The 144,179-nt window shown below is 41.5% G+C and overlaps 1 protein-coding gene and 1 pseudogene across 1 annotated transcript; one reads left to right on the forward strand and one right to left on the reverse strand.

Annotated features, from left to right (window-relative positions):
• Positions 1–1,071: 1,071 nt before the first annotated feature.
• galnt9 (polypeptide N-acetylgalactosaminyltransferase 9) lies at positions 1,072–112,554 on the forward strand. Its single transcript, XM_086313256.1, has 11 exons — positions 1,072–2,184; positions 15,846–16,026; positions 35,073–35,239; positions 48,300–48,474; positions 65,241–65,438; positions 74,656–74,773; positions 96,665–96,850; positions 98,230–98,367; positions 102,108–102,203; positions 111,259–111,426; positions 111,547–112,554. Exons 1-11 carry the CDS (start codon positions 1,944–1,946, stop codon positions 111,691–111,693), a joined length of 1,815 nt encoding a protein of 604 aa, XP_086169382.1. The 5' UTR covers positions 1,072–1,943; the 3' UTR covers positions 111,694–112,554.
• Positions 112,555–142,438: 29,884 nt separating this feature from the next.
• On the reverse strand, positions 142,439–144,032 carry LOC147316699 (histone H1 pseudogene; annotated as a pseudogene).
• Between the last annotated feature and the right edge of the window lie 147 nt (positions 144,033–144,179).

Genomic DNA, 144,179 nt, shown 5'->3' on the forward strand with positions numbered 1-144,179 from the left:
AGCTTTGTGGAACAAATGAACCTCTCAAGAACATTTGTGCCTAGACTTATATGACAAGGTCTCGTTCTTTGAAAACACTAAAAATAAAAGCCCTCAAATCTGCTCTCAGAAAATCAGAACCGATTCCATCTTGAAGACACGCACAATCAAGAAATGTGTATAAGTATAAAATAACTTACAAGCTCACGTTCATACCAAATGTCCTCCGACAAAGAAATGTGCAGACTATAGAGGCTTTAGCTACCCTGGCACTATCTCGGTGTACTGAAGCAGCAAACAAACTGAAGAGCACAGATCTGAGATCCTCTGGTGGGTGTGAAGTGGAATCAAAGTACTTCGGGCAGCCACTACCGTGTCTGGGTTTGCCTAATCAAGTAAAAGTACACAGAGAGCCCGAAGCTCTTTGTACGTGATTTACTGGAGCCATAATTCATTTGGAATTGGAGATGAGGAGCTGGCAATGGCAGGTTACAGTATGGAGTAGGAGTAATTTGAACTGAGTAATGATTAGAATCTGGATGGCTCTATAAAACAGATGTCCTTCAATATCTGTGGGTTTAGTGTGGAGTTTTAGTCACCAGTGTGTGGTTTTGCTTGATTGTTTTTCTTTTTTTGGTTGGCAAAACCTCAAATTCTCTCCTGAGAGTGGATTTGTATTATAATAAACAAATGTTGCATGCCTTTCTAATTCAAATATATACATATTTATTCTGTTTAGCTTGGCGTTAAAACTGTAGTCAAGCATGTGATTTGTGACATGATCCTTATAGCCTACTTCTGAAGCAGAGCGTGTATGTATAGGAGTGCATGCATGCAACCTGAAACATATGTGCGAATTGGTTAACCTAAAGGCTCGGCCTTGTGAATAACATAGAAAAACCATTTAACACATCTTCACACAGATTTCCACAGCTCACCTGTACAGGGGGTGGGGTGGGGTGGTGTAGATTGCTCTACCAAGTGGAAGTACACGCTGCTTCCATGGTCGCGCTATTTATTTTATTCCGACACAACACTGCTTGTGAATATTCATGATTGTGTGCCTCTAAACGTCAGGACGCAGCGGTGGCTCTTCCTCCCTGACAGAGCGGGGAGACTGAGAGAGGAGCGACAGCATGCCAGAGCCCGGCTGCATCGCTCCCATCGACATCGAGCGTCATTTGACTGCGTTTGAGGGCAAATCTGCTCTCAACTCATCCCACGGTGCAGCGCCAAGGGAGGCGGCGATGGTCTGACGGGACACAAACACAGAAAGAGACTCGGAGGCAGAGAGAGAGAGAGAGGAAAAGGGAGAGGGGAGAAAGAGAAACGCCGCTTTGTTTTTGAAACGCGCGCACACACACACGCATATATATATTTATTTATTTGTTGGACATAAGCGCATTTGGATTCATATTTGCAGAGCGGGACGGATCGGGTGACCACAACGCCTTTGAGGAAGGAGATGCCACAGAGCGGCGAGAGCTGTGTGACGCTTCAAAACCAGGGCTTTTCTTGCGCGATGGACGAGACATATTGATGCTAAGGAACTGGCGAATTACCACGTTGCGGAGGAGAGATGTTTTGCAACTGCCGGGGGCTGCTCGGGAGGATGAATGCCTCCCGTGGCGTCATTTCTCGCTTGTAATATGTAGGTGAAGCGAGTGCAGCTGTTTGTCGACTAGTGAAGCTCATAAAAGCATCGCTCGCTGGTTGGAGCCGAGCTCCGGGGACGCTACTAACATTTCCCACCTTGTAAGTTCTATGTGACCGGTGCGGTGTCCCACTACGGAGCTGTCCGTGGTGCTGAACGGATCTGCCAGCCCATCTCCACGAGTTGACCTTCTCTCCAGCGAGCACAGAAATCACCCCGCCGCAAGACACACTGTAAGGTGACAAAGGAGGCCACCACTCATGAGCTTTTGACGGGCTTGACTGAGTCAGCCAGACAATATTCTCCTTTCATGGCTGTGGCACGCAAAATCAAAACTTTGCTGACCGTCAACATCTTAGTGTTTGTGGGGATTATACTGTTCTCGGTGTACTGCAGGATCCAGGACCGATCCGAGGAGCTCATCCAGATAGGGCGTATTTCTGACCAGAGGCTGCGAGCCAGGAATGGCAAAGTTTCCAACTTGGTGGACAGGCAGTCAATTCTCCAGAGGCTGGAGAGGCTGGAGGATGTGGTCTACAACCAGCTAAACGGTAGGAAACTGAAGTTCTTAGTTGTTAAATCCGTGATCTATGAAAGCAAAGATTTTATATTTAGCACACAGGGAGTCCTTGTCAGCCAATTTATCGGGTAATAAGATGCGCTCAGGTGAGTTTGACCTGGACCATGACCAGTGTTGGTCAAGTTACTTGAAAAAAGTAATCAGTAACTAATTACTGATTACTTCCCCAAAAAAGTAATCCCGTTACTTTACTGATTACTTATTTTCAAAAGTAATTAATTACTTAGTTACTTAGTTACTTAGTTACTTTTTAAAAACATGATTTACAACCTGAATAGGTGATAAAGCGATAGCTCTTTCAGCCCAATTCTACTTTTTCTACATAATCCATCATACAAAATGTAATCAAATGGAAAAGTCTCTTTTTTAACTTGTTTTATCATTTTTAATCTTTTAACTTTATGCATCAAGCAAAAATTTAATTATATGCAACATTCTCTGACTTGAATAAATGAGTTTAACATTTAAACCTATTTTCTGCACATTCCAGCACATAAAATAAAATAATTTTTTGTGTTTACACTCACTCTTTCAAATAGATGCAAGTAAAACACAGCAGAACATAAATAAAGTCAAAGACTCAGCGGTCCTGTTGCTCTATTTTCACCTGTAAAGCAGGACTGTAGTAGGCGGAGGTTTACCCTGGTGCAGGTGTGCAGCGGTCAGTGGAAGGATACGGCAGTGTCTCTGTGAGTTTCCCATTACGTCGTTGAGCTCTTGGTGCTTCCTTGGAAGTTTAGGGGTTTTTTTCGCTGTAAAAAGAAGTTTTCTTCCCACGCACGATGGACACTAATGTTTTTGTCACTTTTTATGGAATCAAACTCAAAGTAAGGTCAGTACTTCCACGCTTTAAACGCTGCATGCTCATACTCTCTCCCGCACTCGATATGTGATCCATTGTTGATCTGCACACAGCTGTTGTCACTAACGGCGCACTCGCTTACGTCACTGTCGTGAGACATTCTCGCAAAAAATCACGGTTTTAGTAACGCAGTAACGCAGCGTTCCTACGGGAAAGTAACGGTAATCTAATTACCGATTTTGCAATAGTAATCCCTTACTTTACTCGTTACTTGAAAAAAGTAATCAGATTACAGTAACGCGTTACAAGTAACGCGTTACTGCCCATCTCTGACCATGACTCATGCATTTTATTTATTTATTTATTTATTGTCAGTCTAGCCTCATTTCTTTGGTAAAAGCGCTTCACTGTCACATAAATTAATGGCTATAGTATCAGACTTGCGCATTAATAGGCTAATTATGCATTGTATACCTTTTGCATGTGCTTAAGCACAAATCGGTGTTAATGTACTTCCCTGTGCTGTCACTGACCTGTTGTAAACTTCACACGAATTTCTGATAATTATCGAGGTCGGTGCAGAATCGCACTTGGAGAAAGTCTGTACGCCAGCAGCATTCCTGCCATTTCACTGGAAGCATCGCTGGTGAGATATGCCAGGTTTAACTGGCAGTCTGCGTTTTGAAGGAGAGTCTAATGTACTACCTGTATAACACAATGACAGACTTTTACAGGATTTCATTACACGGGCATTAGTCTGTGGGTCAGATCTGGTCTTTTTGACCACAGCAGAAATCCTTTTAAATCAGGTTACGTCTTACTCTGCCTTACTGTTTTATTTAATACATCTATGTGTTTTAAGCAGGAGAAGGTCGTGGTGAGTGAGTGGGCTTCAAAAGATTCATGAAATGAATGAGGCATGACTACATCAGCCTCAGCCTCTATGTTTATGTGTACTTCATATTTACATGCACACTTTCTACCAGTACTTTTTATTCTCATGAGCATCATTTTTCTTAAGGGAATTTCTTCAATTCTGATTCAAATGTTAAATAGGAGTGAATGGGCTTTTTGGTCAAGGGTTACGCAACCACACATATAACCTATTTAAACGAGTTTAGCTAAAATATCCAGTGTCTTTTGCATTCCTGTAAGCGACTCTGCACCAAAAATATCTTTGAGTACTAAATAATATTTTGGCTTTTTTTTTTTTTTTACAATGAAAGAAACAGATTTCTTGAATTAAACGTTTTGTTTTTTTTGTTCCAGAGTGCTCACTCACATAATAAGGGATAAGTGGGATCACAACTAATATGTTCTCAAATCCTGTGATTACCACAGGAGTGCTTTTCTACCGTGCATCATGAACCGTACCAGATGCATCAGCATGAAGTGGCTGACTTGATGATGACTCAGTGACTGCTAAACTTCAGCCTTTTGAAGAGCGCATCCAGTTTGGAACTCTGTATTCACAGTTATTTGGGCAACCTCTTCTCTCACTAGTACAGGAGGGATCTGTTTTTGATCCAGTGATGCCTCATCTACAAAGACTCTTGTTTTCAAGCCAAATAATGAGAAGGCTGCATGGTAGACTGTTACACTGAGTTACTGATTTGTTTCTTGACACTATAGCTAAGGCTTAATGATAGAGAGCAAAGATTTCATCATAACCTTTTAATAGTCAGCCTCCTGAAAGCCGTTTAACCCAGAAATTTTACAATAAAGACATAAACAATTTGAAGAAAGTAAGCATGTCTCTTTTGCCACTGAAGTTGCATCATTTTATCTTAATTCTATGGAGAAAGATTAAGAAGACAAGGTGGGGCACTCCATTCGACTGTTTTCTCTAAGACCCTCACCAATGAATATTATTTTTTAACATTGTTTAGTAATTTGGAACAGGTTTTATCCTATATTATCAACATGTGATTAACTGCCTGATAATTACCTGTGTATTGATTCTATTTAAGCTAAGTGTGAGTATTGCTGTCATTTGCGGTCCTGCTACTTTCTCTCTGCGCCGCATTCTGTTTTGCTTCTGTGTGCGACTTGAACAGCAAAACAGGGACACACAGTTTTGTTTTTGTAAATTTTAATAGGTAGAGCCTAGCCATTGCTTCAGGCACTTTAAATTTTCAGATGCACTCATATGATTTAGTTTATCCTCTCTTAGCACCATGCTGTGTTCAGGAACATCCTGATGTACAAGTGAAGCAATGTGCATAAGTGTGTTGTCCTCTCCCTTCCCCACTCCTGCTTAACATGCAAACATTTTAAGTGGTACAGGGCTTTCTAGTGGATGCTGTGGCAGGAGTGTGAGGTGGGAATTAATTTGCATATTCATAGATCTGTGCATACAAAATGAGGTAACGATGTGGAATTACATCAAGACCATTTCAAGGCATAAAGAGGTTATTTTCGTAGAAAAAAAATCTAAATATATATTTTTAATGATCAGAGATGAGTTTTCAGGTATTTCGTGAATGCAGAGGGACTTGTCGAGTTAGATGGTGAACGAGGACCCCAGATGGAAGCAGCAATCAAAATGAAACCAACCTTTTATTGGAGGCAAAACAGCAGAAAGAAATAAACTCCATGAACCAACATAGGAAGATTTAGGGGTTGCTCTAATAACTAGGAATCTGGCATAACCAGGGGTGTTCTTGGTGACTGTGGTCCCAACGTCAGATCGTCATTGAGCTCCTCCTGTGTAGTCTTGTGCTAATCCAACACCTTGTATTCCATTCCAGCCTTGTGCAAGTCTACAGTCTTGTCCCTGATGTCCTTTTACAGCTCTTTGGTCTCAGCCATGGTGGTAGAGAGGTCGGAATGAAAGAAATTTGTTCTATGGACAAGTCTGCTTTATATATATATAAGGAGCTAAGGAGATCATGAGAATCTGTATTGATTGATTCATTGTAATCTCTGTGCCACAGGGACACACAGCCAATCCATGGGAACCAGAATTCAGGATGGTTTGTAAGGGATCAAATACTTAATTTACTTACTGACATTAAAATTTGCATTGTGTTGTTTTATGGATATTCGCTCTCTCTCCATTAATATGAAACAACAATAAAAATGAGAGACTGTTAAGGTCTCTGTAAAAGTGTGCAAAATTACAAAATCAGCAGGGGATCAAATAATTATTTCCCCCACTGAAGACAGGATGAAAGTGAGACAGTCAATACAGCAGAGTATCACTGCTACTGGGCATGAGCACACAGTGTCTGCACAGATCTTGCTGACTGTGGGACTCAAGGTCAAGCAATAGGCTTTTATATCTACACAAAATGCACTTTTCAGATTCTAAAGACGAGCTGCTGTCCCAGCTGAAGAAGTACGAGATGTACGTTGTCTCATTCCATGAGTGCGACGTATATTTGAGTCTTTGAATGCCGACTATCTCCTGGAAGGCGTGTTTCCTCTAATGCTAGGCATGCGCTGTCAAAAGAGTCACATCAATTTCATAAAATATTCTCAGACCTGACTTGTCTTTGCTGTTGCACTGCTGAGTCCAAGTATCTGGAGCACAATTTGCAGGTTTTTCACAAGTGTGCTGAAGAGGGGAACAAACCACAAAGTGCAGAGCTGGCACAGTTCCCTGCCTGCCAGGTATCATACAAAATATGACAGAACGAAAGCATTTTTTTGACCTTGGAGTGAGATTCTTTGATTAACAATGACACTGAGTGTCAGGCTGTTACACTGGATTTCAAATGGAGCGTCACATGACAAGTTGCTGAATTCAACTGCAAAAGTGCTGCTGTACAGAGTGACAAATGCAGATGTATTACTTGTAAATAATCTCTATGCGGTCCAAATCATAAACATCAATCCGTTTCGGTATAGTCATTTGTCTTAAGCAGAAGCAGGAGCGCACAGTGGATGGATGCTGACTGTCACAGGCCTTGCATGGTTTTTCACAAACTGTATTCTATGGCCACTGGGGATAACTATGGTGAGAGGACTCAACGCGCCAATAACTATTATCATGTCCAGCAGCGATATTAAGTAATCGCCCATTCCTCCTGTTGTTTATTGCCTACCTATGGCATGCCATGGGATATGCAGTACAGTCCAATTAGATTTGAAGGACATAAAGAAGCCAGAGAATTCTTATTTCACGGTTGCCTGAAGAACGAGCACTAGACTCCCAACAAGAAAACAACGGTCAAGCTTTTCCAGCAGCCCATTCTGTGCAGAAATGAGTAACATGAGGGTTATCAGCAGCATTGCTCTGCTGTGGATGCCACCAGCTTTGAGCAATCAGATGAGAGGTTTTAAGCTTGTTAACAAGCTTATGAAGTAGTGTTTTCGACTTAAGTACAACATTAGCACCGGTAAATACTTCCTTGCAGGTACTTAGCTGCTGAAGCCCTCTAAGTCTTACTGACTTAAATGCACACTATAGCCAGATATTGATGGACATTTAGAGAATTTCTTTTGACACTGTTAACATGTTTTATTTGGGGTGTTTTGGTCAATATTGAGATGGAAATCTTTTACTTTAGAGTTAGACATCCATCATGAAGTCCTAAATTTCAGTTATTGTAGGGAGGGGGAAAAGAAGCGCATGATTGCAGGATTAATTCACCCAGTGGAAAAGTTGACTGTGACTTTTAAAGTGTATTTGGGAAAGAAACGTCGATTGATTGATAGATATTCTATGTCAGTTTTGGCACAGCTGGAACAACTGCAAAAACAAACTAATTTGAATTATGTACTGTTCCCATTCACATGCTATATCATTTTGGCATTTATGAGATGTAGTGCACAGTGTTGTAGGACTGTCAGCATAAGTATTCTGAAAAAAATGTTCTGAGAAAACTGTGTGTCGAAAGCTAAATACAGCTCAACTTCAAGTAATATGTTTTGAGCTTTAAACTATTAAGTCCACTCTTCTTTACGACATTGCTTCAGTTCATTGAGGTTTGAGGCTCTCACGGTCCCACCACAGCATTTCAATCAGGTTGAGGTCTGGACTTTGACTGGGCCATTGCAGCAGCTTGATTATTTTCTTTTTCAGCTGTTCTGCTGTAGATTTCCTGCTGTGCTTGGGATCACTGTTTACACTACAATCATTAGAATACTTTGATATACACTGAAACTCATGGTCCACTCAATCACTGTAAGGTGTCCAGGTTCTGTGACTGCAAAAACGCCCGAGATCTTATAAAGTTCTAAAAAGATATAGTAAATCTGATCTCATTTGCAGTTGAAGATGTCAGCAGTTTTTTTTAAATGTCTCTTCCTTTGCTTTTTGAAGGTAGAGGAAGACGCAGCACTAATGAAACATTAGCTTATTTCAACAACTGAATTAAAATAATTTTTAATAATAAAAGTAATACATTTTATTAAAAGCGCCTTTCAAGACACTCAAGGACACTTAACAATAGAGTAAAAACACATAATAGAACAAGGACAGAACAAAGAACAATAAAAACAAGATCAAATAAACAACCAATAAGTTCACAGTGAATATGCAAACGTGAACAGATTTTTAGTTGAGATTTAAACTGGGGGAGAGGACCAATGTTTCTAATATCCAGGGGTAGGGAATTACACAGCCTGGGAGCAGAGAAACTGAAAGCTCTGCTTCCCATAGTGCTGAGGCAGAAAGAAGTGCAGCAAGTTGAATAGAAAAAGAAGATCAAGTGAGTGGGCAGAAGAGGTAGTTCTAAACAGGTCAGAAAGGTAAGGAGGAGCAAGGTTATAAAGGGGCTTGAAAGTGAACAGAAGAAGCTTGAATACTATTCGGAATTTCACAGGGAGCCAGTGAAGTTCCTGAAGGATAGGGGTGATGTGCTAGTAGGAGGGGTTCTGCTAATAATGCAGGCAGCGGAGTTTTGAACCAGTTGAAGGTTATGGAGGCACTTTTTGTGGAGACCATGTAAGAGAGAATTACATTAGTCAATGCAGGAAGTAATGTGGCTGTCAGTAGTGAGCTGTCAAGGATGACACCAAGGCTCTTAACCAGAGGTAAAGGGAAAACCGTGGAGTTCTCAATAGTGAGAGTGAAATGATTTGCCATCAGCAAGCTGGATTTGATGCCGATGAGAATTTTAGTTTTGTACTCATTGAGCTTGAGAAAATTAGAACTGAACCAGAATTTTAATTTGCATAAGCATCGTGTAAGAGAAGGTCAAGGTCAAGTGGCTTAATTGTCATCCCAACCATGTGCAGTGGTACAGTACACAGTGAAACAACGTTCCTCCAAGAACATGGTGCTACATATGACATATAACAGACAATTGACACAGGAATACATAAAGTGCAATGTGCAAAATTGCAAAAAAAACTGCAAAAATTGCAAACAAAACAAAGAGTGCAGCACCAGACAGAACAGAACAGACACGAGACGATGCAGACACAGCAGTGCAATAGAAATTTGCAAAAGACTGAGTGCTGTGCAAAAAGTAACTTGGTGTATGAAGGTGTTCCTGTATGTATGTATGAGATTGTTCAGATAAGTGCTTGCTAGTGACGTGTATGATGTTTACGAATGTATGCGTGTGTTTGTCAGTCCAGTGGGAGAAGAAGCTGGGAGGGAGGAGTCCGGCCTGCAGGAGAGATATAATTGAGTGTCATCGGCAAAACAATGAAAGTGAAGATCAAATTTAAGGAAAATGGTACCAAGAAGAAGAAAATTTATTATGAAGGGAAGAGGGCCTAAGACTGAACCTTGGGCTACACCAGAAGTTACAAGGAATAAACAAGAGTGGAAGGAGATATGATTGGAATCAGGCTAGGTGTGATGCCAAGAGAGGAAAGTCTGTTTAGCAGGATGGAGTGAGAGATAGATCCAAAAGGACGAGAATGTTGAGAAGACCAAAGTCAAGTTAGTGACTTTAAGTAAAGCGTTTCTGTACTGTGACATGAGCGGCTTTTGGTCATATTTGGTATCAAGTAAAACAAACTACAAGTGCTTATATTTTGCAAAACAAACACACAGCTTCAGCTGTTACATTCAAACTGTTCAGCTGTTTTTACATAAACCCGTACAGAGCGGTTCAGTGTGGGGAGATTTCCAGAGCTTGACAATTGCTAAGCTGCTTGGATAACTATTGTTCCGAGAGGGGCTATAGTCAGTCAGCAATTGCAAGATTAAGCTATTTAAAAATAGGCTTATACAACACATCAATATTTATATATTTGGCTATTTTCATTCTGATTGTCTTACTTGGATTGGACACCAATGAAAGTACCTGAAAGCCATTTGATTCGCTGCCTCTCTTCTTTTATCACCTTAGAGCAGAACTGCTCTAAAAATAAACTTCTTAAAAAAACAGACATTGGTGTTAGAGAGCCTGTGTACTGCTATTGTGTCTACTCCTTTTCTCTGACCATCACTGGAAGCATCATTGTCTAAGCTCAGCTGTCCCACAACTTACAGGCACACTGAGGCGCTTGTCATCAGCCATGCATGTCACTTCCTGTCTTTCCTCACTGCGTAGGAGCTGATGGGCTGGCAGCCTCGCGGGTCCAGCTGTAGCACCAGATATGCTTCTTATCTATATGCCCAATTATAGGGAAAAATCTAACGCTGTTTATAGGCCAAGCCAGCTCAAACAAAGACTTGATGAGGATGGAGAAACAGCCCTCTCACTCCCCTCCACGCTGGCAGGCGCTTGGCACTCAAACTCAATTTTAATGATACGTATCATACGTATACGTTTTGCAGCGTGTAATGGTGGTGGCTGCAGGGACATCACATCTCTGCGTGATGAATCCTGATGAAATGAATTATATTATAATAATGACATGTAGATGAGGCGCTGGTTGACAACACAGTTTCAGAAACAGATAACAATCAATTCTGCTCAGCCTTGAGGAATCACGATAACGAATTCAGCGGCTCACCTGACAATCAGCAGGCAGCCGCAGATAATAATGTCAATTTCAGATGGAGCGAGCATCCCTCTTATTTATACTGCTGGCTTAGAGTCATGCAGTGATTACATTACCAACATTTAATGATGATATCCAGTGACTGAAGGGCATAGGCCAGTTTGCCAGGCTGGATAACTGATCATGTAAATTTTCTTCATGATTTCTTGATGCAGAACAACTCCTACATCCTACGGAAAGGAGCTCCTCGTGACTGGGTCCCGTCTCAGTGTTGTAACATTCTGACACACTTCAAAGACTTTTTGCTATTTTTCCATCGACAACCTTGTTCTTGCTTCATTTCATTGCACACTTTTAACCCGACCAACACGGCAGTAAACATGAAATTTTCAATGATTTATTTTATGCTTTATATCTGGAGTACATGAGCTATTGTCAGTGCTTTTGCATGTTTAGAGATAACTTAGTGGTCTAATTGGTATCAATTTCCAAATCGGAGTTCTCATCCTCTTAAGATGCCTGGCTCCCAGATTTAAACCAGTGCTTCTCCCAGCTCTCAATGTTTCATAGATTTGTTTTGGCCTTTGAAGACTTTAAATCTCTTTAGAATGAGTTATTTTCCTCCTCTTCAAGAGTCCACAGAAATCCTCCACCTCCCCTCAGCATCAATATTTAGAACTCTGCTGCATCACTTTGGACACACTTAAAACCACTCATCATTTATTAAAAATGGGGTCATCTTTGAATTTGAGACTCTTTCTTGTAAAGGCCACATCGGAATCATTCTGAAGGTTGTTAGATAATTTATAACTGTTGTGGCTCTTACTGTATCATGTCAGATGGTTTTGGACAAACCATTGAAGGTTGAGAGGAAAGAGCTCAGAGACGGATACAAGCTGGGACACAATGAGACTGAAACCGGTGCATGTCGTCGCAGATGAGCCACATTGCGCTGATCCTTTGGATGGGAGTGAGGCCTGAGAGGGAGAAGCAGATGCTGGGCTGTAATTGCCTCAAAGTAAAGTTGTGAAAGTGCAACGGCGCTGCTTGAAGGGCTACTACCACTTTAGAAACAGTGAACGGGAGAGAAGCTCACGGAAAATGTGAAATAAATTTTTTTTATGCTGGAATATTAGTTTTCATTCCCTAGAGTTTCACATTGTGTTGTGAGCTTTTAGTCACTGTCCTTTTTTCATTTTTTTGACCAGAATACAAGAGCCTACTAGCTGGATGCTTTTATACAAAGTACCCCGCAGGATCATGTGTACATACATTTTTAACTTGTGTAGCTGCTGTGGCAGGAGAGCTTTTAGTCCTCACAATGTTGGTACCATGCTCTACCCACAGACAAACAGTCTAGGTATTTCTTTCAGATAAGCTTTCTATCTGAAAGCAGTCCATTTTTGGAAAGAAAATTTGCTGTGCAACAGAAGTATGTGGCTTTTGCCCTTGATAAATGTATGCATATTCAAGTGATTACTTCCAAACCAATTTTACACAAATAGACTCCAAACTCTAGAAAACCTGATGAATGAATCAATGCCAGTGAAAGCTATTTTATTATATGAAGTCATCTCTGGAGCAACATCAAAACAGCAGCTAAATTTAAAAAGAAAATCTTCAATAAAGATATTAAAGCTTGTTGCGGTACAGTTTACATGTCAGCAATCCAACCTTTTGCTAAAACGCTAAAAGACAGACAGCGGCGGATCAGACTTTAAGGTCTCATCCCATAAAGGAACCTTCAATCAGACCGAGGCAGCTGTAGACAGGAGGGAAGCAAAAAATAACGCAGTGACCAGAAAACAAAGCTGGCAGGAGTTGTCCTGCTTCCAAGACACACGCAGAGACAGAGAGGCCCTCCAGACTTGAGACTCTGGCTCTGGAGGCTATCTGTGTTATTGTGTGACACAGGCAGCTATGACAGATGGCTTGTCCGTGACGTGAACCCCACCCATACTTGTCAAAATGCCACCACATTGGCTGGTGTCGGGCATGCTAAATCCCTCTCGTGGGAGAAGCCAGTTTCCAACCATTCAGCTCCAATTACAAATCTTCAGTCGCACCCGAGGATTTGAGGCCATCCAAATATGGTGATTACTCCTCAGTTCCTGGAGGGGGTGAAGCTGAGAGCTGAGCTCTTCATCGGTATGCGCTGTTTGCTTACTGTCTGTGTGTCCATCTGTTGATACGGAGAACAGACGCAGCTCGATTATTCTGTGGAGGCCACAGTGGAAGCTTGGCTCGCATAACAATTATCTGACATTATCCCACAGTTTCATGGAATTTTAAATAGTCAAACAATAGTGAAGGCTGGCACGGACGCATGACAACATGTCCTTATAACAGTCTCTTTGTAGTTTAGACACTGCACAAAAATTATTTTTGGAGGGTGGGCGCTGTTAATGGGAGTTTTGCAATGCGGGCATTTTAATTTTCCCATGGCAAAGACTTATATTGTATTTCTCCCCAGAAAAACACTGAATATAAAAATCGCTATTTTACAAACATGGAGATTGCTTGCACCATAAAAATTGCAGTGTTTGTAAGCCTATAAATGAGGACAACAATTATGTCCTCATATTAAGATTTTATTTTCCTGTGATGTCATCAAAGCATTACTATGTGCAATTAAACGTACAGTGCAGAGTTCTCCAACCTGATGACAGATTTTCAGCAGAGCCAAAATGCTTCTAGTAATGGCTAAAGTGGAAATAAAGCTGGCTCAGGGCAGCTGCTTGTGACCCAGGAGGGTTTGGATTTTCAAAAGTCAGAAACTCGGTCCCCACCTCAGTATTTTACAGTACTGTGGAGGTCTGCACGTTTTCCCCCCCTCAGCCGAGATGTCACTTTTGACACCGCACAGCATTTTTCTCCATCCCTTTCTGAAAATGTCAGTGTCACAGCACCAAAGCGACGGCTCGTTAAACACAGTCATGAGTCATTTTAATAAGAGCAGAAGGGCGGTTTGAGTCCGGCGCTGAATTTAGCTGTGTTAGACCGAAGGAGCATACTGTAACACGATTGAGGCTGAGCGAGAATGGGCTCCCATTCACTGCTAAGCACGCAGCCAGGCAATCTGGCCACTCTTTGGGCTCTTTGTGAGATAAAAGGACCTGCATGGAACAAGCGCTGTTTGAATAACCACTCCACGGTCGTGGTACTGCTGCACACATGCTCCCAGAATGCTTCTATAATTAGCTGAATAGAGCCATTAGGTGTTAAAGTATAAAGTATTCTGATTCTGATTCTGATTCAGTGCAACATCTGGTGTGGCCTTGTTGAATCAAAGGTTTCTGAAAGAATCAGTCATTTTAAATCTACAAGAACAAACTAAGACTTCAAGACAGAGAAGTTGTGTATGATCAAATATTGTTTATACAAATTGATTTTGTTTTACATCTATGCTACCACCAGCTGTTCAGCTGATTTATACATATATAAAATCATGCATACAGTCATTTCACACATGCTAGCAAAGCCGCGAGCTACCACGTGTGTTCTCTAAGCAAATTAAAAATAGTACAATGAGAACAAATGCTTATGTGATGTGTTTGCAGCAGTCCACACACATTCCACATCGGAGATTAACCTCAGCTTTATACCGGATGCAATGTCAGGCTGAAGATGGAAACTGAGTGCAACAGCTTGACAACAACTCCACGGTGATCATGCCAGATTTGAATTTGTTCCAGATTGTTTTTTGCCGATATTTCAGTAGGATTGCAAGATTTTTTTTCTTCCTGTGAAGGTTTTGCTTCGGTTATTTCTCGTATCATTTCAGATAACTGGTATCAACCTCAGACAGAGTTATTAATTAGTCTGCCATCTTTGTGATCTTAATTAAAAGGAAACCTTCTTTGAGTTCTCATGCAATATGGGGAGGAAAAGGAATGCTTCTGAAGTCTGAAAACTGCAGACTAGTGCAATGGTTTGCAAGAAGCGTGAAAACCATTGATAGTTTATAATAACGGAAAAGAAATCCCAGAACTCTAAGATGTGAGGGGTTTAAAGACACACGAATTTGGTCAAATTAACACTATTGAAAGTCCTGCTGTTTTAAAAAGCAAAGAAACAAGTATCTGAAAGTGATTTGCCGACTGCGTTTCTCACTGGAGTCTCAAGGAGATCCCGATGAAGGATCCTCCAAAGTCTGATCCATCTCTGTTGTCATGATTTTTTTAAAGTTGTTTATGATGTGGTGCTGATGTTTTTAAAGCGCATCCTGCATATTTATCTGGAGCATATTGTGTTTTGGATGTTGTTAAAAAGGCATCCACACAATAATTAGATCCAGGGAGAGTTATTCACAAAATTCTAAACTCTATCTGTTGTCTCTGTAGTAGTAATTTTAGGTTTTTATTTATTTATTTTGTTGTCTGTCAAACACTGAATCGAGAGCCTTTTAACAATAAAAGGAGGAACATTTTAATCTGAATGTACAAACAAAAAGACAACGCACATCTAGCTTTGTAATACGGAGCTTTGATTTGATGACATCAAAGTGATATGCATTAATAAAATGGTAACTTGTACAAAACGCATCTGCAACCCAGGTAAAACTATAATCATTATCCTTCTCAGTGTGGGTTTCAGAGAGTTTTTCCTTTCACACTTGATTAACCACTGACAGTTTCATGCCCGCTGTTCCATATGTGACCTAAAGTTGTGTATAAATTCTGTCTGGTGTCTGTTGTAGAGTTGGCCGTTCTGCCACGGTGTCTCTCAGCTTCAGCTCTTCTTTGCTCTTCCCTGTGACGGTGTGTCGGTGTGGGTGTTTTGCAGCTTCTTCATTGACAGACACTGTAATGGTACCCTATGGATTCCTGGGTCTCAGAGCTGCTGTGCACCAGTTTCTTCACACTGCTAGGCAATGTCAATCACCTGCCCCCTCTTCTCACCTCTCTATGTCTGCTCTGTGTTGGAATTCATGGCTACATCTGTATAATTGTCTGTCGCATGTGTTATTTTCTTGGCAGGTTTAGCAAAGCCCATGGGGCTGGTAGAAGGGCCCGGAGGCCTCGGCCAGGGGGGAGCTGCTGCCACTCTGGGAGAAGATAGCCGCGATGTCGAGAGGAAGTACGAGGAGTATGGCTACAATGCTCAGCTCAGTGATCGTATCTCCCTGGACAGGAGCATCCCAGACTACAGGCCTAAGAAGTATGTCTGCCTGTGTTTCTGCTCATTTTATGTCATGTACATTCTTCTTCCAGCTACAGCTCTACACCTGTTTCTTTCCCCCTGTGGCTGGCTCTGTAGCCTTCAAAAAAAGACTTGTTTTAGGTTTGGTTGGCTTTATTTTTTTACTGCATGAAATGTAAGGCAGAACTTACATTATCATTGAGTGCACTGTGCATTTATCCTCATCCACTTCTTTTATTTATTTATTTATGTTTTGCTTATCCTCTGCGACATTTACTGTGCAAAGTTGAAACAGACCACCATGCAACTAGTGTTAGAATTGATAAACTGTACAAATATAGCCTGAGCCTGAGGATTAGTGGATTTTGCAAGAGCTTCTTGCAGGTTCAGGTGAGGTCAAAAGTGCAGGGAACAGTCATGTCTTTGTAATACTTTCTTCAAGTCAGAAAGTCACATGTGGATGTGTTCTTACTTTTACATATTTTCTTTTTCATGCATGCAGCAGTAAAACGAATAGCGGCCATATGAGTTGACTCAGCTTCTGGGTGCAGGCCTCCACTGTTTTAGATGTTTTTGAATAGACAGCTTTGTGTCAGCAGTATTTCTGTGTAGCATGTCTTTAAGCTAAGGGTTTAAAAGCTCACAGTGTACACTACAGCCTCCAGGCTCACTCTGTCCTGAACATCAAAAATTTAAACACCTCAGAAAGAAGCAGTCTTAGGGTAAGTTGTAGCATTTCCACATATTAAATACTGACCCCCTGGATCTTCACCTTAGCTGATGTTTTTCCTGTTTTGTGTCTTTTTTTCCTGCCATAAAATGGTATTGGTCTGTGCTGTTCAGGGACCCAGGTGCAGCAACCTTTAGCATGTTTGCTTTTGAGAGCAATTTAACTGTAAATGTATATTAGCCATATAATAGCTCTGTAGATTACACAGATTTTATATATAGTCATGCAATAGACTGGCAAACTGTCCAGGGTGTACCACACCTCTCGAGCACCTCTGAAGCAGAAGAAAATGGATGGATGCATAGAGTCTGTGGAAGCTAGCAATGAGGTAACAGATCATTATATATGAACTAGCCGAACTTAACTAAGCCTCTATAGCATGCTGTTATATAGTTTTAGCTCATATTTTTTTAGATCGATAGATGTAGCAGTGCTGTACATTTTTATTTTTTTTTGGTTTTCTGACGTTATATAATCTTTGATGTCAATTAGCTAGCTGACGTAACATCTAACGAACTCAAGCTACCAAATCGTCTTTTTAGTGTATGCCTGGACATTATGCTTTGTTGTTACACCTGGAAAAAATGGCACAGTGATCATTTCACTGGAGTCAAAAGAATTTGGACCATTTTTAACCTTCAGTAGTTTCTCAGTGATTGCTTAATATTAGGAATTGAAGGAGGTTTTGGAAAGAAACTAGCTAATCACGTCAAGATAAAAAGCCAATTCCACTGCCAGCATGCACGTATAAGCTTAAGGTGAGACGCAGCATGTTCCATCAAAGTGTACTATTATGTATTTTCAGGACTTCTTCCACAAGACACTGGACCCTCTGTACTTAGTACCTGCTGTAGGCGAGTTGAGGAGGTGTCATGTAGGCCAGAAACTGTCTCATGCCAGTTTTCATATTAAATAGAAAACTGTGAATGTCACTCTTGTAAATTTAATGGCAACCAGCGGGAGAAATACTGTGGTTTATATCATTAATTTTGCACTGACTGCACTGAATGTCCTATTAGCACATGGCATGTAGTAAACTTGCCCCGAATTTAAATGAGGAGCCTCATAATCCAGCTACTTTTGTTTCCTAGTAATATATAATATAATTTTGCAAAAAAGTACATTTCTACTGTATTTATGGGAAGTGACATGAAAGCACATTGTTAGACATCCCTAATATGACAGGAAGTGCAATAAGATGAAAGCAACATTTGAGCTGTTTTAATGTTAAAATGTAGATTTTATTTTCTTTGCAAAAGAAACCCAGCTGACACCCAACGAAGAGCCTTAATTTTCCTTTTTTGAAGTTATATTTTATATTTAGAAAGTGAATTATAGTTGTGAAACAATAGGAGGTGGAGGAGATGGCTTGGGTTTTGGGGGATAATCGGGGCTGTCAGTGGTGTTGATATCAGACAATGTCAAAGAACAATGGTGACAGGCGGAAACACAGAGAGGAAATTTGACAGCCCAGAGAGGATTTTAGTGTGGATAGCTAATGATTTCATCCATGCTGCTTTGTTTTAAGTTCTTTTTCACACCCAGAAAAATTAGACAAGAGAGGAGTGGGAAGGAGGAGATTGGGTTAAAAAGAGCTTTTTAATTAATAACGTTAGCTAGGACAGCCTCTGGAATAGAGAGGTTTTACGAAAGGTTTTGTTTTTTTTTAATTAAAAGGGTTGGCTGGTTGTTGGAGGCTGCAAGATATAAAAAAAAGTGTGTGTGTGTGTGTGGATGGTTTGGTTTCCAGTTTCAAATGATGCTGCCTTTATTAGTGTTAGTATTCAATTCAATTCAATTCAATTTTATTTATATAGTGCAAAATCACAACAAAAGTCGCCTCAAGGCGCTTCATAGATACAGAGAAAAACCCAACAATCATATGACCCCCTATTCAGATGCTTATTGGTGTTTGGATTTTGTGCTACTTCCATCATGGACCAGATTCTGACAGCTTGTCTTCCTCCGCGTTCCTCTTTCTCTACCTGTGTTTATGTGTCCTTATATAAATGCATGTATTTTCACAATTCTTCACCCTCATATACCCATATACACAAAGACATTCTCAGACTCCAAAAATAAATACACAATGTCAAACTAGATACAGCTTTTGTCATTTTTATTTTATTTTAGAAACTGCATGAAAATCAATGCAGTGGAAAGTGAATGCAGTTTTTTTTTTCCTTTTCTGTTTATGTCACTGAAGTCGCACTTTGGAGAACAATAGAAACATCAAAGCGGTGCTCTGAGCATGTGAAAGAATTGTTTGGAGGGATAAAATATTGCGTGTGCAATCAACACAACACTGCAACAGCCAGCATTGTTGTGGCACTAGTGATTGTGGATTTCTTTGCTGCCTTCACACGTTGTCTTTCTAGTGTTTTTGTCCAGAAGTTTTCAGCTTTTTTAAGGCTCGTACAAAGCCTTTGAGGAGATTTCTGCCTCGGACTTCACAGCTGCACTGCTTTAGCGCAGGGACCTTGTTCTAGTCCCCCTTTTAAAGTGATGTGACACCAAAGCTAATCTAGAGCTGGTTGTATGACTAAGACTTCAGTTGCTGTAATGTACACTAAATCTAATGAACTTATATGAGCAGTGACCTGGAGAACATTGTATACATCAACCCACAAATCAGAAAGTAGTAGGTACTTATTGTTTCTCTGCAGCGTGTGATTACAGTTTATTAAATGAAATTAAAATTATTAACATCTCGCAACTATCACGTGTTAATATTATGATAAAAGACTTTTTGCCTCATGTTTCTGCCTGGTAATTGTTACTCGTTGTTGAAGGTTGAGTTGCAGTTTAATGATGCAATAATTATGATAATGAATAATGCTGAATCTTTTTTTTTACTGCATTTGCAGCTCCTGAGCTTGTTTTAGGATCAGAGGACAGAACCTATGAAGCAGTAAAGTTTGGCGTGCTTTGGGGTCTTTTTGTGACAGAAATTACATTTTCAGCAAAACTGTCTAAACACTGACACGCATATCACTTCTTTTGACTGTATTAGTAACATGACATAGGGTTAGCCATACAGTGTGTCAGTCACCTGTCACAACCAATAGAAGCATGCCTTGAATCATACCAGTGGTAGACTATATAGATCAAATGTTAGGAAATACTGTATGGGAATAATATTCATGTATCTGTTTCATTTCTGTTTGGTTGCAGATTCAAAAACAATATACATTAGGTTGATTAAAAAACAGTAAAAAAACATACAAGATTTTCACTTTTATAGATGCAATAAATAAGTTTCAAGGGTCTCCTGTCTTAAAGTACAACACATTGTAACCTCATCTTTGTATGCTCCCTACATGGACTCTTGTGTAACCACTTCACCTTCTTTTCGCTGACCATACTTATAATCAGTGTTGGTCAAGTTACTTGAAAAAAGTAATCAGTAACTAATTACCGATTACTTCCCCCAAAAAGTAATCCCGTTACTTTACTGATTATCTATTTTCAAAAGTAATTAATTACTTAGTTACTTTTTAAAAACACGATTTACAACCTGAGTAGGTGATAAAGCGATAGATCTTTCAGCCCAGTTCTACTTTTTCTGCATAATCCATCATACAAAATGTAATCAAATGGAAAAGTCTCTTTTTAAAACTTGTTTTATTAGTTTTAATCTTTTAACTTTATGCATCAAGCAAACATTTAATTATATGCAACATTCTCTGACTGGAAGAAATTTGTTTAATATTTAAACTTATTTTCTGCACATTCCAGCACATAATTTTTTTGTGTGTTTACACTCACTCTTTCAAATGGATGCAAGTAAAACAGCAGAAAATAAATCACATCAAAGACTCAGCGGTCCTGTTGCTCTATTTTCACCTGTACTAAGACAAAATGGCGCCGGTGAGGTCGGCTGCCGTGCTGGATGCTCTGCCCTAACTTCTCCACTTTTTGCAGTTTTTCGTCACTTTTTGCTATATCTGCGATAATCTTGCATGGGCATCATGCAAAACACACAAATCCGCTACAGTAGAGACACTTTGGTTTCTATTGGTCTGCAGTACACGAACATTTCACCATGTTTAACTCTGGACCCAACCTGGCCAAAGGAGATCCTGAGAGAGAACAAAGGACGAGACCCTAAGCGTCGGCCTCGAGGTAAAAGAGCCGGCATCAGGAACAGGCTACGGGCTCGCGCACACCGCGCACGCATGCCCAGTATCCTGCTAGCCAATGTTCAATCCATCGAGAACAAGCTTGATGACCTCAGAGCCAGAATCAAGTTCCAGAGAGACATTCGGGACTGCAACCTCCTCTGCTTCACCGAGACTTGGCTGAACCCAGCGATACCAGACCACGCCGTGCAGCCGACGGGGTTCTTTTCGGTTTACCGCATGGACAGGACAATGGAGTCGGGGAAGAAAAGAGGTGGTGGAGTGTGTTTGATGGTGAACAACAGATGGTGCGACAGCACAAACATCTCCCCACTCACACGCTCTTGCTCGCCCAATCTGGAGATTTTGATCGTTAAGTGTCGCCCTTTCTATCTCCCTCGGGAATTCACTGCGGTCATTGCCTGCACTGTTTACATTCCGCCTCACGCGGACTCGGACACTGCCTTATGTGAGCTACATGAGGCTCTCACACATCAACAAACACTTCACCGAGATGCCGCACTCATTGTTATGGGAGATTTTAACAGAGTGAATCTCAAACTGACATTTCACAACCTTCACCAGCACATCAACTGCCCCACCCGGGGCACAAGGACATTAGACCACTGCTACACCCCGTTCAAGAACTGTTACAAGGCTCAACCCCTGCCGGCATTTGGAAAATCGGACCATTCCGCCATCTTCCTCATACCAGCTTACAAACAAAGGCTAAAGCAGCAACCACCAATCAGGAGGGAGGTCGCTCGCTGGACGGACCAATCGGTGGCCGCGCTGCAGGACGCACTGGATGACGCAGACTGGGACATGTTTCGGCGCAGCTCTGATGACATCAACATGTTTACGGAAGCGGTTGTGGGATTTATCGGGAAACTAGCGGACGACACAGCCGAAAGAACTATCATCCGAACGTTTCCCAACCAGAAGCCGTGGGTGGATAAAAACATCCGCGACGCTCTGAGATCACGCACCGCTGCCTACAATGAAGGGCTTGTCTCCGGTAATATGGACCTATACAAGGCTGCGTCCTACAACGTGCGCAGCGCGGTCCGAAAGGCAAAGCGGAGCTACGGGGAAAAACTAGAGTCACAGCTACGACAGTGCGACTCTAGGAGCCTGTGGAAAGGACTGCGGACTATAACGGACTATAAACGCACATCTTCAACCTTTCCCTCTCTCTGTCTGTAGTCCCAGCCTGCTTCAAAATGGCCACCATCGTCCCTGTACCCAAATCCTCCACCATCTCCTCATTGAACGACTGGCGACCTGTAGCCCTGACCCCCATCGTAAGCAAATGCTTCGAGAAGCTGGTCAGGGACTTCATCTGCTCTGCACTACCCGACTCACTGGACCCTCTACAGTTTGCATACCGCCACAACAGGTCCACTGATGATCAGAATCAGAATCAGAATACTTTATTGATCCCTGGGGGAAATTATTTTTTGTTACAGTGCTCCATTTTAAACCAACATTAAGACAAGACAGACAATACGCTAACTAAGAATAGTACAATATATACATATATATACATACATACATACATAAGTCACTTATAAATAAATATTTGGAAAAGAAACATGTGTAGTTGTAGCAGCAAACAGTGTGTTAAGTGGATGCGTTGTACAGGGAGATGGCCACAGGCAGGAATGATTTCCTGTGTCGTTCAGTGGTGCTTTTCGGTAATCTCAGTCTCTCACTGAACGAGCTCCTGTGACTGACCAGCATGTCATGGAGTGGGTGGGAGGTGTTATCCAACATTGTCTTTATCTTGGACAGCATCCGCCTCTCCGACACCACCTTGAGGGAGTCCAGCTCCATCCCCACAACATTGCTGGCCTTACGGATCAGTTTATTAAGTCTGTTGGCATCTGCGACCCTCAGCCTGCTCCCCCAGCATGCAACAGCATAGAGGATCGCACTGGCCACCACAGACTCATAGAAAATCCTCAGCATTTTCTGGCAGATGTTGAAGGACCTCAGTCGCCTCAAAAAATAGAGACGACTCTGGCCCTTCCTGTAAAGTGCTGTGGTGTTTTTAGCCCAGTCCAGTTTATTGTCAATGTGTACTCCAAGGTATTTATAGTCCTCCACAATGTCAACACTGACCCCCTGGATTGAAACAGGGGTCAAGTGTTTCCTGGTCTTCCTGAAGTCCATGATCAGTTCCTTGGTCTTTGCCACGTTGAGCTGCAGATGATTCTGCTCACACCACGTGACAAAGGAGTCGACCACAGCCCGGTACTCTGTCTCATCGTCCCTGCTGATGCATCCAACCACCGCAGAGTCATCAGAAAACTTCTGAAGATGGCAGGTCTCTGTGCAGTGGCTGAAGTCTGTGGTGTAGAGGGTGAAGAGGAAGGGGGAGAGGACAGTCCCCTGTGGTGCCCCTGTGTTGCTAATCACCTTGTCAGACACACACTGTGGGAGACGTACATATTGTGGTCTTCCTGTCAGGTAATCAACAATCCAGGACACCAGAGAAGCATCCACCTGCATCGCTGCTAACTTATCACCCAGGAGGGTCGGCCTGATGGTGTTGAAAGCACTGGAAAAGTCAAAAAACATGACCCTCACAGTGCTCGCCGGCTGGTCCAGATGGGTGTAGACACGATTGAGCAGGTAGATGATGGCGTCCTCTGTTCCGAGACGAGGCTGATAAGCGAACTGAAGGGGATCCAGATGTGGTCTTACTATGGGTCGCAGCTGGTCCAGGATGAGCCTTTCCAGGGTCTTCATGATGTGGGAGGTCAGTGCCACGGGCCTGTAATCCTGGGGGCCACTGGGACGAGGCGTCTTTGGTACAGGGACGAGGCATGATGTCTTCCACATCACCGGGACCCTCTGCAGACTCAGACTCAGCATAAACAGTTTATGAAAGACTCCACACAGCTGGGGGGCACAGGCCTTGAGGACAAGGGGACTCACTCCATCTGGTCCAGCAGACTTGCCTGAGTGAAGTCTCCTCATTTGCATCTCAACCTGGTATTGAGTGAAGGTGATGGGTGGGGGAGGGGTGTCAGGAATCTCACAGGAGGCAACATGTGAAGAGAGAGGCTGGCACAGTGGTGTGGCTCTGGATTCCAGGCTGACTGCAGGTGAGGTTGTGGGGGTGGGAGCAGACACTGTGGTGTCGAATCTATTGAAAAACAGATTCAACTCGTCGGCTCTATTCTCACCTCCCTCAGCTCCCCTGCTGTTGGTTGGCCTGAATCCAGTGATGGTCTTCATGCCCCTCCACACCTCTCTCATGCTGTTCTGCTGGAGTTTCCACTCCAGCTTCCTCCTGTAATTGTCCTTAGCCTCTCTGATCTTGTCCTTTAGTAACACCTGGACCTTCCTCACCTCCTCTTTGTTGCCCCCTCTGAAAGCCCTCTTCTTGTTGTTGAGGAGGGCTTTGATGTCCTTAGTCACCCACGGCTTGTTATTTGGGTAACAATGAACAGTCTGAGCTGGAACAATGGAGTCGGTGCAGAAAGTTATGTAGTCTGTGATACACTCAGTAAGCCCATTGATGTCCTCGGCGTGAGGCTCACAGAGTGTTTCCCAGTCGGTCACCTCGAAACAGCCCTGTAGTTCCGCTATTGCCTCCTCTGACCACCTCCTAACAGTCCTGGTGGTCACAGGTTCCCTCCTCACAATTGGCACATAGCGGGGGGTGAGGTGAATCAGGTTATGATCTGACCTACCAAGTGGGGGGAGGGAGGAGGAGCTGTATGCATCCTTGACGTTAGCATACAGTAAGTCTAAAGTTTTCTCTCCCCTGGTGGGACAGTCCACATATTGTTTGAATGTTGGTAGTGTATTGTCCAGTGATACATGGTTGAAGTCACCCGAGATCACAATAAAGGCACTCGGGTGCTGAGTCTGTAGCCGAGCTATGGCAGAGTGGATAGTGTCACATGCAGCTGTGGGGTTAGCAGAGGGGGGAACATAAACAGCCACCAAGATGACGTGAGAGAATTCCCTGGGTAAATAATACGGCCTGAGTCCAACAGCACGCAGTTCAGTGTCCGGGCAACAAATCCTTTCTTTGATTGTTATGTTGGCAGGGTTACACCACCGGTTGTTAACTAAAACAGCAAGCCCGAACAGTGTGGAAGCCTTCCACGGAAGCATTCTCATCGGGAATGACCTGGTGCAGCCATGATTCGGTGAAACACATCAGGCTACACTCTCGGTATTCCCTCTGACTCCGTACCAGTGCTGAGAGCTCGTCGATTTTACTTGCCAACGATCGCACATTTCCCATCACGATAGACGGCAGACACGGTTTAAACCTCCTCCTCGCTTCGAGCCTCCGCTGTCTCACCGTCACCTTTTTTCTTCTCTTCTGTCCTTGACCTCTGCATCCCCGATGTGTTTTCCTCCAAATTTCAGCTGGTACTTCTGCGGGCACTTCTGCGGGCCTGGCCAGCGAGCCGGCCGGCATCAGGGCGATCAGCTGATCTCTGGAGTAAACAGTCCGTGCGTGTAGGAGATGTGCCGCGGTCCCGTTCCATGATAAAAGTAACAGTTCCACGGCCACCAGAAGAACAAAAACTCTCTCAATCCACATGATTGAGTAAGAGATAGAAAACGGAGGAAAATACAAGTCAGAAAAAAAAAGAATACGTAAGAAAAAAGAGCTAAACTAAGAGAAAAGCAGGAGCGACTGTAACAGGCTGCACGCTGGTTGGCGCATGCGCACAGAGTCTATGATGCCATAGCCCTGACACTACACACTGCCCTGTCACACCTGGAGAAGAGAGACACGTATGTGAGGATGCTGTTTGTAGATTACAGCTCAGCATTCAATACCATCGTTCCCTCGAAGCTGGACAGGAAACTGCAGGATCTAGGACTGAGCAGCTCCCTCTGCAGCTGGATCCTTAGCTTCCTGTCTGACAGACGCCAGGTGGTCAGACTGGGCAGCATCACCTCATCCCCCGTCACACTGAACACTGGTGCTCCACAGGGGTGTGTACTGAGCCCTCTCCTGTACTCACTCTACACCTACGACTGCACAGCCACTAACAGCTCCAACATCATTGTGAAGTTTGCGGATGACACTACAGTGGTGGGTCTTATCACCAACAGTGATGAGACGGCTTACAGGGAGGAGGTCAGCGCCCTGACCCACTGGTGTCAAGACAACCATCTCACCCTCAACGTCGCAAAGACAAAGGAGTTGATAGTGGACTTCCGGAGGTGCAGAGAAGTACACACCCCCATCACCATCAACGGCGCTGCTGTGGAGAGAGTGAGCAGCTTCCGGTTCCTTGGAGTACATCTGGCTGAGGATCTTACGTGGTCAGTACACACAAACAAAACAGTGAAGAAGGCGCAGCAGCGCCTCTTCTTTCTCAGGAGACTGAAAAGATTCGGCATGAGCCCCCGCATCCTCAGGACCTTCTATCGCTGTGCCATTGAGAGCATCCTCACTGGATGCATCACCACCTGGTATGGCAACAGCACCGCCTACAACTGCAAAGCTCTCCAGCGAGTAGTGCGGTGCTCTGAACGGATAATTGGAGGTGAGCTTCCCTCCCTCCAAGACATCTACAGGAAGCGGTGCCTGAGGAAAGCGGGGAGGATCATCAAGGACTCCAGTCACCCCAGCCATAAACTGTTCAGACTGCTTCCATCAGGAAGGAGGTTCTGCAGCATCCGGTCCCGTACCAGCAGACTGAGAGACAGCTTTTTCCATCAGGTCATCAGACTGCTGAACACGTCATAGACACCTCAGCTTCACTACTGGAACTTCAACATTATGCACTCCACACTGTATATAAATGCCACTTGTTTTGCACATATTCAACTCTGTATATTTTATATATTTTATTATTATTATTATTATTTTATTTTATTTTTTTACTATTTAATTTGTAAAAATGTGTATACACACACACACACACACACACGTAGGAAAATATTTAGTATACACATCCAGAAATGCATACACTATTATATATTGTACATATATTTATTAGTTTCAGGTTGGCCATTCTTGTATTTTGCTCGTTTGTGTTGTTGTGTTTGCACATCTCTGTTGCTTGTGGGGCTCGCACACAAGAATTTCACTCGCATGTGCTGTGCCAGTGTGCCTGCACATGTGATGTGACAATAAAAAGTGATTTGATTTGATTTGATTTGAAGACTTAGAGACTTCCATCTGCCACTGAAGGTGCTCAAGAACTTCTACTCCTGCACCATCGAGAGCGTCCTGACGTCAAACATCTGCACCTGGTTTGGGAACAGCACCAAGCAGGACAGACGAGATCTGCAAAGGGTGGTGCGCTCGGCAGAACGCATCATTCAATCAGAGCTCCCTGACCTGCTGTCCATCTACACCAAGCGGTGCAAGTCCAAAGCTAGGAAGATTATGATGGTCCTCTCCCATCCCAACAATGGACTCTTCTCACTGTTGAGGTCTGGGAAGCGCTTCCGCTCCCTTAAGGCCAAAACAGAGAGAATGAGGAGGAGCTTCTTCCCCCAGGCTATTCGGGGCCTGAACCAGGTGTAGGACTGGACTCTCCCAAACACGTCACTATAAGACTGGACTCTCACACACGTCACCACACGCACCACCACACATTTCCTATAATCCTATTATTCCTATAATTTATCATCCTTATCATTATAATCTCTTCTGCTATTTGCACATTCTTTACTGTAAATTCCTAAGTTAATTTGTAAATTTTTGTAGTAAATTGTAAATATTGTAAAACTTTTCTTCTGTCATTTAATGGTCGGGCATTGTACAGCTACAAGCATTTCACCCCCATGTCATAATGTGTATGGTTGTGTGTGTGTGACAAATAAAATTTGGATTTGAATTTGAATTTGTAAAGCAGGAGTGGGGCAGGCGGAGGTTTACCCTGGTGCAGGTGTGCCGCAGCGGTCAGTGGAAGAATCCGCGAGTTTCTCTGTGAGTTTCCCATTACGTCGTAGCTACTCGGTGCTTGTTTTCGCTGTAAAAAGAAGTTTTCTTCCCACGCACAACGGACACTAATGTTTTTGTCACTTTTTATGGAATCAAACTCAAAGTAAGGTCAGTACTTCCACGCTTTAAACGCTGCACGCTCATACTCTCTCCCACACTCGATATATGATCCACTGTTGATCTGCACACAGCTGTTGTCTCTATTGGCGCACTCGCTTACGTCACTGTCATGAGACATTCTCGCAAAAAAATCACGGTTTTAGTAACGCAGTAACGCAGCGTTCCTACGGGAAAGTAACGGTAATCTAATTACCGTTTTTGCAATAGTAATCCCTTACTTCACTTGTTACCTGAAAAAAGTAATCAGATTACAGTAACACGTATAATGGTTGCTTTTGTGAACTGTCTCAATGAATATAATTATGTGCTGTGATAACTTGATTGAATAAATGACCTGTTAGGTTGTTGTTTTTTTTAAAGGGAGACACTCTCGGCTATCCATGTAGCACCCACTGGCTCTGTTCCACTTGTGAAGACGTATTGCTTCAAACACCAGTTTTCTCAAACTTGATCATGAACAAAATTTATAAATGCATGAAGGTCTTCATCTTAGTTAACTTGTAGTCTGTGTATCTTATTGAGAGACAGTTATATTGATTGACATTATAATGATGATCTGCAGTTTACTGAAAGAGATAAACATAAAGACCGCTTCCTCGAGGCCTTTCTAGTTCCAACCTCTACTACACCCATCGTCTGATCTATTATCTCTGTGATTCTCAAATCCCCTTTCAAATTATCTATTGTTATGGAAAGTTATACATTTTTACACTGAGAAATTATTAAATTAAAATGTAAAATTAAATCCACATTGGACCACAGCTTGTACTGTAGTGTGTGCAGCTTTGCTGACACATTTTCTCCCCCAACATAATATTGCTGAAGGAACTGCTTGCGTCTTTTTCCCTCCCAGGTCCACTTGGTGGAATATTTTGTTTCACTTGTTCTTCTCGATTAAACTTGCTCACTAACAAAACACAATTCTTATACAGCAATTGAGAGGTGTTGATTAAGCCTAGGAAGTTGAACAGATTTGTTTGTCAGAGTGACAAAGTTTGTAAGTTTGTCTGTTTCAGAGAGTTTAGTGATTGCTGCATCAGGAAAGCTCACAGAAATGTATGGGAAGGTTCAGGTATAAAAACCTATTAAAGAAAGGACCACTGGCTTCCTGCTTTAGGTGGCTGCACCATCCTTGTACGGAGTTACATATTTCTGATTTCTAATTCAGATTCAATAATTATATCCTGCCGGCAAAAGGTGACTGCCGCAGTACCGAAGTGAGGTTAAATGCAGGAACCAGGCACCTCCTATCTAATGGGCTTTTAATTGAGCAGAAGCCATTGAGCAGAGAGGACTTTGATGACTACAGGGAAGCAAAGTCCATCACCATGACCAAAAGAATCGACACATTTCCAAGCCTTCTCTTTTTAAACCTGCCTGTCGACAGCAAAACCAATTCATAATAATACAGCAGCGTTTGTGTCTCTCACAAAAACCTGTAATCCCCGCTCGCCACCTGCTAGTCTGTATTTCTTCTCTCTGCCCTTCTTTCTGCAAGTGACATTCTTAACTGAAATACCAAAGGACTTAAGTAGGCTCTATTTTATGTGACTTTGTACCTGCCATTCGCTGTCCTTGGGAGGCTTAAGTATAACAGCTCATTGGGCTGTGGAGAACAAAGCGATAAAGGCAGACAAGCTAGAGAGATTACTGATGCCCAGAAAACAAACAAACATATATATATATATATATATATATATATATATATATATATATATATATATATATATATATATATATATATATATATCCTCCTGTTATACGTGAGGATTTTCATTCATTTACTCCGAATCTCACCTCTATCTTTACTGTCACTTTGCTGATTTGATTTCTGTTTTGTCAAAATAGCCGTTAAAACTAAAACCGTATCGAAGCGTAACGCGTGCCCTTCTTCCCTGAGGACCCCACATCTTCTGTTTGCCCGCCTGTGGGAGGGTGATAACCAGCAAGGGAGGCTGAAGAAACAGGCTTACCTCATCTCCTAAGCGTCTGATACTGCAGAATGGGATCATAAGGTCTCCGTGGTGCAGAAGCTCCTGCTGCAAATTGATGCTCTTTCCAGTGTTACAGTTTATCGCCCAGATGGCGGGTGGGGGTCGGCGTGAGTGGAGCATTGGTGGGGGGCAGAAAAATGACAAAGCAAACTATTATCTTTCAGGGAGGAGTGTTCGCAGATTGGAAAGTTGCTTTGGTGTTGCCTGCAATGCGCGGGTTATGGGAGGTTAATGTGAAATTACACAGCAAATAAGAGCAGCCAGCGGGGAAAAAGTCAGATGGAGTGGCTGGGGCTGCAGGCCGCTGGAGAAGGAGAAAAGGGGGAGGTGTGATAGGAATACATCTTAATCTGGCACTCTGTTTCTGTCAAAGCTTGTTCCGGGTCAAATTATGAGAGCTGGCCAGTGAGCTCAGTCCCATTACTAACAGATGAGTCGATCGCTCATCCTGTTACGGCTTTACAAGGCTTCCCCGCTACTCTAGACAGGTACAAATTTAAGGTTGAGCGATGCCCTAAATTGGATCCAGTTACTAGGGCAATGGAACTACAATATCACTTTACGATGTCGACACTGAAATCCACTGTCGCACCACGTCTCTACTAGAAGCAGCCATGCTGCCCGTGACATTTTCAAGATCACTCTGGTAATGTTCATTAAACACAATCTCTGCACTGCATATATGACTGGCAGGGGTGAAATATACATTACTTTGTTTTGTCATGCTTTAATTGTGTCTCTGCAAAGGAGAGCTGCGGCACAAAAGAACCCTCCTCAAACTCACTGCCAGATTTGTCCTTGTATTTATAGACCTGGCAGGGCAGACTGAGAGAGGCAATAGAGAAAGCTGCGAGAGGGAACAAAGGAGTTTCTGAGCACAAATGCACACGGAAGGGCTGCAATGATACAGTGGAGGGGTTATCAATCAAAACGTTCGTGCATTTACTCGCACGCAAAACACAAGAATCTAGCTTAAAGCATAAAAATACACAGAGCGCTTCATCATAAACACTCTCTGTGGCTTGGTTGTCCTTTCATGAGCTCTGCTGTCAAATACATGTAGGCTTGGGTGAGGGTGTGGTTGATAACAGAGCGTGACGTCAAGCTTTACAAGTCAAGAGAAGCAAACATGAACAGCTAGAAGCTTCAGCTGGCTATAAATCCTGTGATTAAAAAGAAATCAGTATTGAAAAACATCTCATAAGGACTACAGTTGCTTCTCAAATAAACCCAGATTAAAAAAGAGAAATCCAACATCATGCCGGCCAAGTCATTTTGGTTTTTTCTTCGTTTTCACTGGTTGTTTGGTTTAGTTTTTATCACTAAAAACGACTCTGTTATGTTTAGGAAAAGTCGTTTCTAAATGCTTCTTTCCAACAATAATCCTGCACAAATTGCACTCAACAGTATCCTGTCCATTTATATGTCACGCCCAGCAGCATCCACATGTGACGAGTTTGGAGTGAGTTACCCATCTTTATGCATATCTCTGTTTTTGACATAAGGTTAGTCTTATTCTATGTTTGTCCCTTATTTCTTTCTTATTTCTACACATATCAGCCAGAATATTAGAACCTGATATTGTGTAGGCAGCCAAAACAGCCGTGACACATGAGGGAATTGACTGGGACCTCACGGGGTATCCTGTTGTGTCTGTCACTGGGAAATTGACAGTGAATAGGGCTTGTTCCAGCGCATCCAGTGAAAGCATGATTGGACTGGGATCTGGGGAGTTTGGGGAGGCTGGGTCAAAACCCTTGAGCTTTCTGATGTGTTCAAGGAACAGAGCTAAAGCGCTGTGATGGTGCCGCTGTGCAGGAGTACCATCGCTGTAGATGGTACCTGCTGAAATGTTTAGGTGGGTGTTAGGTAGGTGTCACATGAATGATGAGTTTGCCAGCTGGACATTCTAGCAAGATAGTTAACATTCATAAAACGTCTGTTTTTTAATGCCGTGGCTGAACAGTTTATGTGTCCAGTGATAGCACATGCGATATTTTGCATTTAGACCTCAGACTTCAGTTCAAACTTGCAGTTTAAAGTTGAGAGGCATTAAAAAGTTTAACTTTTTCCAAAATTTATATTCGCTATACTAAGATGTGATACGGAGAGCATGCAACAGATATGCAAAGTAAAAATGCAAAGTGGATGAAGGTAAATAGAAGATGACCTTTCAGAAATGCTTTTTTATATTTTTATTTATTTATTTATTTTAGAGAGATATGGAAAGCATTTACTATATAACTTCACAAGTAAATAAGATGCCATCTGCTGTGCCATCCCACATATTTGTTACTTCTTCCTTTGCCAGTTCTCATTGTTAAAAGGTGAGAAATTTCTTCACTCTCGTGCAAACACGCACACACACACACACACACACACACACACACACACACACACACACACACACACACACACACACACACACACACACACAGACACTCAGTGGCTGTGCAGTGAGCACCAGGAGTCTTCCACTGGGTGGAACAAGGATGTAACTATAGCACCATGCAGGGCTCCATCTGCTATGTGGCCATCCCTCTGTGGCCTGACCCCACGGATGCTGCTGAGTCAAAGTGACATTCTGGTTCACAGGGGTATTAGAAAGCCGAGCACCAGCAGAGAGGTAGCTCACAGCAAGAGTGGACGAGTAGCAGACATACCCTTTTTTTTCTTCACTTTTTTTGTCCTGATTGACATTTTGTCAGTCAGGACAACTAGAGCCAATAGAAAATTGTTATTTCCTTTTCAGTAAGTTATATTTGGATCTAGTGGGAATAGCAGGCCGTAACCAGCTTACAGATAAGACAGGTAAACAACTTAAATAGTGCACCCTAGATGAGGTCTAATTGGATGCGTCAGCTGAGCCATCGGCTAATGTGAGCTGGCACTAAGATCGGCTGATCTGGGAGGTCCCAGCATTTGTGGCCTGTCGTAATATGTCTGACTACATGACTATAGAGATAACTGAAAATATCACCACTCTCATTACTGTTTTTACGACTAAGGATGATGTCAGCAGCGTTGGCGCCTCTCCGTCTTCGTATTTAGCAAAACACTTTAAAGGCTGAGAAGGATTTACTGAAGCTAAATGGGAATCATAGTTTTGTTTACCCTGTAGTTCATTTCTATCAATATTCAGACGCAGAACAGTACTACAAGTGTTTCCTGCTCTTGTAAATAATTCAGCCACAGCAGTTATAATAGCCACCTCATTATCCCCGCATAATGAATTAGGGACGTGGAAACATGGGGAAATAAAAGCAGATGTGAGTGAAATGTGTTTGTCAGGCATTGAATTCTGAGCCTAATTGGGGCCGTGTGGAGGGGTGGGGGGGGGTGGCAATCGCAAGATGCTGACTGCGTGTATTCACAGTTGCCATAGGAATCATTTAAGTGCTTCTGTCCAGTTAACACTGTTATTTCTTACTGCAAACTCGCAGTGCGTCTTTCAGAGAATACTGTATTTTCCGGAAATGACAGGGACGTTTGCCAGACTTGAAAACAACTATTATTAGCCGCGGAGAGTCTCAGCATCGTGACAGAATGTGTGAACTTAGAACAAGTGACGCTAGTGCACAGATCATTTTAATAATTGGGTCAGTCTCGGTAGCGGCACGATGTAGGACTCTAATCACAGATGTACAAAAGGGGTTGCTGTGGAGTCTGTGTGAGGAGGAGGCAGAAAGTTGAAAATGGATAGGGAGGGCTCCGCGGTTATGAAGGATGAAAGGAGGCTGAATGGGAGAGGGAGGAGGACACCGAACATATCAACAGCCTTTCTACTGCAGGAACCATGAGCAGACACCCTGATTGGCCCTGTAAGCCTTTTTCTGTGCAGTATAAGATCGGTCTGACTCACACAGTGATGTAATCATTTTGTGACAGGTGCAACCCTGCATTCATTTTATGTTATTTCTTTTTTCTCCACCTCTGTGGCAGATGGTATTATGTTTGAATGAGCAGCAGTCTGTTTTTCTTTATCTTAGTTCCAATATTTAGCTTTTTCTCCCTTTTTTTCAAAATGGCACATGTTCCAAGTCAAAGCAATCAACATTGAGGTTTTCAGGGACTCTCAGAAGTACCCACTCCAGAGTAGGTCCTTTTATTTTCCCTGAAAACGGCTGTCAAAGACTTTGTTAAATTGTCTAATCGTTGTTTCGCTCAGTATTTCTAGCATTTGTATCTCCGTTTTGTGTATGTTGTTTTTGAATCTGATTTGGTCCTACATTTGAGAAGAACACAGAATACCAATCTTTATTATTGAGTCTTTATTATTCATGCATTTGGCTTCTTCACATTCAGCACGCACTCTCCCATTACGCACAACGGAGATAAAACGCAGTCAGTTTGACTTTTGGCTGCCTGCTTCTACTAGGATATGTTGTCTTCATCGTACCATTAGCACTGAAAGGATACTATAACAACAAACTTTACCCTCCATGTTACCAAAGTCATACTTACAGTTTCTGGTAGGCTGGCTGTGCTGTGTGTTTTTCCATGTGGTCTCTTTGTTATCTTTAGTTTCTTTTCTTTTGCAGATGAAAACTGGGTCATTTGTAAATTAAAATATTTATTATTCCTCTGCCTTTGAGATAAATAGTTGTGCATCGGAGAGAAATATAAGTGTTTGCACTATGAAAATTCCTCTTTTACAGACCATTTTACTCACTCAAGGGAAAAACTTCTTTTTTAAATCCAACCAGCAGAAGCAAACAATGAGCCCGATGTTAACACATTCAACTCACGAACATCTCTGATATGAACATTTTAGCCTTTGATATGGTTGTAACTCATGACTTTTTCCTTGCTTACCTGAACACCTAAAAGGACCAGAGCCATTATTAATACCACGAGTTACTCCTGTGATGTCCCTGCTACAACATTTCAAAGTGTCGGCTTCAGCCTTCCTGAAGGTCACAACACGACCCCTGAGATGGCTCCACAATTTTCAAACTTAGCAAACCTTTCCTTGCTGTAGACTCACATTAACATACATGTATAAAACTCACAATCTACCTTGCAGCAAGCAACAGCTTCTTGAATATACTCTTTGTCTTCTCTAATATATTCATATTAATCCTTTGAAGGAAAAATGCAATTAATAAAGTCAGCGTAGGTTTAATATCGGTGAATAATTCTTGCATTTCTTTTATCAGGTGTAAGCAGATGACGTACCCAGAGGACCTTCCTCAGATCTCAGTAGTCTTTATCTTTGTGAATGAGGCTCTGTCAGTGATCCTGCGCTCCGTCCACAGTGTGGTCAATCACACACCGGCACACCTGCTGAAGGAGATCATCTTGGTAGATGACAACAGTGACAGTGGTAAGACCTTTCACGGTTTTATTAATATAATATCTTATATTGGTTTTAATTCTCTTAAAAAATACCAGTTGTTTTTCTGTTGAGGTCAGTCTTTGTTCTTTAACATTAACTGAAAGCTTTAATTGAAATCTAGCCAGTTACAGTATTTCCTTATTGCAACATGTTTTTGTTTTTTGTATCAGGATCCTATCTCTAAGCTTATTCTCGGACAGGGAATTAAAAAAAAAATCTTATGGTTTGCTTATTCAGTTGAGACAGCCACTTTATTTAACTCTGGCTGTCTTCTCTCATGGAACAGCGCGACGTTTTTAAATTCATGTCTGAATTGTTGGTCTGTTTATGCTACGGTATATTTGAGTATTTTCTTATGTGTTCCTGTACCACACTTTTCTGAGTTTTTTATGTCTGTTTGGGTTCGTGAGTAACGGTTGAGGTGATGGCGAACCCCTGAGGGTAAACACTTGAGCACCAGGTTTTAAAATAGCATAAAAAAGTGGGGGGAGCAGGGATGGATTTGTCTCATCTACACTGCCGTGTACTACTGTCTCCATGGCGATGTGGGCAAATCCTTCAGTGGTTTCCACTCCTCGGTGCCCACAGCAGCTGATGATGCTTAGCTTCATCTCCCCAAAGCTTTCCTGTTTGGAGAGCGAGTCACAATGAACTAGATTCCAGACCATGCTTGGCCCTTCTTCACTTGGCACTGAGTAGCAAGCCTGCCTCCCTCAGGCTGGCAGAAGAAAAGGACGCATAAATAACATACTAAAAGAAGGCAAACCAGGAGTCACCACTGGCACATTTCCATTCCCCACTAAGCCTCTAACTGTCGACCATTAAAAAGGGAGGCTTTAAAAGTCAGCGAACAGAGAGAATGGAGTCTGACCTCATGTCTCATTATATCGGCTTGACTGTAGTAGTAAACAAAACCTCTCCAGTGACTTCGTCGGTGGATTATTTTCAAGCGAGGAACAGTTGTTATTATTTAGTAGTACGAAAGCTCGGGCTAATTGGGTTGGCATGTGTTCTGCAGTCATTTCCCTTTGAAATATACTTGGCTTCCTGTCTGTTTTATTCTTTCCTGCTTTTTAGACTATGTATCTCGCCTTCATTGTGTTCACCTATGTCTTGTTTCCTACTAGCTGCTCAGTCACACTACAGTAAAGATAGGACAGCAACCTCCATCCGGCTAGAAGCAATTGGTGGCTGCCCCGTGATTCAATTGAATATTTTTGCATTTAGCAAGTGATTGCAAGTAATTACGATAACCAACTGGGTGCTCAGTGTATGCACATGCAAAGTCCTCAACCTCTGGGCGACTAATAGGGGTGGATTTAAAAAATCGATTTCCCAATTTGACTCGATTTTAGTTTGAACAAAGCAATTGTGATTCATCAAATCCTGAATCGATTTTGAAATCTAAAAGTATTTTGCCAGAAATGCCAGAATCTCAGCTTCAAGCTCACAAAACTATTTTATCAACTGCCAAACAGCTAAAACAGCAAATAATTAAAGAGCAGGTAAACGCATGCCGCAAAAAGATATAAACACAAAGCGCGACCCGACGACACGCACACGTACATGCTGTTGGTGCTGAAAGACGATGTCTCACAGATTCTGAAGCTGCAGGTTTCGTCACTCTCCAATCCAAATTCATCAAAGACAAGAAAGCCTCATTTTAAAATTATGCCAAATTGCAAAACGCTTAGCTGTGTCTCTAATTAAACCTCTGTAACTTTGCTCGGCTTCACTTCAGCAGCATTAGGTAATGTTCATATGTTGATTCATGGTTTTCCTCAGTTTTTGTTCTACTGCAGAATATTTTTAAGGCGGTTATCTGCCATAGAAAGCCAGGCCAGAAAAATCTTCATGTTTTCTGTTTTTTTATCTTCAGTTACTTTGACACAAAGCCACCTGCTGTGATGCTCAAACCTATGGTGAAGTCTCACGAGTGTCAGCTTTGTTTTTATATATACATATAAAATATGGATATGTAATGATAAATGATCACAATGATAATATTTTTGACTGTCTGAGTTGAAATTGAATCGAATCGGAACCTTGTGAATCAGTGACGATACCCAGCCTGGTAACCACTTTTAATTGCAAAGGGATTGTGCAGGTCGCCTGCACATAATTGCAGTCCAATTTATAGAGGAAGAGAGATTGCCAGAAAATTTCAATAAATCCAAGTCAGCTGTGCCAAGCGTCTATGTGTTTCTTTGCAGTAGGGGACTCAGCTCTGCTGGCTGTATTCTGGTCATTTTCTCATGCTTCTTAGGTTTTCCAGCACAGATCTTTTCCTGATTTATTATAGCTTATTACTACATTATTATAAACAGCTGCAAGTAGTTGCCAACTTGACTACATTCAATTGCAAACTGATGGCCCTGGTAGCAGGTTTTTGTCACCATCTTGAAGTGCCAAAGTTGTTCTGAACACTGCGAGTGTTGGTGAATGGTCACAGACCTGGTCAACATCTTCAAAGCAGCCATTTCAAAGGCACCGATAATGCAAGTTCTGGTCATGTCACAGTCTCCACTTGTTGTTTTGTCTAGTGCGATTGTTTCTGGTCCAGTACCTGCCTGTGCTAGCTGTCTCTTCTTTAAGGTTCTCATTCAAAGAGTGTAGGACACATTAATGCAGCCAGTCAGTCAGCAGCATTTGCAAAACAAATACATAATTAGGTTGCATTTCTAAGTACATGGCTACGTGTAGAACGCCTTCAAAAATCAAATTTTGAAGCAATTACCTAAAGAAAAAGGAAAAAAGAGGGAATCAATTATGTATTTGTGAAGTAATAAAATCTGGGTTTACAATGTTTTTATCCATTCATCATCACTCATTTTGACTGATAAAAGCATTGCATGGATTCAACATTACATTTCCCTTCAGTCCTGTAGTTTTACCAGTATTCAACTCACTCTTTTGATTTTATCTTCATCTTTATTGCTTTTTGGTCCATGTGCACGGTTCAGCAAAAAAGTAATGAATGCTGGCTCAAACGTAAAGTAGCAAAACATAAAGCCGGCATTCTTTTCCAAGTTATTTCACCCCAGAATCGTGGCCACTGCAGGAATGGAAGCTTGTCAAAACTGTCACAATAAAGTTGTCTCTGCTGAAAATGGACAAATTAAAACTGCTGTAAAAGAGGTTAACGTTAGTCTGCAGACATCACACTACATGACTAACAGCATGTGACTGCACTGTGCTTTAATTGACCACGTGCCTCATTCATCTGTAATGAAAGGTCAGTTTCAGGTCATTATCGCATCCATCAGCTTCTCTTAGTGTATGTTTACCAACACTGATGATAATTTGTGCAGATGTGCGAGTGGTGTCTTGGGAGTTGCGGCGCTGTGACATTAGAAAATTAACATGCAGACTGGACTGTTTGACCTTTAGTGGCTGCCTCTTACTGTCCCTGCTCGTTTAAGTAAAACTCAGTGAAATGAACTGAGGCACAGCCACTCCTGGAGTAAAAAATCACACACAGGAAACATGTTTGCCATGCCACGGCGACACATTTTCTTCACTGTGACATTTGTTTGATGACAGGTAGCACTGCTTCTAGTGTGCTATACTAAATTTACCCTTCCCCATTGATGAGCTGTGACTGTGTGTGTCAGTCAGGATGACTCCAGTTCATAGCTGTTCATAATGCGAGTAGCAAGGAAAGACTCAATGAGGCCTACGGTATTAAATTCCAGCAGATACCATCATAAATTGACAACTTAATGATTCATATAATGAAAACACGATATAAACTGAAAGCCATGTTGATTACAGCTTGTAATATACATTTCAAGTCAATACTGAATTGCTTTAAACGTTGCATACATTAAATCAGATTTATTCTTCAGAACAGACGGCATGCTCATTAGCAAAGAGCAAGAAATTCCTCTCACAGACAATTAATTAGGCAAAGAAAATGCACATTCAATTGAATATACAATTAAATATATTTCTTTTTGTTTGAATGGAACTGAGTCCTCATTTGCAGAAATAATTAAGGAACAAGAGTTTTCTTTGGTTAAATTTGCAGCAGGAAGCAGAAATCTAGAAAAATAGATACACAGCCTTCCTCCTGCAGCTTTTCTTTCTCTGCTCTAAGCTCCTCCCACCAGCAAAGGCTTGAAACAAATATATGAATTAGAAGTTCGCACAATGCAGAACTCCATTTCTTTATTAACTGCATCTAGTAGTCTCAGAAAAAGGGGTTGGCGATATATCGAATTTACTCGAGGTATCGCAGGTTTTTCCAAGTATGATGGTTCAAATGGTTTTATTGCAACCGTCGAGTATAAATTGCCATGCGTGTTGTATTCTGTTGAAACTATTGCTGCAAAAGGTAGCAAATTTATTCCACCAGCTGAAAAGTCATCCATTGCAAAGTTATCACTGTTTTAAACTCTGCATATCAACGTCTCCCCACACAGAAAACGTTAAATAAACCAGCTGTGACGCCTGTGACTGTTCTTGGTTTGAGGTCGCTACATTTTTTTGTCTTATAATTCTTATATGTTACAATTAAAAAAAGAGCACCTTTGTAATTTCACTTGTTTTATTTTGTCTCGTGAATTATTGCTTGATGTCCTTTATTGTTGCTATTTGTTTGTTAAAACCACAGATAGAGATTTACTGTGGCAATACTGCCATTTGTGAAAACATCTGTGTGCAGCTGATGGTTAAATTTTTTTTTTAATTCATTCTGATTTTTTGTATTCAAAGTAGAAAACAAATATGGAGTGGTCAATTTGAATGAGTATACCAGTGCATGTTTAGGCACTATATGCTTCAAAATAACATTTGTATTTGAATGTTATTTAAGCACATCATGATATACATAGATTTTCCTCATGCTACCCAGCCCTACTTAGAATAAATACGTTGCTCTAACTTAGTTATCTTAACCCTTGTATGGTGTTCGGGTCTGTGAGACCCGTGTTCAGTTTTTTTCAAAAGAAAAATTAAACAATTAATTATTTTTTCACGTGTAAATGTGTTGTGTCTTTCCACTCACTCCACTTGATTATAACTGATTTATTTATAACATTTTATATAAAAGAAAAACGAGAAGCACATTAATTCATAAATGTGATCTAACAAAGGTAAAGGGAAAAAATTAACCATGTTTGCTGTTCATATGTCTTGTAATTGGGATGAAGTAAACATCTGTTGAGTAATTTAACATAAAATTGTTTGATAGTGTTAATTTGGAAAGCCAAAACTCTAGCGGGTCCACCAGACCCATGAACACTGGCTGAGTAACAAAAATACGAACACCACACAAGGGTTAAATAAGCGCCACCAAGTTTCCATAATTTTTCTAAGTTCTGGAACATAAAAAATTAAATTAAACTGTCCCATATAACACATGGTGGTGAAGGTGTGCATGGATTTTTTTTTCCTGTTTTAAAAATAAGTCATACGCCTGACTTTTGTCTCACCCAAGTGTTAGACGTGATCTTGTGTGAGTCTTTGAGACGTCTGTGTCATCAGCTTAATTTTTCTTTTCCTGACAAAAACATGAAGAAATTGCTCAATAAAAATCTTTAACAAATTTTTAAGCAATACATGCAAAAATGATTCCAACTAAAACTCACATATGCAAATTGATGTTTATTTATTTATTTTTTCATAGAAGGTTCAAGAAACAATTTAGTTAAAAAATGTAAATGTTCTTTGTTTCATGGTTCAGGCGTTACAGGTTTAACCTGGGATTGCAATCGTGCTCTCTCAGGGGAAACTGGCCCATCGCACCACCACGTCGTACTTCCTGTGTTAACCTTTTTACCCTTTTAGTCTGGACTGATAAAACTGGCTAGGCTTTCTAAATCCAGATAACAGAGCCTAGAGTAGCTACAGGACTCTAGTTCCCTCTAATTTCACTTCCAGTATATTGAAAGATTAGCGTAGACTTTTTTCCCCTAACAATGTCAAAAAGCATTTTGCCTGCTACAACTTTTACAGCTTTCAGTCATTGCTTGCAGCAAACAAGCTGTACAGTATCTCTAGCAATTTATCTGTCAGTTATTCAGAGAAAATCAAGCAAGATGTTGAGCGATAAGAATTTAAAATGAAGCAGATGCTCAGACATTAAGATCAGGTACGTTAGAAGAGGAAAAGATCAAACACCAACCAGTTTACTGTCATGCTGTTCCCAATAAATGCGTGAGAGGTGGGTGACCTCAATATTGCTGACATGCCGCGGCACAAATCATTTCTGCAACTCTGAAGCGTGTTGACAAAAACGTTTTCCACTTACAGTGACGAACTGTACTGTACTCTGACGCAGCGTTTCAGCTGGAAGCTTTCGTGTCAGGATGACAAGCACATGATTCCTTTTTTAATATTTAATCCATCATCACATTACTTGTGGTGAGCCAGTTTACCCATTAGGTAACTTTACTATTCTGCTCATGATTGATGAAAGCGATCGATATCTGGCCTGTTCAGGGATCAGTGTCGGAGACAAGTCAATAAATCCAGAGTTAAAAGAATGTGGCCTGTGGTTTGTGTTGCACAAGTAAATCTCTTTCCTCTGAAGGTGATCATTTTACTTCGCCAGACAAAAACATAATTAAGAGGTGTTCTGAGGCTGGTCTTATTGGAGGAGAAAATCCTGGGGGTTAATTTTAATAGACTGCCAGTTAGACATCTCTTTGGACAGCAGGAAGGAGTGAATGTTCAGGCTTTAAAAAGAATGTTCAGTAACACTTCATCATCCACCCTTAACACAGCACTCTATAACCTCCCATGACTTCCAGGGATTCATGGTGTTCCTTGCACAGTATGTATTAATTTAAATTCACAGTATGATGGATAGTTATCCTCTGCCATGTTGCATTGCCAGTACTTTAAAATGTATTCCCAGCTCCATAACTCTCTTCCGATGGATGCATTCCAGCGTTTTATTTGCAAGGATCAGAGAGAGCCCCATAACTTTTCTTCTTTCCAGCAAAGCCTAGTAATTATTACACCCTAATAGCTTTTATTGTATTGTAGCTGCAGGGTAGACTGATGATGAAGGAGCCTCACTGCACAGGTCCGAAACCTGCTATGGGTGCAATCAGAACTAAGCTTCTGAGGTGCTTTACAATGCAGCTTCTAACAGTGACTGATTTAAATTCAATAAGATGAACCCTACAAACCTTATAGTTCATAAATTATTTTACGTGATGTTATTATTAAATTCCCACAACGTTTTCATGTGTATCCATCCCTTTGTGATCCTTTAAAGAGCTGGATAAAAAGTAGATGAAAGAGAAAAAGTCAAACTTTAATAAGTCCAGCTTTTGCAGGATGGGATGCTTCTTACCATTTGGGACACATTAAAGGGGTATCAACACAGAAAGTGACTAGCAGTGAGCAGAGACCACAGGAAGTCAATGCCAACATTCAACCTTCAAGAGATGACAGGCACAGTAACTGCTGGTTACATGGAGTGGGTGTATCCCAAGTTAAACCTTTCAATACACTGGAGACAGCAGTAGGCAGTGGTTAGGGACCAACTGCTACAAAGTGATGCATAGCAAACACATTCCCTCTTCTGTCGTTACCTTTTCCATCCATCCATTTGTTATCTTATTCAGAGTTCAGCTTCCATAGGGTGAGAGATGAGTACACCGTGGACGGATCGCCAGCGTGTCGCAGTGCTGGAACAGAGAGACAGACAGACATTTGCACTCACAGTGCCAATTTAGAATCATCAATTAACCTGACCTCACTAACTGCGTGTCTTTGGACTGAGGGAGGAAGCCAGAGTACCTGGAAAGAACCCACACAGACGCAGGAAGAACATGACATGCAAACTGCACCCAGAAAGGCCCTGATGTTGGATTAGGACCTTTTTACCTACCTACACCACCATGGTGCACATCATTACCGATTTATAAAGGGGGGGGAAAGTCATAAAATTATTGATTTTTCTCTTGACTTTTAATTTGAGTGATTTGAAAATATCAAACAGTAGAAGCTGATTTTGATTCAAATTAATCGACATCATCTCAACCTGTCAGGATGAATGTTCTAAACGACCACCTCATATATGTCATCAGCAGAGGAGGTACTCAAATAGTTTACTGCTGTAAATGACCCACAGCAGACCTGACAGTTCAATGCTTTTCAGCATACTTATTAACTTGGATGCTGTACACACAGCGGCTGCAGCTTTCCAGCCGCACACATCACCATCTCTAACAACCACAGACAGACAGCACAGCTTTTTATGCCAGAAAGGTGGGATTGCAGATGCTGTGCAGGTGCATCCGTCTCTCAGACCACGCCCCGCCACAACTACAAACACAGAAAAGATGTATGTCATCACAGTCACAAATATTAAAAAGTAATTTTTTTACAGAAAATGCTTCGGATGACTGCTCTGTAGTAGCTGTAGTAGTGGCAAAAGTACCACGGTGTCAAAATAAGAGCAGGGGCAAAGCTGCAATATAAGTACAAACTACCAGTATGCCTTCAAAGTTTGTTACCATGGCACCCTTGTTAAATACATTTACAGTAATAAATGGTCATTCAAATTCTGTCTAATTGTTTACTTACCTGATGTAGTGTTCACGTGGACTTCAACACCATTAATCTAGCTTAGCTTAGACAATTTTGCAAATTGCCTATTAGGGAAGTTGTATCTATTGCATCTGTATCTGTCTACAAAATGAAAGAATACCCTTTTTTTTCCCTTTCTTTTTTCTTTAGCTAGGACCCGTGGCAAATATGAGGGGCATCTATTAAATCTCCAAAATTACATACTTTTGACTGGGTTCCCCTAGGACCTCAACATACTGGTACTTTTAAAAAGCAATATGTAAAATAGAACTAGAAACGAATGATATGAAGTCATTGGGAACTAAATGACAAAATCATGGAAATTAAAATGATGGGAAAAAGCCTCAGGGGTCTGCAGGTACTGCAGTCTGTGGGATTACTGGTTAATTTAGTGTTAAATGCTCATGCTTTTTTTCTGTCTCTTCGAGGGCCAGTAGGATACCAGCAAATTCACCCTCTCTCCCTGCAGCATTCACCACTGTATGTTAAGACCTTCAGCTAGAAAAAGACTCCTGACAATCCTTCACTATGTCTCCTCAATGACACACAGGGGATTAGACTGCCATTTTTCTTATACTTTCACCGGCTGATTTATGTTGCTAGCTGAAGTCAGAAGCTAGGTGTGGATGCTGTTCAGAGCCGATGTGCCACACGCTTCCTTATTAATCTCTCCCTCAGAAAGTGGAGCGCTCAGCAGTAACCCAGAGGAGAAGCTCAAACAGCCATCTATCCTCCGACGAAACACAGACAGCAATTTGCACAACTGGCTGTTTACCCATCAAACTTTGTTTCCAGTGATGACAGCCAGCCTCATCCGTGAGAGGAGAGCAGAGCAGAGACAATATTATAATCCAGTTGGAATAAAGACTTGCGATGAGGAATGCCTTAGGACTACAGTAACTTGTATAGAAATCGTTAACTTGGTCTCAAGTGACTAGAATAGAAATACACAACATTAACATCTATACACATCTATACAGAATATTAAAGGAAAAGCTCATGTTTTCCAGCAGTTTCTAATTAAATGAAACAATTACTGGAAAATTTAAGATGAATTTCTAAGTAAGACGAGATAAGATAAGACTTTATTGATCCCACAACGGGGAAATTTTTGCGTCACCTCAGCTCAGGTACAGATATCAGAAGGAAATACAAAAATACAAATAAGTACAATCAATGAAAAAAAGTAAGATAATACACTATATACAATGGTAGCATACACAGTATGTGATTATGGATATGGTTGGAAATATGGAAGACATAAACTATATAGCTTGATTTAGCTATTGTACCACTATTATTCCTATTTACACACACATGTACACACTAAATATACATATGTATACATATGTACATTTTTATTTTATTCTATTCTGTACAGTTGTGTACTGTATTTATTCTTATTGTATTCTAATTTTTGCCTCATAACTTTTGCACTGTCCACTTCCTGCTGTGACAAAACAAATTTCCCACGTGTGGGACTAATAAAGGTTATCTTATCTTATCTTATCTTATCTTATATACATACGTATACCTGCACATGTCCATACACATGGAAGGTCCATTATGCATGAAGTGGTGACCGTGGATGTTCACAGTGTCCAGTGACTTATGACATCGTGATTGAGGAGTTATAAGTATTCTTGTGTTGGCTATGCTCCCCTTTTTTTTGAATGGAAGCATGGTCTAGTACAGCGGTGCCCAACCCCCGGGCCTCGGGCCGGTACCGGCCGCGAGAGTTGAGGCTCAGGTGTGAAATGTGTGGTTTTCAGGGTTTTTATCGGTTTTCAGCGTTATTTTGTTATCGTTTTTATCATTAACTCTGTTTTCCTGGGTCTTTTCACGTGTGTTATGAATAAATCTTCTTTTTTTCGGTACCGGTACTAGTTTTATTTTGTTGTATTTATCCGCGACACCTTAAAGGCCGGTCTGTGAAAATATTGTCGGGCATAAACCGGTCCGTGGTGCAAAAACGGTTGGGGACCGCTGCTCTAATATGCTCAGAATCAGTGTTCTGCTTCATTATGAATCCTTATTCACAATGATGCAAAGCAGAGGGTTCTTACTGTTCTTCTGAAGCAGACCTCTTTCTTGTGTTTAGTCCTCTCAGACCACTATCAGACATTTTTCTTTTGACAGAACTTTGACTTTCTGGATCCTTCCTGTATTTGGTTTGCCAATTCTGTATCAATGATCAAAGCTTGATGTATTGATCTTCTAATGGCGTACCCACTTTTGGTCTGTCTTTTTACGCTTTGGATTCCACTGATCAAGTTTCTATCAGACTAAATGTTTTAGATTGCTGTGCTCTGTCTGCTTTGAAACCTTCAGTGTTTCCTTGGTTTGATGCTGAGAAAGCCTGCAATGGTTTTAAGTAAGCAATATTCTGCTGGTATCCCCTTTATTGCAAGTCAGCAATGGCTGCAAGTTGATTGTCTTGAATAAGCCTCTAACGAGTACATCAAATCCACCATTGTCCTCTAAAAGATGCTCTAATGGAAGCAATACAACTGAAGAAAACGGAGCTTTTTTTCAAGTTTCAAACTTCATTTCAAGTTCTGAATGATTCAACTCAGTTTAGTTTTATTCATATAAATATCATTTATCTGATAACACAAAGAGACATTCACAAGACAGCTGTAGTTATAGCAGATGTTATCATATGAAAGTGCTGAGACTGTAGGTGAAAAAACAGAAAGCAATGATTTACTAATCTCACAAACACATATTTAATTCGCAATAGAACACAGAACACACATTAAATGTTTAAACTGACCAATTTTAATATTTCATGAAAAAATAATTATTGCCTTGTTTTGAATTTGATCGCAGAAAAACATTTAAAAGAGTTGGGACAGGAGCAGCAAAAGGCTGGAGAAGTAAATGCTCCTAAAGACGAGAGTTTCTAAGAAGAAAATACAAAATAATATTCTTCAAAGTAAAAATTTAAAAAATTTTGAGTATCTCATCATCTACAGTTTATAATATCATCAAGAGATTACGATCATCTGCTGTGTGCAAGAGACATTAAAAACAGGCATGATTTTGTTGAGGAAATCAGTGCAGCGGCTCAGGAACACTTCCAGAAATTCAAAAAAGCTGGTTGAAGCCCTGCATGCAAAGAAGAAGTTGCATGTTTTTGAAAAACATGCACAAATCATCTAAACTAAAGAGCAGAGAGGCCATCCAGCTTAATCCCAGCAGTCATTTCAGAAGCGTCCTTCATCGGAGGTGCATTAATGCCCATGGAATTGGCAGCTTGCACATCTAGAAAAGCATCTAGATGTGCTGTACTGCATTTTTTAAGAAAAGGACTTGTCGTGCACCAAAAGGACAATGGTGCACGACCACATACTGCTGCATAGTGCAGATTTAGCAAACACATGGCTTCGTACCAAAAGAATCTGAGTGCTTAACTTTCCCACCTGCGGTCAGATCCTTTCACCAGCTTAAAACATTCCTCGTCTAAAAGTCCAGCAGCTGGTCCCCTCAGCTTCCATCAAATTCAAATTGAGTTTAGATTTTTTCTTAAAATTGTACCTTTGCTCAGTTTAAAGACTTGATCTGTTTTCTGAGTTTTGTGTTGATGAAATTTGCAGTTCATTGCATTTTGGCTTGATTTCCCTTTTACACAGGGTCCCAACAGTTTCAGAATTGGACATTGTGGAGTTAGCTGTAAGAAAGCTGATGTATTTCACAGCCTTTTGAATTGATCCAAATTTCACTCCAGTACACGCTGATGTGAAAATGCTTCAGTTTAACTTGGAGAGTACAGGAAACTAAAACTGCCAGCTGGATATTTGACTTGGTGACAAACTGCTTGCTGCACAAGTAGACATATTTAGTGTCAGGATCCCAGATGTTCCCCTCTTCTTCTTGTTGATGCCTCGGGTCTTATTTCTCGTATGCTCAGCTTTTCAGCTCACACAGACTTTGTTCTGGGTACCTTAGTCCCATTTGTAGTACATCATACCACACTGGAGGTGAGAAGGAGGTATATAATCATGTTTTTCTGATTTTTTTGGTCTCCTAGCAGAAGTAACCGACCAGGAGGCACCATGACCACATGTAAAGTCACCAGAACGCGATCAGTTGTCTGTGGGACTCTATTAGGCTCTGTCTCTCTGTTTGACTGAGCTGGCAAACCTCAGTCACTGATAAGCACACATTCATGAATCACTGAATAAAGCTTCAAACTCAGAGTAGATGGGGTGTGCGTTTGATCAGAGCTGGGTTGGCTAAGAAAGTAATGCTGCTGATTGCTCTTGCTGATGAGTACTTAGTAAAGAAAAGTAATGGCTTTTTTAGTGAGTAATACGAATAACTGATTGCATTTGGTGATCACTATTTCTCTTTAGGTGTAATCTAAAAGTTAAACACTCTGAAAGGGGAAAGAAGGGATTTTCTGAGCTAAAAATCACTGACTACAGCTACCTTGTTAATGTTTTCCTGTTGTCATGTGGGTGTCTTTTAAAGGAGGGCTCTCTCTAATCTCTTCCAGTGGAGCTGAAATTCAACTTGGATCAGTATGTGAACAAACGTTACCCAGGCCTCGTAAAGATTGTGAGAAACAGCAAGCGGGAGGGTCTGATCCGGGCCCGTATACATGGCTGGAACGCGGCCACGGCTCCCGTCGTCGGCTTCTTTGACGCTCACGTCGAGTTCAACACCGGCTGGTAAGGTCATGTTTAACTTGAAAAGGTCTAAGCAGTTTCTCTGTCCTCTCTCACCTTTGCCTTTGTGCTTTGCTTTTTATGTTTTTTAAAACAGAGGGATGTCATGTAAATTTATTATCACTCAATTATGCAGTCTGGTCTGATCTAAGCGTTCTGATAAAACACCAGGCGAGGTTCTAACCGAGACAGCGTTTTTCAGGACAGTGGCGCTTATTATGCAGAAGGGTTTCTAGCTGGTAATCCTTTTCCTTTTTGCATTTCCTTTTTTAAATTGTAAGAATCACTTTTGGTTAGAGCTGGATAAAAAGACAGCCCGGCTAATATGGCATTACCTGTCGAGCAAATACACACTTACGACAAGTGAGAGCGAGTCAACCACTGTGAAATGTGAGAGTGAGTGTAATTAAAGAAGTAGCTCAAATGTTGTGCATTTCAAAATTATTTTACTTGCAGGCTCTGGGCTCATTTTGCGATATGAAATTACTTCTGGGGGTCTCAGTCCAATGTCTGCCTGCTGCTTAAGTTTAACGGCAAACAAGTAACTCAAAAAGATGTAATTGGCACCTAATTTGAGCCTGTCATGCCGTCAGTGTCTGATGAAGCTTTGTTCCCTGTAAGCTGCCTGAGAGTCAAGAAAGGGACAAGGAAGAAGATGAGGAAGACTGAGTCTACAGCATCTCTGAATGCGTTTCGATCTTTACAGCTAAATAGATGCAAGAAATATAAACACATCCAAATGTGCTATTCAGATTTGTGACAGCTGTCATGCCAGTTCTTCTTAGTCATAAACTGGTCAAAAGAAAAACACAAAGAAATAATGCACATGTCTCTACAATCAACAGAACTGTTGATCAAACCTCCCAAAATTTCCCAAATAAGTCAAGTCTTCCTTATAATTATGACATTCAGATATTTCCAGTGTATTCAATGCTTCTACAATTAGGACAATAAATGTAAGCAATTGTTAAGGTTCAAATATTGAGGAGGAGAGTACAAACAACCATGGTCCAGAAGATCTTGGTCAAACAATTGATTTTAATGAATACACGCGTGGGAAGACCTCTCTGTACGCAGACAGGAATTAATCTTCGACTTAATCAAAGCATAAACAGATTTTTTATACCATCAGGGATTGAACTTACTGACACCCCCTCATGCGTCATCAGACAGAATATATGGATACGTCAAATCAAAACCACAATGACTTTTAACACAGTTTAAAAAGAACATTGTCTTCTATCTTCATGGCAGGTACTTCCTGTCACTGCCGGATGCTCGCTTATCATCTTGACACATCAGCAGCAGTTCTGCGACAAACTGCTCTTTTTGCAACCCCGAGCAAAACATGATTAAACTTCCACCTATAAATGATTCTCTTTAACTAAGTGTGTGTGTGTGTGTGTGTGTATCTGTGTGCTAACCACAATTGCACCCTATTTCACCTCGCCGACTAGCTCCTGACCTCTCACCAGACAGAGAGACAGAAGCCACTCTCATATATGTAATAACCGAACTGAAACTATGTATATGTCATCTACTAAATAAATGTTTTAATCAAGAACCTCTACTAAAAGCTTAATACAAGAATATAAAAGTATAACAGACAATTTGAATACCCTAGTTATTCACATAGCCTTGTCTAACCAGCTCCTCAGAATGCTTTCGGTTTCACTTCTGCAAACTTTCTGCAACCCTGCAGTTTCCTGTCAGCCTGTGGCTTAGTCTTTCTGAAAGACACACATTGTTTAAACATCTGAATGCAATATCAATACTGTAGATTACATTATTAATCTGGACAATAGCAGTAAAATAATTTCCCTGATCTCCACACAATATATAATCAAGTAAATACTCCTTCACTTCTTCTCTCCAGACTTCACTGTTCACTTTAAAATAAGATGAAAACTGATATTATAATAGACATAACTGATGACAGTCAGTATTTAGTATGACCGCCTGTGGTGTTTCGACAGAAGAACGGAGACGGCTTGGTTTGTAATGGAACGTATATATTCAGCAGTAGCTCGCCATTTTACATCTCACCATACACTTCACTTCTTCTCTCCTTCCATCATTCTTAGTCACAGAGCCCCCTACTGGTAACTGAGTATATGTTCATATTCAGTCCCCCTTGTAAGCAACCCTTCACCATCTTAGCAGTGTATGTAAACACAACATCTCTCCTCATTCTCACAGAATTCTACTACCTCAGTATTACTTACTTAGCATGGCAACATTACTATTTGCACAGAACATTATCAGTAGTAAACTTTGCAACCAGACAGCATTTTCAATACCTATTTCACTTATAACATTACTGTTTGAACTATACCCGTGATCTTAACATACAATCTTGTTATGGTGCCTAAATCGTCCTTTATAATGAATACTTGTACCGTTAAGGTTACTGTAGTAACTTAACAACCTTAAGTCACAAAACTCACAAATAAATCACAGTAAATCAATCCTCTATTATACTTGGACCTCAGAACTAGCAGTATGGAACTTAACATTAGCACCCAACAGCTCAAGCGTGTTTTTTTTCACTTTTTTTTCTTTTCATTTTTTTTTAAAAACTCATTTCATAACATAATCCTTGGTCCAAGCTGGTAACTGTCTCGGTCTGTTAGGAACAGAAGGTCTTTTAGGAGTTTCTCTTGTGTTATTTTCAACCTCGTCACCAGCCTGCAACGGCTCAGCATTCTCTGCGCGGCAGAGTGAGAGACGGGCTGCATTCCATCTCTTTCCATCACTCAAGATGAAGGTGCTCAGTCCAGTCTGTTGCTGCACTGACAGTGGATCAGTGAACTGTCTCTCTCCCTTCCCCACTCGGAAAGGTTTACGTATCCGCACCCTGTCACCGACCACAAGCTGGGGAGGTTTTGCCCCCCTCTTTGCATCAGTGTAGCGTTTACTCTTACGTTGCTGGTGAGAGACTCTGGCCCTGCATTGGTCATACTGTCCTGTGTCTTTGGGAAACGGCAGGACATTTAGCTTTGTTCTCATGGGTCTCCCTCTGAGAAGCTGGAACGGAGCTGCTCCAGTCGTTGCATGAGCTGTAGCACGGTAATTCTGTAGCATCTCTGTCACGGCGGGCTTCCACAGCTTCTGGGACACCTGTGCAGCCTGAACATAGTCCTTCAGCACTCTGTTGAATCTTTCAACACACCCGTTCACTTGAGGGTGATACACACTTGTTCTGATGTGCTTGATGCCCCTTTCCTTCAGGAAATCAGCAAAGGCAGATGAAGTGAATTGTGGTCCATTATCTGTGGTAAGCTCACAAGGGTTTCCCTCCCGTGCAAAAACTGAAGACAAGAACCTAATCACAGTGTCTGTAGTAGCTGATGAAGTAAAGGCTACTTCTGGCCATTTGCTGAAGTAATCGACCAGTGTGATGGCAAACCTGCAGTCCTGCGACCCGCGGTCAAAAGGTCCAACAATGTCAACGGCCACATGCTGAAAGGGACCATCTGGAAACTGAACCGGCTGTAAGGGAGTAGGAGCAGTTTTGGCCGTTTTGTCACACAATTGACAGACTGAGCACGATGACAGAATCGCATGGACTTGAGTATCCATGCATGGCCACCAGTAAAGCTCTCTGAGCCGCTGCTTTGTGCGAACTATGCCCTGGTGACCTTCGTGTGCGAGACATATCACCTTTTCCCGCAGGGACCTTGGGACCACCAGACGTGTCCCCCGGAAAACCAACGGTGATTCCACAGCAAGTTCATGTCGCACCAGGAAATACGGCTGTATCTCAGGTGGGAGAGACCTTTTCACCTTAGGCCAGCCTGAGCGGATAACCTGTCGCAGCAGAGAAAGGTCAGGGCAGTCCTCACATTCAGCTTTAAAATCCGTCAACGATGTCGCTGTCAAGAGAGGAGAAACTTCAGCTATCTCCAAGAGAAGGTCTTTTTCAGCATCAATGTCAGTGCTGGAGTACATCAGGGGAACCCGTGAGAGGCAGTCTGCGATGACATTCTGAACACCAGGACGGTACTGCACATCATACTGAAAACACATCAACCTTGCAGACCATCGTGCGATTCTCATGCCCGCTCTGTTCATACCTTTGGTGCTGAGAAGGGTAGTAAGAGCTTGGTGGTCAGTACGAAGCGTGAATCTGCGGCCCCATACATATGTACGCCACCTTTCCACCGCCCAGACACAGGCTAACGCCTCCTTTTCTGTGGTGGAGTACTTCCTTTCAGCAGGAGACAGTGTTCGGGAGGCGAACGCCACAACCCGCTCCACTTGATCTGGATGTAACTGTGTCAACACAGCGCCTAGCCCATAGTCTGATGCGTCTGTGGTGATAAAAGCAGGTAAGTCAGGGTCATAGACGGCAAGCGCGGGACTTTCCAGAAGGAGTTTTTTCAGGTCACTGAAGCTCTCACGCGCTGCCTCGTTCCACTGGAGTTCAACTTTCATGTCTGTTTTCAGCAACTGTCGCAGTGGTTCCACCAGTGTAGCATAATCTGGAATAAATTTACTGAACCAGGATGACAAACCCAGGAACGAGCGCAATGCAGCCATATCCTTTGGAGCAGGAGCCTCGGCAATAGCAGTAAGGTGATGTTGGCTTGGACGTAGGCCTTCCTTTGAGATTACATGGCCCAGGAATGTGATGTGTGACTGGCAGAAGGAACTTTTCCCAGCATTAATCTGCAGGCCGACATGTCTGAGACGTTGGAGAACAGCTTGCAGGCGTGTATCATGCACCTCCTTTGATGTTCCGTAGACGATGATGTCATCCAAGTAGTTGCGAACACCAGGCAGATCTTTCAGGACCGTTTGCATCATTTTCTGGAACGCCGAAGGTGCTGATGCTAGGCCAAATGGGACACGTGTGAACTGGAACAGTCCCTCATGAGTGATGAAAGCAAAGGTAATTGGTGGTATGCTGAGCTGAGGTCAATCTGGCTGTAGTGAGTGGCACCTGCCAAGTCAGAAAACAGATCCTCCATATGAGGAAGAGGATGGCAGTCAGCAATAATGCTCTTATTGGGTTCACGAAGGTCAACACACAGTCTCAACTCCTTTTTTCGCTTTCTGGCCACGACCAAAGGACTCACCCACTCAGCTGCATCGATCCTTTCAATTATGCCAGCTTTGAGTAAGCGAGAGAGTTCTGCTGACACCTCTGTACATACACTTAATGGCAGGCGTCTCATCTTTTGGCGTACAGGCCGCACATTGTTGTTTACCTGTACTTTATGGATGAACCCTTTAACACATCCAAGTTGAGCTGGTGGAATAGGATCAACATTGTACACAGCAGACTTCTGGTTAGACGAATCCGGATCATCTGCAGTTTCATCCTGAATGCGGTCCACTTTGCCTCCGACGATGCAGACGTTCAGTGCTCTAATGAGGTCGAGGCCTAATAGCGGGGAACCAGCAATGTAGAAGACTGTCGCACCAGTGAACAGTCTGCAAATACTGTCTGTAGATAGTTTCTGGCAGAATAGACACAGAAGCTCCAGTGTCTACTATCAGCTCTACTGTCTTAGAGCCACCTTGTACAGTTTCAATGTCGACAGTGCAGGTAAGCTTATCTTGAATAGCTGCCATCATTTTAGCATCTTGCACGCACAGTACTGCCAATTCTGGAACCACTACTTCTCTCACTTCACTGACTGACGACTTACATACCTTGGCAAAATGTCCCTTTTCCCGCAGTTATTGCATTTTGAAGAAGCAGCCGGGCAGTTTTTATCATTAGCTAAGTGCTTGTGAGAACCACACCTGAAGCACTTCCGCTGCTGCTGCTTTGAACCTCCCCGTTTGCGTTGGTCTGGAGTGCAGCCTTTAGCGGGGCGAGGTCCTCTCCTCTGGTGAGAGTGGGAATTTGCCGCGTCGACTGTCTGAACAGGCGCGGTCGGACACGAGCCGGGTGTGGAGAGTAGAGTAGCGTTTTTGACTGCTGCTTCTACCTGGCTCGCAATAGTTAGAGCCTTATCCAGTGTGAGTTCATCCTCCAGTAACAGTTTGTCTTTCACAACGCTGAGATGAGCATTGGAGATCAACTGATCTCTTATCATTTCACTTTCCATTTGTCCAAAGTTACAAGATGAAGCTAATGCTCTCAGAGCCACCACATACTGAGAAACAGTCTCATCCGCTCGTTGAATACGCTGTCTGAATGTATGACGGCACGCCACGACATTCACTTTCGGCACAAAGTGCTTCTCCAGTGCGCTCATGGCGTCAGCATATGTATCACCTTGCTCCGGTAACGTGTAGAATAACCGCTGTCCCTCCGGGCCCAAGCAGTGTAGCAAAACAGCGCGTTTCCTAGCATCCAGCCATGCGTCTCCCGTGGCATTGATTACTAGCATGTAATTGTCGAATATTTTCCGCCATGTAGTAAATGGAATCGGCGGCTCACCCACATGTGGAAGAAAAGATGGTGGACTCGGAACTGATGCACTCATCCTCGTCGCCAATTTTTGGTGTTTCGACAGAAGAACGGAGACGGCTTTGTTTGTAATGGAACGTAAATATTCAGCAGTAGCTCGCCATTTTACATCTCACCATACACTTCACTTCTTCTCTCCTTCCATCATTCTTAGTCACAGAGCCCCCTACTGGTAACTGAGTATATGTTCATATTCAGTCCCCCTTGTAAGCAACCCTTCACCATCTTAGCAGTGTATGTAAACACAACACCGCCTTTATTCTTTAACACAGCCTGAACTCTTGTAGACAATCTTTCTTGTAGTTTCTTTAAACAGGCTTCTCGAAGGATATTCAAAGTTCTTCCTTGGATGCTGGCTGGCTTTTGTTTCATTCTCTGTCAAGATGATCCAAAATTGCTTCAGGAATGTTGTGGTTCGGGCTCTGGGGAGGTCAATCCATGGCTGATAGTGTTGTGTGTTTTTCCAATCATACGTGCTTTTACTGCATTGGCGCTGTGTTTGGGATCATAGTCACACTGACAAATGAAGCTGTTTCCAGTCAGATCTTTTCCAGATGGTACTGCATGATGGATCAAAATCTACATTCACAATTCAGTTTGGAAAAGTAATGTGTGTTTGTGACAGGCTGCTGTAACAAAGTGCCCAAAGTTACAATTGAATTTGTTTCTTTTTGGGGTTTTTTGCTGTTGTTATGGCCCATTTGTCTCACTTGCCACAGATGCTCCAGATCATCTTTGGGTTTATCCAGTCGGCTATGCAGCACATTGTTTCTATGTCATTCTGGTTTAAACAGCATTTTAAAACTCGTCTTTCTTTATGTGATGATTTTGATGATCATTTAACAATCATTATTTATTCCTTGGGCTCATTTACTACTACACTATGTGATTCTGTGTTAAGTTTTACTTATGAATTTGCTTTTAAGGATTTTCTGAAAATGAAGCAACTACAATGATTATTTTAGAACAAATATAAACTCCAATATTAACTTTCTATCATATTACCAGTAAAGTTTCTCTGCTCACAGGTAAAACTTTTATAATAAAAGACGTGGGAACTTTGTGTGTTTATTCTGTAAACTGGCATAATGTAATCAGAATGTTCTGTTTTGCTTCATTAAGATGAAATTAAAGCACTAAAGGTCAGAGTGGGCCTGACCTATAAACATCCCACCACAACATTAGTCAGCAATCAAAGGGACCTTTACCAAGAGATGACTTGATAAGCCGCGGTTATTGAAGCTTGACGGGCCATTTATGGCCCATATGGGAACTACAGGCCCAGAAGTGGCACGACCCGGGCAGGAAACAGCACTCACAAAGGAAGTTGCATCAATGCCTAGGTGCATATCTGATGATAACTGACACCCCAGTGGTTCCCTCATCTGCTTCCCCATCTGTTCTTGCTCAGAAGTAGACTTGCCTGTCATTGATGCAACATACCCCACTCACCTCCGCGTAGGCTTCCTCCTCTCCATCCGTCCCTCTTCCACATGCCAAAGCCACCTCAGCATATTTTGTTCACCGTGCGACGCTCTCTTCTTTCTGCTCCACACACCTTCACCGATGTATCACCTTCGTCTTCCTTTGACAACCTGCAGCTGAAGATTTGTTAGTTTTGTTTTATTTTGCAGCTCCGGTTTTTGCTTTTTGCATGAAGTGTTATTTACAGAAGTCAGTGGAAAGTAGAGCAGAATGCCTGTGATATTTTTTTTTTAGTAGTAGTTGCCGGATAAAGGAATATAGCAACTGAAGAGATGACAGCCAACTTCTACAAGCTTGCTCACGCCGCTTAGATTTCTTTGTGTATGAGAGAGTGTGTGCATTTATTATCTACTGTATGCCTGCAAACAGCATGCACTCTCTTACTCAGATTCACTGGCGGTATCTACACTTTCTATTTGTTCAAATGGAAGAGAAGCCGTTTATCATAATGTGATTATTCACTATGACACATACAGTGATAAGTGAGATGGATGTTTCCTCTAGATGTTGTGGTGAATATCCCTCAATGACCTTGTACACAGTGCCTATGCATACTGAGCCAGAGACAATGCTGCCAGCTCTTAGTGGCATCGCTGTGATTCATTGGCGTGGTATTCCCCGGAGGTGCTGTACATTTGCAGCTGAAATGTATTGCTACTTCGCATAACTTATTATTGGGTTTAAGCAAACATAATTGTATCATGCTGTATCACGCACTTAGTCATTTCCCATTCCCTCACAGCATGTTGGTTTATGACTGTGGTTCTCAAACACGGGGGGCATTAAGCAACTGCAGGGGTGGGAGTGGGGGGGTGACCAGGAGAAAAATATGAGGTGAATAAGCATGATTTATGGGGATTAAAAACAAACTAGAGTTTGCTAAAATTCACATTCGAGGCTTTTTTATTACTTACTTCCACCGTGAGTGCTTGTGACTGATAGAAATTATGTGGTGTCAGGTGCTTTTTATCAGCTTTGTAAAAGGCAGATTGTAAAAAAAAAAAAAGTTGGTGAAGCACTTGTTTTTCAGGAGTTAATAAGCAAACGTTTTGCACCACAAGAGCGATGGAGTCTGATTTCTGTGGCTTTGCGCCGCTTGAATATGAGGATATGAAATCGTCGTTGTGGTTAATGCGGTTTTGCACCGGCTTAATGCTCGCAGTCTATCTTCTCCTGTAGTTTCTAACCATCCATCCTTTGGCAGCCGTTGTCCATTGTGTTCCAAAGACGACCAATTTCCTTCCGCGTGCTATGTAAATAAACAGGATTGATAGCAGAAAAGAGGAGCATGTTGTAATTAGAACCTACTGTATGCCATACTTCAACCAAACGGTTGCGGAGGGGAGGAAATTGATATTTATTTCGTTTTGAAGTCTCTTGCACAGTTGCAATCTCAGGTTATTAACGATTAACCATTAACAACGTAGCAGCAGCTCCCATAAGTGTGCGCTGGAGATAAGGTTGTCGATGCAGGGAGGTTGTAATGAAATACATGCTTCAGAAAGCAACACTTTGATGAATGTTGAATGTTCTGCTGCACTGTGACCTGGTGAGTGTTTGTAAGGAAGAGACAAACTGGTGGAATTCAGAAAGCTAAGGAATGGATTAAACAGTCCTCTTGTAATTTTTAATAATTTTTGCCACATGTATATTTGATATTGGCTCCTTTGGTAATCTCACAGAACTCCTTCTGCTTATTATTATGCCATGCAGGTGCAGTGGTATTATATTAAATTCAATGGTACATAAATTCCAGAGGTCTTGAAGGCTGGGGAAATATTTTTTTAGATAAAGTAAATCATGTTTTTCCTCTCGCTCACAGCGTCTGGCAGTGGCTCAGTGTTTATATCTGTCTGGAGATGAGAAAGGAGGCTGCAGCCTTACTGAGTGCTTCACAGAGCACAGGCCAGGCAAACCTCCAAAAAGCACTGAAAAGACAGGGCTTTATGCTGCCTTTACGTTTGTATCATATCAACCACGTCTTTGGCAAATGCATTTAGAAGTGGTGAGGAATCTAACATTGCGCCTTGATCCTTTTCCAGTTCATGCCTCTGCATCCCGCTATCTACTTCAAAAAAGCCTCGACCCTGTAATGAATTTAAATTCTGCATGGCTACCTTTCCCTTCTTTGAATCCTGCATCTTTTTTATTGGAGGCAGGAGACTGGCCCAATATTAATATCTACTCTACATATGCATGTCTGAGCTGCTCTGTAAAACAGCCAGGCGAAAGGACTGTGGACGGCTGCACATTTAAAGATTAATGCACTTAAAGATGGCCAGAGGCACTGCAGGCTTAGATTCTTTATCCTATATAACACAGCAAACACAAATTAGCACTGTCAGATCTAAATTGTACCATACTGCAATGTCAGTTTGACTGGTTTTAAAATGTTGTGATGAAATACAATTTTTTTTTTAAAATCCCAATAATATGCAATAATTTAATTGGCAATTGCATTGGCAAGGCCCATATTGGGTTCACAACCTGCTGTTAATCATATTTTAACTATAGTGAGAAACCTGATCATAAAAGCGCAGTTATGAAAAAAAAAACATTCAAAATAAAGATAAATATGTTTTAAGAACTTTGAAAGATTTCACTCAAAGCAGATTTAAAGACCTCAGTGCTAATAGATCTTTTTTTTTCTGCTAGGGGTCTGTTAGGGTCTTTTTTTTTTTTTTTAAGTTACTGAATTTAAAAAAAAAGCTACTTCTATAGGGCAGCTCACACGGTCTGCAGCATTGAGTTTAATGCAGAATTAAAGAAGATCTTATTTTAGGCACTTAGGGCCCTGCTGCTCTTAGGGTGTAGTTAGATCCCATTATCTGATAACTCTCTGCCTGAGTATCGTTCTCTATTTGAGATCCATTAATCTAAAATTTTTAAATAAAAAATGCAGCCTTGAAAGGAGGACTGCAGGGCTTTTACGTCAATTCTGGGCAAAGGTAGGACAGATAATGAGACATCCTGTGATGCTGCTGTTGTTAAATCAAGTAGATATGAATAGATTGTGTTTCCTTGATTTTTTTTTTAATATCTGAAATGCATGCACAGCCTGGTGTGAACCTCCACAAAAGTGCAGACTGCACTGAAAGACAAGTAGTCAAAGAGTTCATTAATCAAGAGGACTTCTGCTTTGAATATAAGAAATGGCATTGTGGAGCCAGCGGTGATGGATGTTGTCAGCATGTATTTGCTGTACTGGATGAGTCATTACTGGTAGAAGGGAAAATCTCATTGCTATTTGCAACTGAGCATGATTAGGACCGATGTGGATGAATAACGGCCTCAATGTAAGGAACACGAGATAGCAGATAAAGAAAGGAGGATCACACAGCCTCGTCTGTCAAAAGCAGATGTGTTCTCATTTCCACACTGTCTCTTATCTTATCACTCTCGTGTATTCCAGCAGTAAAGAAGGTGTAGGCTGGGTTAGGGTGTTGTGGGAGCTCAAGGACAGAAGGAGATGAATGGAAAAGGTTGGAATGACAGGGAGATCTGCCCAAGGTAAGGAAGTGCTCAGAGCAACACTTTTGCTGAGCATGTCAAGCAAAGCACGTCATGCATTCTGCTACAGTAAAAATGTCTTCAAAGTAAAAGCAGAGCCTTTGTTTCACTACATAGTCTAGCACTGTATGGCACATCTGAGCCTTCAAAAAGATTGTTCTTACGCAGGTTAAGAGACTAAATTGTTGGATTGAACACCTAACCCTTTAAATGGCTTGGAAATATCAAATGATTTAAATGAAAAATCAATGCAAATTTCACTTAACGTGAGGGTTATTGTTGCCTGTCAGATATGTTTTATTCTTGTAATACTTTAAAGAAGAAGAGGTAGGAACATACAGTGGCTAACAAAAGTATTTGGCCCCCTTGAACTTTCCCACATTTTGTCACATTACAGCCACAAACATGAATCAGTTTTGAATTGAATGCATGTAAATGAGAGCAAAATGTAGGAATGCATAAATGAAAATGCATCTATGTTAGAGTGAAAATTTGTAAATATGTACATTAAAATAAATGTATAAGAGAGGACAATATTGCAATGTGTGTGTTAAATATGTGTAAACATGAGAATAAAAATAACTAAATATAAAAATTAAAATAAAACTATGTGAGAGTGAAAGTATATGTATGTGAAAGAAGAATATATGTATGTGAGAGTGAAAGAATGAATTTTGGCTTGTACGGCGTATCTTGTGCAATATTAACAAGCTTTTATGACTGAGCCTACAAGGCAGCACACATAATTAGTGAAATTAGTGATTGCCATTTTTCATATAGATGCTTTGCCCAACTGTGCATATATATATGTATATATATATATGTATATATATATATATATGGTAGACAGAACAATCAGCCGAGACAGCAAGACCAGACTGACCAACCTGTGCACTGCCTGGATTGATTACAAGAAGGCCTATGACTCAATGCCCCACAGCTGGATACTGGAATGCCTAGAATTGTACAAGATCAATGGGACCCTAAGAGCCTTCATCAGGAACTCAATGGGGATGTGGCGTACAACACTAGAGGCCAACTCCAAGCCCATAGCACAAGTCACCATCAAGTGCGGGATCTACCAAGGAGATGCTCTGTCCCCACTGCTGTTCTGCATAGGCCTGAACCCCCTCAGTGAGATCATTAACAAGACTGGCTACGGATACCGACTACGGAACGGAGCAGTTGTCAGCCACCTCCTGTACATGGATGACATCAAGCTGTATGCCAAGAGTGAACGAGACATCGATTCACTGATCCACACTACCAGGCTATACAGCAATGACATTGGAATGTCGTTCGGACTGGAGAAGTGTAGTCGGATGGTAACAAAGAGAGGGAAGGTAGTCAGAACTGAGGGGATTGAACTACCAGAAGGCAACATTGCAGACATAGAGGACAGTTACAAGTACCTGGGGATCCCGCAGGCAAATGGGAACCATGAAGAGGCCGCTAGAAAAGCTGCAACCACCAAGTACCTGCAGAGGGTCAGGCAAGTCCTGAGGAGTCAGCTGAATGGTAAGAACAAGATCCGGGCCATCAACACGTACGCCCTGCCCGTGATCAGGTACCCTGCTGGGGTAATAGGCTGGCCAAAGGAGGAGATAGAAGCCACTGACATAAAGACAAGAAAGCTCCTTACCATGCATGGAGGGTTTCACCCCAAGTCCAGCACCCTGAGGCTGTACGCTAAGCGGAAGGAAGGGGGCCGGGGACTGGTGAGTGTCAGCACCACAGTCCAGGATGAGACAACGAACATCCAAGAATACATTGGGAAGATGGCCCCAACTGACCGAGTGCTCAGTGAATACCTCAGGCAGCAGAAACCCAAGAAAGAGGAGGGAGACGAGGAACCATCATGGAAGGACAGGCCCCTGCACGGTATGTACCACCGGCAGATAGAGGAGGTGGCTGATATCCAGAAATCCTACCAGTGGCTGGACAAAGCTGGACTGAAAGACAGCACAGAGGCACTAATCATGGCAGCACAAGAACAAGCTCTGAGCACAAGATCCATAGAGGCTGGGGTCTATCACACCAGGCAAGACCCCAGGTGCAGGCTGTGTAAAGATGCCCCAGAGACAATCCAGCACATAACAGCAGGGTGCAAGATGCTAGCAGGCAAGGCATACATGGAACGCCATAACCAAGTGGCCGGCATAGTGTACAGGAACATCTGTGCGGAGTATAACCTGGAAGTCCCGAGGTCAAAATGGGAGATGCCCCCAAGGGTGGTGGAGAATGACCGAGCTAAGATCCTGTGGGACTTCCAGATACAGACGGACAAAATGGTGGTGGCTAACCAACCGGACATAGTGGTGGTAGACAAACAGAAGAAGACGGCCGTAGTGATCGATGTAGCGGTTCCGAATGACAGCAATATCAGGAAGAAGGAACACGAGAAGCTGGAGAAATACCAAGGGCTCAGAGAAGAGCTCGAGAGGATGTGGAGGGTGAAGGTAACGGTGGTCCCCGTGGTAATCGGAGCACTAGGTGCGGTGACTCCCAAGCTAGGCGAGTGGCTCCAGCAGATCCCGGGAACAACATCGGAGATCTCTGTCCAGAAGAGCGCAGTCCTGGGAACAGCTAAGATACTGCGCAGGACCCTCAAGCTCCCAGGCCTCTGGTAGAGGACCCGAGCTTGAAGGATAAACCGCCCGCAGGGGCGTGCTGGGTGTAAAGTAGTATATATATATATATGTATATACACACACATATATATATATATATATATATATATATATATATATGTGTGTGTATATACATATATACATATATATATATATATATATGTGTGTATATACATATATATATATATATGTATATACACACATATATATATATATATATATATATATATATATATATATATATATATATATATATATGTATATATATGTATATATATACATATATATATATATATATATATGTGTATATATATGTATCTCTCTCTCTCTATATATATATATATATATGTACACACACACACATATAAGCATAACTGATATTTAGCTGAAAATGTTTTGTTTTGTTTATTTTTTGTTTTTTAAACTGTCTACTGTAGTTTAGTCTACCCTGAATTTTTTCATTTAATTAATGATTCTTTTCACTTTGAACTAGTGAGCACCTCATTTTTTGTGAGTTAATGAAAAATTACAGCGTAAATGACCTAGATCATCTCCCCTGTGCAATGTTGATGCTAGAGGACTGATCCGACATAAAATAAAACTGGAACTGGAACAAAGGCTGGGGAAGCTTAAGTTTGAAAACTATAGGGTTAATTTTGTGAAGGGACAAACATTTGACTCAAACTACCATTATTTTCCCATAACCAGGTAGCGTTGGTGCCTAAGTGAAGAAATTACATTAAATACAACTGAATTAAAAGACTGACACCACGTCTGTTAATATGAAGTTTCCTTAGGTTTATATTATCATAAAATATATTTGTATAAAATAAAATGAAGACAAAAAATAAATGAAAGAGCTTTCTTTGTTCTGTACCACCATTTCTAAAGCAAAATAATACGTTATTATTGTGTTCGACTTACCCACATCCATCAGTAAAGTCACAAATTAAATGAGGGAACTCATGTTTCTCTAACAGTTAATACAGTAAGTACAGATAAGACTGTATGTTCCAAAGCATCCATTTTCTAAGCACTTGTCCCATACAGGATCGCGGGGGTGTCGAGATTATTCCTGCTGTCATAGGTTCAAAAGGTGGGCTAGACTTCCGACAGGTGGCCAGTCAATCACAGGGCTTTCAAGTTATTAAAGGATTATTTTGTCACCCAAAACAGTTCAGTTCGTCTCACTCCCCTCTGTAGTTTCTGTCCTTTACCTTCATGTGATAAGAAGTCATTTTGTTTTTGGAAGATGAATGAGTTCCACTTTTTGAAGAGGGCGAGAGAGGAAGTAGGACATGAGTCAGGGCCAAGAAACTGACAGTTAGAAAACTGGAGAGGGGAGTGTGTGTGTGTGTGTTTTTTTTTAAAGAAATGCATTTATCAAGTAATGATTGCAGCCAGTTTTTGTTTTCTTTCTTTCTCTTTTTTAATTTGGAAAAGTGTTCCCATAACCAAGTAGCATATGAACCATATGAAGTGCTCTTTTAAAAATATGGAGGACATCATCTGTTAGCATAGGAAGATTATACAAATGTAACTAGGGCCAGAAGCACATGACTGTCATTGTGTTCTGCCCATGGCCAAGCTAAGGAGAGGTTATTGCATGGTATGTTTTATAGACCAAGTGAGTCAAATCATTCTAAATGTCTTTTAATTTCCTTTGAAGATAATACCAGAACTATTAACTATTACTACATTTGCTATTAACAGAACTGCATTTTGGTGATTCTAAACTGACTGTAGGTGTGAATGTGAGCATGAATGTTTGCGTCTCGATGTGTTAGCTCTGCAGCATGTCAAGTGTGTACCCACTCACCCTATGACAGCTTGGACAGGCTCCAGCCCCCCACAACCCTGAATCAGATATGCGGAAGAAAAATCAATGGATGGATGGATGGACATACTGGAGTCTTAGCTTCACCATGTAACTTCTCTTATATGCTGTAACTAAGATAGTTGTGAATTGGTTTTATCTCATTTATTAATATCTCGATGTTGCCTTGAGATTTTTAAAGTCTTGAAAGCGTGTAGTCCATTTAATATGTGCCAGCCAAAACTGCCTGGGAGGGAAAAAGTCATGAGATGACGATCACAGCAGGGCTGTCTCGGACTCTTCCTTGCAAGCGTCTCTCTGTAATGCGTGTCACTATTTGACATTGGATTTTCGTGAGTGAGGGATATCAAATATGATATCATTTGTCGTTACACAGAAAATTCATTTCGCAAGAACTTCATATCATCAACAGGAGAGGGAAGCAGATGCTGGAAATTGGTTTGAAAGTTGAATAAATGCTGGTTTACCAGACTGCATCTACACTGAAAAAGCATGTCAGTGTGGCAATGGTTTAAAAGTCGAGACAGTGTCTGCAGCTATCTGTAGCTGCTCCTTGCATTTTTTGTAACTATTGACTAAAGAACTTTTTGTTTAACATTTAAATGCATTGGTTTCCTGCACATACACATCCACAGCTTTCACTTTACATTCATATTCAGTTAAGTTATCCATTCAGTCAGATTTGACCAGCATTTTTGCAATATTAATGCTTCAAACCTCTGCAGATAGAATGAATATATGCACAGATCTGTTACTTGCCCTGTTGCAGACTCTACACCTCTCACTCTTTTCATTCACCTCCTGCAACTATGCAATGAATCTTCGGCATACCTAATCCAGAAAGCCAGCTTTTAACTTCTGTCTCTTTTCTTATCCATAGGTCTGAACCTATTCTGACCCGGATGAAGGAGGATCATACCCGCATTATCTTGCCCGCCATAGACAACATCAAGTACAACACGTTCGAGGTGCAGCAGTACGCTAATGCCGCCCACGGCTACAACTGGGGTCTATGGTGTATGTACATCATCCCTCCACAAGAGTGGCTGGACAGGGGCGATGAGACAGCCCCTATCAGGTGAGGGCCTCAGCCGGTGCAAAGTGTCCATTATAGGATGAGGATGTCTGATGAAATATGAATAGCCTTGGGATATGACTTATTCATATGTAGAGGCATCAAACTCAGGCACACTATAGTTTACTATGCCACACGAACACATGAATAAATGCTGCCTTTAGAAAACTTTCCAATTACACTGAAAAATATCATTTTGAAAGCACAGGGCCTCAGCGGTGTGGTGTCATTAGTGTAACTTTGTGTTGGCTATTAGCAGGGTATTATAATATACCACCTTAGATTAAAGGAGAGCATATGCTTCTGTCAGGTTTTTATATAACTCTAGAAATGCTTTTGTGTATCCCTGGCAAAACTCTACTGGAATGCAATACATTAAAGAAAAAGAGTGTAGCACATCAGCATTTCTTAAACTCTTGTTGCTCTTACAGATGTTCTGGCTGTGTGGATAGGATGGGGACAGGAGCTGAACTTGTTGATGAATTTGAATTTGTCCCCTGTGACTGTAGAAAATTTGTGATTGACGATTGTTAGTAGCTGTAATGTTTAGAAGTCTGCTTAAATTTAGTTTATTAGAGGAATAAAAACAAGTGAACTTGTTAATAGTCTTGTGTTATATAGAACTCTTTAAAGATGCACTGAACTTTTCTTATGATGCTTTATAATACATATCTGTAATCACGTAGCGGTTTTGTTTTAGTGTTGTAAGGCCAAAGGCAGTGCAAGCACCAAGAACATAAGGTCAAGTCCACCTGACTCAGCTTAGCTCTTGGTTTTCCTCTTCCATAATTATGGGGCTGCTGAACTGCTTAATGTTGCTGCATCCCTGGTGCAATTTTACAACTAGTGCTACAGTAGAGCATCAAACTTGAACTGAAGATGCCGCATCCTGACACATAAACATAAATATAATCACAAGGAGGTGCGGGTCAGCGGTAGCGAGAGATCGGCAGCTTTGAGCTATACAAATAAATAAAACTTGCATTTTTTCTTATCTCATTCAAGGATGCTTCAGTGAAATGGATCCAGCTGAAGTGTTCTCTGAACACAGTTCATCTGGTTAAAGAAGAAGTATTTCCTCTTTTCTCAGACTGCACAGACTCAGTAATACATCTGTTGACAAAGACAAGCATTTACAGGAGGAAAAGGGTGTTGTTTTTAAAGATCTGAGATGTGCAATGCGCTAACAGGCCTTCATCTCTGTATGAACATGAACTTGGAGTGACCCATTTAATCAGACATTTAAACTGATTTAGATTCGTAAATGAAAATCCACCACGTTTTTGAGATTCCTATACTGACAAGCACAAAACAAATACTAAAAGATCAGTGACAGGAGTAGAGGGCAAAAACATTCAGAAAAATCAAAAGTCGAACTGATCACATACTGTAAGTAAAGTAGCTAAATTTGGCTACCCCAAAGGCCTGATCAATGAGGATCTGTGGCTGCATGTTCACCCTGTTGCCATCTGGCAAGCGATACAGGATCTGCTGCCGTAGCACCAGACTTTGGAGCCATTTCTTTCTTCAGGCTGTGAGACTACTGAGCTCTTCCCCTTCACTTCACCACAAATATTAGCTTAATTTACTTATTTATTTTAGCAGCATAACAGGAAAAACATCTGAAACGTCAATGTACAACCCTGTGCTCCACAATGATGAATAAATGCCTGCAGAATGTCAGTGCTGATTTTGTAAAGCGCTAAAAGGAATCAATAATTCTTGTCTGCTGGTGTAAACCTATGTTCAAACAGCATTGCTGCTATAAACAGAACAGGTAAATGTGTTCATTTGTATCACTTAATGTCCTGGACACTGCATTTTAACCAAGCCATAAGCATGAAACCTACTGATGTGTACTGCCACGATGTCTTCCATTATCCCAGACACCAAGACATTCACACACACTGTTCAGTTCTGACCACAGGCAACAGAAACATGAATTGGAAGCCAGAGTTTCATTACCTACCACAGACCAGTGCTGGAAAAGCAATAACAATTTCATTTGGTACAGGGTGTTCTCATACAAACAACTAGTGTGGACCTAAATATTGGATGTCTTATCAAAACTCCACGAGAATCATGTATTACCAAATATCAATTGCTAGAGTTGAGATAAAAAGAAATGATAAGAGTAGACATTCACGCTGGTTCGTCTTCCCTATTGAAAGTTTGCTGAAAATGAACAGATCGCCTCAAGGGCCAGCTGGAGTGTGTCAGCTGGGTGGATTCCTATTGGAAATCATTTTCCTGCTTGCTTCCTCAAGGTTTCTACTCATCAAAAACAGAAGCTCACTCACAACATCTCTGGTTGTTTGGTAAATGGCCTGTATTTATATAGCGCTTTACTAGTCCCTAAGGACCCCAAAGCGCTTTACATATCCAGTCATCCACCCATTCACACACTGGTGATGGCAAGCTACATTGTAGCCACAGCCACCCTGGGGCGCACTGACAGAGGCGAGGCTGCCGGACACTGGCGCCACCGGGCCCTCTGACCACCACCAGTAGGCAACGGGTGAAGTGTCTTGCCCAAGGACACAACGACCGAGACTGTCCGAGCCGGGGCTTGAACCGGCAACCTTCCGATTACAAGGCGAACTCCCAACTCTTGAGCCACGATCGCCCCTCGTTTGGACGCATTCAACAACAAAGAGGGTAAAAGGGTACGAGAAGGCACAAACATGTTGTGAGAACAGAAGATTGCAAGCATTTTGGAGATATTGTGAAGCAGACTCACGGGCAGAAGTATGTATTTTGATGATGTGGCTCCATCAATTAAAAGCACTGATTCAAAAAGAAACCTTTTCTTTTTTTTCAGCTGTTTGAATCAAGATCTAATGGAGAATTTTACCTCCATTTTATCATCTGGAAGAGACGGAGTCTTTATCTTGCCATATATTGCATACATCTATCAGACATTTACACTGCAAGCAGGAGACAAGGACAAGAGTTGCAAGGGGCGGATGAGTCCTGCAGGCTGACCATCTGCACACTAAAAATAACTAAACCTCGTGACGTTAAATGAGAAATCCACTGGATGATTACACCATCAATCTGTGATGTCTGATGGACTCCAGAAGTTGTTTTGTGACTTATGATTTCCTGTTTTTTGAAGGCCACGCAACGATATCTCTGTTGTGCGTGCCTTCAGGTACAAAATACAGACACAACAACAGCGTTGGCTGAAAGGAAGCAATACAAGTGTGCGTCATTCGCCCATGCAAAATATTAGCAAAAATCAATGCCAGACCCTTTGTGTTTTATATTCACCCACCTGCATAAGAGTTTATTGAATGTTCTTGTAATGGAGAAAACTAGCATGTTTTTTTTTTCTTGTTTATAACTTTTTCACTGCATAAAGACCTTGCAATACTATGTAGAGTAACTCGTGAACCAGGCTATCTGCCTTAACTAGTTGGATGAAGTGAAGAGAGAAAAGAAGAGCATAGGGAGACCACAACTAAAAAAAAGTTCCCAAATAGCTCCAGAAAGTAACAAACAGACAGAGGACAAAGTACAAACTGCAGGAGAAACAAGGCACAAGGTTAATAGCATGCAATAGTGGCATATAAATGCCTGCAGAGTAAAAGAGAGTAGAGGAGAGGTGCTCAGTGTATTATGGGAGTTCCTCCAGCAGCGTGTGCTTGTACCCATATAATTATGAAACCTTGCAGGGTCACCTAATCCGGCCCGAAAGATAAGCGTTATCAAAAAGGGAAGTTTTAAGCCTCACCCGAAAAGCACCCAAACAAGGTGCTCCTTTCAAAGAAAACGGACCTAATAGCTAAAGGCTGTCCTTTATGTTCTGCTTTTTAAAACTTGGGGAACCACAAGAAAGCACTGTGAAAGCAAAGTGCTCTGTTGAGATGATATAGCGAGGTCTTTGCGATATAGTGTAGCATCATTAAGGGTTTGTATGTGAGAAGGGTTTTAAATGCAGTGAGGAGAAGCTAACAGGGTAGAAAAATGATCTGTCCTGCTAGTCATTGTTAGTTCTCTCACTTTTGCATCTGGTAGAGGCTTTTAAGAGAACTATTAGTGCATCCCTCTGATAAGTAATTACAATAGCTCAACCTGGAATTCACAGGTGGGTGGTCTATTTTCTCAGCATCACTCTGAGACAGGATGTTCCTAATTTTCACCATAGTCTATTATACAGATGAAAGGAGTCCTTGAGATAAGTTTATTGTATGACTTACAAAAAATCCTGAATGCAAGGTTTCCAACAGGGGTACTGGAATATTTGGTATGAGTCAGATTTACTAAAGAGGAGCAAATTAGCATGATGATGCAACTGCAAACATTTCCCAAGGGGAGGTTAAAGTTCTGGGGGGATCATCTACTCACTTCATTGTAATTTATAAATACAGCAAAGCCAGTTCCCATTAATGATTACCAGTATTTTATGAAGAGTGCAATAAAGCTACGTCCACACGTACCCGGGTATTTTTGAAAACGTAGATTTTTCTATGCGTTTGCACCTTTCGTCCACACATAAACGGTGTTTTCGGTGACTGAAAACGGAGATTTTTAAAAACTCCAGCCAGGGTGGATATTTTTGAAAACTCTGTTTTTGCATTTACGTGTGGACGAGAAAAACTGAGAAAACGCAGAAAACGCAACGTCAAAGTTGTGCACCTTTTTTGACGTCACACTGTGCGCCACGTTATTGTTTCAGTGAAATGAATTTCTACAATACTGTTACTGTTAATTGTTCTCTCTGCAGTGTTTAAATGCTTACATATACACACACAGTTACTGTCCCTCCACACATACAACTCGGTTCTGCTTCTATGCCCCATCTTTGTTTACTTTTTCCCACCGAGGCTTCTAGACTTCTGATTGGCCAACATTTCTGCACGGTTATGAATATATCGCCACCTGTTGCTTTGGCATGCTCCTAGCAGCATTTTCCTTCATTTCTGCGTTTACGTGTGGACGGGATTATTTTTTAAAACGAAAACGGAAAATCTCTGTTTTCAAAAATACCCGTGTACGTGTGGACGTAGCCTAAATTGGTTGGTTGAAAACAACCAGGCCTGGTGTGGAAGTAAATACTGTACTAACCAAAATAATGCAGTGTAAGTCCAGGTCTCGCAGCATTACAATTCAAACACACATCAAACACACTTCAGATCTGTTTAAATCCCATTGACAGGCATTCCAGTGTGGAATTTAATACATTCAGTACTATTGGAATTCAGTTCAGTTCAATTATTTTCTATGTTATCAAAATAACAGTATTAATAAGGACCGGATACGTGTTGAGCTTAGTTCTAAAGATTCGGGTTGAGGAGTCACAGCTTTCAGCCATCCTCCAGTGCCAAATAAGACATGGATGCAAAATAAGATGTGACCTTTTTTTCAGCATAAATTCAACAGAATTTTCTATGGCACACTTTAATAACTCATGTTTGCACAGTTCATTTAAATACTGTCCGCCCCAAATCTTGCTCTGTGAAAGGGAAACTCTGAAAAGACCAGCCACAGAAAGGCCTGTGTCCGCACCTTTTGGCCGTTATATTGACATGGCACCACTTACCAACAGCAGCGTTTTAGTGTCAAATGTTTTAGTCCAGCAGAGCCCATTAGAAAATCTGGGCAAATATAAATGATAATCATTCTGCAATAGCATAAGCATGAGCATTTAATAAGGACCAGAAATGGTTAGTAGAACAAAAGAGGAATGTCTGTTATTGGGTTTAAGGGATTGGATCATTTAGAATTGAGGGGCAGAGCGGATGACTGAACCAGGCCGTTAGCTGATATATTTCAAGGTTTCAGAGATAATAAAAAATAATTGCTTGGTCATCTATCAAACCATTTCCCAACTTTTTCATGAGTAAGATCTAATGCTCTTTTATTTAATTTTATTTGGTTTGTGCTTTTGGTTTTATTGTAGAAGTCATTAATTTTAATTAGATCCATATGAATAGTTTGTCATGTGTTGATTTTGCTTTTTGTTTCTTTAATTTAGGTGGTCAGGGAGCAGACTCGGTCTCTGTGGTGTTTTGGGGGCTTGACAGCTGAAGGGAAATTGCAGAGAAGCAACTCTACTTTGTGGTCTCATTACTTTATTTTAAAATTTAAAAATGAATACATTAATCATTATATTTATATGACAGATGCACCACGCAAAGTGGGATGGATGCTGTCCCTTTTAATCAGACCAGGTTTCCCTCGCTTGGTTTCTAATTACCAGTTTTAGCCCTCATCCTATTTCAAGCACTTTACCATAATCAGTGCCATAGTCAGTGTCATTCCAGTGGATACAAATGTTTTTCTTTCCTTCTTCATATATTATTCTTTGCCAGTTAAGACTCTGGTCTTAAGAATATGTTGGAATATATTGGCCTAATTAGCCTAATTTAATTGGATATTTAATGCCATTAAATACCATAAAAGGCCTGCTTGATAATGTTGCCACCAAACTTGGCAACAATTTACTCTTTTCTTTATTCTTAACTTAAAAATACAAATATGCAGGACATCAATTTGAGGATGTTTGTTTCACAATATAAAATACACAGTGTGGAAAAATGCTAAACGTTCAATCGTGCAAGGATTTTATTTCATTATCAGATGCGTCCAGCTTAATACGGTGCTGAGAGTGTACTGAGGGAGAGAGACGTGTTTACCTTGCCAGGAAGCTTAATCTAAAGGGAGCACTCAAAGAGGTTTGCACAAAGTTTGCAGTACAGACAGGAAGGCCACTTGTCAAGGGAAGTGAAAGGATAGGATGAATCAGGCCGAGAGTGTGCAGGGTCTGTCTTTTTCATCTACACAGCCAGTAAAAAATGATGGCACTTGAAAGCCTGTCTGTCACCCCCTTATAATTTAAACAAGACTGTGTGTCAGGAAATAAAAGTATAGAACTCAGCAAGCGTGATTCATAAAAAAAGATAGACTTGTAATTGTTACTGCGAGAGTGTTTAACTAGAACTGCCAATCTGTGATCGCAAGCCAGTTTCACTTTTAAATTGGGTTTTCTTTATTGTGTTTGATTTTCAGCTATTTTAAATTAAAGTGACACAGCTCATGAGACGTATATACTGTGAATGTCAAGCTCTAAAGACATTTATGAAAAAAAAAAAACAAACGGTGAAAGTGCTTTCTTGGCGATATATTGGTTCAGGGGGTTCGGAGCTCTGCGTCAATTTTTTATTTATCTACTGGTGCAGGATTTTCAAAGTAGCAGCCCATGGTTATATTTCAGTCAGCCTTTTATATGGGGTTTAAACCTAAAAGCACCTTTCTTTTTGGCTTGCACGCCATACAGCTTAATGCTCTCTTTTAATACAGTCCGTGAATCAAAATGCAGCTCTTGCAGCACTTTACAGTACTTCCTGTCTGTCAGACTGAAGTGGCTGACATTCATGTGTGTGTGTGTGTGTGTGTGTGTGTGTGTGTGTGTGTGTGTGTGTGTGTGTGTGTGTGTGTGTGTGTGTGTGTGTGTGTGTGTGTGTGTATGTTTGTGTAATACATGGTGAACTCACCTCAGGCATCATTTCAGATAGAAAATCCATGCTTTCATTGGTCACTTTAAAAAATAATGCTGTTCAAGACCCTGTATGACTATAGTGCTCTTAATGGGGCTTTGTTCTGAGCACTTTATACTTGAGACTTTATACTGAGACTCAATACTTGAAATGTGCAATTCACTTGTATTTTTATTTTTTATTCCTATTTATTCTATTTATCCCCTTTGTATATTTTATTTATATTTGTCTCTGTATTTATATATGTGTGTGTGTGTGTGTGTGTGTGTGTGTGTGTGTGTGTGTGTGTGTGTGTGTGTGTGTGTGTGTGTGTGTATATATAACAGTTCTGTAACTGTAACTTCGGTCGTTGCTGTGCTTTTTTTGGAAGTCGAATTTCCCAGAGGAACCCACCCGAGGGATTAATAAAGTTCTATCTTATCTTATCTTATCTTTAGATGGGACCGATAATAGTGCTGAAAGTAGCCCTGTCAACTAAGTGGGACCGTTTCTTCTACTGAAGATGGAAAATCTTGCTTTTGTTAAAAAAAACATGCACCCTCTAAATGTTTTATATCAGCTAAATTTTGGTAGATGTTTTATTTTCATCTTTATATTGTATAATGTGTTTCATTTTGTTTTAATTATTATAGCAACCATTGATAGGTTTGTCTTACTACGCATGAAATTTATTTGCCAGAATGATTAAATAATTAGATAAACAAAATATACCATGAAGCTGTCACGTGGCTCTCATTTGGATCACTGGTGCCCAGAATTTTGGGCTGAAGTGGAGATTTCATGGCTGATAAAACAACTTACTCACCCCTGCTGGCATGTACTTCAGAGTGGCTGCTGCGGTGAGCTAGTAACTGCTTGTGCTCAATAACACACTAATATAGTTCTCCTGCACCTTTACCACTCTCCTCAGTAATACTGAGCAGTTGGGGTCTTTAAGCTTATAATTGTGGTCTTAAGGCTTGAAAAAATTCAGTTTTATTGCAGGGTATATAAGCTGTTCTTTTTCAGCACCTTTAGCAAAGGTGGTTAAACAACAGAGGCGCAGTCTTTGTGCTTAAAATTAAACTGAACTAGTGTCTGTTTGTTTTTTCATCTTTCTGGCATTTCCACACCTTCCCTCAGTCAATCAAGCCTCAGTCTTCTCCTCATTTAAAAAAGCAGTGTATAAAAGTTTTGGATCTTTGGTCATAATCTGGCTTTCTTTAAAGTTTTACTTAAAGTTCAGAGAACAGCAATTTGTCTGTGTCTTTGTCGAACATTAGGCACTGCTGTAGAAACCCTCTAAAAACTAACCTGCATGATGATCTGCTAGAGAAACGAGACCATCTTATATATTACAAAAAATCTTACACATTGCTCTTAAAAAAAGCCACACTAGAAAAGAGAACAATGAAAGGTTCACTGTTGGAGGACGCTGTTTCTTTCTCATCTCTTGTCTGCTGTAAGATTGGGCCTTAATGGAAACAGTCTTTCTATGCTATACAAAGACATGTACATGGAATATCTGCAACACACATTTATTTGCAGTATTTGAGGTTTAAAGTTTAGCTTTAAAACCCCACTTAAACCTGTCTGGGCATTTAATGTACATTAAGAAACCTTAAATTATTATTTTTTTGTTCTTGTTTGATCTTTTTAGCGGACTTAAAGAAAAAAGGTGGGTTTCATGCGGTTCAATTCCATTGACGCATGCTGTGTCTCTCACTCTGCCCGACTAGAACTCCAGCCATGATCGGCTGCTCTTTCGTGGTAGATCGGGAATACTTTGGTGAGATCGGTCTGCTGGATCCTGGCATGGAGGTCTACGGAGGTGAGAACATCGAGCTGGGCATGCGGGTAAGGACCACATTTTATTACCCAAGCTGCTGCTACAATGTAGACTTTTATAAACAGCCTTAAAGGTAGACTTTGTTTTGTCTCTTTAAACTAAATGAGAAGCCGCTGTGTTAAGAGAGAGATGAAACTTCTCAGAGAAAAGCTGCGAGAAAAGTTATGTTGTTGATGAGGCTTTCCTTCAAAGCTGCTGCCACACAAAGAGCCATAATTACAGAGCCAATATTTGAGGGAGTAATGCTTAGATGAACAGTCTTTGTTAGAATGATTTGTGAAATCTGTATTCAGACTTTGGAACAGCTTATGATCAAGTTTTCTTATGTTTCACAGCCGGAGGGATACAGCTTAAGAAACAAAACCCAGGGGCATCAACAGAAACCATGATTAAACTTTCCAAAGTTTTTTAGATGGGAGTGGAGGAGGGAAATAAAAAAATCCCCTTAATGCAAATCTTTAGCCAACCCAAAGGCTCTAAAGCTTGTATACAGAAAATGTAAATCTCTTTGGCTGCTGCTTTGAGTTGAATTTAACGCTTCATGTGAGCGAAGGGCTTGCTGAAGAATTGGTTAGCGTTTAAATTCAGAAAATGGTTCTCTCCAGCCAAGTGGAACCTTTCTGAATCGAGACGCTCTCCTTGGGCTTATTGCAATGAGAAATGCTTGAAAGATCCCACTCTTCATTTAACATCATGCCCACATACATTTCAAAATCTCGAGATTCCATCAACGACACCTCTGAAGTGTCGGCTGCCTTTGAAAGAGCACTTAAACAGAGGCTGGAGAATGTTTTCATGTTTGTGCAGTGCTTTATTGAAGACGTTTGTAGTTGCTGGTGATTATTTCAGAGCCTTCTATTATTCCACGTAGAGTGGCTTTTCCTGTTTATATAAATGGCATGATTCATTGCCGTCTGCACAATGATACAATGATCTGGCCTCTTCTGTCTTTAGCTCGTAGTTTTACCATTATTATGTAGTAATAACTCACTATTTTCTATTATGTGCCAACCACTGACAGCCGCCCCCAAGCTTACAGAGTTTTCACTTTCAGCAGCCCTGCTTATATGCACCTAACAAACCATGCAGCTGTGTTAGACGATGTTCGTGGGGGAGATCAATTCAGCTACAGCAGCTAAATAAACCTAGAACAACTCTATTGAACTGTGTGATATAGTTTAACTGGCTCTGATACGCACCAGCTCCTCATTGTCTCTCTTTTCTCACTGAATATTTACTATCGCTTTTTTTCATTCATAAAGTGAGAAGAATAACCGTCTGTCTGCAAACAGAGTGCCATCACAAAGGCAATTACCTATCCTCCTGTTTGGCCTGTTTGTGTGTGGAAATGAAACACATGCCACGAAAAAACAGGCCATTCAGCTCACACACACAAGCCTGATGGGTCGACAGTCAGCAACTAGCTTCGTCCATTCATAATGTACAGCCTTTAATAGAATGGAGACGGGATCCCGGCAAGTGAGCCGCAGTTACTCCTCTTTGGCTACTGCGGCTCAGGCAGCTCATTGTAGTGCCGGTTGAAGAGCTGCCACTGGGATAGGTTTGATTGACAAGAACATGTTTAACAATTAGCCAGGGCAGCTCACAGGAGCCCAGGATCATCTGACTGCAGGAGCCTGATGAGAGGCAGGGTTCACATTCAAAGGTTATGGTATAGTTATCATCTAACGTGAGTTGTTCCTTTGTGTCTAAGAGGGATGCAAAGAATCTTTCGTAGGCAGAAGGGATGTGCAGGGGCTGATTAGGCTGCACATAGCAATGTGGTGCGGTGTCACTTTTGACAGGTAGACAACAGAATAAAACCGGGGAGGAGGGGTTTCTCACCGATGTGTTTGCTCAGGAGTGAAATCATTTATAAGCTAGGACCTGTAAATGAAGAGAGACAGCACAGGCAAATCACACTGATGAAAGATCACATAGAGTTCGTCTGCAGCCTCGTGATATCACTCTCTCGCTTACATAATCACAACAAATAAAGGAATGCATTAAATGCGTTTGTGCTGAATGATTTTTTTTTTTTTTAATCTTCCAGAGAATCTTTCATTGCCCTTGTAAATAATTGCAGATGGCATGTTTGAACTTACCACAAGGCCCCTTTTGCAAACAGAGAAAAATGCTTTGGGACAGTAACGGTGAATTCTGCCAGAAGTGTCAATATGAATTTATCTTGCAATGTGTCTCCCACACCTGCTTCACTGAGTCTTTGCTGATATAGAGCCCCAGTAGACCTGGACACTGCCTTTCATTTTTCAAATTCCTATGTGATACTGTGATACTCACTTCGCAAATATAATACTACACAAAATCTACCAGGGGTCACTCCTCCAGCTGCCGTCCCTGCTTTTTCCACTGAAACAGGGGAAAAAGGAAACCTTTTGAAATGTGGCAATTATGCTTATGCTAATTCTTTCACCACATTAAAGCAAGAGGAAAATAGAAAACCGAGTCCACAAATGCTAGCAGCTCAGGTTTCATTACTTCTCTTTGTAAATAATAAATATAAATTAGAAAGGTCTGTGCAGATTCTTAGTCATGCAGGTGTGAGTATTCTCAAGCACTTGAAATGAAGGCAGCTGGGCTTCTTTTTGGTTTTAGGCTATATAAGTGTTGGACTTCCATCAATTTCTGTTTCCAGTGAGTAAATAAATGTCTGGCACTTCTGGGAATGAATGGATTAAGGTGTTAATTTGACATAATTCAAGCACTGGGAGTAATATATAAACATGTTGTGCCCTATAAGTTTATGAAGCTGGGAAACTCATCAAATTCAGCAAACTCTGCAGGCAGATCTATAGTTTCTGCTAGCTTCATGCAGCTGCTCGCAGCTCATTTTTGCTGCCTAAACGCACTGTGTACTCTGTGTTCACACAGTGCTAAATGCATTTAGTAAAAGACTTGTGCCATGCTAAACTAAAACTGCTACATTCAGTCATGCCCTTCCCTTCACATCCTAATCTAACAAAGTCAGTCTGGCATACCATTTTATGACTTGCAGAAATTTAATTCGTAAACATTTTTGCCCGCCAAACTATGATGGCAACCATGTTTCTGCCAGAAAAAGTCTAGAGTCTAGATGGGTTTACCCACACAATATGCCCATGAGCTTACATTGCCATCAGGAAGCCATCCAAGCTGCTTCATGAAATCTGTCTCATTTTCATAACAGTCTAATCAATCAGTCCAAGAACCTTGTGAAGTGTGATCTCATGGGGTGGCCTGCTTGTCTTGATGACATTTATTAAACTCACCAGGAACTCCTTTCAGGAGTAATGAACCAAAAAAGAATCTTTTTTTTTCTTCTTTGAAGCCCCATCTCCATACCCACCTGGGCTGGGCCTCAAGGCATCTGCTCATAATCTCTCTGTAGTGAGGAGAATTGAGCTAATTAAAGTGTAGCAGTACCAGCAGCTAGACAGGAATGGGACATAATTACACTTCACTTGGTTCTTTCTGCATCCCAAGCAGAGTTATTATGGTGGGATCAAAGTATAGCATGTAACAGTCCAGTATATGTATTATATTGGTTTTAGATCAGTGCATTTTTTAATCCCATGCATTTACAATGTGACACTACATAACAGGTTAGACCTGTTGCCCGGTTTGTTGTAATAACTGTCAAATTTAGATAAGCACTTGATGGACGTTTGAACATGAAGTGTGATGTCATCAAGGTTAGTTTGTTAGCCCAATATGTGAAAGGCATCTGAGTTTAGGACTCACAAAAGTCTTGAGTCACACCTCCCTACTTTTATTTTGTCAGACTTTCTTGCTTTTTTTTTTTTTATGTTCTTCAGCTGTAGCTGTAGTATTTTGAAGGTAGCCATACCAAATACTGATTTCTAGCTCATTAGAATTGTAGGATTTTGCCTCGAGCACTACATTTTCATACACGTTTGCACATTTCAATAAATCTCTATTTACCATTTTCCCAACAAAATATATAGAAAAAAGGGGTTGCTCAAGATAGTTGCACAATACTGAAGATTAAGTGAGTCCTAAACTCGGGTCCCTTTCACATATTAGGCTAACAAACTAACCTTGATGACATCACACCTCATGTTTAAACTTCCATCAAAGTTTTTTGGATTTTAGCTTCTAGCTTGGGCAGCACGGTGGCGCGGTGATTAGCACTGTTGCCCACAGCCTGAGGCATTCCTGAGTTTGATTCCACCATCTGTGTGGAGTTTGCATGTTCTTCCCGTGTTTGTGTCTGTTCTCTCCGGGTACTCTGGTTTCCTTTCACAGTCCAAAGACATGCAGTTAGTGGGATTAGGCTAACTGGTCATTCTAAATTGCCCATGAGTATGAGTGCAGCTGGTTGTCGTCTCTATGTGTTAGACTGACAACTAATGGATGGAAAGCTTCTAACTTTTAAAAACTTTTAAGTGGCAGGTGACACAGTAACTGTGCAATCATACAGCATTTTAAAATAGCTAGCTAGCATTTAGATGAAGCAGCGCTAGTTTCAGTGCAAGAAACAGCGTTGATGTCAGCTGCAGGTTGCTTATTAACGCCTGCTCATGTTCTGAGGCTGTCAAACAAGCTGAGGTCAGAAAAGTAGATAGATGGATAGAATTTTATTTCAAACATGCAAATATAACTGAAATAACAAGAGAAAAAACAAAAACAGAACTTAGAAAACATCAAGTTTTCATGTATATATGTACGTCTACAGAATGTGTGTGCTCAAAAAGGAGTAGGATGAAGTTTACACTTCTCCTGTTCCTAATCCCTTATTTCAAATGTCATTACTTACAAATCCACATTCAGAATTCACTATTCACAAGTGTCACTAAAAGTCACTTTCAGCATTATGACCCTGCATAGCTGCAAATTTTAAGCACTGTGCATTGTTATTACAAACTCAAATGTCTGAAATACAATATTTCTCAAGTAAAACCTTTAGACAGATAATGTCTTTCGCTATTTTGCTAATAATTGATTTCTTTAACACAACTCACTGTTTTAAAATCTGTTATTCATTACAAGGTGACAGTGGCATCCACCTCTAAGTTGTAGCTGGTTAATAAATCTACAGATTGATCCTTTAGGCTTATCCCTTCGTTTTGCTTCCACAGAAGCATATTAAACAGAATGTGCATGTGTAATACATTCATATTTTGAGCAACAACTCTGATTATCAGACGATAAACCCAGCAGCTCAGCTAGTGCTTTGCATCTTATGCCACCCACCACTTTTTTCCAGATGGTGGCTTTGTTTAATGAAAGCAAACAGTGCCCCCACCCACCCAAAAAACAAAAAAAAACAAAAACAAAAACAAAGAAAATATAAATTCAAGATAAACCAGTAAGCATTACTTCAGGTGGTACTATAACAGGTGCAGCCTCGTAGCAGTTGGTGGATGCAGTCAGATGTTGCTTTCAGTTTATTGTGAGAACATCTGCCACACTGATACAAATATGAAGCCTGGACAATTTAACACAGTTGATCAACCTCACAAGCCATCTGGATTTGAAGATACAAATGGATTCAAAGGAAGGCGACAGCCTCCGGATGTGTTTGTTTGTAAAGGATATGATGACTGTACACATGGATTCTCATCGGTTGATTTTTCCATCTAACAATACGTTGTGTTTCACATGTGAGAGAATATTTGTATTAAATAGTTTCTTTCCCTTCGAGGGCAGAAATTCTCATGCTACATTTTGTTTCCTGCCCTGAAAGTTATCATCATACTGTCTATCTAATTATTATGAATGAAGACAGGGCTGTTAGAGTCATCCGGTTGCTGTGTGCTGTCGACTTTCTCAAAGAATCTAATAATGCGATGTTAATAAAGAGCTTCATCCGGCATCTGTACCAGGATTACAATACTAAATGTTAATCGCATTTGTGGTTTCGGTGACCTATCATGGGCAGCTCTGAGAAACCCACAGCAAGCTACCTTTTACATAAAGCCACCCTCTCTGGCTTTTAACATATGTCACACTAGGAATTATCTTCATTTAGCATTCAGGGATATTCAGATCACACACAGAATATATCTTCACTATTCCCCGTGACCGACTCAGACTCCTCCTCCAGGCTGCAGCCCTCCGCAGCGGAAAGCAGTCACCTTGAGAAAGGACAGAAATGTCGTTATGAGCCGTAGCCATCTGTGGACACCAGCCATTCTGGCAGCTTCCAAATCAACATCATGCTCATGTCCATCAAACGGCAAATGACAGTGGGCGCTCACCATATGTGAGCCCTTTCCAACAAAGTGAGTCATTCCAAAGATGAGAACAAATCTAATGCCTCCGAGGGATTCTCATGTTACACTTTTGCAAGTAGAAGGAGATAAATGTGGGGGATTACTGGACAAATGCCATAATGAGGAATGCTTTATTGGACAAAGCATCGCATAGTGTCCAATATGGTTGTCCCATATGGTGGCGCGTTTTCACACCGAAATAAACACAATTTGCGGCGATGTTTATGCTGAATTCTTTTTTTAACAGTTTAAGAACTTGTTTTCTTCCACTGTCTCTTGTCTCTTCAGTGACCAGTGTTGACTAAGGTATCCTTTACTATAACCGTGCGTTGTTTTATCACCTTGTCAAAGGCGTGATTCATTCTCTCGCCACAACATGTGAGAAACTATCTGCTCTCCATCGATAAAACCAACGTGAAAGCAACAGTACCACTGGATATTGATCAAGCATTTGTCTTTTTTAAATCCTGCATTATCCAGGGGCTGAATCAATCTGTTGGGGCTTAATAGACTCGGGTTTACTTACTTCATGGTTCATTACTGTATGTTCCAGCCCGAGTCCATCTATGGGAGAAAAGACAAATGAGAATAGATGCGGCAGTAAAAGTTACAAGACCCAGATCGAGGATTGTTTCAGAGGAACTACCCCAGCTATTGAAGGACTTATTGCGACCATATGGCAAAGCAGAGAGCTTCTGCGTATGCTTTTTCGTGCTGACATTATTATACGTGATTTGGATTTATGCATCGACATGTTTGGTGCATGCATAATTTAAGATTTATATTGCCTTCTTGTCTCCTCGTGTCTTATAGATCCAGACTGTGTCCATAATTTACACCACAATAGAGTGTATGTTTGAGAACATATGTTATGTTTGGCATTTAACGATGACATCGAGCATACTCCTCTGCTTCAAGTGGCTTTGGAAAAATTACTTGGCTTCCTGGGCATGAGCGTACCTCAGAGAGTTGCCACTTTGGCGTTCAGAGCCAGAGGGATAAGTAATTAGACAGGCCCTGTCAGCTTACTTATTATCCCTGTGAATCATAAACTTCATTAAAAACCTCCTTCAGTAGTGACTGCAGATACCCCCACCCTAATTTGAACACATTTTGACAAGGTAATTAAGATTATTTCACAAGATTTGTGCATTTCGCATCCTCCCACCATTGAAGACAATCGAATTATATAGAGAGGTATCCAAATGCTCTCTCCGTGGACAGCATCATCACCAGAAAACAACAACAGCAACACTTGACAGGCAGATTGGCTCATCCCATTCATTATCTCAGCATTAGCTAATCTGTTCACGTAATTGCTTGTGTTAGATGTCTAAGACTCTTGCTGAAAACTTGAAATGATCTGACAAGGCCAAAGCATTTGACGAGCACTTGCGCACACTGATTTGGCCGCAGCAGCAAATCAGCCGGCATATCAAAGAGGAAGGGCAGCAACTGGGTGGAATTAGCTTTTGACAGGCGTAGTTAAAAGGGCCTACGCGTCTGTCTGTCTCTCCATCAACAGCCTCCATTTTATGGATGCGCAGGCACGATGCCCAGCGATGGCACTGTCACCTCACAGCAAAAAAAGTTCTTGCTGATGGGCTGTGGACTCTGCGTGTATTTTCTCTAAATGACATGCATGTAAGACTGATTGGTGATTAAAAACTGGGAGTTGTCTGGAGACAAGCTGCTCACCCATCCTCTCTGACCCTAGTCGGGCAGTTTATCACACTAATAGAGATTTTTTTAAAAAGAACAGCAAATACTTATTAATGTAGAGGTTCCTATGAGTGCCTGAAAATAAATCAAAGTATAAAGTTGGCATGTATGTGCTGCACTACTTTGTGACTGTGAGCTTCTTGAACGACCAAAATATACTGTGATAAATATACTTCCTGTTAAGTGGATTTTTCTGACCTCTGGGGAGCTACAGCATTTCCAGTTGTTTTGTGCTAAATGACGCTAAGCGTTGCTGTGGATACTTCATAAATATGACACTAGTCATATGGCCAGTGACAGATCTAAAAGATTTTACATGGGAGAGCAAAATGGGGGCGAGAAGTCTAGGCAGGGTGGCACATACCTCTTCAGTGAAGTATGTGAAAATTCCCTATATGTAAATGGAGTCAACAAAATATCAACAAAATCACTTTCAAACTATTTATTGTATCATTATCTCTTCTAAGAAAACAAAGACGGTTTTTAGGTATAAAGTTCCCGGCTCTACAGCAGGGGGGCAGTTGCCCCCCTTGCCCCCCTGTAGATCCGTCCCTGCTTGTGGCTTAAATGAGGTATTGATTTTCTCATGTAATTCTCTGCAAGTAATTAAGTGAAACTTTCTGTGAGTCTCCTATTAATTAACCTGAATTACTTTTTAAAAACTAATACAGATGAAAGTTCACTCAAGTTGCAACACATCAGTAAAATTTGAAGAGCATTCAATAATGGCTCGAGGGTGTGGCTTCACGCCAGGTAAGGCACAGGGAATGAATATAGGTATACTTTGCTTGGTGCTCAGATTTCAGTCTTTCAAAAGTATCCGCTGCTCAAGGAAAAAACGTATTACACATTGTTCACTGCTATTTTGAATACTTGTCAACCTTTTAAATAAATTTCATTTTGTAAAAATGGGAATTTATCATTTCTGCTAATTAGCCGCTGCTGTAGTCGGTCCCAGAGAGCTGTCAAAGTTACACATGCTGCTCTGCTGATGGAGTTTGATATGTTATGAATAACTTAACACACATTTAACTCTTCAAATGTGGATTTGAAATTGAAGCGTGCTGCTTTATTCAGTGAGATCATTTTAAGTTACAATTCATGAGAGAAATATTGGACTAGTGTGAAGAGAGCAAAGCATGTCGTGCTGTTGTGAGTACTATGTTCGCTGCTAGATTTCTGTTATCTGAGGATAACAGGGTGTTGGTACTTGAAACTGCTTTCTGGTCTGGAAATTAGCATTGGTTTGAATTAACACCGATCGCCCCTATTGATCAGGGAAGTAGTGACAAATTACAGGAAAAGCCACCCATTGTGTTCTATGCTTCCAATCTTGGCCCTCACTCAGTAGAGCTCTACTGGATGTATAGAACAACAGTCTTCCGAACATATTCCCCCATTCTTGTTTTGATGATGGTAGCAGAGAGCACTGTGTAACATGTTGGTCCAAAATCTCCCACAGTTATTCAGTTGGGTTGAGATGTGCTGATTGTGAAGACGTGAGCATGTCTTCATACTGACCAAACTCCTCAGTAAACCCTCATGCCCTATTGGTAAATGGTAAATGGCCTGTATTTATATAGCGCCTTACTAGTCCCTAAGGACCCCAAAGCGCTTTACATATCCAGTCATCCACCCATTCACACACACATTCACACACTGGTGATGGCAGCTACATTGTAGCCACAGCCACCCTGGGGCGCACTGACAGAGGCGAGGCTGCCGGACACTGGCGCCACCGGGCCCTCTGACCACCACCAGTAGGCAACGGGTGAAGTGTCTTGCCCAAGGACACAACGACCGAGACTGTCCAAGCCGGGGCTCGAACCGGCAACCTTCTGATTGCAAGGCAAACTCCAAACTCTTGAGCCACGATCGCCCCTATTGATCAGGGAAGTAGTCTCCTGAAAGAGACTACTCCCAAACAGATAGAAATGTTTCTTCATAGAATGAAAGTGATCACTCAGAACAGTGTTGTATTGATTTGCAGTGGCCCCTTACCCTTAGAGGATAAGTGAACCCAAACAGAAAAAGCAGCTCCGCAGGGGTCAAAGGTTTCGATTTTTTTCTATAATTTGAAACCTGTTTAAATAAGGGAAATGGTGTTGCTGTGTGTTGCTGTTTTGCCTTCATATGACAGAAAACTACATCATAGAAAATCCCTTGATATTTTAAAATCTTAATGTCAGTCATTAGAAAAGTTGTAAATATACCGTCTGGTCTGCCAGCACCCTCAATCAGCATTTCTTTGAAATAGGTGGGACTTTTTGCAATAATATACTACAAAAAGACTTCCCTTGGGTTTTGACTGAGAGTGTTTCTGTTGAGAATATAGACATGTAAAATTCTCCAGTGCTTGCAACTTACTTCCCCAAGAGGTTACAGAATGCAATTTCACAGCTTTCTTCTGAGGTATTGGTAAAAAAAATTTCCACATGAAGTTCAAAGAATTTCCATGACAAAGGTCGGCAAAAGAATCCATCCCACATTTCTGAGGATGAATACAATTCTTTGTCTAAAATGCGCTGGCACTGGAGCCTTTTGTGCAGACTGCAGGGATTAAAGGCCTGTATACTTTTTTTAACCACGCCATGTATCAGTTTATCTTCCCCTGCCCTCTAAGAGAGAGGAAAATAACACTTAAATGTCAAAGTAGAATCGTCAATTAACCTATTAAGTGACCTCTAAAGGAGTTAAATTTCCTCTAAGATTAAAATAAAAGTGTATACCTCTGGGTCATTTATTAAGTGGTAAGAGACATGAAAATGCTGTTTATGAATACTTGTCACACAGATAGATAGATAGATAGATAGATAGATAGATAGATAGATAGATAGATAGATAGATAGATAGATAGATAGATAGATAGATAGATAGATAGATAGATAGATAGATAGATAGATAGATAGATAGATAGATAGATAGATAGATAGATAGATAGGATGGTATAGTATAAAGTCTGGATGACCTCAGTACATCCTTTCATCATCTAATACTGGACGGTAGCTTGGAGAGTTGTAATGGGCAGACAGACACAAAGTGGTGAAACCACCTTTGTGGTGCTTTGCCGCTACAGTCCAGGAGCAGATTGGTCTCATCACACCCATTTTTAAGATCTTGATCTCAACTACACATCTGTAATAGCCTATGTTTGTAGCTTGCAGATTTCTGATACAATTTCACTGACAAAAAGTCTGCACATACAGGACATTGCAAAACTTTCTTTTCCCATCATTTTGCTTTCAAGGAGCCAGACGTTCTTATAATCTTTAAAGCAGTTTTGCCAATAATTCTCTACAAGCTTTCTGAATCTCTTTCAGTGTTTTTATTAAACCACTGGCTGCTTTTTAACCCATTTAACTCATTTTCTGTCCAGTCCTTGTGCCTGACCATTTTGAGAGGATTACTTTGGGGTTTTTTTTAAGCCACTGAACACTGATCTATACATAGAACGGCACCTAACATGAGGGATGAACCAGTGCTGTGTCTGCGCATAGACAGTTTAGAAAAGAACCAAGTTTAGATTGTGTCTTCAACCACTTTGTTACTAATTCTCAAGGCAGGGAAACGAGGAGAAATGAGTTATGAGTTATGTGAAATTACACAAGAACTGAACTGAAACTCAGTGGCAGCAGGTTTTGTGAAGTGATGAATCAGAAATTGATGGAATGTCATGGTCCTGCGGCCATGACTCAGTGACTTTGTGTTTATGTTCTTTATTGTTATTACTTTCATTATTATTCTTGGGCTGTTTTGGGATGGTTTGTGTTTGGGATTTTAGACACTGGGTTCTGGGTTTGTGCTCCCTCTATTGGTCCCTGGTGTTAGTGTTCCCCTGTCTCGTCAGGTTAATCAGGTCCAGCTGTTTCCCCCACCTGTGTGTGATTTCCCAGTGTCTCTTTGTGTACTTATAGTGTGTGTTTTCCTCTGCTCCTCGTCGCGTCGTCTGTGTTCATACCCGGTGAATTTCCCTGCGTGCTCTCCCTGCTGTTCTCCCTTCATGTTCAGGTTTGCCACTCCTTTGTGTAGTTTCTCCCAGTTTAGTTCGTCCTTAGTTCTGTTTGCCATCTCCACTTTATGTTCAGTATTGTCAATAAATCACCCTTCACGTCTGAAATAGTGCTGCGTTTGAGTCCTCCTTCCACTCTTCACACGGCCGCTGCCCCGAGCCGTGACATGGAAATACAAACACATAGAAAAACACACAATGGAAGACTATTTATGGATTGGCCTCCCCAGAGCCCTTAACATTATTGAAGCAGTGTGGGATCGTCTTGACAATGATCTGAATAAAAGGCACCCAGCATCCAAATAAGAGCTTTGAATGTCCTTGAGGAAGCCTGGAGAACTATCCCTGAAGACTTTACATTACATGACAAAGAAGATTCAGGCTGTGTTGAAGAATTAAGGTGGTCATAGCAAATATCCTTTGCAAGCTTGTTCGAACTGTACAAACTTATTTTTTGCGTTACATACTGTTTTTCCGTATATGTTTTAATCAGTTGCTGCACCTTTTTGCCATGCTCCTTGCAAGATACAAATAAACAGTACTGTGTAAAAACCTTCAAGACTGATGTCAAACACGCACACACAAACAGGTAACCTCAGGACAAAAAAACCCCACCAAAGCCATTTTGTCACAGCTGGTAAATAAAAAACAACATATAATTAGAGTTGCTTTTGAAAAATGCATGTTATATGAAAAATATACATGTTAAGTTTGTTGTTGTTGTTGTCATGTTATACTGCGTGATGCATCTTAATCCATAAGATTCACAGATCTTCTGGTGTTGATGTGATTTTGTGAGAGACTAACAACTGGGATTTAAGATAAATGTTAAATGCTGATGGGAGCGCAAACTCAGCTCGGATGTGTGCTCAAGTACAGATGATAAATTCATGTGTGTGCAAAATCTGAACGCAGCAGTCACTGCAGGATGCCAGACTGTTCGTTTTTTTTTTTAATTGTTGCTTTCCCACAAACCAAGTTTTGATAGTGGAAATATTTCACGTACACTGAGCATGCAAAGAGTTCCCAAAATTTTCCTTTATCACAAGTCACCACACTATAGCTGAGAGGAATATTACATATACACAGCCACCTGAACGTAAAGGGATGAGCTCTTTTAAAAGTTTATTTCCAGTTCTCAGCTGCCAGTGTAGTTTTTATTATCTTCAGCTCCATATGGAGGAGGAAAAAAAATCACAAGGTTGGTCAGAATTAGGCAGGTAGGCTGGATTATATCGCTTTGCAATGTGACACCTTAAGCAAGAGCCCGTTTTTCTTTTCTTAACTTGTGAATTGGTCTTAAAGTTCCTGTTCAATACCACCTCTAGCAACGTGCCTCCAAAGTGTCAATAATCTGATGGGTGTGACTTTCCAAAGAAAGAAACCATTAACTAAAGCATTGATTTTAAGGGTACTACACCAAGTACGTGAGCATGTACATGTCGAGTGTATAGGACGATAAACGGCAAATGCGATACATTTGTAAACTAGTGAAAAGGGCCAAAAATGTACACATAGAAAAAGATCAGGCTCCAAGCAGATTGTGAGCATTTGAGCTATCAGCATTTCTTGTCCTAATGAGCATTTCAAAAAGCACCTCGTGCAGGATTTTGGCCTCCAAGTCAGTTCCGAGTGCTGGGGAGGGCATCTCCGTCCGTTTTGCTGCCTGGAATCTTAAATGCATCTAAATAGGACATGATGCATGATGCATAATTTCATTGAATGTATATCAAGGAGAAACTGTGAAAAATGTCACAGTAGAAGAAGAAGAATTTGTGTGTTTGTGTGGCTAAAAATTACATCATGGTATATCTTGTTTTCCAAATCAATGCAAAACTGGCAGAGCTCAAGAGTTCCATCTAAATATCACATTTAAAAACTGATATTTCCTCAAACCTGCCGGTAAATGTTTTCGTCATGCACCGAGAATAGCTGAGAAACACGGAGATGAACCCCTATGGACCCGCGAGCTAGTGCTACACTCATTTGGGCAATCCCGAGGCTTCTGTTTGCTACTGCAGGATAATTCTCCTCCCTGTCTGTCAAACACGTTAGCTGTCAAGCTGGATGTGACATAATATAAAGTCTGCATGACCCCGGCACATTCTTTCATCATCTTAGGCTGAATTCTCAGCCGCACGCTTGCTCTCTCTCCCTGCACTGCTCTCCATTTTGACCAGTGATGGAGAAAAAGTCTGATGGCTAATGTCATTTTTGCAGTTTCTGGAAAAGTCAGCGGCTATTTTCAAACGGCTTAGAGGCAGTAGTGTATTCCAGAAGAAGTACTTGTTGGATGGGTCACACGGTGATCGTCCAGGTGTGAGGAGCCGAGAAATGAAGCGGGGTTTTTAACTTTCTCTCTCTTGCTCGCTTTATTCCTTTTTTCTCTCCACACAGTGACACAATTCTTATTATGTTCGAGTGTCCAAACAACCATGAATGTTATCCCCATTTTTAAAGAAGTCAGCCCAAATATCTACACTCTCTTTAGAAGCTCAGCTTTATCTAGGTTATCTCAGATGTGTAAACCTAGAGACAACAAAAGCTTTTTGAGGGGAGTGCTTTTAAAATCGAACTCACTTTACAAGAGTGCTACAAAAGTATGGAAGTTCTACGGAATTTGGAGCAAGCCCCCAAATCACGTGCCTGTTTGGTAGACTCGAGAGGGACTGAAATGGCTGATCAAAAGACCTGTTTTATTTCCAGCATCCATACATTTTGTATGTGGTTTGCATATTGCTGCCTACACTGTTTAAGTCACATGTCTATTACCCGGTCTGGTTGAGCGGCCATGCAGAACACGTATGATATGTTAGCCCTCAAAACAACCTTGGGGAATCAGCTGAGCCTGGTAGTCTGAAGCCAAATCACTTGGGCACAGGTGGTTTGGGTATATGCCAATGAGCAGCACTGGAACTTACTCTGAATTTGAATTGGCCGCAATGTTTAGTTTCCGTTCTGACTGGTACAAATGTTGATCAGGTCCCTTACAAAGAAACACCAATCTAGCCACACCGATGCTGCTGCATTTTGTAATGAAAATATATGAAATGATTTATTACAGCAGCAGAATTTGGCATCAGACTACAAGTTCATCACTCCCCCTCTGAATGTGATGCATATACTGTGGAAACTGGGGATGAGTAGCTATCCTCTACTGGGTGATGCTGTTGTCGGTGAGTGTGTGAAACAGCAGTCAGCTATGCAGGCCATGTAAGGGGTAAGAAATGGGAAGTGTTACAGCTTAAACAGCCAAATTTTCAGGGTGTGTTCGGCATATTACGTGAAGAGAGTAAGGCATGTTAATTGTGTATGACACAGCACCGCTTGAGCTCTCTGATTGAAGTAGCTCGCAGCCTCCATTTAAAGCAAGTGCTCAGTTCCAAACTCTGTCTACATGTCCACCATCAGCCTCCATGCACTGCATTTTCCTGGTGTATTGACTGTATTGTTTAATGGCACTGATAGAAGCCTGTTTATGGCTGTTAATAGCCTTTATGCTCTTTATGGCTGATGTTTTCGGCAGCCTCGTAGAGCTTTTCACGCAAATGATCCAGCTGCAATTAACTAACAGCATGTACAGAGACAATTAAATTAAATTAGCAATTACATCACCACAACATCAAAGTACTCTGTGTTAAGTGCTCTCTCTTAATGATGCAGAATGCAGTTTTATGAAGGGTCACCTCCAAATGGACTTCACAAAAATCTAGTCCTGAGAACCTGTGGGTGGGATGTCATAGATTAAAACAGTCTTATTTGGTATTTAGATTTTATTATGTTTCCACAGTTGTGAATATTTAAAGGTGTAACCTGTATCTGCAGGATGCTGCTGCCCGTTGGAGCTCTGTTTTCACCGTACACTACATGAAACCAAACATCCATGTCTGTGTGGAGAATATTACTGTATGCTGATTTATTTAAATTATTAAAAATTGCGATTCCATTAGTAAGAAGAGTAGTGCATTTTTTAAAAAAAAGATGCTTAATACAGCACAACAATAATGAAATGAGTACAGCAACACAAAATGAGACCCTGTCATGAGCAGAGGCACTCTCTGCATGGTGTTAATGCTTTCCTGTGTGAGCAGAAGTGCACAGGCATCCTTATTATGTCTTTATACTTCGGAGGAAAATATCTGCCATTTGGCCTGATTTGCTTTGTGAATGCTTTTTCTAAAGCCTTGTTTATGAGCCTACAGGCAGCAGGATGGAGTCATAAGCAGTCCTGGAATGTAACACGTACTGTTTTAGCCAGCAATCTGTTGGGCACCACCTGTTTTCCCTCCAAATCACCGGCGTTTTTCTCATGCGTTGAAAAAGGTCACAGCAGCATTGATGATCCTCACAAGCGGAGCTGACTCCCTGCAGCTGCCTTAGATCAGGTTGTTCGTCGCTAAATCAAGAAAGAAATGTACCCTTGCCCCCCTCCCCATCTTCACCAGCAGCTTTGTGGTTAGTGGCTTGTGATTAGCTCTTTCACATCAACACATAGTGTCTTAACTATTGAGAATAAAAGTGGCATTGGAAGCGGATGTTCTCTTTTGTAGTGAAATTGACTTTCAACAGTGGTACACATTTACATGTAGGGAGAATTGTAAAACCATCGTAGAGGTTGATTCAGTCCAGCGAAGTGAGAACAGAGTGGAAGTCCCAAAATATACAAACTGCTACATAGACTGTTTGCACAACCAGCAGCCAATAGATGTGGTTATGAGGGATGCAAACGGGGACAGCAAAAGTAAGACAAGACCAAGACTTTGTGTGTATTGCTCAGAATGGGGGGGTAGTGGCTTTTTTTTTTTTTAATTTTAAAAATTTACTTCTGGGAGTTTCAGGCTTTATCTGACAGGCCGGTGCAGAGAGCAAACAGGAGACCAGGGAGAGAGTGGGGGCAATGACACAAAGGAAATGAAAGATCCAGAGCAGACTCAAATCCAGGCCCCTAGCCTTTGGCATATTGGCTGCTTTCTAAACCAGGTGAGCTCCCAGACAGTGTGAGACGCAACCAGGCAGCCTATAGGGGAAGGGAAACGGCTTTAGCACTGCATGGACCTGAACCTAGTCTAAGCTTTGCTACAGTGTAACTACATCATCATCCAATTAATAAATCATCCAGACAGATTCCAGTCAGATTAACATTATTCAGCTTGGAATCATGAAAAAAGACATGGCCCTAATAGCTTTCCAGAATCATAAGATCCTGGGCCTAGCCCTGTAAATAACAACATTATTATTTTAGCTTCAGACTTACAAATGATATTTCCTTGTCTCATTGGCATTTGAAGTATCACCTTGTGAAAAAGCTGTTGGACCTTTATCTGTTGAAATGTTATCACCATTAAATCTCAGAAGCAGGAAACTTTATTAGCATGCAGTTAACAAGCAGATATCATCACTGACAAATGCAGTAAATAATTGATGGAGGATCAAAATGACTTTGAGAAGATTGTAGTCCAGATAGAAATGAATTATGCAGAAAACAAATAGAGGCAGCCTTTGTCCACCTGGATCAAATGAAGTTCACTGTATTAGAAACCTATGCTTGAAAGGTCACTTCAAACTATTACTCCCTTTCCGTTCACTTGTAATGCCATGATAATGTGATTTGATATGATTAAAGAAATTATAATTATAATGTTAAACACGAATGAATATAATAATTAAGGATAAATGATATTGGCAATAAAGATAAACCACGTTAGATAAAATGCATGCAGAAAACATCCAGAGCCTTTCAGGTTTCACCATAGAGGAAGCACATAAAATGTTATGCTTGAAACACGTAAAGCAGGTCCATTTGATCACGACCGCTATCTTTTTGTTGCTGCTGTTGAAATGCGTCTTTTTCAGTCCTATAAATTAGAAACACCTGCAATAATTAAAGAAAAATGTTAAACAGCATCTTTTTATATACATACTTAATAGTTTGTGGGAGTTTAGATGGCTTTTTAATTTGCAACAAATCCTGCTGTGAAATATACAGTAATATAATTAGAATGAGAGCTGCTTATAGAGATAAGATGAAAGGTCTGGCTGTTACAAGGGAAATAATGAGCGGTGGAGTGTATTACTGTTGCCATGCTAAAGCAAAGAAGAGAAACAGCTGGTACTCAGTGTATTTCATTTATTTATGTATTTATTTGTAACATGGAAATTAAAAAATAAAAAATAATTTGTCTCCTGCTTCTTATAGACAAACAAATGCATTATTTTTAACAAGAAACTCTACTTGAAGCTTAAAGATAAAAGTTTAAATTAATGCAACAAAGCTTTAGTCTGTTTAGCCAACTAGCTAGCACACAGCTTTCTGACCCTTGCAAGTGGTTGAGGAAATATTGATCAGCAGTTTGCTTTCAGCGCCAGGAAAGCTGCTAACCGCAATTTCACTTGCACACATTTTCAATTATCCACGAGTGCTTCATAAGTGGTTAAAACACTGATACTTTTACTCACATACAATCAATTTGGAGCAGGAAACCAAAGAAACACAGCATTACGCAGAGCTTACTATGTTTCCAAAGGCAACGGGCGGGATCTGCAGGGACTAAAGGCTTCCCATTAAATCGGTATTGCACTCACACCCACACAAAGTCGCCAACCGTGAAGACTGTTGCAGAAAAACAGCATTTGTCATGAGCAGCAGCAAAGCAGGTAAACCCTGCTCCAAAGTACTAATGGATTTTTTAGGCCAAGGTCATTGTGGATCATCAGGAGTGAAGAAGAGGGGTCAGTCAGTCAATAGAGGTTTTTAAGCTCAGGTCAGCTCCAGCGAACTACTTCACCACTGATACAGCTGAAGCAACTGAGAGGACAGATGCTGTGATGCCCTTATTAACATACAATTAAGCACAACCTCACAGACTCCCTTTAGCACTACAGCAACGTGTAACATCAGGGTACCTGTAGTGTTAATGTGAACTGACATATCCATTCTTTCATAAAATGAGAATTTTCCATATATTTCCTATTCTGAAATTTACACAAGCCACTAATGAATTTAGCCCACTAAAAAGAATGCTCATACCCAAAACATATTTTTTGCCTGTGCCATTAAGCTCTGTTGTTTGAACAATTAAAGAACAACTGAGTCATGCAGTTTCCCTGGGTGACATGTTTCTTCATTACAGTGAACACTGTACAGGAGTTTATTTTGAGTCAAGCCCACGTGTTCCGCCTTGCTGCCAGAATATCAAAGGAACAATGTGGATTAAACTACTCCCAAAATGATGCACCACACACCACAGCTTGGATAACATTTTCTAAGAAAAAAGCTGTTTAGACACATCTCTTTGGTTTATTCAAACAACATTTCATTAGAATTATTGAGAATAACAAAAATGTAACTTACATTATATTGTACAGACATGCTTTTTCCCTTAATAAACAAATCCAGGGATTGGTAAAACTGCTAACTTTGGGGTTGAAAGGAACCAGTTCAGGTGCTTTGGCCGTCTGTGTAGGATGCTTCCTAGGCAAGGGGTTTGGGGCATTGTCCTCATCGTAGGAGGCCCTGGGATAGACACACCACACGCTGGAAAGCTTGTATCTCTCACAATTCTGCATCCTCCTGGATGAGCTGGAAGAGGTTGCCAGTTGAGTAAAGACTGGGCTATGCTATTTAGACTACTGGCCCTGCGGCCCAAACCCAAATAAGCGGGAATCGATGGAAGGATGGATGTTTGGAAGAATGGACAGATGAATGGATGGAAGGATGGATGGATGGATGGATGGATGGATGGATTAAAATATGTGGGGACAATGTTGGGGGAGACGCTACCATCCCATAGAGCAGGGGTAGGCAACTCCAGGCATCGAGTGCCGGTGTCCTGCAGGCTTTAGATCTGTCCTTGATCCACCAGATGATTCAAATTGCTAAATTACCTCCTCAACATGTCTTGAAGTTCTCCGGAGGCCTGGTAACGAACTAATCACTTGATTCAGGTGTGTTGACCCAGGGTGAGATCTAAAGCCTGCAGCACACCGGCACTCGAGGCCTGGAGTTGCCTACCCCTGCCATAGAGGTTGGGGGTTGATAGATAGTTTATAAATGGAGACATATTTTAAGAACTTCATACAAAAAAAATCCATACTTGTCCTTTACCTAACTATCCTGTCATATCTCCCCAATACTTGGCACTACTCACTGATGATCTGGCCTACAGATATACATCCAGCTACACACCTCAAACATTTCTTGATTGCATCTGGTCACAGGTTGTTAATAATAAATCACTGGGAGCAGGAATCTCTGAATATATTTAAATTACCATACTAATATACTCAATTCATTGGTGAAAGGGCCTTTGCTTAGCACTTTAAGGTTTCCAAATGGCATCATGAAGTGCCTTCAGAGTTCAGTAGTACTCTTTTAGTCTTACAATAAGAATCATGGAAGGAAATACAGATCAAGAGTTTGAATCATATATCATTATTTTGAAAATGACCAAAAACAGACGTTGTATTTATTCACATCTTGTCACATGACATTCAATAAGCATGATGTGCAGAAAACGGGTATCATCCCAGATCTGCACTTAATTGAGAAAATAGTTTTGCAGCAGCATGTTCCTTAAACACCAAGCAGGGGGTATCGTTTTGGGGTCATAGAGAAGTTAATGAATGAGAACATCTGTTACGCTTTGTGGCAATTGTCATTAAGAGACTGTGGGTGGTGGAGGCGGTGATATTTTGTACGGCTGGAAGGACATACCATATGCTGTGGCCTTCCAGTGATACGGCATGAGAAATTGCTCAGGCACTTTGTAACACCATGGCAGAGATTTGAAGATATGGATGTGTTTTTGCAGAGAGTTTTAAAATTCAAATCTTTTCTGGCACTGAAAGAAATGGGTGCATTACTCCCATGTGACTGCCTGCCACTGTAGCTTTCCATTGAGTATGTCAGTCGAGGGTCACAACATCACACAGTCTGCAATCAATCAGTTTTCTGAGCTGTGATTGATGCTTTTAAAGAAGGCATTTTTCACTGCCTGGCTTCAAGCAGTATATCCCTCTTTTTCAGTGTCATATGCACAGCACTCCGTGGCATCAGAGTTCTCCAGTTGTCATAGGTACCTCTATGAAGACTGTATCTACAATATGAGCCATAGGCTTACAAATCCATTTGTCCCTCATTTTGTCGCTCACTTCAGCAAATAATATAAATAAATATGTAATAATGTAACAACTAAATGCATCTTTGAGAACACGTGTGCTATGTTAGAAACAAGAAGAAGGACATAACATAGCTGTAAACTAATTGCAAGTATGTTTTTCCTCTTTAATAATGAAAACCTATGCAGCACTCTGTCGCTTTGAATGGTGGATAAAGATTGTGACCCTAAATGTGCAGCAGATTTCTGTGTCGATGCATTATATTTTTCAAGCAGTTCGCTGATGGAGATAAATTGCAGCAAGCTCAAGTATGACCATGATACCATGGACAAATTAATGAAGATGCCTGTTTGACCTTGTTCACTCCACTATGAGAAGTCATTAAAAAAAAATCAAATGCATTTATTTGAGTCCTCATTTGTGCTTCTGCCAAGGCTGTTTGCATGTGGCTTTTCAACATTTGACTTCATATTTTAATGAATATTTTTGCTCTGAAGTGGAATTCAGTTCTGTTCAATACTACATACAAAATATACCTTTCTCTAGTAGAATCTGAGTTTTATAAAGCCAGTGAGGAAGGATTCCTGTATTTCCAAAAAGACATCAGATTATATAGACATCTACTATGAGCAAGGGAATAAGGGATAATAGCCAGCTCTACATTCAAAACCAAGTTGTAATAACCAGCAAACCAGTATTTTTTGTATAAATTAAATTAATTATCCTTAAACCTCAATGCCTGTAGTTTGATTGGCCTCTACATTAGGCGGGAGCTGTGTAGCTGTTGATCTGAACTCTTTCTTTCTGCTGTGTAGGTGTGGCAGTGTGGTGGGAGCATGGAAGTCCTCCCGTGCGCCAGAGTGGCCCATATCGAGCGCACCAAAAAACCCTACAACAATGACATAGATTACTACGCCAAGCGCAATGCCCTGCGAGCCGCTGAGGTGTGGATGGACGAATACAAATCCCACGTCTACATGGCCTGGAACATTCCCATGAATGTAAGTTTTTCTCTGTCTTAGATTACACCCTCATTGAAATCCACGAGCTCTCTTTTGCCCCGTCTCCTCCTGTCACACTTTCTCATTCAGACATGCAACCAGGCCTCTGGAGACGCTAGTCAATAGAAATTCAAAATTCAGATTTCATCCCGTTTGACCTTCACACTGGCAGCAGAGCACAGGCAGAAAGCAGTAGATGCTCTTTCCAAACAGATGAGAGAGGTACATCAAGTGAAGGAGATTAGCCTCATTTCCAATCAGTCTAGTTTCATACGTATCAGTTTCATTTAATTGCTTTCAAGAGTCTAATAATAAACAGCTATTTTCATTAATAAAGAGTTTAATATTGAATCCTAATTGCCTCTTCAGCCATGCAGAATGAGATGATAGTCAGTGAAGGACAGCAGTGAAGGCCTCAAGAAAGCCGTCCAGCACAGCTCACTGACATCCCTAACAAAATAATTACAGGATGTGGGCTCGTCACACACTGGTGTGGCACGCTGCTGATGCCTGCATGCCGCCTGGAAATGTTGAGTCGAAATGTGGGAGCTGGGGGTGGCAGCACCTTTGACAAAGTAGTCAATCAGACCACATCCCTTCTTGAGTGTAATTACAAGCACAGTGGCATGGCATGTTATTACCTCGGCTGTCCTGTGGCGCAGAGTTATTTTGTGTACAGTAGAAAGGCCTAACTACGATTATTCCATCTACCCCCCTCCCTCTCCTCCCAGCCTCCCCCTATACACAATCACTGATTTTCGTTATTGTCTAAGGTATCTGCTGAGAGCACAATTACCTTGGTGGGGGAAGGCTTTATGATTCACCAGAGCGGCCGGCTCCAAGTCCAAACACCAAACAACATCTCACTGAAATTGAATGCATTTTTTAGTGTTGCTTTATGGTTGCTACAAAAAGTGGATATTTCCATCTAGAATTTATTATTAACAGATGTTGGAAGCACGTTCAGCAGCTGACTGTGGATTCCAACACAGATGGGGGCGAACTGACTGAAGAGTAGATGGCTGCATGTGTGTGTGCATGCGTCTGAATCAAGCCTCAGTGCCAGGTAGTGCAGCTATTAGGCATTCCCCCAATCAATCTAGGAAGCCACCTCCATAATGCCGGCATGGCCGTGAGGGCTCATAATTAAGCAGCTGATTAGAGTTTGAATCACGTGTAATGAAAGAACAATGAAGGTCCTTCATGACAGGTGCATCTATCCAGCTCTTAACCAAAAGGTTGGTCTTTTCTTTTCAGCACCTCGACACTCTCGCATATTCCATTTCTCAAGCAGCTTTCACTCTAATAATTAAAATGCCTGCTGGCTAAGAGGCTTTTTTCATGCGTGTTTGTCTTTGTTTTGTACCATTTGTTGACAGAACCCTGGGGTTGATTTCGGGGATGTCTCGGAGCGCTTGGCCTTAAGGAAAAGGCTGCAATGTCGGAGTTTCCGCTGGTACCTTGATCACGTCTACCCAGAGATGCGAATCTATAACAACACCATCACATATGGCGAGGTGAGGAAGACATTAAGCAAATGGTTGAAAGTAAACACTGATTTTGCCATATCATCAGGGGACAAACACCTTCCAAAGAATTCAACTTTTGCCTCGTCGGTCCAGATACAATTTTCCCAGATGTCTTGGGGATCATCGTGATGTATTTTGGCAAATGTGAGACGTGCCTGGTTTTATTTTTTTCCTTGGTCTCCTTTGATCTGCCAGTAATCAAGCCTGAGTATGTTTAGTGAAACTAAACAAAAACAGGGGTTAATCACAGATAATTCATGATTAAACAAGAGGGGCACTTACTTTTACACACGGGACCAGGTAGGTTTGGACAACTTTTCTCCCTTAATCAGTGAAATCAACATTTAAAAACAGAATTGTGCATTTTTCACTTTGAGGATCTGAAACATGTGAGGGTGCCAAATATTCACAACACTTGGAGATCAGGAAGGGGGCAAACACTTTTTCACACCACTGGAGTTTGCAGAGGATGTGAAAGCTGAGGCAGGGAGGCTGATCCTACAAATAAATCACAGAAATAAAGGAGTGAATTATTAGGATGTTTTGTGACATGTGATGATGACCTTTAATGTGATGGAGTGGTACATCTTAGAAAAAAACAAACGATTTGAGTGTAGCTAGTCTAAGGTATGATATTGCTAAGGAATTGCAACATCACCACACAGGATTTGTACCAGCTCCTCATAATGAGTTTTAATCAAATACTTTATTAGTTTTCCATTTTAATTTGATTGGGCTTGGCTATGCACTCAGCACAGTGGGGGGAAGACAACAGGATTATAACAGGTTGAAGAATTGAACACACTCCTGACTCAGACACTATTTGGAGGTTCGCTGAGACGCATTGTTTACCTCATATCAATTTCAGCAATGGACACCTGGAAAACTAGAAGGGCATTGGGAAAAAGCACAGATCACTGCCAAAGGCTAATAGATCAAATATCATAATCATTTATTAGTCAACCATAAATAATGCAATATTCATCTATGTATGGGTTTAAATTACAAAGTAGTAACTGCAAACATCACGTCACAACAATGCTCATTAAAGCAATGCGACACACTCCCATTCTGGAACTGATGGGATTTTTCGTATGCCCTAGGGGAGGTTTCCAACTGAGGACAACTGTTGGGGGCCCCCTTAACAGCCTAGGGTGTTGTCTGGCATGCCTGTTCACAAGCTGCTGGTCTGACTGAATTATTAAAACCTTTTTTTCCCCCTTTTTTTTTTTTTTTACCAAATCTGGCCTGGTTTTTGCTAAATCCCACTCACAGACAGATGGACTGGCAAATAGGTGGGAACAAAAGAACAGCCTAATCAATATGCTGCATATCAGAATTCACAATTCATCAAAGCCCTATGAATTTACTCCCCCTTTTGTTCCCTCTGCTGCCTGTTTTGGCTCTGGCACCCAGATGGATTCCTCAGAGTGGCATTAACTTAAGTGGCACTATTTCAGATCTGTCGACAAGCTGGGTAACATTTACCTTGTCTAGCCACACAGCCAGCAGAGCAGAAGTGAGCCTCATCTGTCACCGAGCATCAGCACCGCGCTCAGCCATGCTGACCAGACCAGCCGAGTGGAACCCTCCCTGACAAAACTACATGATAGACATGTCGCAACCTGGAAATGAAGCCTTACTCATTCAAATCACACCAAACATGGGCCTCATGCTCAGTGCATCATCTGCAGGTCTGGAGGACAGGGGGGAGACTGAACTGGGGCTGGTCGTGTCCCGATAATATCTATCAAAGCTCAATCATCGCTTTGAGAAAATACAGCCTGCTGTGTGAACAAACCACAGTGGATCTAGTATCACAGAGGTATTGTGACATGCACAGAGGAATTAAATGGTGGCTCACATTCAAGAGACTATTATCTACCTTCTTAGATAATAAATAATAATAGGTTTTGAAAGGCTGCTCTGATACTATTATTTTCGTTTGAACCAAATGTGAAACCGGTAATTTATTAAATTATATAATATTGGGCCATTTTCATGTGGTAACATTTTGTACAAAATATTCATATTTACCCCGTTTTCTCAGCTCACAGGGATCCTCTTTGGCTGTTTTCTCATTAAAATCAATGCTAAAGAAGTCTTTTCCCTGGTTTAGTCACTTTCTGTTAGACTTTTTTTCTAGATTGACACTAAAACATGTCAAGAGTAAAATTAGTTGTGTAACAATAACTGCCCAACAGACAAATTAAAATGTGTCCCAGAAAGCTGCCATTACTAATGTCTTGTTGAGCATTTGTACTGTACTATCTGCAGTGCTCGCACCCCTTTGCCTCTCTTCTTCACTGCATAGATTGTGCCTAAAGGAGAATTAAATCCCACCTACACTAATCTGTAAATAAAATGGAAAAGAAAGGCAGGAGCCGACCGAAAAGGCTGAGAAGAGAGGCAGTAAGAAAACTGCTCAATAATACTCAGCGAGCTTGTCTCTACCAGCTTCTCTTTTCACATACACCAGTGGTTCGCAAATTGTGAGGTGCACCCCACTGGTGGGTGGAGGTGGAGTATGGAGTTAAGCTATTAATCTATTTTTTAGGGGGAAATATCTTCTCAAATATGTTTTTAAATTCCTGATTTAAAAAAATATACCTTGTGGTACTTAACACCTTATGTACTTGATACGTTTGCACTTTTGTCCTTTTGTCTTTCTCCCATCACTCCAGCCCCTTCCTGAGCTTGGTTCTTTCTTCCCATTAAAGGGGAGTTTTTCCTTCCCACTGTCGCCAAGCGCTTGCTCATAGGGGTCATCTTATTTTTGGGGATTATTTTTTATTATTGTAGGGTCTTTACCTTAAAATGTAAAGCAGCTTGAGTTGACTGTTGTTGTTATTTGGTTATATACAAATACAGTTGAATTGAAATGTCATGAATAGTCCCACAAATATAGGAGCATAGGCATTTAGATCAAGTTCAGAGCTTTGACATATGACAAAATGACATATTTTAAACAAACTGCATACTTTTTCATAACTTAAACAAGTAGTTTTGTTCCTTAAAGCTAGTCAAACTGCAAGTGCAAACTCAAAAACTAGAAAAGAAAAGACTGCATTCAACCAGAAAGACCTGCAGGCAAACTTTCTCTACTAGCCGATGTGAATTAATCAGAGAGAGAGAAAAAATTTCCCTTCCAGACTTCACTCAAACTAATAATTTTTCATCTAAATACAGCCAAAATCATGGCAAACTTTAACTTATGTATATGGTAATTTTGTCAAAAGACATTTCCAAGAATTACATCTGGACTTTCCGTGCAATGGAAAAGTGTTGCAAGCTTAATTTCAGTCACTGTTTCATACTTTTCCAATTTTCAGACAACAGACACCCAACACACATATAAAATATGTAAATGAGAATAGTTTCATTGAGACTTCTGCTGTATTTAAATACAGAGGGCCCAGAGTGTAGGAGATGGTAAAATTATCTGGCACCATGCTAACCGTATACATATAACACGTTCCTATTGTTGAGGGTACACTGCCATTAGAATCGAATAGAATATAGAATAGAATAAACTTGTGTGGTTCTCCAGTTCCTCAGATGCTTATGTACTTTTTTGTGTTTGCTCTTGCACCTAACACTCAAATGTTCAAATGGAGAATATTTGAAATAAGCTGTTTGTTTGGTTGTTTTTAAGAATATTGGATATGTAAAATACTGGAGCTTTCAGCAGCTTCATAGAAACATCATCTTTTTTGTTTTTCTTGCAGGTGAGAAACAGCAAGGCCAGTGGCTACTGCCTGGACCAGGGTTCTGAGGACGATGATAAAGCCATCCTGTACCCCTGCCACGGCATGTCCTCCCAGGTCAGCAGATCTTTCTCTATTTCCTGTTTATTTTGACTGCTGTCTTCGATACAGATATTCAACAGTCAGTAATTCCATTAATTAAACTGTTTGTCAGTGCATTGTATTGATTCTTACTCATTTAAGTCTGTAAATTGGGCGTCTTTGCAAAAGGTAAACATACAGAAACCTACAGAAAATTCTTTAGCAGATTTTTTTTTAAATCAACACATTCTGCGTTTTAACACTAAACCTAAAGATGATATGGTGCAATTAGTCTCCTCTTTAGGCAATGTAGCATCCAAGTCAGGTTTTACATAGTAAGTGTGAGGCACAGACATGCTATGAATAGAAATGTGTTCTTCCCATTGGTACTCGCTGATTAATATAGACCACCACACACATCCCTCTACGGGTTTTTAAGCAATGCAGGATGCATATACTACAAATATTCTCATGGTTAAATTAAATTGAGGTCTAACACAGAATACACATAGAGGGAAAACTAGCATCCTGTGAACTTAATGCTAGTTTGAAAGACCAATACTCACCACATGGTGTTCTCACTTTTTACAGATTAAGTTATGTTTGGACACTGCAAATATTTCAAGTATTCTCTCAGAACCTGTTCACTCTAAATGATGTTTCAATAAATCTTCAAAAATCTTCCACCCCTACCATGTAACATGACTTGAAGGTGTCTCAGCTTCAAATTCAGCACCCACATGAACTACAGCTTCTCAATCTCTGTGACTCGACCTGAAAATATTTCTTGACTTTATCTGCATAGGAGTGCTATTCCTACTGGCGTCAGTGTTAATGCAATGACCTGCTCGGTCCAAAAATATCTGGATTCAGTAGATACACCAGAAAGGCTTAGCACAGCCCTCTGTAGCAAACTGTAATCAGTATACTGTCTGAAGTTTGCCAACATCATCAGTTAACAGCATGCTTACTAATAATAACAGCCTAACAACCAATCAATGTGACTAGCTTGTTGCTGTCATAAGTGGCACTCTGTTAATCTTATTAAGCAACAATTAAACAATCATTGTCAGTTTCTGCAGTCAGGCAGTTAGCGTGCCAAATGCTAAACATGTTGCTATCTACAACAATGAAAGTTTAAAAGTAACAGTGGTAGAGTTATATAATCAAGATTGGCCTTAATATGTGATACTTAACCTGTGTGGGTGTGACTATATGCTATGGATAGATATATAGCATTCCACCCCTCGGTCTATCTGATGCTGTCATTATTTAAAAGCAACGAAAAAAAGCCCTAAAACAAATAATTACAAACTCTACATACCATCTAATAGCCAGCAGTGGTGGCTCTTCTCGTTGAAAAGGAAGACAGATTGGATTGTCAGTGAGAAAATGACCGTGCTCCTTACTTTATTTATTACACCAAAAGAAAGGTTTTTCCTAATGAGGTTATCAAAATAACCTACTACTTTCAAGTCCCTCACCCCTTAGATACAGCCCAGTGCTCATTGTGTGAATTATGGTCCCATTTACAGCAACATAGGCAATAAAGTAGGGTATGCTTTAGGGCATGGCTACCCTGTATTTGATAAGTTGCTACTGTATGAGCAAGTCTTTCAGTTTATCAGATTTTTTTCTTTTTGCTAATTTAATGACAAAAGCCAAAATGCTCAGTTCAAGACTCCACGTGGTGAATTTTAGAGCAGCAACATCCACCTTTTAGGGATTTGTATATATAAAAGGAATGTGCAGCAGTTAGGCTACTAAACATCTTTATGCTGAAGAGAAACCTATGAGGTAATGGATGCACTTGGACATCTTGAAATGAAAGCAGCATCACAGCTTAATACGCTTTATTGATGGCTTTGGATTTTATATCTATCTATCTATACATACATTAGTGCTGGACGACGCTGGACAGCATCAGCGCGTGTCAAGGGATTTTTGTTTTCATATAAATTGATCAGCTTCATGAAATGTGCTTTTTGTTGATCACTAGGCAATCTACATGTCTATGTGACTTTTCACCTAATAACTTTTGTGATGAACTTATTCAGCTACTAAATCACTTCCTGTTTTTAGAGAACAGATGTAGAAAAGGGGAAATAACCCGTTGCTCTGAGTGACGTTGTTATTTTTACACACACACACACACACAGACATAAGACATAAGACATGTATAAATAAAGTACGCAGGCAGTGCCGAGACGCAGATCGCAGGGTGCGTTCGTTACTGCCCACGCGTGTAAAGACGACTGCAGTGTTTCTGTTTTCTAACTCAGGTGTCTTAGCTGAAGAACTACGGGGTGATTTTTAGAAATCCCCTGTCAGCGCGTTAACGAGCTAACCGCGCTAACGAGCTAACTGCGCTAACGAGCTAACCGCGCTAACGCATTGACACTGTGCAGCCCCACGCACAGGGCGATCAGCAGTAACTCGTTAAAGGAGATTTGCCACGTTAATGCAGTTATGCCTTAAATGTTGCTCATCTCAGTTTAATTCATATGTACTGTGAGCATCACTTGCCTTTATTGTTGCTGATAAACATGCATGAACTTTGTCATGGCACTCAAGTACTCTGGTTTTGCAGCTGGGTTGGAGAATTTGCAGCAGTTCTTTTGGATACTGAGACAACTTCAGTTGCTTTGGTCTCTTCATCCCAGATAGACTCCATAATGTTGAGATCAGGGCTCTGTGGGGCCCGTGCCATCTGTTGCAGGACTGTTTCTCTTCTTGTTGCTGAACAGATCTTTCTGATTCTGCTGTATTTTGGCGGTTGTTGTTATGCTGCACAGTGAATTCAGGAATGAACTGCTGCCTCCCGACAGACTGAAACTTTTTTGCTATAATGTACACTGTACACGTATACATGATATAAGCAGTGATCCATGTGCAGCAGTCATTTAAAATGAATGAACCATAAGAAGGCAGCATGTTGCCTCCTGTCCTCTTAACCAGCTCTTGAACCCCATGCAGGTTCCAAACAGAGTGTTGAAGCTGGGGAGTATGAGATGACATGAACATGCAAACAGATGATGTGCAAGCACTAATTTTAAAATGTGAAAAGATCAGTCAACATAATCACTTATAGTGCTGACATACAGTATGTCTGCAGTTAGATTTAAACACACGAAAAGTGAAGAATTTTTCAGAATGTGATTAAATATGCTGCGATTTGTTTTTCTTTAACGGTAAGAGAGGAGAACATGCAGCTCTTGGGAGTTTGGTATTAAATTAAATCCGAAACTCATTTTAAATGTGGTCAGGATTTGAAGGAAACACTGGAAAACTGGGGCACTCCCAGGAAACAATTATATGAATATGCAGGAGGATGCTGCTGGGGGAAAAAAAGAGAAAGCATCTTCTCAGCACAACCTTTACTTGAATAGATACCAGAACAAATGATGCTGTGGGTGGGAGGCCCTTGTCCTGTTTTTGTGCTTATTTTCTTTTCAGTGAAAATAATTCCAGTTCTCAAGATATGCATGCAAAAGCTACCCATGCATCATTTTTCAAACATTTCCCAACTTTCCTGCAAACTGCTCTCGTTTTTGGTGATGCAAACCACCTCACTGGCCTCTCCTGCAAAGAGCTCCATGGTGTCAGAAATGCAAAGCTCGATCAACTCTTAATCCTGCTCCCCAGGGGGAAATAAACAAATGGAAATGAATTTGATTTCTTTGCATCATTAGATTACACTGATGACTGACATTATTTTGAGCCAGCTGTAATCAGTTTTGTCATTTATAGAATTTCTTCTTTTAAGATATAAAAAAAAAACTAGAATTGATCAGAATGACTTCTCGCTGTGCTTCAGAGAAGTGAGCGTGTGCACGCTCTCCCTGAGGAAATCTAACTCATGGATAATGTCTCACATTTGTTCAGCAGTGCAAAGCAGTGAAAGGATGGTGGTGGAGGCACAGAGCCGGCCCCATTACATTACTAGCGTGTGCGCACATCTACCTTCATAAAGCAAATGATGCAATATTTTATTGTCCACTGATAAAATTTTGGGATTGCTTTCTTTGCTGTATCATGATCCTCCGGTAATCTGGCTTCTCTCACAAACACAGGCAGAGTATGAAGCTATCGGCAGGCTTGTGTGCGTAGTGATGTGCGTGTTTCATTTAATAGTGGCTCAGTATTATTTGCATGTGATTTAATAAAAAGAAACAGAGTGGACAGCTGTGTGTAATAACGATACACTTCTCTGATAAGAGGCTGCAGATTTATCAAAATATCTGTCCTGCTGTCTTCAGATGGCTACAGGAAGGTAATGAACTTAAAGAGAAGCTTTTCATGCAGTACAACAGACAGAGTTGACGTGACCTTTTTAAATTATCTATTTTAAAGGGTTTCTCAGTGTTTCACCAGCACATTTTAATAGGATTTTGGTGTATGTTAACAAAATCACACGCTCTGTTTCAAGGCTTGGCCACAAGACAAACTGTGGTATGACTTTGTGGTGCAGCAAGGAAGTTGCTCCACGGTTGCACTATCACCGTAACAAAGAAGACTTGCTATTAGCATGACCTCCAAAAAATGTTCTGCAAAACTCTGGTGATTGCAGAAACGCAATGGAGTGTGTAATGTTGCTGCATGAGCCACAGGTTAATTGGCTTGGCAGAATCATTTCCTCACGTTAATTATTTGTTATGGACTCATTTTAAATGAATTAGCATATAAAACGCTGCCAGACTAAGCTGTAAACAGGTATTAGTGGGGATTATATGGAGTTTGTCTTGTGCCGAGTCATAGTTTACACCTTTATTAAATCAGTTTAGAGCATTAAAACCTTGAAAGACCCAAGAGGTCTACAGAAAATTCTTAATAAGACCATCTGTAATAATGACCTCTGCCTAAAGGTCATTAAACTGTGTCTCCCATTGTTGAGTTTCAAAGAAATAAATAATAATACGTTTCAAATGTGCATGTGACATGTACAATGAGAGTTCCATACACATATTTGGATGCATATTTTACTAGGATGCTGATGAAATATGTATTGCAGTGATCAGCTCAGCCAGCTCCAGTAGACTTCAAGTGAACCAAGATATGGTGCTTTATTGTTTTCCTGTTTGTTCTGAGTGCCTCTTTATGACAGAAGATTGGATTAAAATCCACATGGATCTCCCCTCTCACATGAACAATCACCCATAGAGGCAGCATGTGCATTTCTAGTTTCTCCATCCATGCTCTATAAAATCACCACTCAGACAAACATGTGCTGCAAACATTTCAAGGTTAAAATTTATTGAGTAAAACACTTTAATACAAAGCAAAATGCTACAAAAGCATTACCAGGTTTAGAATTTTAGTCTTTATGGGATTCATTTTACAGGTAAGCAGCTCATCTACTAATCGGAAGGTTGGAGGTTCGATTCCTGGCTGTTCAAGTCTGAATATTCTTGGGCAAGATACTAATCCCAAACTGCTCTCTGATTCATCCATCAGCGTATGAATGTGTATGAGTTATAGATTTAATGCACTTATGTTGAAAAAGCATAGAAAAAGGAGCGCTTGTGAGAATGCTTAGAGTAGAAAAGTGTTATATAAGAACCAGTCCATTTGCAGTTTTATAACAGTACATGTGTTTTAAGGTTTTTTTGTTTTTTTTTTATGTGATTTTTTAAGTCCGACCATTAGAACAGCTGATCTTAAAGAAAATAATGAATAATTGAAATCACATTGGTAGAACAGCTGTGGGTTATTTTCACATGAATAAAGTAAAATAAAGAAATACGTTTTTCAGAAATCTTGATTCCTGTTATTACACCGATTCTTCCAGGAAGTTACATAAATACAGTAAGTTATATAAAGTACTTAACATGTTACTACCTACTCTGACAGATCGTGCATTTTGACGATTTAGGGTAGCCAAAGCAGCTTGGCCGTCATAGTGAAGACCTCCCTAGCTTTGGGGTCTCATTTTTCAGAGAGGATCATTCCCATAAATTATGAATGTTATCTCTACTGTATCCTTGCGTAATAGAGACGTATCACGACAGAGGCTTTCATGCACCGGATTACACAATGAGGGATCAAATTTTGGTTGTTAAGAGAAACTGTACCATAAATAAGCTGCACTGTGGCTTCAATGCAAAGTAACTTGAGCCTATTTTAGTATATGAAATACAAAGCTTATTAGCAATTAACAACTGGAACAGTGCGAAAATCTAAATTCCAGAAACTGCAGCAGCTTCTATACGACAAATCAATCAGTATAATGTAGCATCATAGCGAGAGAGCTTTAAATGCTTTACGGTGGCTATTTAATTAGTTTGTGGTTGATTACAATTCATTTAAAGTAACTATTAAACTGTCTGTGTTGATATTATGACTTGAATTTAGTTCTGTTCATGCCAAGGGTTGCAGGAATAGTGCCTAAATACAGACTAAATACAGAACAACTTAAACCCTGCCTTTTATTTCAGCTGGTCTACAATCTGCAGAATCCTAAAGTCCACAGTGGACACAGGAGGGTGACGAGACACACCTGAAACTAAGTAAAACAACAACTAGAGGAAGTAAAACAAGGCATGTGACTATCAAAATAAAGCAGGAAGAAACTAAACACTGACAGAAATGAAGGCTTGACACGACTCAAACAGATGCTGGGGAAGCTTGGAGTAAACTAAAACATGAAGATTCAATAATAACAGAAACAAGAATACAAAACTATTAACTAAGAATTCTAAATATCAAAAGATTATAATCAAAACTGAAAGAAAAGAAAATACGCCAGAATGTCTGTGAAGGTTCTCAGTCATCCAGGTCATCGTAGTCAAAGGAGCTTGCAAAGAAAAGCGTCTGGACTTCTTTAAGTTGCTTGAAGACGTTTCACCTCTCATCCGAGAAGCTTCTTCAGTTCTAAGGTCAAATGGTGGAGAGTCCCAGATATAAACCTAGTGGGAGTGACCCCCCGCAGAGGGACAAAAGGACCCCTTGATGATCCTCTAGTCGCCTGAGCCAAGGTGGGAAACTGGGCGTGGGTCCCAATCAGCCAGAGTTTCGGGTGAGTTCATTGTGAAACCTGGCCCCACCTTATCATGCGAATTCCTGAGGTCAGATGGCCCAGGATGTGAGTGGGCGTTAAGGCGTCTGGGAAGGGATCTCAAAACTTGATTATAGATGGCAGAGAGTTGGTGTCGTAAACCCCGCCTCTGTTCAAAGATGGTCGCTCACAGTGGACATAGATGGATTCTTTCACTCCTCTTTCAAACCATCTGTCCTCTCTGTCCAAAATGTGAACATTGGCATCCTCGAAAGAGTGTCCTTTGACCTTTAGATGCAGATGGACTGCTGAGTCTTGTCCTGTGGAGGTGGCTCTTCTGTGTTGTGCCATGCGCTTGTGAAGTGGCTGTTTGGTCTCTCCAATGTAGAGGTCTGAGCATTCCTCGCTGCACTGTACAGCATACACCACATTGTGGTGTGACTCCCATCACCCTTTGGAACACAAACTTGGAGTAATCAGGACCCTACACCACCGGGCAGAACATGTTCCCTCTAAGCCTGAAGGGAAAAAGAAGGAACACACACATGTAAAGGAAGCACTCAAAACGTGCGGCTATCCTAAATGGGCGTTCTTAAAGTCAGCAAAGAGGCACAGAAAAGAAGATCAGACACCAGCGAGGGAGGACAGACGCAACAACATTGTCATCCCCTATGTAGCCGGCGTATCAGAGAAACTCAGGAGAGTTTTCTCCAAGCATGACATCCCAGTGTATTTCAGACCCAGCAACACGCTCAGACAGAAACTGGTTCACCCGAAAGACAATACGCCAAAACACAGACTTAACAATGTGGTGTATGCTGTACAGTGCAGCGAGGAATGCCCAGATCTCTACATTGGAGAGACCAAACAGCCACTTCACAAGCGCATGGCACAACACAGAAGAGCCACCTCCACAGGACAAGACTCAGCTGTCCATCTGCATCTTAAGGATAAAGGACACTCTTTCGATGTTCACATTTTGGACAGAGAGGACAGATGGTTTGAAAGAGGAGTGAAAGAAGCATCTATGTCCACTGTGAGCGACCATCTTTGAACAGAGGCGGGGTTTACGACACCAACTCTCTGCCATCTATAATCCAGTTTTGAGTTCCCTCCCCAGACGCCTTAACGCCCACTCACATCCTGGGCCGTCTGACCTCAGGAAATCGCATGATAAGGTGGGGCCAGGTTTCACAATGAACACACCCGAAACTCTGGCTGATTGGGACCCACGCCCAGTTTCACACCTTGGCTCAGGCGATTAGAGGATCATCAGGGGGTCCTTTTGTCCCTCTGCGGGGGGTCACTCCCACTAGGTTTATATCTGGGACTCTCCACCATTTGACCTTAGAACTGAAGAAGCTTCTCGGATGAGAGGTGAAACGTCTTCAAGTAACTTAAAGAAGTCCAGACGCTTTTCTTTCCAAGCTCCTTTAAAATACGCCAGAGTTCAGAGTCCCAAAAATGACCTTGGCAGTTCATTCGACTTCTATTAATTTCCCATTATTATTATTTTCCAAAATTACTATTGTGTCATCGTGCCTACCCAACATGCTCTCTCTCAATTTGTACATTGATTACATAAAAGACAGGCTGTAAATTACTTACAAAGAAAGCTGAGAGGCAGTACATGTCACCTTTCAATTTAGAGAAAATTATCCTAAAGTTGCTGTATATATAATTCAGGGCACTTTGTAATTAATTGGGATGATAAAGTGGGAAAGATGCACTCGTGGAGGTATGTGGTATTATGTGCCCCAAACATTAGGCTAAGGGTTTCAAACATATGCTCCAGACAGAACCGGTGCAGATGACTCAGATAACAGTGAAGGAAAAACACAATCTGCCAATCAAGCCTTAAACCCATTTTCTCCTTTCTGCTTCTGTAATTTCTGCCTGTCTGCTTTTGTAGAGCAGAATAGGTAAAGCACATTACTGCAAATCACATTCAATCACATTCAATGAAGCACATTTCCATCTTGCGCTTTCCACCGATGCCCTCTAAAAAGTCAAGTGTTTGCTTTTTATAAAGCTGTGTTTTCCACTGCGCTCTTTAATTTAGGTAGTGTAACACATTTGATTCCCTTTGGCTTGCAGCTGGCTCGGTACTCTACGGAGGGGCTTCTCCAGCTTGGTCCCCTGGGGTCCACCACCTTCCTGCCTGATACAAAATGCCTCATTGATGATGGCAGAGGACGCACTCCCAGTCTGAAAAAATGCGATGCGGTGTCGAGGATTTCCCAGAGGCTTTGGGACTTTACACAGGTAAGAAGAAAACGTGTAAACGGATTTAAAAGTGATGATTGGACGTGTGCATGCAGTCTGTTTTTTCCTTAAAAGCACTTTAAAAATTTGCCGTTATTTTTGTCTGTGTTTTCATTGCAGAATGGGCCGATCATCAGCAGGGACAGTGGCCGATGCTTGGAGGTAGAAATGTCCAAAGACGCCAACTTTGGCCTTCGCCTTGTGGTCCAGAGATGCTCTGGTCAGAAGTGGATGATACGAAACTGGATTAAGCATCCCAGGCACTGAAACCAGAGAAAGACCTCTGAGACAGTTTGGGCAGCGTTTCAAGTCACAGTTAGATCTTAAACTGTGGACAGTTCAGAGAGATCAGAGCGCCGGTGGTGCTGGTGTGTGGTATTTCACACCACAGACTACACAGTACACTGGGTCTCCCTCAGGCCACAGAGCTTTCCTATACTGAGTTTTAAAGAAGAATATGATCAATCTGTGTGTTCCACTGAGCTGCACATTCATACCAGACCTTATGGCAGGCTGCACCGTTTGAAATGGCCCACATCTGATATTCAGCTACAGCTGTACATGTATAGAGCAAGTCATCTGAGTGCAGCCCCTGAAGGTGGTTCAACGTTCTAGTAATTATATTGTTTCTACTGTAAAAGTATCAGCTCTTTGGAGATGAGAAAGCGTGGGTGGGTGTGTGATTTCTTTTTTTTTTTTTCCCTGAGTGAATCGGAGCAAATCAGAAGATATAATTGCTGTCAGTTGCCACATGAAAGTGATTATTTTGGGCTGTGATATGGAAAATTGCTTTGGACTTAATGTGCTGCCCTGGCAAGACATGTAATAGGCTTCAAAGGGGCTGCCCATCATTAGATCGGGGGACATTTCAACTGCACTCACATAAACCACGACGGTTCTTTGTTTCTTTGGACTGTATTGCTCACTGTGGACACGAGCAATCACGTGCCTTTTTGTCTCATTTTTCTTCATCTGACCAGGGAATGTCAGTCCCAAAAGCATGTACAAAATTATTTGAAAGTTATTAATATATAAAACAATGTATAAAACAGTAATGATAGTAATATATTGTAAAGGGAAAAAACAGTGGAAAATTGATATCCGTAATCCGATAATAAATTAGGATAATAAAATCATTTTTATGACAAATCACCTCTTTGATGTTTTTTTTCCCAGCGCTTTATGAAACTGGTGTCAACTTTGGCTTCCTGTTGATACTTTTTTGTTTGTTACTACTATATATTGGAAGGCTTGAAGCAATCAACGGCTGCAAAATCACGTCTTTTGTTGTGCCCGCTCTTACAACCACCTCAAGCCACCATCGGGTCTCTAGCCTTGTGAAATGCAATTGCTTCACATGACTCACAGGATAGTTGGTGTTCAGAGAGCACAGAGAGCCTTCCAGTGATTGTGCCCAGAAGGTAACCTCTTTACCATTTTTCTCCGATGTAAGCAAAAAGGTGACAGGTGACCCTGCTGGTCTCTTTTCAAATGTTTTTACTGTGTTTCTATCAGAACATGCTATAATACCTTGACTCCACCAGCACTGCTCTCGCACAGCTTCCAGTTATATGAGGTTGGCGTTTATATGGCCTCGACGCCAGTAAAGTAGCTTGTAACAAATAGATGGTGTTTTACAGGGTTCTCTGTAAAACACATATACAGGATATCTATTGATTTTGTTTGAAAAAAAAACCATCATCAACAGTTTGCTGCTAAAATCTAAAGTATACTTGAAGGAGACATGGTAGTCAAAGGATCCTGAATTGCAATCTTTTCGAGAATACCGCAAGAGCAAAGATGGGGATAGAAGTAACACTGCAACTTTTATGTTCACCGAAGCTGCTATAATACAGTCTGTCTTTGTACTCTACACAATCGGGACTTCTGCAACTAAACTTGGCACACATATTATTGTCAGTAACATGTACCTGACAAAAATGCATGAATTTTATACTGTTATTTCACCAAATTTGACTTCATAAGTTGATGTGGCAAATTATGTAATATAATGCTATATCCATACTGTAAACATCACAATTTCAAGATATCAAAAATTCTTGCTGCTTTGAGCGTGTGTATGACAAAAGAATTTCCCTCGGGATAAATGTCTCATTTCATCTCATCTCATCTCATCTCATCTATGTTATCATCACAAGATTAAAATGCTACATGCTTTTTTAAGGCATTACAGGTGCACAAATAAAATAGGTTACTTTAGCTAATTGGTAGGTGTTGCTAGGCAACATAATGATGAAAATAGTAATTGCACTGGTCCTTATAAAGAGCTTTCCTTCTTTGAGTAGAGTTGGGTTGAGCACTCAAACAGTTATACGCATGTCTTGTTCACCCAAGCAGCCCACCTTTTTACTATTTCTAAGTGCTTTCTAGCTAACAGTCAGAAACATTCACACTCAGTGATTCGGTATCTTCCCAAAGGATAGACTGACATGCAGACTGGTGTAGCAACTCCAACATCATTGTGAAGTTTGCGGACGACGGTACAGTGGTGGGTCTTATCACCAAAGCTGATGAGACGGCCTACAGGGAGGAGGTCAGCGCCCTGACCCACTGGTGTCAGCAGCGCCTCTTCTTTCTCAGGAGACTGAAAAGATTCTGCATGAGCCCCCGCATCCTCAGGACCTTCTATCGCTGTGCCATTGAGAGCATCCTCACTGGATGCATCACCACCTGGTACGGCAACAGCACCGCTTACAACCGCAAAGCTCTCCAGAGAGTAGTGCGGTGTTCTGAACAGATAATTGGAGGTGAGCTTTCTTCCCTCCAGGACATCTACAGGAAGCGAGCCTGAGGAAAGCCGGGAGGATCATCAAGGACTCCAGTCACCCCAGCCATAAACTGTTCAGACTACTTCAATCGGGAAGGAGGTTCTGCAGCATCCGGTCCCGTACCAGCAGACTGAGAGACAGCTTCTTCCACCAGGCCATCAGACTGCTGAACACGTCATAGACACCTCACCTTCACTTACCAGAACTTCAACATTATGCACTACATACTGTACATTAATGCCACTTGTTTTGCACAATATCCAACTACCAACCTCTGTATATTTTATTTTATTGTTTATTCTATTAAATTTGTAAAATATGTATATATATATACACACACACACACACACATTCAGTAATGTGCATACACTCTTATATTGTACATATATTTATTCATATAATTCTCAGATTTAGCCATTCTTATATTTTCCTTGTTCTTATGTTATTGTATTTTGCACAACTCTGTTGCTTGTGAAGCTCGCACACAAGAATTTCACTCGCATGTACCAGTGTACCTGCACATGTGATGTGAGAATAAAAGTGATTTAATTTGTTATTTGCAGCACAATAGATTTCAGTCATGTTTATCATCATAATAACTCATATGGATTAGAATGATCATGGACTCAAGAAGTACTTGAGTGCCAGTTTTGGTTGTTCAACCCCTGACTGTGTCTAAATTGGAGTTTGAGGGCAAGCAGACAGATTTTATGTCTTCGAGCAAGATTAAAACTGTGTTTGACTTGCTATAGTACAGCAAACTGCCCGCGTCTACTATAATTTCATTTTATCCACTTAACTAAAGCAGCAGGAGCATGACTACTTAATGTGGAAAAAACAGAGTTTTTTTCTTACACAAAAAACTGCCTGTTTTCTTGTTTAAAAAAAGTATCAACATATTCTCATAAAGCTGCCTTTCTCAGTATTAAAGCCATTTTGTTGTAAGTGTACAAAGAACCGACAGTGTAAAGACACACTATCACTAAAGGAAATAATATTTTAGTTCTACATTGCAGTCGGTATTTCCTGACAGCATGTTTGTGGTCTGTGTGTCAGTGTATTTCCTGCATGTATGTCTTTTAACATGAATGTATAGAGAAAAATCCATTGTTGGTAGAAATAATAAGCAGATAATGAGCATAACATTTGCAGAAAAGAGACATCCTGCTGTAAAATGTTGCTGTTTACTTTTGTGCCCTCCACACTCATATTTCAGATTCTATTCTTTTTCATTGTTGCATGGATACATTTAAGAAATTACAGTTCAGTTTCATGACTTTGAAGAGGAAGAGCATAGTGGCATTGGGTTAGTTAGACCAAGTGAGAGTCAGTTAGGAAGTTTAAGGTAGGACAATCTTAAAGAAAAAGGAGCTGAAATGGCCAACATTTTTATTTTTTTTAGAGTTGTGACTTATAGAAAGCTGCTATAGTAGGTGTCTGTAGGATCCCTCCATATTCTAAAGGCCTATTTAAATTTTTTCTTCCAACTGGTTTACCCTGAGAGATTATCTGCACTTGCCACCATATCATGCTTCTCTAATCGTTTTATATAAGCAATGCATCATCTCTATGTCCTCTGCACAAAGACCATTCCTGCCCTTCTAAGGTAATATCTTATTCTGGTCACTGACATGGGTTACAAATACATTGTCACTGAAATGTCTCACTGCCCCTATGTCAGGAAATAGCCTGAACCAGGAAGTTATAACTTTAGCAATATGGATTTCCCCTGACTGAATGAATGAAACCAAACAAAAGACGAGGAGCATGAACCAACACTGAGTCCACAAAGACACAAAAATAGTTCAAAACACGGAGGCAAATGTCCAAAGAGGTCAGAAGGTCAACCCGGAGGGGCGACAGCACAAAAGTTCACAGTTCGACTGTTCCGGAGGCCAGCCGCGGGGAAGACGGCGGCTCTCCGGCGTCGGGCGTACTGGTAGAGGCTTGGTGGGCACAGGATCAGACGAGGCAGGACCGGACTGTGGCGTGGTCGGACAAGGCGAAGCTGAAGCCGAAGCCGAAGCCGGACAAGGCGAACAAGGCGAAGCCGAAGCCGAACAAGGCGAAGCCGAAGCCGGACAAGGCGAAGCCGAAGCCATGGCCAGACAAGGCGACGTTGAAGGTGAAGCATAGGCCGGACCGGGCGTGGGTGCAGCTGATGCCGATGCTGGACCAGGCAATGGCTGAACAGGCCCCTCGATCCCTCCAGCGGAGACGAGGAGGTGCTGGAGAGGTTCGCCTGAACCCCCAGCGAGAACAGACGCAGAGCCAGCTGGTGCGGAGACCTCTGGCTCAGCGGACGCTAACTGTAGCTGCACAGGGCACGCAGTCGGCTTGGGATGCAACGGCTGGGGCTGTGCAGGGCAAACAGTCTGTCCAAAGTTTGTCAGCACCACGCAGTCCTCAGCTGGCAGAGAAAGCCCACAAAGGCTTACAGCTGAGGTTGACAGTGTCTGAGCGGGTTGCTGAGCTATGAACTGAGCTGGTGACAGAGTTAATGACTGAGCAGGTAATGGAGCTGATAAGTGTGCTAGAGACTGAGCTGGTGACAGAGTTAATGACTGAGCAGGTAATGGAGCTGATAAGTGTGCTAGACACTGAGCTGGTGACAAAACAGGAAACTTTGCTAACAGCTGAGCTAATGACTGCGATATGGACAGAAGTGCAAGTTGTAGTGGTGGTTGAAGTGATGGTGGGTAAGCAGGTAGTTGAACTGGTGACTGAACAGGTGACTGGCTCTTGGCTGCTCTCCTCCGGGGAACAGGAACGGGTGCTGGGCCTGGCCGAACACCAGCCATCCCCACCCGAGGAACAGATACGGGTGCAGGGACGAGCTGGGCTCTGGCTGCCTTTACCCTGGGGGCCGGTGTAGGTGCAGGAGCTAGCTGGACCTCTGCCGCTCCCACCCGAGGAACTGGGACGGGTGCAGGAGCCAGCAGGGTCACAGTTGACCTCACCCGGGGAGCCGGAACAGGCGCAGGCGACGGCTGGGTGTCCATCAACCCCACCCGAGGAGCAGGTACGGGTGCCGGGATGAATGGAGCCTCTGCCAGGCTGGGGACAGAAGCAGGGACCAGCTGGACCTCAGCCACCCTCTCCCGAGGAACTGATACGGGAGCAAGGGAAAGCTGGGCCCGCGCTGCCCTGGTTACAGGAACTGGAGTTGGAGAGCTGAGCTCAGGAGCAGTAACAGACACTGGGAAAACCAAGTTAGTGGAGCCAAACACAGTTTCAGCAAACAGACTTATGGCAGGCCACTCTTAGCAACTCTGCTGTTCTTAAGCTGTCCATGTTAGAAGTAGCAGCCTTTAAAACAGTCATTGTACAGGAAAGATCCAGGCTTAGCAGAGTTAGAGTCTGTAATTCTTGGCTCAGAAGGAGCGGTTATAGAAATAGAAGCATTCTCATAGACTGTTTCTAAATACGCAGGTTGGAGAGCAGCATAGTCCAGGAGTGAAGAAACACCACCCACAGTCTTATACACAGCAGGTACAGGGGTAGGGGAGTTAACACAGGTGGTGTCTGAGGCAACTGGGTGCGAAACTAACTCAGGAATAGTCAACCTGAGCTCCCCTAGCAGTTTACATGTGACGGACGGTAACTTGTTGCACTTAACCTTAACAACTGTGATTGAATGCACAGTCTTGGTGTTTTCAAAACCTGAGTTAACAATCTTTATCCCTGGAGAAACAGATTCAGAGCTAACAGACAAGGCAGGGAAATCTAAATGTGACAGAGGGTCAAAAGCAACCTGAAGAACAGAAAGCGCAGCCTTTGAAGGTTGGAAGACACAGGTCAGTTTCCAGGTGGTCCCCTCCGGTTTCAGCAGGAACAGGAACCTCAGGACTGTTTGTTTTAATATTTAGTTCACAAGTATGCAACTCAAAAATAGTCTTTTGCTTTTCTAAGGTGAGATTATCAGTCTGTGTGTCAATTACTGCTGACCTGGGAGGAGCAAAGGAAAAAAAGTGTCATTCTCAAACATGGGCGTGAGGGTAGGTAATGCAGCCTCTGGATTAACTGACCCAGAATTACCAGACACAGAGTTAATGGCCTCTGGGATGACGCGCATAGAGCTTACAGTGCCAGAAGTTTTTAATTCAGCGTGAACAGCAGTCTCTAGGGGGGCAATGAACTCAGTCTCGTGCTTAATAGGTGCAGAGGTGAACTTAGAAACATTATGAGGCCTGGAAACACAGTCATTTTCAAACTTACTATTCGTCTCTGATGAGTTACAGACGTGAAAAACTGCGGACTCAGGAACAGAATATTGTCCGAGTCGGTCCGACTTGGAAGTGGCATGGAAGAAACAGTCAGATTCACTCACCACCGGAGTTTGCTCAGTAACTTTAGGGTGGCGACGGCGTGAGCGCCGTTTTTTCCTGGGAACTGTGCCGTGAGTTCCCGAAGCTGTAGACGCAGGCACCTCAGAGACGTCGGCTGACTGAGCCGATGACGGGCCGGGCTGCGTTGAAGAGACACGGAGCTTGTGCAGCTCCGAGCGTGGAAGTCCCAGGAAGAGCGCAAAGGACTGCAGCGGAGATAGGCTGCTTGTCGGAGGCGCGAAATCTCTCCTCGGCCGCCGAGTAACCCTCTTCTTTGCGCGGGACGTGGGCGGCGACTGGGGAGGTGAACCGGAAGGTGAGAAGGCCGGAGGAGTTGTGGCAGGCGATAGGCTGAATCCTCCAACTCTTATCACCGTGGGATGATGTGGGGAAAAGGCAGCAGCGTTTGCAGTTTAGAGGCTGCACGGCCCACCTAGAGCCAATCGAGTCCCATAAAAGGCAGACTCGCGCTCCCGGGCATGCCGAGCCTCCTGCCTTCCCCTCTCGTTAGGGAAGGCGGGGTCTGCACGCTGCCGGTTCCGTAGGGAGCTTGCTGGGTCCATTACTGGTCGCGTCGTACTGTCATGAACTAGCTGTGTGGAGGCAGATGAGGACCCAAACGCAAAACTCACGGAGACAGGAACTGAACTTTATTGCAGGCTTCACAAAGAAACAGAACTAAACTGGGAATGCTAACAGAAGACCGAGGGAACACAGAAAGACACACAGGTCCGGGGAGGAGACTTTGACGACGCGACACTGAACTGAGGGAGACATGCACATAAATACACAGAGGGTTAACGAGGGAAGTGGGAGCACACGGGGAACACAGCTGACATAGATAATCATAACGAGACACGGCAGGAGTGAACACAACATGACGCATACTAACGAGACGGGCTGGGGAAAACATTAAATGAAACACGAGGGGAAACGAGGGCTCACAGATACACAGAGGGGCACACAGGGGGTAATCAAAAAAGGAACATCTTTAACAGAACCTAGGAACCACGGCACACAGAACAAAATACAAAATTACAAGAAAACTAAGAATGCTGGGCCAACATGGCCCAGGACCATGACAGCAGCAGGCTCCAAGGAACAGCACGAATTGAGAGCTACAGTACTGCATGTTGCTTAGATGTATTTGAATTAGTATAGTTTACATATGCATATAAAAAGATTGGTATTGGTATTTTTTTCACACCTAAAATAACAGCAGTTTAGATTTTTATAGTGCGAAGCGACCGTCATCTTAGATCACCTCAGTGACTCTGAATTCAAGCCTCAGCTCTGCATGAGTTTAATAGTTTAATAGTTTAATTATTTATATAGCACATTTAATTACAACAGGAGCGTTGACCAAAGTGCTGTACAAGAATACAACATACATAATAAAACAACTTAGAGTATTAAAAGCAAACACCAAATATGAATTAACAAACAACTCTCATGCTGTATTAAAAGCCAGTAAATAAAAATGCGTTTTAAGATTTAAAAAGATTGACAGTATGAGCCTGTCTTATGTGTAGGGGTAAATTATTCCACAGCTTAGGCGCTACGACTGCAAATGCTCGATCACCTCTATGAACCAGCCTCGACCTTGGTACAGCTAAGAGCAAAAGATCACTTGATCTAAGAGATCTAAGGGGGGTATAAGTCTGCAAGAGGTCAGACAAATGCCCGGGAGCCTGTCCATTCAGGGATTTGTAAGTCAACAATAAAATTTTAAAATTAATTCTGAAGCGGACAGGGAGCCAATGAGGGGAGGCAAGTACCGGGGAAATGTGTTCACATCCTTTAGTACGTGTCAGAAGATGAGCTGCAGCATTCTGGACCAACTGCAGCCTTGCCAGGCAGGTCTGGCTGACTCCAGCATATAAGGAGTTACAATAGTCCAGCTGGGATATAATAAAAGCATGAATCGCTCGTTCAAAGTTTTTAAAAGATAAAAATGATCTCACCTTAGATAAAAGCCTCAGTTTGAAGAAAGACCGCTGTACAACTGAGCTAATTTTGTTTTTCAAAGGTGAAATTGCTGTCAAGTATAACCCCCAAATTTTTGGCATGTGATTTGACAAAAGGCTCAAGACTGTGCAGGTTAAAATTAGAAGTGTTGGGATTGCCGCTTGGTCCAAAAATTATCACTTCGGTTTTGTTCTCATTAAAGTTAAGGAAATTAGAGGCCATCCAGGATTTAACTTCACCGAGACACTGAAGTAAGGGTTCCAGTGAGGCAGGACTGTTTCCCTTCAATTGAAGATAGATCTGAGTATCATCGGCATATGAATGAAAATAAATGTTGTCCATCCATCCATCCATCTTCATCCGCTTTGTCCGGGGCCGGGTCGCGGGGGCAGCAGCCTAAGCAAAGAGGCCCAGACCTCCCTCTCCCCAGCCACCTCCTCCAGCTTATCCGGGGGAACACCAAGGCGTTCCCAGGCCAGCCGAGAGATATAATCTCTCCAGCGTGTCCTGGGTCTGCCCCGGGGCCTCCTCCCGGTGGGACATGCCTGGAACACCTCACCCAGGAGGCGCCCAGGGGGCATCCTTATCAGATGCCCGAACCACCTCAGCTGGCTCCTTTCGATGTGGAGCAGCAGCTGCTCTACTCTGAGCCCCTCCCGGATGGCCGAACTTCTCACCCTATCTCTAAGGGAGAGGCCAGCCACCCTTCGGAGGAAGCTCATTTCTGCCGCTTGTATCCACGATCTCGTTCTTTCGGTCACTACCCACAGCTCGTGGCCATAGGTGAGGGTAGGGACGTAGATCGACCGGTAAATTGAGAGCTTCGCTTTTACACTCAGCTCCCTCTTCACCACGACGGACCGGTGCAGCGTCCGCATTACTGCAGCTGCAGCCCCAATCCGTCTGTCGATCTCCGGCTCCCTTCTCCCATCACTCGCGAACAAGACCCCGAGATACTTGAACTCCTCCACTTGGGGCAGGAACTCATCCCCGACCCGGAGTGGGCACTCCACCCTTTTCCGGCTGAGAACCATGGCCTCAGATTTGGAGGTGCTGATCCTCATTCCCGCTGCTTCACACTCGGCTGCGAACCGTTCCAGTGCGAGCTGAAGGCCCTCACCCGATGAAGCCAACAGAACCACATCATCCCCAAAAGTCAGAGATGAGATTCTGAGGCCACCAAAGCGAAAGCCCTCCGCCACTTGGCTGCGCCTAGAAATCCTGTCCATAAAAATTATGAACAGAACCGGAGACAAAGGGCAGCCCTGGCGGAGCCCATCACCCACCGGGAACGAGTCCGACTTATCGCCGGCAATGCGAACCAAGCTCTTGCAACGGTTATATAGGGATCGAATGGCCCGTAGCAATGGGCCAGACACCCCATATTCCCGCAACACCTCCCACAGGACACCCCGAGGGACACGGTCGAATGCCTTCTCCAAGTCCACAAAACACATGTAGACTGGTTGGGCAAACTCCCATGCACCCTCAAGTATCCTGGAGAGGATAAAGAGCTGGTCCAGTGTTCCGCGACCAGGACGAAAACCGCATTGTTCCTCCTGTATCCGAGGTTCGACTAACGGACGAACTCTCCTTTCCAGCACCCTGGCATAGACTTTCCCAGGGAGGGATGGTCCCCATCTTTAAGAAGGGGGACCGGAGGGTGAAAATAAATGTTGTATTTTCTAAAAATTAGACCTAAAGGCAGCATATAAATGGAGAACAATATTGGCCCCAGTATAGATCCCTGGGGAACACCACAAGAAAGGGGAGCTGAGGAAGAGATAAAATCGCCAAAGCTCACAGAGAAGGTCCTGTCAGAAAGGTATGACCTGAACCACTCTAATGGGGTGCCCTTTACGCCACAATGCTCCAACCGTGAGATTAAAATGCTGTGGTCAACAGTATCGAAGGCAGCGGTCAGATCTAAAAGCAGAAGCACAGCTGAGTCACCTGAGTCAGTGGCTAATAAAAGATCATTAAGAACTTTTAAAAGTGCAGTTTCTGTGCTATGAAGAGTTTTAAAACCAGACTGAAACCTCTCAAGAACATTGTGTCCATTTAGAAAAGATTGCAGCTGAACAAACACAATCTTTTCCAAAATTTTCGACAGGAAGGGGAGCTTTGAAATAGGCCTGAAGTTAGTGAGGACGGAGGAGTCAAGATTAGGTTTTTTAAGTACAGGCTGTACAACAGCATGTTTAAAACAGGCTGGCACAACACCTGAGCTAAGGCTGCTATTAAAAATAGCTAAAATGTCAGAACTGACAACCTTAAAAATCTTTTTTAGAAGATGTGTTGGAATAATGTCATTTGGACACGATGATGTCTTTGTGCCACTACATACTTCCTCCACCTGATCAAGACACACAGGCTCAAACTGATCAAAAACAGCAGAGCAGGTGAATATTTTAGACACGTCATGTGAAGGCAGGGCGATCATAGATCGAAGCTGTTTTATCTTATTGATAAAAAACTTCAAAAACCTTTCACAGGTGTCTGAGGAACTATTAATACAAGAAGCTGGGGAAATATTCAGGGCAGAGTCAATAATTGAAAAAAAAACCCGAGAATTATTGGAGCTATTCTCAATAACATTAGAAAGAAACCTTGACTTTTCTGCTTTAACAATGTCCTGATACCTGTACAGACTGTCTCTCAACATGAGCAGGCAAGGTATGAGTGACAGCTCAACCAACACATTTTGGGTGGATTATAATTTAAAGTAACATATGTGAATTAAAGTTTGAGATTAAATTCAGTGTACATAACCAAGAAAAGCCTCTGATTGTCTTACAGGTGAGTGTGCCTGCTGAGCGTCTGAGCACTGTACACTCGAGCGTCAGACAACAGCTCCTGAATATGCTGCAGCAGGTGAACAGAAAGGTTACCTTGCATTCAAATTTTCATTTTCTCTCACAGGCAATGACAGTGTAACAGTGAGTGATGGGCTGGAGAGCAGGAGGGTATAGGACCGTGCGTGTGACTGAGTGGGGGCTGGAGGCGGAGAGCAACGATGGGGCCTGGTGGGTGCTGGATGGACAAGGACATCACATCAGTCACCTGAGCCTGGGACCCTCGTTCGTTCTCATTGTGATGCTGACAGTAGTTTATTTTATTCCTGGACTGCAGCCAAGAGGGATAGGTGACTTCATTACTCAGACAGCAATGGGCTGTGGGTGCAGGGGGCTCTGTGGCTTCTCTTTCAACAGCATCTGATACAAGTGTGGCAAAATGCAGCAATTCCAAACCGATGCTAATTCCCAGGACCAATATACAGTTACTGGATACAGTCTGCACATATATTCATAACTACGAGAGAGCCAGGAGAGTAATCAGTTTATTTATCTGCAGAGAACCTGACAGCAATTACTGGTGTGTTTGGAACGCACAGAGATCTGGACAGATATCCAACTCAAAAGTAAGAAAGTTTTAATGAGCAAAGTTAGGGGGGTGAGCTCAAACCTGTATAATTATCTAGTAAATATATCTAAAGATACATTCTGAGCATCGGTGCATTGCAGATGTTATCTTCAGACATGCATATTTAGACATATTCATCAAAGCCATTCAGCACTTTAGGAGATTTTTATTTATTTATTTTGCCCACAGCCAAAATGACCTTTTTGTTCTCTTAACTCAAATTCATCCCCAGGGGTCTTTTTTGAAAGTCATTGTTTCCTGCAGTCTGCTTAACAGCCAGTCTTTATGGTCACTGTCAGGGTCATTCTCATACTGATTAATGCCGTGTAGTTTATGAGCCTTTCTGAGGATAAAAAGATAATTTTTCTTTACAGTATGTCACCACTTTATTAGCTTTTTCTCAGGGCCAGCCAAGGCTCACTCTATTCTGCATTCCCTTGTCGTATTAAAGTCCCTGTTAAGACCGACCCACTTACGTACAAGTCGAGAATAAAAGAACACTCAAATAAACTCGACATATATACGATGCACTTTCATTTTGAGGTCCCGTTCTGCAATTGTAGCCACTATACCAAAAAGAAAATCCTTTGATATGGAAAAGATATAGAATAGGTAAAGGTCATTAATTCTAACTGTAAACCAGCTCTCCTGTTGGTCCTGATTTTATTCAAGGTTCAGCAATATACCTTCCAAAACCTCTAGAACAAAACAAGGCCGATTTCAAACACTACATGTAGCTCCATCGTTGTAAAGATATATAGAAAACTATATTAATTAGAACATGTAAAACTCTGATTACTTTTTGCATTTGAATTAAATGAGCTGCAATGGCTGCAGTCACAAAAAGTACAAAAAAAAGCTGAGTGTGAAAAATTAAGTGCACCATTACTGCAGCCATAGAAATTGAGAGGCTCTAAAAATTGAATGCACTTGATTAACTGACCAGCAGGGCATTTGTAAACAATTTGAAGTCCATTATTCTACAGTAAAAAGACTGTTCACAAGCAGAAAACATTTAAAACAGTTATCAATTTTCCCAGGAGTGGATGTTCCAGCAAATTCACCTCAAGGTCAGACTATGAAATGCTCAAAGGAAACTGTAAGTACATCTTAGACTCCACAAGCCTTAATTAGCATGTTAAATGCTGAAAGCTGATGACAGCGTAATTAGAAAAGGACTGAACAACCATGGATTGTTTGGAAGGGTTTCCAGGAGAAAGCCTCTTCTCTCTAAAAGAACTTGGCAGCCAAGCTTGAGTTTGCTAAACTGTGCCTGAATAAACTAGAAGGCATCTGGAACGATGTCCTTTGTACAGACAAGACCAAAGTGAGGATGTTTGGCCGTAATGCACAGCACCATATTTGAAGAAAACCAAACACAGCAAATCAGCACGAATATTTCACACCAGCTGTCAAGCATGGTGGTGGACTGGTAATGATTTGGGTTTGCTTTGCAGCTAGAGGACCTGGGCACCTCGCAGTCATTGAGGCCATTTAGTCGAGCCCATAGAATCAAAGCAACATTGTAAAGCGCCAAGTGGGCCAAAATTCCTCCACAACAATGTGAACGACTGGAAACCATTTCTTCAAAGGTGCTTTTCACACACTGCTTCTGTAGTAAAATGACAGTTTGATAAGTTGTATGTTGCTATTTATCGGAGGTTGTGTTTAATCTGAAGATCTGCTTAAGTTGAGATGATTTTAAATATGTCCTGATATGCAAAACCGAACTGAAAGAGGATGTACTTTATTTGTCGCATGACTGTATTTCCCCACAGTCCCCTCCATATAAATAGAGTTCAGTTAACTGCATTAAGAGTGTAAGAGTGTCATTTTTCTGGCTTACATTGTAAACGTGTGTGATGTGCATTTTGTTGCTCAGAGCATTTAAACAATGTGTTCATTGTGTACTGTTTCCAGTATATCATAAATAATTCTAATTAAAATGTTTACTCCATTAAGCTGTGTACCAAATCTTTTGGTACTACAGATCTGCTGAGTCCTTTAGTCCTAGTGGAGAAGTGATTGTGTGAATTTTCCCAGTTCCCAAACTTAGCTACATGATTTTCTAACACAGGCAGTGTGGACACAACCTGGACTTGTTCAATGCACATTACTCTATTTAGACAACTTTTGTCTGTTCACTGTTATCCCCCCCCCCCAGCTACAGACACTCTGCTATCAGCACCGATCCTCCCTCCACACACCTCCGTCCCAGCGCACTACTGCGTGAATAAGGAGACGGCTGCTAGCCATGCCAGCTGGCTTCCCCTGGCACGGCCCCCTGAACCCACTGTGCCACTCCACCCCACCACCACAGAACTATTTGGTCTTGTTTATTCTTGCACCACACTCCACTGGGTTTTGCTGAAAGCTTTAAAAACTGTTCATAGTGCTTCATCGTAATAGGAACAAACAACTAATTGCAGGAATAATCAGTAACAAATAGACAGAGAGGCTTCCAGGATTTCCCATCTTCAAAGTGATCTATGCACGCTGAAGCATTTACTAATAACATTGAAGTAATGTGTTTTGCTGTTATAGAAGCAAAGATCAATAACATAAAAGCTATGTTGTCGATTGTCATCATAAAATGAGCACTGGAGTCCTAAAACATCTGAACCTTTAAGGCAGCCTTTGTATACTGATTATCATGTACAAAACAAACTTCCTTCCAGCTCCAGGACTGTTCTTGAAGATGATGCAGTATTTTGTTAACGTCACTATCAGCAAAGACACCAATAATTGCATCTGGTATGCATACACATGCCTGCAAGTATGTGTTCCCAGTATGTGTTCCTTCTAGTAGTTGCTTGCACTATTTTATATATTAATGCAATAATGCATTTATAGAATGAATTATTCAGACAAAGATCAGATAAAGCAGCAGAAGAGAAAAATTATCAAGGGGTGAGAAGAAAAGAGTCTAATGGCATAGCATCCAGAAAGTATCATGGAGAAAAAAAAAGAGTGATAGTTTGGGTACTTCAACCATATCAGCTGTCAATTGGCCAAAACTTTACAAAGATTTCTGAGGACACACTGTTCTCATTGCTCAGATCAGAGATACTAACAAGACAGCCAGCAGCGAGATCAAAAACCTCGCCAAGCAGTTTGTTTCTTTGTCTCTATGCGTCTTTCTTTAGGTGCAAGGTGCAATTTCCTAATCAACAATAATTACTTTATTCTGTCAATACTGCAACGGGGCGATGGAGATTTCAGACAGTTATGCTGTACAAGCTGATGGGATGAGAGAGTGAAGAGAGCGGGTACGTGCTGGAACAGCTTGTGGATCTTATAATGAGATCTCCAGAGATGAGCAGCACAGAAGCTCCAAGACACAATTAGGCCCAGCGTTCCTCTGCCTTCGAGATAGAACTGTATAGGCAGCACTGAGGTGGTATGTGAGCATGTGGAGCTGTGTGTGTGTAGGAGTGTGTGAACATACTGGCATGATAGTTTAGCAATGCTGTAAATAATGCACCTTTTTTGGGACTTTATTACAGCATTTCCCACACAATGCCCGGTTCAAATTGAAGGCTGAATTGACTGTATCACTGGTCTTTTTCACTTACTATGTTTCATTTCAAACTTGCATTAGTGTTTAATATTCATTTAGTGATACAACACGGAGCTATTTATTTATATAGAATTTGGACAGTCTCAGCTAAGAGAAAATTCTGGCTGGGTTGTAAAACTAACGAAAACTAGATCCTAAAAAAACTCTCTGGTCAATTTGTTAGGAAAGCAGCAGTCCCCGATGCTCCAACAAACCCAACTGTGTGAAATGCAAACTGCTCGAGGGTTCATCATCTCTCCTGCAAGCCAGTCTGAAGATGTAGGCTTTGCTGTATTCAGTGGAATTTCACTGATCAGACAATAAAAAGTTGTTTGTAACATCACCCATCAAGCACGGTGGTTGAATCTATGACATAATGTTGCTCTTGAGCTAATATTAGAATCATAAAAAGGGCATAAGCTGCATTCATCACACTAAATAATCTATGAACTTTACAAGACCAGGAGAAGTTGCATCAACACTAATAAAACTTAGTTTTTCCTACACAGGTCTCTGGTACCAAAGTCTGATCTGTGCACAGCTCCAGAGTTAAAGCTGGAAAGTCAGAAGCTTCTGGTCAAATAAATTACATGGTATTGATCAGAAGCTCTTCCCTGATTCTAAAGTCAACACAAACTCCTGGCGTCACACATTTACATACCAGACAGCCCAAACTTATTGCTGGTTACAGTTTTTACTAGGAATAAAGACACAACACCAACCAGGAGACACTCGCACAAATGATAAATGTTGAGAAGAATGGCAACTTGTCTTGCAATTTTTAATTTGTGAATCACATGCGTCTGCCCAGTTTCAATAAGCAAAGAATTACTGAGGTATTATTCGCTTTACTGAGACGATGTAGTCGTATTATTTTAAATGTGTGAACAAATAAAAACAGATAAGAACAACATCACAGTGAAATACAAAATGAGCACTTGGAACTGGTGTATTTCAGCTCTGAGGAGTTTCACTTCAAATTTGGAGAAGCACCTGCTAGCTAAAAACAGCTCTACAACACTGGTGGCCAAGTGAGTAGTTGAATGATACCAGTGATATGTCTCAAAAACAGCAGCAGATGCAATTAGCTAAGGTAGAACTGTCACATCGAGGAAAATAACAAGCTTATTGTGTTTTACGCAGCAGAGGAGATGCTGCCAATATGCAACTCCCTAAGCAATGTGCAAGAATCAATACACTGCAAGACGTTTGGTAGACTACACGCCAATAACAACAATAACAATATAACCAGCATGTGCAAGGAACGGCACTCAAATGGCACTAATATTGTTGTGTAATAAGTCACACAGCAACCTTATCCAGCACTTTATGGCAGTAACGGTACACAACCGGCTAAATCAAGTGCTTTATAAATGTTTTCTATCCGCAAGAAATTAATCAGAAATGCAATGTGGGAAGAGGGTGGCTCATTATGTTGCTGTTTTTATTTACAATTCACATTTCAACAAAAAAAATGAATGAATCAAGAGGCCTGGAGGGCAGCCAGTGAAGCCTTCAGCTACAAAAAATAATCACTTCATTTATTTACACTTTGAATTTCTTTCTGTTATGCATCCTATTTTCTAACTTCTCAATACAAAACACTAAACAATGAGCATGACTGTGATATTATCGTTCTATTTTTTTTCTCTAACACAGGTTTATATAAAACAGCTTGCAGAGCCGACTACATTTGCATGCACACACCAAACACCAAACTCCACCCAGTATGTGAGGCCCAAAGGGCTCCTTTATGCTAATAAGCCCCATCAAGGTCAGCCAATCTTTTTTCGCTGGTCCTGAGTTCTCTGCACACTGTAGACAGTGATGACTTTAATGACACTATTCCACAAAACAGCATAGTGACTTGAGGGGGAATGCATTACCCACAGCAACATTTGAGTTTATTTGCTACAATAAGGTTCCCTTAGCTACTGAAGTGTTTTTTCTGCAGCTTCATTCCACCAGACATCATAGACTACTGTGCCAAAAAACATACTGCAAAAAAAAAGGCTCACTGCTTACGATCGGTCCGCCTTAACGTGGAGTAAAGCAACATTAGATCTATCTTAAAATCACAATGCGAGCTTGAGCCCTTCAAAGCCATGGCTTCCCTCAGCCACAAAGTGCCGGAAGTTGAAATAGTGCACAGTCTCAGGATGATTTTAGGTCACATACTGGGTGATAAATTCCTGTCAAGTACTGCTTTTTGTTATGAACTGCACCCTGATCTAGCAGGAGAAGCGCAGCAAAGATGAGGAAACACAATCTAATTTCGGGGTTGTGGATTATTGGGATTGATGTTTGTGTCACTTCCATAAAAATGTTAGCAAAAGCACCTGGTGTGAGCCAGGGTGGGTTCAGTGATGCTTCTGTGGTTTCCCCGAGTAATGCACACATGAATAGATCGAGTTCAAAGGCTTTGCAAAGCTTCCTGAGTGCCTCCCAATGTGACTTTGATATAATTCCCTAAAGCAGAACAGAGTGAATGCCACCATGTCCTTTTAACTATAGTAGTCTTTGTCATTCAGTGTAGAAGCATGATAGACATTATGCAGGCAGCCATATCCTCTATAAATATTAGAGACCTGCTGGTTGATAAATTCCTGCTGTTTCCTGCTGCTGCTTTATGTGGCTCGTTGCCAAATATCACAAAACTAACTTCTAATTTGGCCCAGTGGATCTCCTCCAGCTAATTTTATGCTACCTGTGTTATTTCTACACCTCAAGGACACTAACTTCCACATGGATAAGACTTCAAATCAGCAGGACTTTTCTCTTTGCATGGAGGATCTGTTGATCCGCTGTACTGAGAAGGACAAGAGGGGATATGACATCGTATTCCTCTAAGTCAAAACAAGTCACAGTGGCCAGCTTGAGCGTCTTTTTGGCTTCATGCAGTTTTAGAGCCAGCAAAGTTGTGTTACAGTGTTTGATTTTAATAAATTAGGAAAAGGAAGAGTGCAGAGTCAATTTTAACCCCAGTACAGGTTAAAGTAATAACTCATTTTACAATAAACTGGATCTTTCATGTATTGTACAATAAAAAATTCTAGTGTTCAGAAACCTTTCGTACTTAGTAAGACTGAGGTTATCAAGATTGATTAAGCCTTGTTCGGTTTGCTGATAATTTACATCTAGAAATCCACTAATTTGTACTTTTCACCTTTTGGAAGCTGATTACAGGTTTTGAGTTGCATTTAGACAAATCAAGCAGATTTAATCACACTAATCAGCAACGTAGATGATTTTTATTAAACGGATGGCTTCTCTTGTTTTAACACACAAGATTTCTGTTTGCTGGACTATTTCGCATATTTTTGTTTGTCTCTATTTGAGAGGCAATATGAGTAGCAGCATGGATCGGTCAGTAATAAAAAGGTTCTTTGGGGAGATCGAAGCAGCTGGCAAACAATCATTTTTACATACTCAGCACCATTAGAGAAATAAAAACCTTTCAACATCCCATGGCTTAATTTGATTTTCCATAAATATGATAAGTGACACAGTAAATGTAGGTTACCGCATTTGCATAGACAAGTCAAGGTCAATCAGCAAACCTGAAAAAAGCACACAGTAAGCTGGTTTACATTATTCAGCAGATTTGAGATGCTTGCCAGTCTTGCAGAGCACAAATCCAGAAATAAAATTGCAGGTTATACATGAACTGCAGCTAGGACATGAATGAATATTCATTGATGGCACAGTCGTCTTTTTCTGAGAGAGTAGTGGAGAGAGTTGTAATTTGAATGAGTTTTTAGAAATATACTTTTGCTAACTCTCTCCAGCTACAGTTCTCCAAATACTTGTCTGCAATCTTAAGTGGATATTGAGGTTTCTCAGCTGATGTCATGAGCACATGTTCAAGACTTGGCCGCCATATTGGACGTCATACAACAATTAGTTGTGGGGAAAAACCTTTCTGATTTCTGAAGTTTGCTGGTTCTTGCTGGGTAAAATTGGACGCAAAGACACGCCTGCACTCCTAGTGATTGTTTTGGTTTCTGGCAAATTACCAGTTGGCAAAAGCATTTTTTCCCAGCAAAAAGTGGATGCCTGTGTGACTGGCAATCATTTTTCCTTCAGCAATCAGTCACAACAACTCAGGGAATATAAAGTTTTCCCTCTTGACCAGTGGTTGCCTACATTTTGATTGTCACACAGTCAAAATAGTGGGCTAGTTAATGTCATATTGTTAGTGGTCCCATTTCTGCAAAACCGGAAAGTGGGACCTCCCCAACACACACACCCAAGTTCACCCCGTCCATCCACTCCATTAACCTGGAATCCTTTCAGCTAGTCAACATGTTGGTTTTGTTTGAAGCACAACCCAAGGATGCCATCACTTTACAATAGGCTGGTCGTCAGCAAAACCTACTGATGCAGGTCATGTGGAGGTGGTGCAAAGATGGAGGGCGCTAATTGAATTGTCAGTAGTGCTCTGCTGGGCCATACTGTACTGCCCCTTCACTGGCTGCCCTCCAGGCCTCTAATAACACGGATGAATAGAATCAATTTCACCATACGCTGAAGATGTAATAAGACACTCAGACATCTATGCATGTGGGTGGTGTTAGTCTGAGAGGAGTTAAAAAGTTTCCAAAAGGGGTGGATGTACCTGACTTGGTGAGTCTTCTGATCACGTATTACCTCCTGAAAGAAGAAACTTCTTTTTTCTTTGAAACCTCACACATGTAAATACATTTACTTTCTCTGTAGATCCCCGGTCTGCTAAGTTCTCTAGAGATCATCATATCAGCCCACACAAGATGGAGTGATCAAAAACTCTAATCTACCCATCCTCTATTCATCTGGAGAGGCATGGAAACATGGTAGAAAATCACATCCCATGACTTCTCCAGTGCTTTTCAAAGTTTCAAAGCCCATATCTGTAGAAGGCTCAAAGCAATGTTCTCTACCTGATTCACCTCTGGGTCATACCACCTCCAGAGCTCTGGGATGACTCTCCCATTGTGCCGTGCACCTGCAAGTACAAAGAGAAGGAAGCCAGGAGTTCGATGTGCAAGTTTGGTAGTGCAGTTCTGACATTTGAGCCCCCAAAAACTTCTCTATCAAAGATGGCTTTTGCTGAGCATGCATGCATATATTTCAGCATGGTCTCTCTTCAGATATATAACATAATTATTCAGTTATTCGGGCCACATACTGTTGTGGTTTCTAAAAATGTTCTTGCTGACGGGAAAAAAATGGCTGTCATTATTTTTTCTGCATTTTTTCAGCAAGCCTGAGGCATATTTCTCCTGCTTGTGTTTTGAGGTATTGGTCAAGAAACAATATGCTGGTATAACTTTTGAATTTTGAGCTTGATTTAATTTTAATATTAGTAATTATCCTATCTATAATGAAAAAATAGTATTTATAACATGAAAGAGTTTTCTAAAACCTGATCTTCTATGAAATTCTGTCTTCACCCATCACCACCCTGCCTGCTCCCACCCACTGACTCTGCTGCTGAGATCTGTCACAGTTACATGAAGTTCAGAAAACACGATAATTTTCCCAAGGAACCTGTTTTGAACTCTGCACAAGCCAAATAATTTTCTTATCCTGAACGTAATGAGTACTTTTGGCACCTCAATCTAAATCTGAATATCCACAAGCCAGTCAAAAACTAGTGGGTAACTGTGTCTGCAAGACAAAAGTGCCTGTAGAGGTTTTATTTGCAAAAGGGAGTAATACACACTTCTGAGAACAAGTGTGTGTTTACCTTTCCTGTGACAGAATATTATGTCTATTGATATTGCAAACTGTAACATAAATAATTGAAAATCAAAAATTCATTATAGTATTGTCAAGTTTACGCAAGTTTACACCTTTCGGCTGCTTAAACTATGTTTAAAAGGACTAAATGTTTGCTGTGTTAGTGTTTCACATAACTCAATACTAAGCTGTCTATCAGCTGAAAAAACAGCTAATCTAGTTGTCATAAACTGGCCGTGTGAAGCAGGTGGGAATGGACCCAGATGCAGACTCACAGAGATAAACTGAACTCCAAAGGCACCAGTAATACAAAACTAACTAAACAGGGAATACACATGAAACTAAACAGGTAGAACACAGGGTGGAGATCGCGATGCTGGACAGAGGAAAACAGAGGGCTTAAATGCACAAGGAAAGATGAGCGAACAGGAAACACATGGGGAACACAGCAGAGACAAATTAGGCACAATGAGACAGAGGTAGCAAAACTAAACACAATAAACATCGAACGCAGAACTCTTACAATAAAACAGGAAACGATGGAACGCAAGACTGATAGATAAGCTTGACACAGAGTGAGGAAAGGCAGACGAGAGAGAGAGCGAGGGAACATTAGTGAGCGAGCAGAAGAGAGAGACATGATGGTCTGGGGAACATGGATTAACATGATAGGCGGGGGAAACACAAGGAGAGGAATATGGGAGCAGAAAGGAGACAAACACAACCCACATAAACACAGACACATGTAGAGGGACAGAGAAGGACAGAGACACAGGGGGAAATCTAATACTCAAGGAACTAAACAGGGAATAAAAGAAACTCATGACTAAGACTACTAATGAACCAGAATATGAAACATTATACAAAATATCACCAAAACACTAAAGCACAAGAAACTCAAAAACAATGGGCCAAAATGACCCAGAACCACGGCCCTCCAAAAACAAAAGCCTTAATTACACGTCCATTCCTATTATTTGAAAAGAAATGCAGAAAGTAGAGGTTTTGATTGTTTTATCATTCCAAATATGCAAAGCCCTGAAAAAAAACACAGCAACGCAAACATCAGTCCTCTCTAGAATACTACAAGCTTTGTTTAAATGCCAGTCAGAAATTGGCTGACGAGAAAATGGAAACGTACGTTTAGAAAAGAAATTCTCAACAGATGTGACTCATCTCAGAAGTGAATTTAAAATATTTATTCAAATAATAATTCTCACAGGTTCTCGTTTGTATCCTCCCCCCCCCATTTTCAATTGATGCTGTGCACGAGTGTCTGTGAGTTCTGAAACTTCTCTGCTCTGGTCAGTCACTGGATTGTTAAAGTGGTAGGTGTTAGTAGAGATATAAATGGCCTTGGTTTGCTGCTTTACAGTATCATCGCAGACAGAGTATTGATTTGACCTGCGGGTTGCTTTCATTTGCAAGTATCAGTTCTGCCCAGGCACCGTGTACTCACTTCTCCTTCTTTACTCATCTCTGAATACAAATGAGTTTTGTCCTCTTATCTTTCTAAATAATCAGCTGTGTCTGTTCAAATGTTGCTAACTTGCTGATGCCCTTGATGCAGTTCTTAAAGGGGACATTTGTACAACAAACAGTAGCGACAACACTACTCCTTACCTTTGCCGAGCACATTCGACCTACACCGTGTCTGAAAGCAAACTTTCAGACTTGCACGAGAGATTTAATAAAAGAGCAGTCTTACAAACTGAGTGGCAATCTGTCCAAGGTTGTTCTTAGGAGAATAGAGAGCTTTCATCCTACTTCTCGATAACCTCAGCAATCAGTTGGTGAATCGTTGTAATTGGGAAAGGTGGGGTAAAATAGATCACTTGCGCCTGCTATGAAAATCAACAATTAATAACCGTTGCTGTGCTCTGCTACAGATGATTATCATCAATTGGAAGCATTTCACCATCAGCGCAGAGCTTTTCCACTAAAATGTGTTCAGTGCATTACCTATGCTCTCTTGAAAAAATATGCCAAGGACAACCTATATCAGGAAAATCAAACACTTACACGATGGGTGCTGCTGGCTAATGAAACATTTATGACTGTCAAAGCTAATCACTTGAGTATGTCTGGCCTTAAGAGAACTACCGGTACTGGAAACACCAAAGCTGCTTGCAGACACATTTATAGTCAGTCAGCAAGTCTATTTTAAGCACTTTACATTATTTATTGTTAATAAATATTTGTTATGTACTTTTATGACAAACACTACCATCAATGTCAAAATATGCAGCTAAAGTTCAGAAAGAAATCTATGTCAGTGGACCCAAGATATAAAGAAAACAGTTACAACCAATTTTAAACTCATCAGTAAATGATTTTAACATGTGTGCTTTTTCAGTCACCTTTTATAACAGACATTTTTTTAAGTGGTGAAGTACTGACCCTGTTTCTGAGTCCAAGCATGTCTTCTTTGTAAAGTCTTATAATGCATCTCGTTTTATTTAACAGAAACAATCCTCACAAATATAATCAGTGGTCATCCTCTGCCTCTTTAAGCTAGGTTTTTAAAAACTCACTATCTGCATTAGAGCCCTCGTGCTCGGTAAACAAGTATCTGAAATCTTCAGAAAATACTCACTCTCGCCAGCTAAGATTTCAGGGTGGCCATTAAGCTGAGTATCAGGAATTTCTCATAATGAATAATCTAACTGTGCAGCAGCATTGTAATGACCAATGTCATATTGTGGATAGATCATCTCAGATCTCCTCTCTGAAGTTTGGAGTGTTTTCAGCATGTTTTTCCTCCCATATGTTGTTTTTTATTTCTAGCCATCAGTGATCCTCAAACGTTACCCTTACCTGACGTCCTGGGGCTAGCGATTTTTCCAGTCGGGCTACCAAAATCTATCTCTGCCCTGCCCGTCGGCCTATCGTAGGAAGGAAAAATATATGTCAATGCTTTTGCATTCTTTCGGAAATGTAGCTGGGTAATTATGTCATTGGCATCGGTGAGCCACTGTCAATATGTGACATATTGAAATCGCGTTTGAATTTGCGCTTGTTTTTTTGCTTTCACTTTGCAATCGCACGAACTGTGTATAGAGAGCGACAGCACTGATCTGTGAGTGATGATAATTTGCGCACCAATTCCTCTGACATCGTCTTATTAATCGTTAGCTTACTATGCAAACATGACAAGTGAAATCTCCCGCAGCTTAAACATGTGAGAGGTTGATCGCGCAGAGAATCGCTGAGCTTATGTGAGTGCGTCTGTAAAAGCAGCAGGATATATATTTTAGTTCTGCTGAGCCAAATAAGACAGGTCAGGGTGAAGAAGTGACAGCCAAAGAAAAGCTTACCACAAAACGGAAAAGTTATGACAAATCAGACTATAAGGCAAAAAGAAAGTGCAGCTTTATGGTTTCATGGACAAAATAATTTCTGTGGTTGCGATATGACGAGCTAAATAACCAGGGCTGCACATAAGTGGTCCGCAGGTGCGCATTCGCTGTCAAAATAAAAAACACGCACAAGGGTTAGGGTTAAATTTAAAAACTGTACTTTTGAGTTAAAATATATATTTATAATTTTAATAAATGACAAATTAAAAATGCATGAACATTTTTTTTTGTATCGAAAAAATATCGAACCGTGACACCAAAGTATCGAACCGAACCGAACCGTGAATTTTGTGTATCGTTGCACCCCTAATATATATATATATATATATATATGTGATGTCATGACAAAAATGAATGACCAACAAAACATTTTTCTCCTTCACTTCTGTCACACAAAGCTGTATGTAATGTTTCTCGCGGTTAGTATCATGGTTGCCACGCAACCTGAACAGCGTGACGAAGGCTAGACCGTCCCATTTCACAAGCCTGTCACTTCCGCACTTCTCGTACTTATAGTACTCACCGTACGTAGTGCGCGTACTTCAAGTAACATGGGAATGCTTGGTGATATTAAAGTCCTGTTTGTGGCACATTAGTATATGTGAGGGGGCAAACTCCTCAAGATGGGCGGTGACCATGGTGGACATTTAGAAGTCGGCCATCTTGGATACAACTTTTGTTTTTTCAATAGGAATAGGGCCATGTGACACATCAAACTTATTGGTAATGTCACAAGAAAAACAATGGTGTGCTTGGTTTCAACGTAACTTTATTCTTTCATGAGTTATTTACAAGTTTCTCTTTGTTCACAGCCATTGACATGTCGAAGAGTTTAACACATGAGGAGCGGGTCGAAATTGTGTTGATATCTGGTGAACGCAGTAACCGGGTCATTGCAGCAGATTTCAATGCAAGACACCCTACGAGACCACCCATCTCCCATGCTACAGTTAGCAAACTGCTTGCTAAGTTTCATGAAACTGGTTCAGTGTTGGATTTGCCAAAATGTGGACGCAAGAAAACTGTCACTAATGAAGAAACATCAGTGGCTGTCCTAGCTTCATTCAGCAAGAGCCCACAGCGTAGCACTCGCCGCATGTCACTGGAGAGTGGCATTAGTCGAACATACAACGATATTAGCTACTCACAAATGGCACCCTTACAAACTCCAGCTACTGCAGCATCTCAGCGAGGATGACCCAGATCGGCGCACAGAATTTGCAAAATGGGCAAAACAAAAATTGGAACAGGACCCTCAGTTCACGCAGAAGATTTTGTTCAGTGATGAGGCAAACTTTTATGTGAATGGTGAAGTTAACAAACAAAACCACCGCTATTGGTCTGACACTAACCCACACTGGATGGATCCCTCTAAGACTGTTGGAACAACAAAAGAGATGGTTTGGTGTGGTATATGGGGTACAACGATAGTGGGTCCATTCTTCATCAATGGAAACCTCAAGGCCACTGGATATTTGAAATTGCTACATGATGATGTGTTTCCCTCTTTATGCACTGAAGCTGGCACGTTCCCTGAGTTTTTCCAGCAAGATGGTGCACCACCACATTATGGGTGCCAGGTCTGAGCATTCCTAGATGAACAGTGTTAGGTTTGTAGCATAAACCTATTCGCTGGAACGTTAAGACAATATAATTACACTGCAAGCAAGACGCAAGTAGGCAAACTTCTTCATGTTACTCGTGCACGGGAGAGAACCGGACAACCGCTTGACTCCAGTTGGTCTCTCCGTCCTCCCGTAACACTGTCCTTTTATTGAGGTTACATGAATATGCATAGGTTCATTAACATACGACGTCTACATACAAACAAAGAGTACCTTGCCTGTGTGTGTGTGTGTGTGTGTGTGTGTGTGTGTGTGTGTGTTGCTGATCAAAGGGTCAAACATCCTTGGTCAGGAAGAGGGTAGACTAGACCCCCCCCCCCCCGGTGAGGAAGTCCAGCAGTTCATCTAAACAGAAAAGCACTTAGACTAGAACAGACGTAGCTACGTTAATCCTACCATAAAACAATTAAGACAAGATGCGACCTCTTCCCGTGCTCCCAGGATGTAGGTGTGCATTCTAGTGTGGAATGCACACCAAGCCTCTGTAGCCTGTTAAAGATCACACAACTTATCACTACACAATTGATTATACACCTCTAAGCATCTATGGTTAAATATTTCTAAGCATAAATGACAATCAACAATACAAACTCTAACATTCCCCCGTTTTTGACCTTTATGCTAGAAAAGTTCCCAGTTATGAATACCTCATGTCTGACAGTTTCAATGCAAACATTTTTATACTCAGCATATGTCAAATTACCCTAAATTATTGCAAAAGTACACAGTTTAACAAATGTATTAGCAGTTACCCCATTCATTGAGCTCATCTCATGGCAAACTGCATCTTACGAGCAACCAAAGAAATTGTTAATTTAATAGTGAAACTAAGAAAGTAACATTTTCAAAAACATCTCAGCTTGGTGATGCTTCCTCCGGGTGTGCAAATCACATGTCTCTCTGCAGAGTGGTTTGAGTTCTGCAGGGCGTCATGAATGTCTCTTCTAGTTGTTTCGTTGTCCATAGGACCAGAGTCCAAATGTATGTAGAATAGACATTCAAACATACCAGTTAGTTTTGTTGTTTGTCAACATGGGTCTCAGCTATTTCCAAAGCTGCAGACCTCTCAGCACTCTAGTTTTATGGCCTCTTACCAGCCCCCATCACCTGACTTCAGACCTTCGTCTTGTGAGGGGGATATTTATGACTCCTTAATTGTCCACGCTCTGCAGAGAAACACCTCTGTGGAAAGGGTGCAGGGTTCAGTTGTCTTACTGCTGTTATGATCCCAGCAGCCTTCAGAGTGTCATCGTATGCACAGTATAGTGGCACAGCATTAGGTGATGTTCATAGGAAACTGCTGTCATCACCACCATAGCTTCTGGTTCCTGTGCTTTCACAGAATCATGATGTCATCCTCGAACTCCTTCTGCGCTGTCGATGGAGCTTGGCACGCTCCCCTCATCCCACGAGTTTTCATGTTCCAACGCTGCTGAAGGTTTAAGGCAGAGCACGTCGTACACCTTAGTTGTCTTCCTCAGCGTCAATATTGAATCTTTCATTTTATTTAAAACCTCCTGGAAACTCAGTAGCACAGCTCTCTGTGTCATGTCTGCTGTGCTGAAGATGATCTCTGATCCTCCTGAAGCCTCTCTCCTGGCCTCCCATCTTGTGGACGATCCTCTCCTCTATTTTGCAGGCAGTTTCATGGTCCTTGCTGTGGCTCCAAGATCTGATCTCATGATGGGCCCCAACCAGCTTGACCTTTGACCTCAACCACTGCCTGGCTGTCGGCTATGCCTGGAATGGTTCACGCTTCTCACTGGGCCTCTGAAGATTTCTCAGGAGATTACTGCTGCACCTGTATTTCCTTGCTAAGAAGAAAAACTTCTATTTGGAGAGCATGTCAACAATCATCAAACCACATTCTTTAGTTCAGTGAACTTCACTTATAGGCCATCAAAGCCTCATCTGAACATGGGTGCACCACTTGCATAGGTTTAATACTTGTAAATAAACGGCTAATCACACAAATCACTGCAACAATAATAGTAAACATTGTTTAATGTTAATCCTTGCACTCCACCTCTTGACGCATGGACATTCCCATGCGTCAACTCACCAAACCTGGATCCCTGTCTTAAAGAAAAAGATTAGCTAGATCATGTCCCAGGCAACATCAGGGCACCTCCTCCGGAGTAGCTCCGTAACCCTGCAATAAAAGATGTTAGCGTGCGATGCATATTAAGTTTGCTTAACACCTGGCTCTCCCAGGAGCCTGTATACACACCATCACGGCCTGGAAAGCAAAATCTGGAAGTGAAATCAAACTTCATACCTGTAAACAATTGTATCATAAGAGTAATAAGCATTCAACATCAGCAAGACAAGTGTCATGTGCAGGTTTTCTCAAATCAGTAACTACAACTAGTACCCTAATTCACCTCAGACATGGATTATCCCATGTACTCCGTTAACATTAATGTAATCAGTGACTTCTCTTAAACAAAGTCACTCCACTCATATATTATTATTATGGGTTCAAAAGTGGCCAGCAAATGAGCCCATAATAAACTATTCCATAAATACCGTAATCTCTTATTTGTTTTACTCATGTCACTTGTCCGCTTCAGCTGATTCTTCTAAATGCAGTCTCAGAAAAACAAACATTAGCAATACACATTGACCATCCTGGTGGGCAGGCGTCGGCCATCCACATTCCAGAGGTGCCATAAAACACCATAAAGTTAACACTCGCTGTGGAAACAGTAACACTGGTCTCATCACAGTATGTCTCAAACTATATTAATTTCTCCATCAACATATAGCCTGTAACTACAGTTTTCTTCACACATAAACCCAGAAATCTTGTAGTAGAGAAACATTAGCCAGTATTCCTATAAATCACATGATCAAACACATGAAGAACCGTAATGCTGTAAAAATGAAAATGCAAATGTTAGCGCTTGCGCAGGCGTATGCATACTTTGTCATAGTTATCTCTGTGAGCACACAAGCTAGTGAATGACACACACATAGTAAATTCACAGACACAGAAAATGGCATTTAAAATGTTAAATCATCACGCAACCTCGAGTGTTGCTGTCATCTTTCTGCTCCTGTAAAGGGAAGCACACACAGACTCATCTGCACCCCTGCCAGGCGGGGGTCAACTTCACACAGTCGTGTTACATCAGTAAAGTCTTGTCAGCTTTTGTCAGTCAGTCAGTTTGTTTTCCTTTCACTCACTCATTCATGCATTCATTCTTTCTTTCTTTGCTGATAGTGGAACCTATCGTCGCATTTAGTTTCCACTCTCAGCAAAATGATGTCATTTCAAAAAGAAAAAGAAGAACTTTAGTTTGGATAACATCGCTGAATCCTTTTGGACTGGGACTGTCATTTAATAATTGTCCCAAATAAGTGGCTTTCTCCAGAGTCCATTTAAATGTGGAGAACTCACTTGGCACAATTTTCTCGACGACGTGTAGCGCTTTTAATTCCCAACTTGCAGATCTGCTTAAAGAACAGAGATTATCAAACAAAACTTTCAGTGCACTGTGAAAGTATCAAAATAAAAAGGCCTTGTTAAGTCATGACACAAGCTCCCCATCTCAGGTAAATCATACCATTAGCATGGTTTATCATACCATCATACTAATCGGCAGGCTCGACTTCACAACAAAAGAAAAATCATCAGCTAGATTCACTCCAAATCAACCATCAGCTGCACAACACACAACATAATCCTAATGTCTTATTAGCTATGAGTTTAATTACCAGGTCTGTGCTCTTCACTCATTTAGGCCACAGATCTATTTTATTCAATTTACCTTTTTCCTTCATCATAAAACATGTGACATGCTGTCATGCACTTCACAAAAAACGTTCGTTCTGATGTATTCAGAGTTGTGTATCTAAATACAGGAATCACTCGCACATCAAAGCAGGAAACTCAGTGTTTTAGAGTCTCTACTCAACACACAACAAACTCCAACACATCTCATTCACTCGTGCTAGAATTCAGCCACCTTTCATTAATCTAAAACCGATCAACTAATTTGCATATCAGCTATTAACCCACTAAGTTGACAGGACGACAGAAAAGCATGTTCAAAATAGTATCACAAAAGACAATTTCCCTCATACAGTAAATTACTCATGCTGCCTCAATCAAGCAGGAAGCTTCTCCCAATTTACCATTTTAACACTAAATTTATTGTCTGATCACTGATTTATCAAACCAGGATTTTTTTTTTTCCCACAAAAGTTAAATTGATGTCCTGCAACTTGGAGAGTCAATTTTTTTCTTTAGGATAAATTCAGTATTTGATAACAAGTGTCTGCTAAATTGACACTATTGTAACACTGATGAAAGATAACAAGCTAATTTTCATTACATGTGTTTGTGTTATTAGGCAGGTCTAATGCATGTCTGTGGAGCTGCATCTCCAGCAGAGCATGTTCTTAAAGCTGCCTTTCCTACACACTTCTCTACTATTATTTAATCATTTCTTAACTAATGTGCTATGAGTCTTCATGAGTCATTTTGTGTTTGGAATTGTTAGTAGGGTTAATGCATGTTCTGCTTGTGTGTGTGTGATTTTGTATATGTTTCTATTTTCGCAATGTTTCAGACTCCGTCTCAATTTTCCAACTTAAGCAGTCAGTTTTCTTTTCCCCAGGTTTGCTAACCCAAATTTTGATTTCCCACATTAAATAATTCCTATGTGTTCTCACCTAGTCTTCTCACTCTGTTGTCCTCTCCCACTTCAACAGTCCAATAGCAGGCAGTTTCTCCTTCAGCTTTGTCCTGTCCCTCCTCTGATGCGGTTGATTTTGTGCTAGTGTCTGAAGTGCTGCCGCTGCCTTCTTGGGCGACTTCTTAGCAGCTGCTGCCGGTTTCTTGGCTTTGGCCGCGGCGGGCGTCTTAGCTTTGGTCTCAGTAACCCTGTTCATCTTGAAGGATCCGGAGGCCCCGGTGCCCTTGGTCTGCACCAGAGTGCCCTTCGCCACCAGACTCTTGATGGCGGTCTTGACACGGGCCTTGTTCTTGTCCACATCGTAGCCTCCGGCAGCCAGAGCCTTCTTGAGGGCGGCCACGGACAGGCCGTTGCGCTCCTTGGAAGCGGCCACGGCTTTCACAATCAGCTCGCCCACGCTGAGGCTGACCTTCTTGGGCTTGGAAGCCATCGTCTTCTTCTTCTTGGCCTGAACCTCGGCGCAGGGCGCAGGGCGTGTTTATGATGGAGCCTTTCCCACCACAGCGCTGGCACGTTGAACGCATCATGAAGGGTCCATTTCTTTCATGTCGCTAGCCAGCATGCTAGCTGCATGTGGCTTGCCCGAGTCACTCAGTCCTTTTTGAGCATTTCAACATGCTGCCACCGCCATCTTGCTCGCCCCTCCGTGGAATTCATCCAATCAGACAGGAAGATGGGTTTGCTTTCTTCTGCTGCTGCTGTTTATCCACATTGCTGCTGCTTTGCTGGGACTTTTTGTGCTCAGGACTTGCTGCTGTCTCTTTATCATGGAGCTGCATTCCTTATCTTCAGGGAGGAGTGAGCTCGCTTGTGAGGTTGAGAGACACATGGCGCTGTAAATAAGTCAGCCAGAAACTTGGCCTGCATGTTTCCAATGATGTTAAACTATAACTTTCTTCCGACCGCTGCATGTGGAAAATTGATTCAGGTCTGCTTTTCACCTGAAAGTGACAAACTAAGACATTTCATTATTATCATCACTGCTTAATCAACACACATCTCTCTCTCTCTCTGTGTTTTTGTGAACAGTCTTTTCTTAAAAGCAGAAAATGAAATTGTAGATGTTTTTGGCTGATCAACACAAAACCTTTTTCGTATGATTTTTCTTTTTCATCTACAATATAAGTTCATTCTCTTTTTCACCCTTTTTTTCTTCTTCTTTACAATAGCTGGTGATCTGCAGAATCACCGCTCTCACTCACGATCAAAGGCAATCACTTTTACACAGCGCACAAAAACACTGTGACGTCAGACACATTCACACTCACTTTGTCATCT

Source organism: Aulonocara sp. 'chitande type north' Nkhata Bay, linkage group LG12 (genome assembly GCF_057382095.1).
Source record: "Aulonocara sp. 'chitande type north' Nkhata Bay isolate Kocher_YH1m ecotype deep benthic linkage group LG12, A_spYH_male_GT1.1, whole genome shotgun sequence".
Classification (NCBI taxonomy): domain Eukaryota; kingdom Metazoa; phylum Chordata; class Actinopteri; order Cichliformes; family Cichlidae; genus Aulonocara; species Aulonocara sp. 'chitande type north' Nkhata Bay.

Excerpts from the sequence above, each read along its gene's own strand:
- galnt9 (XM_086313256.1), top strand. The coding sequence starts at position 1,944 with ATGGCTGTGGCACGCAAAATCAAAACTTTGCTGACCGTCAACATCTTA. Across the intron at positions 74,774-96,664 it reads ACATCGAGCTGGGCATGCGG|GTGTGGCAGTGTGGTGGGAG; the intron begins GTAAGGACCACA and ends TCTGCTGTGTAG. Across the intron at positions 96,851-98,229 it reads CCTGGAACATTCCCATGAAT|AACCCTGGGGTTGATTTCGG; the intron begins GTAAGTTTTTCT and ends ATTTGTTGACAG.